The 144,179-nt window shown below is 44.7% G+C and overlaps 5 protein-coding genes and 1 long non-coding RNA gene across 11 annotated transcripts; 3 read left to right on the top strand and 3 right to left on the bottom strand.

The window, feature by feature from the left end:
• The first annotated feature begins 12,575 nt into the window (after positions 1–12,575).
• Positions 12,576–57,506, top strand: LOC106563383 (uncharacterized). 4 transcript variants are annotated; one of them, XM_082958207.1, is made up of 20 exons: positions 12,576–12,733; positions 16,954–17,109; positions 39,732–39,855; positions 39,941–39,994; positions 40,092–40,314; positions 44,943–45,209; positions 47,128–47,283; positions 47,369–50,529; positions 52,265–52,391; positions 52,660–52,765; positions 52,874–53,079; positions 53,217–53,386; positions 53,503–53,571; positions 53,664–53,812; positions 53,903–54,017; positions 54,172–54,359; positions 54,529–54,670; positions 54,862–54,988; positions 55,523–55,699; positions 55,795–57,506. In XM_082958207.1, the coding sequence occupies exons 3-20, from the start codon at positions 39,737–39,739 to the stop codon at positions 55,816–55,818; spliced, it is 5,580 nt and encodes a 1,859-aa protein (XP_082814333.1). In that variant the 5' UTR covers positions 12,576–12,733; positions 16,954–17,109; positions 39,732–39,736; the 3' UTR covers positions 55,819–57,506. The 4 variants fall into 4 exon arrangements, with proteins under 4 accessions (XP_082814333.1, XP_013984365.2, XP_082814334.1 ...); XM_082958208.1 differs by having other exon boundaries at positions 12,586–12,733; positions 16,951–17,109; XM_014128890.3 differs by lacking the exon at positions 16,954–17,109 and having other exon boundaries at positions 12,581–12,733.
• A 9,223-nt stretch (positions 57,507–66,729) lies between these two features.
• Positions 66,730–72,708, top strand: LOC106563386 (transmembrane protein 88). Its single transcript, XM_014128893.3, has 3 exons — positions 66,730–67,294; positions 71,336–71,721; positions 71,946–72,708. The coding sequence occupies exons 2-3, from the start codon at positions 71,347–71,349 to the stop codon at positions 72,222–72,224; spliced, it is 654 nt and encodes a 217-aa protein (XP_013984368.1). The 5' UTR covers positions 66,730–67,294; positions 71,336–71,346; the 3' UTR covers positions 72,225–72,708.
• Positions 72,709–74,209: 1,501 nt separating this feature from the next.
• Positions 74,210–81,718, top strand: LOC106563387 (uncharacterized). The gene is made up of 3 exons (XR_001319246.3): positions 74,210–74,481; positions 80,504–80,613; positions 80,861–81,718. It is a non-coding gene; the product is annotated as an uncharacterized LOC106563387 (long non-coding RNA).
• Positions 81,719–88,471: 6,753 nt separating this feature from the next.
• Positions 88,472–93,334, bottom strand: LOC106563388 (procollagen C-endopeptidase enhancer 2). The gene is made up of 9 exons (XM_014128895.3): positions 93,064–93,334; positions 91,615–91,723; positions 91,257–91,515; positions 90,981–91,105; positions 90,647–90,783; positions 89,803–90,188; positions 89,632–89,709; positions 89,088–89,258; positions 88,472–88,935 (listed from the first exon to the last, which is right to left on the bottom strand). The coding sequence occupies exons 1-9, from the start codon at positions 93,165–93,167 to the stop codon at positions 88,805–88,807; spliced, it is 1,500 nt and encodes a 499-aa protein (XP_013984370.3). The 5' UTR covers positions 93,168–93,334; the 3' UTR covers positions 88,472–88,804.
• A 13,282-nt stretch (positions 93,335–106,616) lies between these two features.
• On the bottom strand, positions 106,617–116,181 carry LOC106563389 (period circadian protein homolog 1). Of its 3 annotated transcripts, none has more exons than XM_014128897.3 (17): positions 116,001–116,181; positions 114,331–114,969; positions 113,960–114,198; positions 113,724–113,845; positions 113,399–113,600; positions 112,903–113,283; positions 112,625–112,778; positions 112,236–112,476; positions 111,952–112,066; positions 111,558–111,824; positions 111,311–111,469; positions 110,913–111,215; positions 109,682–110,799; positions 109,414–109,579; positions 108,530–108,707; positions 108,128–108,278; positions 106,617–107,965 (listed from the first exon to the last, which is right to left on the bottom strand). In XM_014128897.3, exons 2-17 carry the CDS (start codon positions 114,657–114,659, stop codon positions 107,648–107,650), a joined length of 4,443 nt encoding a protein of 1,480 aa, XP_013984372.1. In that variant the 5' UTR covers positions 114,660–114,969; positions 116,001–116,181; the 3' UTR covers positions 106,617–107,647. The 3 variants fall into 3 exon arrangements, 2 of the variants coding, with proteins under 2 accessions (XP_013984372.1, XP_013984371.1); XM_014128896.3 differs by having other exon boundaries at positions 113,960–114,213; XR_001319247.3 differs by lacking the exon at positions 106,617–107,965 and having other exon boundaries at positions 109,692–110,799; positions 113,960–114,213.
• A 7,740-nt stretch (positions 116,182–123,921) lies between these two features.
• On the bottom strand, positions 123,922–136,488 carry LOC106563390 (vesicle-associated membrane protein 1-like). Its single transcript, XM_014128898.3, has 5 exons — positions 136,172–136,488; positions 129,427–129,529; positions 129,025–129,183; positions 128,794–128,845; positions 123,922–128,629 (listed from the first exon to the last, which is right to left on the bottom strand). Coding segments are annotated over exons 1-5 (333 nt in total). The 5' UTR covers positions 136,174–136,488; the 3' UTR covers positions 123,922–128,612.
• Positions 136,489–144,179: the final 7,691 nt, after the last annotated feature.

Here is a 144,179-nt window from a genome sequence, read left to right on the forward strand (position 1 = left end):
TAATCAGGTGTCAATCTAGTACTTCTCTGTATGTTTGTCATATCAAATGGACTCCAGGGTGGCGATCAGTAGGGCTTGGAACAGACATGAGGCTTCTGCCATTGTGCCCTCCTGAACACGACCCATCTCTCTATGTGTTACTCTCTGATTAAATTAACAATGCAATGTTTGCTCTAGTGACCCAGGCCTGCCCAGTCCTGGTCCTGAGGGCAGAACACTTCTGTTTTTTGTTTCTACCTGGTAGTTAATTGCTGTCACTGCATGTCCCAGGTCTGAAATAGTCCCTGATTAGAAAGAGAGGATGAAAACCAGAAGTGTTTCGGGCACTCCAGGACCAGAATTGGGAAGCCCTGCTAGTCAATTGCATGCTATTCACACACGCTAATAGGTTTTTAATTTCTCTTGACAGTGGATGGCAGGTAATGAGAGGTGAAAAATGTCGAAGCTTTTGTATACACCCTATAAGACACCTACAATCGAGTAGCGCGTTCTGTTGGCCAATAGCAGAGAGCGATACATCCACACCTTGGACAGGGTGTGTCATAGGAGAAGAGGACAGAAGATGAAGTGTCAGCTGTAGCCAATGGAAGTCATGGTTTGATTGACTTGCAGAAGATGATTGTCCAACGAAGCCAATAGCCTTCAGGATGAGGTAGGTGTCCAAATCTGCTAAGCCAATGGGAAGGGATGTATTATCACAAGTTAAACTGATACTGCGAGATTTCGAGATTTAAGTCGTTTAAAAAATATATATATATTTTACCCAGAGTCAGATAAACTCATGGATACCATTTTTATGTCTCTGCGTGCAGTTTAGAGATGATTGAAGTTAGCATATCGTTAGTTTAGCGCAATTACTGGAAGTCTCCAAGCCAGCTCCTCTCAAAAGTAGTGAAATAGACCTTCTAACTACTTCAAAGTTTGGTGGTTAGTCATTTATAGTCTTACAAAGCTATACATAGTAATCAATATTTTATAAATTTGTTCATTTGACTGATAATCCTAAGAAATGAGATTCTATCCACTTCCTCATTCTTTCCCTGTTGTCACATAGATTTATAGAGATCACGTTATGGCGTCTGAGAGCGCATGGGCAGCGCTATTGAGACAGATGCAACGTTGCAATCTCTATCCCCAAAGACAAACCTAAAATGTCATCGCTCTAAAGAAAAGGGAACTAACAAAAGGGTCACTTCTACAAACAAACCAAAAAAGAAGGGGTTTTATAAGGGTTTCTGAGAAAAACTTAAAGTTGGCAAAACAACTAGCAAAGGCGTCCTAAAAGACACCCACCATGGGTGCCCACTAAATGTGCCTCAGAAAAGATAGTGGGAAAAAGGAAAAGCCCACTAAAACTTAGGATAGGGAGTAACAAAGAAGATGGACCAAACTAAACAGTGGAAAACACCAGACTCAGGCTTTGTTTCGCTACCTAAAGTGGAAAAGCTGTAAATCGTCTCCTCACCAACTGATGCGATAGGCCAGCAGGTCTTAAATACCAACTGGGCCTGACTAACGAGGTGACTCCAATCAGTGCGTGCCAACGTGCTTCATAGAATGGCACTGCAATGAATAGATGGTATTTTGTGGGGGTTTTTGCGCTGATCTTAACTTTTGTATATATTGTTTCTGGCATAATTTCCTATGACCGAAAATATCTTATGGACATCAGAACAGCAATCACTAACCTCGATTTGGATGAAGATTTCTACTTCAACAAGTCAGTGGCGAAGGACATACAAGCACATTAGTGAGATCGGGCACATTTGTTGGGCGATTAGGCCTGACTCGCAGTCAGTGTTCCATTTCCTCCCAAAGGTGTTCGATGGGGTTGAAGTCAGAGCTCTGTGCAGCCCAGTCAAGTTCTTCCACATCGATCTCAACAAACCATTTCTGTATGGACCTTGCTTTGTGCACGGGGGCATTGTCACGCTGAAACAATAAAGGGCCTTCCCCAAACTATTGCCACAAAGTTGAAAGCACAGAATCGTCTAGAATGTCATTGTATGCTGTAAGATTTGAAAAACCTTGAAAAACAGCCCCAGACTATTATTCCTCCTCCACCAAACGTTTACAGTTGGCACTATGCATTGGAGCAGGTAGCGTTCTCCTGGCATCCCCTAATCCCAGATTCGCCAGATGGTGAAGCGTGATTCATCACAACAGAGAAAATGTTTCCACTGCTCCAGAGTCCAATGGCGGCGAGCTTTACACCACTCCAGCCAACGCTTGGCGTTGCGCATGGTGTCTTAGGCTTGTGTGCAGCTGCTCGGCCATGGATACCAATTTCATGATGCTCCTGACGAACAGTTTTTGTGCTGACGTTGCTTCCAGTGGCAGTTTGGAACTTGGTAGTGAGTGTTGCAACCGAGGACAGACTATTTTTACGGACTGCAGCACTCGGCAGTCCCGTTCTGTGAGCTTCTGTGGCCTACCACTTTGCGGCTGAGCCATTCTTGATCCTAGACGTTTCCACTTCACAATAACAGCACTTACAGCTGACCGGGGCAGCTCTAGCAGGGCAGAAATTTGACGAACTGACTTGCTGGAAAGGTGGCATCCTATGACGGTGCCATGTTGAAAGTCACTGAGCTCTTCTGCCAATTCGCTATGGAGATTGTATGGCTGTGTGCTCAATTTTATACACCTGTCAGCAATGAGTGTGGTTGAAATAGCCGAATCCACCAATTTGAAGGGGTGTCCACAGACTTTTGTATATATAGTGTATCTTGATTAGATATGTATTCAACTCCCTGAGTCAATACATGTTAGTCACCTTTGGCACCGATTAAAGCTGTGAGTCTTTCTGTGTAAGTCTCTAAGCTTTGCACACCTGGATTGTACAATATTTCCCCATTATTCTTAAAATACATCTTTAAACTCTGTCAAGTTGATTGTTGGTTGACATCCGTCTTCAAGTCTTTCCATAGATTTTAATGCCGATTTAAGTCAAAACTGTAACTAGACACTGAATATTCCTGAGTGGACGTCTTTGTAAGCCACTCCAGTGTATATTTGGCCTTGGTGTTTTCGGTAATTGCCCTGCTGAAAGATGAATTTGTCTCCCAGTGTCTGTTGGAAAGCAGATTGAACCAAGTTTTCCTCTATAATTGTGCCTGTGCTTAGCTCTATTCTGTTTCTTTTTATCCTAAAAAAAAACTCCCTAGTCCTTACTGATGACAAGCATACCCATAACATGATGCAGACAGCACCATGCTTGAAAATAGGAAGAGTGGAACTCAGGGATGTCTTGTGTTGGATTTGCCCCAAACATAACGCTTTGTATTCAGGACAAAACGTTAATTTCTTAGCCAAATGTTTTGCAAAATTACTTTAGTGCCTTATTGCAAACAGGATGCATGTTTTGGAATATTTTTATTCTGTACAGGCTTCCTTTTTTTCACTCTGTCATTAATGTTAGTATTGTGGAGTAACTACAATGCTGTTCATCCGTCCTCAGTTATCTTCTATTTTTATTTTTACATTTATTTATTTCACCTTTTATTTAACCAGGTAGGCCAGTTGAGAACAAGTTCTCATTTACAACTGTGACCTGGCCAAGATAAAGCAAAGCAGTGCGACAAAAACAACAACACAGATTTACACATGGGATAACAAACGTACAGTCAATAACACAATAGAAACATCTATATACAGTGTGTGCAAAATGTAGTAAGATTAGGGAGGTAAGGCAATAAATAGGCCATAGTGGCAAAATAATTACAATTTAGCATTAACACTGGAGTGATAGATGTGCAGATGATGATGTGCAAGTAGAGATGCTGGGGTGAAAAAGAGCAAAAATAAATAACAATATGGGGATGAGGTAGTTGGGTGGGCTATTTACAGATGGGCTATCAAAACCATTAAACTTTGTTTTAAAATCACCATTAGTCTCATGGTGAAATCCCTAAGCGGTTTCCTTCCTAATAACCATGTGCAAACAAATGGATATTCAATGTATGCTTTTTTTTACCCATCTACTAGTTGGTTTCCTCCATTTGGAAAACCTCCCTTGTCTTTGTGTCTTGAAATTCACTGTCTCGACTGAGGAACCTTACAGATAATTGTGTGTGAGGTACAGAGATGGGGTACTCATTGAAAAATCATGTTAAACACCATTATTGCACACATAGTGAATCCATGCAACTTATGTGACTTGTTAAGCACATTACTCATTTATTTATTTAGGCTTGCCATAAAAAAAGAGTTGAAGACTTTTTGACTCAAGACATTTCTGCTTTTACTCTTTTATTAATTTGTAAACATTTCCAAAAACATAATTCCACTTTGACATTATGGGGTATTGTGTGTAGATCAGTGACACAAAATCTTAATTTAATCAATTTTAATTTCAGGCTGTAACACAACAAAATGTGGAAAAGTCTGAATAATGAATAATGTAATGTATTCAAATAACTTTTTTTTTTTTAAGTAAAGCTCAGAAGATTTGAAACAGAGGGAACATTTCACTTTTTATACAGTGCCTTCGGAAAGTATTCAGACCCCTTGATTTTTTTCACATTTGTTGTGTTCAGCCTGAAATTAAAATTATTCAAATTAATATTTTGTGTCACTGATCTATTTTATTCTAAAATTGATGAAATCATTTTTTGCCCCTCATCAATCTACACACAGTATCCCATAATGACAAAGCAAAAGCAGGTTTGGAAATGTTTTGCTAATTTATTCAAATTAAAAACTGATGGAGGACACTTGTTCTTGGGGACCTTCAATGCTGCAGAAAGGTTTTGGTACCCTTCCCCAGATCTGTGCCTCAACACAATCCTGTCTCGGAGCTCTACAGATAATTCCTTCGACCTCGTGGCTTGGTTTTTGCTCTGACATGCACTGTCAACTGTGGGACCTTATATAGACTGGCATGTGCCTTTCAGGTGGACTCCAATCATGTAGAAACATATCAAGGATGATCAATGGAAACAGGATGCACCTGAGCTCAATTTCAAGTCTCATAGCAAAGGGTCATTTTAATAAATTTGTAAACATTTCAAAAAAAAAAAATGTTTTTGATTTATCATAATGGGGTATTGTGTGTGGATTGCTGAGTTTATCCATTTTGGAAAAGGCTGTAACATAACAAAATGTGGAAAAAGTCAAGGGGTCTGAGTACTTTCCAATGGCACTGTATTTTCCTATTATACTTATTCCCTCGAGACGAGTTCAAACAAACCTTACATATCCGATATGGCAACACATGCAGCCAAACAAATTCTTGCCAGGTCTACTCACTGGCTAAACACAGAATATAATTTGTCTACCCACCCTCGATAAACAGTCAGCCACCAAGTTCTTTACCACGGACATGACAGATTAAGAGGAAACTCCTTCAATATCAGACCCCAGCTAAGGAGTCAGCAATTTGTGGAACTAGTCTTTTACAGGAATACGAGAGGATTATGATTGGTATAGACCACTAGAGGGATAGAGACCTTGCCTGACGACTCAAACGGATTTCTTCCGCTTCTATATCGTTCGCTACATACTTCAGTCAGAGACTTCCATCATTGAAGTAGTTTATGGTGATGTGTCAAAATGAGTTTTTTTTTAACTAATCAGTATCAAAGCCAATGACAATTTTTAAAAATGCCCCTTTACCCACCTGTGTTCTGGCCCAACCCAACAGTTTCTGGGACCAATCAGACGCTCTAAATGTTATGGGGAGTGGAACCCAAGAGCAGACTCAGACGAGAAAACTGAGATTAAGTAACCAAAGGTATTTATTGACACACAGGGGGAGATGGAGTGCAGGTCAGGGGAAGCGGATTGCTGGAAACTAGGTGCGGAGGCTGAGGCTGGAGCAAGAGGGGTTGAGACAGGGTGAGCCGGTCCAGAAGGGAATCGAAGGGAGTAGTAGATTGGGGAGTAGTAGAAGGGTGTACTAGAGTAGAGTGGTAGAGTAGTAGAGTGGGGAATCCAGGATATAGGAGCAGGATGACGAGACATGGGACTGGAGACAGGGACCAGAGTCAGAGCGGGCAGAACTGTAGCAGAGAGGAAAACAGGATCACCCACAGAGAGAGGGAGAGGGTACTGGGGGAGTGGCGACAGGTCAAGGAGACACAGGATGAGCAGTAGAGGGCGTTGCAGGAGCAGATGTGACAGTACCCCCCTCTACGGGCACCTGACTAGGCTTATCTGAGTGTATAGAAATCCCGTAAGAGCGAGGGGTCCTGAATGTGATGGCGGGGAACCCAGCAGCACTCCGCAGGCCCATATCCCTCCCAGTCCACCAGGTACTGCCAGCCACGACCCTGACGGAGCACGTCCAGAAGCCACCGGATGGTATAGGCAAGATGGTCATCGATAAGCCGAAGGGGTGGAGGAGCTGCTGCAGGAGGAGACGGGACTGGAGCAAACAGGTTTAATCAGGGATACATGGAAGGTAGGATGGATCCTGAGAGAGGCTGGGAGTTCAGGCGCACCGCAGAGGGGTTAATGACAGTCAATTTCAAAGGGACCAATGAATCGGGTGGGAAAGTTTCTTTGATGTCACCTTCAATGGCAGGTCCTTCAATGAGAGCATACATTTTGACCCGGGGTGTAGACTGGAGCTGAGGCCCGGTGATGGTTGGCTTGGGACTGGGTCCTGTCAGAGGCACGAAGGGCAGCCCAGGCCTTCCTCCAGGTACGGTGACAACGGCGCAGATGGTCCTGGACAGAGGGAACCACAACCTCTTGGGCGGGGAACGGGGGGGTGGTTGGTAACCCAGAGCACATTCAAAGGGTGACATACCTGATGAGGCGTTGGTGAGGGTGTTGTGGGCATATTCAACCTAGGGTAGCGGAGCACTCCAGGAGGAAGGGTTAGCAGGAGTCACGCAGTGTAGGGCAGTCTCCATCTCTTGGTTGGCCCGTTCGGTCTGGCTGTTGGTCTGGGGATGATATCCAGAAGAAAGACTGACATTGATACCAAGAGCTGAACAGAAGGATCTCCATATCTGGGAGGTAAACTGGGGTCCTCTGTTGGAAACGATGTCTGTGGGGATGCCATGCAGACGAAACAAATGGGATACTAACAGGTCCGCATTCTCCCTGGAGGACGTGAGCTTGGAGAGGGAAATGAATTAAGCCATTTAGGATAACCTGTCAATAATGGTGAGGATGACAGAGTTACCCGTAGATAGGGGAAAGCCAGTGACTAAGTCCAGAGCTATGTGTGACCAGGGGCGACTGGGTATGGGAAGAGGGCGGAGCAGACCAGAAGTGGGTTTAGTGGAGGTATTTTTTCCAGGCACAAACCAAACAGGCTGAGACAAACTCCCAGATATCTCTCCATGGTGGGCCACCAAAAGCGCTGACGCAGGAAGACGAGGGTCCTGTTCATTCCAGGGTGGCAGGTGAGGTGGTCCCACTGAAGAACATCAGGGCGAACACAATCTGGAACAAACAGAGCATTACTAGGACCGTTACCCGGGTCAGGCTGGTTCTGCTGAACCTGGCGGATACGGGACTCGATCTCCCAGGTGACGGCGGCAACGATGCAGGTGGATGGCAAAATGGCTTCTGGCTCGGTACCCGTGTTGTCGGTCGTGAACTGGCGAGAGAAAGCATCAGGTTTGGTATTCTTCAAACCAGGGCGATGAGTGAGTGTGAAATTGAATCTACCGAAGAACAAGGCCCACCTGGCTTGCCGGGAGTTCAGACGTTTGGCAGTCTGGATGTAGGACAGGTTTTTATGGTCACTCCACACGATGAAGGGGGTTACAGAGCCCTCCAGCCAGTGACGCCATTCTTCCAGAGCCAGCTTAACTGCCAGGAGTTCCCGGTTTCCAATGTCAAAATTCCTCTACAGGTGAGAGCTTACGGGAAAGAATGCACATGGGTGGACCTCCTGATCAGAGGCGGAACCTTGAGACAGAACCTACCTCGGTGTCAGAGGCGTCCACCTCCACGATGAACTGGAGTTCTGGGTCGGGCTAAGCAAGGACTAGAGCAGAGGTGAAGCGACGCTCGAGTTACAGGAATGCTGCCTCAAGAGTCCAGTGGAATGGAGTGGAGGTGGAGGTGAGAGTGGTGAGAGGTGCAGCCAGACGGCTGTAGTTGCGGATGAAACGCCTGTAATAAATTTGCCAACCCCAGGAAATGCTGAAGCTGCTTCAGGTTGGAGGGCGTAGGCCACTCTGTGACTGCCATGACCTTGGCGGGGTCCATACGTAACTGTCTCGGTGCAATAATATAACCCAGGAAAGACACTGTGGCAACATGGAACTCTCATTTTTCAGCTTTAACAAAAAGCTTATTCTCCAACAGCCGTTTAAGAACTTGGCGAATGTATTGCTGGTGAGCCTCAGGGTCCTTGGGGGGGGGAAAAAATCAGGATGTCATCTAAATAGATAAAAACGGAGCGTCCAATCACATCCCTCAGCAAGTCATTGACTAGGTTCAGGAAAACAGCAGGGTTGTTAGTAAGACCAAAAGGCATGACCAAATACTCAGTGACCAAGTGGTGTGTTGAATGCAGTCTTCCACTCTGGACAAGCATGTGGATGAGATGCAGAAGGACAAAGGCACTGAAGAAGATTTCACATTTACATTTTTAGTAATTTAACAGACGCTCTTATCCAGAGCGACTTACAGTAGTGAATGCATACATTTTATGCATATTTTTTTTTTGTACTGGCCCCCCGTGGGAATCGAACCCACAACCCTGGCATTGCACACACCATGCTGGCATTGCAAACACCATGCTTTACCAACTGAGCCACAGGGAAGACTGTTAAGGAACATGCAACCCTACCTACCCTCTCCCTCTGACGCTCACTGAGACGGTTGTCGATGCAGATAGCAAGAGAGATGAGTTCATCAAATCCATCAGGCTCATCCCTGGACACCAACTCATCCTTGAAGGTCTCAGTGAGCGCGTTCCGGAATGCTCCCTGAAGGGCCTCCTCATTCCAGCCACCTCCATCAGCAAGGGTGCGAAACTCACATGCCATCTCAGCAACACTATGGGGGCCTTGGCGGAGAGACAGGAGTCGTTTAGCGGCAGCCTTACCACAGACCGGGTGGTCGAAGACTTTCTTCCATGAATCTGGAGTAGGAGAAGCAGATGGGGGACTGTCTCTCCCACACCGCCGTGACCCAGGAAAGCACTGCTCCAGGGAGGAAGCCAATCAAAAAGGAAATCTTGGCCCGTTTGCTAGCATAAGAGTAGGGCTTTTGCTCAAATACTAGTGAACATTGTACCAAAAAGGCTCTGCAAGCTCCGAGGTTGCCATCGTAACGCACAGAAGTCGGAACAAATGGTTCCCGGAGCGGAGGAGAATGACTTGGAACTGGTTGAGAGCTCTGGGCGAAGGGTCGGCCCTGTAGGTCAGACAGGCTCTGTGAAAACTCCTTGATGTGCTCCAGAAGGGTCTTCAGGGCTTGGTCATGTTGCTCGAGCAGGGCGCCTTGGCTGACGAGGGTTTGGTGGAGAGTAGCAGAGTCTGCTGGGTTTATCGTGTCGGCCAGATCATACTGTAATGCGGAGTGGAACAGGGGAATCCAAGAGCAGACTCAGATGAGGAGACTAGGATGAAGTAACCAAGGTATTTATTGACACACAGGGGGGAGATGGCGTGCAGGTCAGGGGAAGCTCAGGCGGGTTGCTGGAAACCAGGTGCGGAGGCTGAGGCTGGAGCGAGAGGGGTTGAGACAGGGTGAGCAGGTCCGGAGGGGAATCCAAGGGAGTAGTAGAGTGGGGAATCCAGGACAGAGTAGCAGGATGACGAGACGTGGGACTGGAGACAGGGACCAGGGTCAGAGCAGGCATAACTGTAGCAGAGAGGAATACAGTGTCAGGCAAGGAGAACAGGCACAACAGGATCTGACTAGTAACAAACGGCTAGAAACGTAGATTGACTCAGCAGAGTTTACAATCTGGCAGCATGGAAGTTGCAGGGCTGAGTATTTGTAGAGGTCTTGATTATGGAACAGGTTGCAGCTGGTGGGGATCTGCTCTGACTCCAGCACACCTGTCACCGCCCACACAATCACACACACACACACAGAGAGAGCGGGAGAGGGAGAGAGTACTGGGTGAGTGGCGGCAGATCAAGGAGACACAGGATGAGCAGTAGAGGGCGTTGCAGGAGCAGATGGGACACTAAAATGGATTTTTATTCCAGAAATCGTCAGATGTAGTCAGATCCAGACTTATTGCAGAGAAGAAACTAACATCCATAGGCGTGATGTAGCGTTTGGCCAGAGCAAGGAGTTTGGGAAGCCAGGCAAGTAGAGACCGACACATAAACCACAAAGTGATGAAGAGCCAGGATTAAACATTAACAAATTAATAAAATATTGATTACTGTGTATAGCTTTGTCAGACGATAAATGACCAACCACACAGCTTTGGAGTAGTTTGAATGTATATTTCTCTGCTTTTGAGAGGAGCTGGCTACTGTACCGGTAGACTTCCAGCTATTGCGCTAAACTAACGACATCCTAACTTCAATAATCTCCAAACTGCTCGCAGAGACATAAAAATGGTATCCATGAGTTCTTCTGACTCTGGGTAAGTAGAAAACTACCTACATCTTGAAATCTCGCAGTATCCCTTTAAAGAGATAGCTCAACCAAATGATGAATATTACTCAAATAGTCTATGATTGTGTGATCCACATTCCTGTGTACACAAACAGACACTATTTGCTTCCTTTAGCATTGATGTCCAAAATAAACAAATCCATGATAGTAAATTAAGCAAGCTCTCATTTGCATTCACAAATCATCTCTTGCTACAAGTATCTATTCTTCAATTTCTACAATATATTCACCTCCACAGATTCATAATACTGTGTCTGAATGCACAGCATTTCACCATCCACATTATGCAGCCACAGCACAGCAGCCACTATGCTATATGCAGTATGAATAGTGTATACAAATAAGTAGCCACTTGATTTGCTTTTCAAGATGGCCAAGTGGTCGAAAGGGACACATAACATTCAAGCTGTGTGTATGTGTGAGTGCCAGGGAGAGGTTCCATGTTACACGACTCACACATGGAGAGTGTAATGTTCAGTTTCCATGGTGAAAATGGAATCCAGCTCTGCGGCAAGGCCTGCTGATTGGCTGATATGCCCACTTGGGGTTGTGCTGTGAGAAGATGGCTGGCCAATAGGGTAGAGACAGCATTGGGGCTGTTGCTAAGGGGAGTCAGCTGGACTCATTGGAATCTACTCTCTCTCTCTCTCTCTCGCTCTCTCTCTCGCTCGCTCTCTCTCTCTCCTTCTGTATTTTTCACTGACTCTCCCTCTCTCTCTCTGTCCTTCAGACGGTATGTGTCTATCTACTGCTCTTACTCTCTCTGTGTCTCTGGTGTATTGGTTGATTATGGGTGAGGTGAGGAGAAGGGGCCAGTGAGAGGCAGCTCTAGAGGGTATGGGCTATGAGTCATGTAACCAAGACCCTCCCTACATATACCCAGTGCCCCCCGCCCCGCCTCCCCCGGACCATGTAGCAGTCACCTGACATCCTGTGGGTCCAGTGCTGCTGGCCTGGTCAGCCGTCCTCTACGACTTATTGGTTATCCCTCATTCCAATGTCTCTGCCAGAGCCCTGCACATAATCACCTCTCTCCGGATTAATCACACAGACATACATTTTTACACAGCCATCAGAGGACAGTCTGTGCAGCCTCCTACTTTGCCAGTATGACTCTATATTCCTCCAATATATTGTCTGCAAATGATTTATCGTGACACATGTAATGTCTTACCCTCTGACATAATTGAAGTCCCAGTCATTAGCTTCCCATGGCACTTTATTGCTCTCTTGTGGCGCTTTTACACTGAAGGTTTTGTGAGCTCACGCAGTATTCGAGACAAGATTCAGGGCATGTAAATCTTATGTTTGGGAAAAAAAAGGGGTCCTTTGTGGCTCAGTTGGTAGAGCATGGTTCTTGCAACAACAGGGTTGTGGGTTCAATGCCAATGGGGGACCAGTATGAGAAAGTATTAAAATCTATGGCCTCTGATTTAATAGTGTCTGCTAAATGACTAAAATGTAAAGTGTTTGTCTCATACAGTATGGAAGGAGAGAGTTAGTCCCTCTGATTGGAGCACAATACAACTGATTCCAACACTTGAAAACAGTAAGGGGACAGTAGGAGCATTGCTTAGAGGGCAAGTTCTTTAAATAAATGTATTGATGGAAAGCTTTACAGTTGTCCTTACTGAGTATGGATGATGCTGTATGATTTGGGAAATATCTGCCAGAGAGAAAATGGAGTCTTTGCTACCTCATTGTGGTGGTTTAAAAATAGCTTCTAGTTCTGTTGGCTTTATTCCAAATACACACACACACACCCTCTATCTTTCATTGGTGAAGTTTGTTTTGCATGTCCTGGTGCCCCGGGTGGGAGGAGATTTCAGTTAAGGACCAATGGAATCGTCTAAAATGAACAAACTTCTCCCATCCGGGGCACCGGGCAATGCAAAACGAACTTGCCCACTCTGTCTTTGTCCCCTCCTCCTTTTAATGTTGGATGATTGACAGGAGACCCTCCTTCCTCATTGGCTGGTGTGAATTAAATGGCGGTGTGTGGCCCCGCCCCTCCGGTCTCTGCACGTGGATCAGTCTGGTGTTAGAGCCTGAGCATCAGAGAGGAGAGGAAACCAGGAGAAGAGGAGAGGGACGAGAGAAAGAGGAGAGGATTGGGGGAGACGAGGAGGAGGACAGAGGAAAAGGGAGAGGAGCCAAGGGGTGAAAACAAAGGAAATAACAGGTAAAACAAGAAATGTGTGTATGTGTGTGTGTACAGTAGGTGTGCAATTGTGTATGCCTTTTTGCAAATATTGTTATAGTACATCTATTGGTGTTTGTGTGTTGGGACATGTCTGTAAGTCTGTGTTCATATCTGACTACAGCACAATGCACAAACTGTAGCTTAATGTGTACATACTGTATTCTGTCTATGTCTGCAGATTGTGCAGCACAGTTAACCATGCACACCCACACACATGCATATGCACACAGACCCACACACACACTGTTCATAAACACAGTCAGCTGATTTGTCTCTAAGCCTCTGTTTAGACTCAGGCATCGACTTGTACTTTATAACAATAGTGTTTTTGGTCTGTGTTGATGAGTGTGTTTGGTTGCTGTGACACGGTAGTAAAACAGAGATGGTAACCTTATATTCCAGTGCTGGAGGTGAAGAACATAGTGTCAATAGAAAGCTTTCCCATAGGGAATGCTGCTTGCCAGTTTATTCCTAAAAGATGTTATGGGGTTAAAATGAATTGGATATACCCAGTGTATTGTTCAGAAGTTTAATGACAATGCAGGCCTTTTAGATTCAAGTTTGCCAGAGGTTTTCCTAGTGTGCAGAGCCCAAACAGGGAGCCTGATAGTGGGCTAAAGGCGATGGTGTCTTCCTTGTGCTAAAAATGGTTGGGCATTGTTGACCCACATTTAGTGCAGTATTTATACAGTACAGTGACTCACTCTCCTCTGGTGGCTGAAAATAGAATGAGTAAAGAATAGCCATCTTTCCCCTCGTTAAATCACAACAACTCACCCACGTGGATACTAACACCCTAACACACACTCTGGGCATCAGGATGCGTTTCTTCTGTGGTCCACCACTGGTCACCAACCAGTACACCCAACCACTTGACCATGCTGATTCTATTATGAGGTTAATGTTCAGCACACACACCAGCTGTCTGTTTTAATTTCCTCCCAAATAGGTTCCAGGTGGTCAGATTTGTGTGGGTGTTTGTGTTTCATTGCAGGAATTTAGTGGTAAATGTTTGTATTTGTTATTAGAGGCTGGGGTTAGAGGTCAGTAGGCTGGGGTTAGAGGTCAGGGGTGAGGGGTCAGTGTGATGGCTGTCTGAGGACACAGCCCCTCCACCACCCTGCAGTGTCACAGATAATACAGTGCCTGCCATGCCAATGCATGTTCCTAGTGATTATCACCATGACAACCAGCCCTTTGGATGTACTCGCCCAGACACACTTTCTCTGACACACGTTAACACACACACACACAGACACGTTCCCTAACACACAACCACACACACACTGCTTCACTGTTGTCGTCTTTGAAATGCCACCTGGTCTGTTGGTGTTGTTGCCACCTGGTCTGTTGGTAAGAAAAAGACACTCACCTCCGTCCCCCCTGTTCCAAGCCTGCAGTGGTACATTCCAGTACCCCTCTGAGGTCTGTGCTTTCTGGAGCATACAGAGGAAGAAGCCTCCATTTTGGAGAGAAGGAGAAGGTAGATGTGGGAAAGAAGGGGACGGAGAGCAGAGCTGTAGAAAGTTCTTTTTAGAAAAACTATTTATATTCATCTCATGCTTTCTGCTTTGTGTCAACTCAGGTCAGCATCAGCCTTTACATTGTCTTACAAACATGGATTACCTACAGTAGGCTACATACACATCAGTGTTTGTGGTGTTGAGGGTGTATGTGTCAGTTTGTCTGTTTGCTACCATGTCTGTCTGTATTTCAGGCTGATTTCTGTAGTTATGTATTATAGGTCTGACTGAGAAGTAGGGGAACAAAATGTCAGTACATTTTCCAAAATTCCCAGGTTTTTCAGAAATCCCAGTTGGAAGATTCCCGATCAGCAGGAAATCCTACAACCAGGATTTCTGGAAAACCTGGGCAATTTGAGAACGTTACCAGAATGTTGCAACCCTAAGTACTGAGAAGTGAAAGCCCTCACTTTCCCAGCTCTCTCTCTTTCAGTTTGTTCTATTAGGTGTGATCAGAGCCAGGTGTGGTGTGGTGCTGCAGCTCATCCCCCCATATAAGATAGTATCATTGTGATTCCTGCACTGACTGTAGAGGCTCCGCCATGTTCACCCACACAGAGGGAAACACATCTGCATTGGGTTGCTATGCCACCAGCAGGCTGATACAAACACATTGTTCAGTGTGTCTGTGTAGTGTAACAGGGTGAGGATTATTGCTGTATTGGAATCAGTTGTCTCTGCCTCTTTGGTTGAGGCACACTACTGTTCTTGAGTCATTTTCAGAAAAGTTCAAAGCCAGGGTTTGACAGTGCAAAGACATTTTGCTTTAACCTCAATATTTTTGCAAACTTTGAGACTATTGTCTATTGAGGCAACTAAAATAGGAGAATTGTAAGCATATGACTTCCATTGGCAGATGTCTATTGTGCTCAGTGTTAATCTGCACCATGGCTGGTTGGTCACTGAGGCCAACATGTCTTCTAGTATAAACTCATTCTGAAGGAGTGGGAGGGACAGTCTCACCCCTGGAGCTGGCACCTGACTTGAGAGAGGAGATAGGAAGAGAGGGAAAGGGAAGGGATGGAGGAGAGGGAAAATATAGATAGTGGATGAGGAGGAGTTGACTAAGAACAAGGTTATTCAGGAAAGGAATGTAACTGGTTTAGTATTGTGATGGAATAGTAAGTTAGTGGAGCAGGGCTTCTTGCAGCAGCGGGGGATCTTCAGTTCTTTATGAACATCTAAAGGCCCACATCACAGTTTAGAGGCGACTTATCCTCTTAGATGTTTTTCTTTCCAAAGCAGATGTTAAAAAGAGATGCAATTAATAACAGATTTTAGACAGTTTTCCCTTTTCATCACCCACATAACACAACCCACATAACACAACCCACATAACAACATCTGGACTAATGAATGGGTAATAATAATGGGAATGTCATAATAACATTGACACTTGTATATCTCAAGGGCCATTTACACACACACACACACACACACACACACACACACACACACACACACACACACACACACACACACACACACACACACACACACACACACACACACACACACACACACACACACACACACACACACACACACACACACACACACACACAGAGAGAGAGTCAGAGAGAGTGTCAGAGAGATGCACAATCACACTCCCTCTGCACTCAAATCCACACGCTAATTGAAAAACAAGTCAGTCGCCAGAGCATACAAACCTTCCTTATGCTTTCATTTCCCTAGAAACTGGTGTATGCATGCACAAACACACAGACATACACAAATGTACACACACACACACACACAAATAGCAGGGGGATGCAGACAGTCAGGTGCAGCCCTCACACACACACACACAAGCACACAGTGAAGGAAAGGTGTCTCTGTAAGGCAGAGTCTTGATCTTGACTCTGGGGTAAATTATATCATTTGTTGCCAAGGATACAGTATGAGAGAGAGAGAGAGTGAGAGAGGCAGACATGTGGAGAGAGAGTGAGAGAGAGGCAGACATGTAGAGAGAGAGAAAGTGAGAGACAGACATGTGGAGAGAGAGTGAGAGAGAGGCAGACATGTAGAGAGAGAGAAAGTGAGAGACAGACATGTGGAGAGAGAGTGAGAGAGAGGCAGACATGTAGAGAGAGAGAAAGTGAGAGACAGATGTGGAGAGAGAGAGAGAGAGAGAGAGAGAGAGAGAGAGAGAGAGAGAGAGTGAGAGACAGACATGTGGAGAGAGAGAGAGTGAGAGACAGACATGTGGAGAGAGAGAGAAGGAGTGAGGTAGACTGGAATCAGTCTTGTTGAATGGGGCTGGAATAGGAGAGGTGACAAGGCGTTATGGGAGGGGCCAGAGAGAGGAAGGCAAAAATAAATGAAATCCGACTGGTTGGTCAAAGGGGGCAGGGCCATCCTCACTCTCGCTTCTCTCTCTCTTCCTCTCTGCCTTCTCTACTGAGCCATTCCTTCCCTTTCTTTGTCTGTCTACTGAGGGGAGAAACGCCAGAGAAAACAGTGTTTGTGACAGAGAGGGAGCGAGAGAGAAAGAGGGAAAGAGAGAGAGGGGGGAGAGGGGAGGACAAGAGAGGAATGACAAGATGGAAGAATGGAATGGCAATACATACCTTCTTTTCAGACAATAACCCCTTTCATGTCCTCACATCTGTGTCCTACCTGACAGTGGTTTCTCCTCCCTCTCTCCTGTGCGTGTATGTGTGTGCCGGCTAGCAGAGGTAGTGGATGCCCGTTCTGTTTAACGGGACGTCAGGCTGAAGCTGAAGTGGGCTGCTGTCTCGCTCTCCCTGAGTGAGTGGCATCTTCACACAGCTGGGACCAGAGAGACTGTCTCCCCCTCTCTCTCTCTCTCTCACAGCACTCAGCAGCAAGGTAAGACTAGAATGCTCCTTCTCCTCTCTCACACACACTGGCAGGGGGTCACAGTAAGAGACCGAGGTTGCCCCGGAGAGGGATATGCATTTCTCTGGTGACAGAGACACCAGTTACCGTGGAGATATAGTAAGGTTTGAGGACAGTGATTTCTCTGGTGACAGAGTGTCATGGATGGAGACACCGGTCTTCTTGGTGACAGAGACAGATGGAGGGCTGCAGAATGAAGCGACTGACTGACTGTCCCTCTCTTTGTGCTGCTGGAGATACTAAAGATGAAATGTGGAGCCACCACCTTCCTCCACCCTCCGCTCACTCATCTATACAGTACACTTCTTCATTTGTCTTATGAAATGCCCATTCTCTCTCTCGCTGTCTCTCTCTCTCTGACTCTCCTTCTACTCCCTCTCTGTGCATTGGAAACAGAATCCCTCCATGTGTGTGTTAGAGGTCATGTGTGAGACACAGCTTGGGGTAGAATAGTAGTGGTGGGGGGGGGGGTGTTACAGATAGAGGCTTTTGTGGAGGAAATGGAATCATTATTGATTGCTATGGTGATCTCAGGCACCAGGCACTAGCGACACGCTGACTATTGCAACTCTGTATACTGTATTGTGTGTGTGATGTGGACTAGACAGAGATGAGATACACTACATTACCAAAAGTATGTGGACACCTGCTTGTCGAACATCTCATTCCAAAATCATGGGCATTAATATGGAGTTGGTCCCCTACTGTGCTGCTATAACAGCCTCCACTCTTCTTGGAAGGCTTTCCACAAGATGTTGGAAAATTGCTGCGGGGACTTGCTTCCATTCAGCCACAAGAGCATTAGTGAGGTCGCGCACTGATGTTGGGCAATTAGGCCTGGCTTGCAGTCGGTGTTCCAATTCAGCCCAAAGGTGTTCAATTGGGTTGAGGTCAGGGCTCTGTGCTGGCCAGTCAAGTTCTTCCACACCAATCTCGACAAACCATTTATGCATGGACCTCGCTTTGTGCACAGGGGCATTATCATACTGAAACAGGAAAGGGCCTTCCCCAAACTGTTGCCACAAAGTTGGAAGCACGGAATCATCTAGAATGTCATTGTATGCTGTAGCGTGAAGATTTCCCTTCACTGGAACTAAGGGGCCTAGCCCGAACCATGAATAACAGCCGCAGACCATTATTTCTCCTCCACCATACTTTACAGTTGGCGCTATGCATTGGGGCAGGTAGTGCTCTCATGGCATCCGCCAAACCCAGATTTGTCCATCGGACTGCCAGATGGTGAAGCGTGATTCATCACTCGAGAGAACATGTTTCCACTGCTCCAGAGTCCAATGGCGGTGAGCTTTACACCACTCCAGCCGACACTTGGTATTGCACATGGTGTTTTTGGTCTTGTGTGAGGCTGCTCGGCCATGGAAACCCGTTTGTGACCAACCGCCTTGATTTGGTCTTATGTAGCAAAATTTGAAATTGTGTTTTTTTTACATTGGATAAAAGCAGAGACACAGAGCTATAAAATGGTATATCATACACTATATTTGAGGAACAATGGGAAAGTAATTCTGCTTCGAAAGTTGATAAACTTGTAACCTCACTTTTGAGAAAAGGGCCTTTGAATATTTTGGTACGTACTGGAGAGCTCTTCTTTGTTTACAAACATTCAGCATCGTTTAGACCCTCTTAAGCTTTAGCCCCACCCATCTCTTCAAGGGTTGATCTGAGCATTCTGTCCTAACAACAACAGTCTAACAACAAAGCTAACTGGCTAACATTGGCTAGCTTGCTAGCTACTTCCAGATACAAATGAGAGAACAGCTAACTGACCATTTTACTCGCCCTTGCAGAGCTGGTTAGGCTGTTTTTATGTTATCCAGAGCGTTGGTGCCTGCAACTGTGCTGCTGGCAGCAATTTACGCTTTTTTGCCAACGTTTACTGACACCAGCCATATTCAACAGGTGTTGAGCAATCGTAAATTCGTCAGTTATTCTGCGCTCTGGCACACTCAGATGAGAGTGCTCTGAAATCGGAGTAGATAGCCAGAGCGAATTTACCAGCTACGTCGATCAACAGTTGTCGCAGTGACAGTCTATTGAAATGGTTACTTGCATAGTGGAGTCTTTTGTTAAGACATGTAGCTAGCTTGCTAAATCAACAATGAACCATAATCCCAACTCATGATGTTACTACCCTACATTAATCTGCAGGTAGCTAACCAACCAGGTTCAATGTTAGCTAGCTAACATTAGGCTATAACTAGCAAAGCAAATGGCTCTGAGATACAAATAATAAGATCATACATGTAATGTTAGCTTGCGAGCCAGCCAGCTAACGTTAGCTAGCTAACTAACAGTACACTAACTTTTTAAATGAAAACGACTTTCTGTCAAAATTAGAAATGTCTAATATCTGAAAATGTAGCTAGCTAGACTATCTTACCCTTATACATCATGGATGGACGCCTCTCCCTGTCACAAATGCCATGGCTGCCCTTAGTTTGAAGATGTAATCCAGAGACAAGTGTTTTATCCATCTCCTTAGCTATCATACTCTAATTCCACTGATTTCAAAACTTGGTCCTCCAGAAAGTGGAGAGCAACACTTATGCAGTTCTACTATGCAATACTTTTTTTTTTTAAAGCCGCGTTAGACAGGATTACCTACACATACTGACCAGCTCAAATAGACAGAAGTGTGTTATATGGCAGACCAATCTGAACTCATCTCTCGGCATGTCCAGCCCATTCATTATCTCAGCCAATCATGGCTAGCGGGAAGATTGCTGTCTTTTTCTGTGGCTAAACCAACTAGGCTCGTAATTTAACAATTGTATTTGTATTTACAGATGGCATACAAGTCTGTTATTAAGGCACATGAAAGTTCACATGTTCCAGAAGGCATTTCTGCCAAAAAACACATTTTGGTTAAAAAGAAAGTGAAGTAGTGACCCGCGACATACGCCTAGTTTCCTGAAACTAGTCACATTTCATGACGCTCCGGACGAACAGTTATTGTGCTGACGCTGTACTCCGTAGTGAGTGTTGCAACCGAGGACAGACAATTTTACACGCTACGCACTTTAGCACTGGGCGGTCCCATTCTGTGAGCTTGTGTGGCCTACCATTTTGCGGCTGAGCCGTTGTTGCTTCTAGACGTTTCCACTTCAGAATAACAGCACTTACAGTTGACAGGGGTAGCTTTAGCAGGGCAGACATTTGACGGACTGACTTGTTGGAAAGGTGGCATCCTACGACAGTGCCATGTTGAAAGTCACTGAGCTCTTTTGTAAGGCCATTCTACTGCCAATGTTTGTCTATGGAGATTGCATGGCTGTGTGCTCGATTTTATTCACTTGTTAGCAACAGGTGTGGCTGAAATTGTCGAATCCACTCATTTGAATGGGTGTCCACATACTTTTGTATATACAGTGTATGAGCGGTCTATCTATCATGTATTTTGTATGAACAATACATTCTTTATTATTCTAAGTGTGTGTGTGTGTGTGCATTTGTTTGTGTGCATAATGGTTCTGTGAGAGACAATGCACAGTGCTGCATACTGGTATCTGTGTGAGAGAGGGTTAGTGTATGTGTGTATACAGTGTTTGCTGTATATTGACAGCTACAGTAGATTAGTAAGCAAAAGTCTATTCTCTGCCCGTGGACACAAGGAGGATGTAAAAATAGCTATTTTTCCCCTACACCCTCTCACCCCCTGAGTTAGAGAGATTTCCTGTGTGCTGACATACTATAATCCGTCTGCGGTCACACACACACACACACACACACACACACACACACACACACACACACACACACACACACACACACACACACACACACACACACACACACACACACACACACCACACACACACACACACACACACACACACACACACACACACACACACACACACACACACACACACACACACACACACACTCCATAGACAAACATTGGGGCAGCAGGTAGCCTTGTGGTTAGAGTGTTGGGCCAGTAATCAAAAGGTTGCTGGATCGAATCCCCGAGCTGACAAGGTAAAAATCTGTTGTTCTGTCCCTGAACAAGGCAGTTAACCCACTGTTCCCCGGGAGGCCGTCATTGTAAATGAGAATTTGTTCTTAACTGACTTGCCTAGTTAAATGATATCATGTTGCCCCTCTCACCTGTCCTCCTTTGTTGTCCTAATTCATTAATGGCACAAGCCTGGAGGTAGACATGTACCTATAGACTCACTAGATCTGACATACATTATGGTGGAGCATGCATCCATGGAGCATAGATCTCTACAAGTGCTAGATTATTGGATATGTAACTTGGAAGAACACTATAGAATCAAGATATTATAATGCATAGTTGCAGCCCTCACAAACATCTCTGACAATATATTTGGTGACTTTGTCTCATAAAATGTTCTGAATTCTTGTTCTACCTAAAGTCTATATCGCTTTGGGAAATTCGACGGTAACGGAATTACACTTTGACTCAGATCTTTCATTTAAAATGTATGTCAAACAAAAACCATTGATTTCAGAGTTTAACAAACCATACAACTCTATGCACAAGGACTACTTTGAGCAGTCCCCCACCCCCCTTCCCCCTGTCCCCGTCCATCCATAACCCCTGTTTGAAAGAGCGATTGTCCATTCATCAGAATGAAGTGCACAGAGGATGGGGGAGTGGTGTGGCTGATTGAGTGGCCAGACAAGTGAAGGAGCAGTGGGGAAGGAAGGAAGGAAGGAAGGAAGGAAGGAAGGAAGGAAGGAAGGAAGGAAGGAAGGAAGGAAGGAAGGAAGGAAGGAAGGAAGGAAGGAAGGAAGGAAGGAAGGAAGGAAGGAAAGAAGGAAGGAAGGAAGGAATTAGTGTTTCTGGCTGCTCTACACAATGAGTACAATGTGTGTTTACTCTGATTCACTGGGTCACAGGCCTGTCCCCTGAGTCGGAATATTAGGGTTTTGCTGAAAATAAGGCGGCATGTTTACCTCAATTTGACTTGATTCCAAACACACATTCGCAAACACACACACGCATGCAAGCATACACACACACATGCACACACAATTGTATTAATTGAGCAGATCCTATGGATGGGCCGCGCTTGAAGTTATTTATTCAGTGTATAAGAAAAGTAGTGAAACCATAACAGGCGAAACTGGCGTTTCAGTTTAGCATCATAGTATCTAGGGATAAGAGATAGGGATGAGGATTAAGAGAGAGAAAGGAGAGACTCATTCAAAGGTAGGTCAGACATGGGCATGGCCACACACAGCTGGCTGGCCATGTTTTCCCTTGTCACTGCAACTACTGTACCAAACAGCTGAATTGAATGGAGCTGGTTTGCAAACCACAATTTATTACAGAGAGATAATTTAGGGCATGTAATAACTTGCAATGTACAGCTATGGAACATTGTGACGTAGAAGTCCGTCACTGGCCGCGGGCAGCATTTGGTACTTTAACGCACGCACACATTCATCACTCCTCCCTGCTCCGTTATCAGATAAGTTAACAATGTGGGTCGACACACAAGTTAACGTCTCTATCTTAGTACATACATTTCACACTTACTTCAGTAACCAGTTAGGGTATAAAGAAATAAAGACAGGTGTTCATATTTAATATAAGCAATATTTAGTATACTTATCGATGTTATGGATGAGCGCGGTTGTTTGTTCTGTTCCTCTCTCTCTCCATCTCTGTAGCTTCCAGGTATGCTGGATAAGGACCCGAGCTAAGGGAATTGGGCTTACTTTGTAGTGCCCGTCCGGAATGGCTCATTAATGTAAACGGGCATATTGGAAGACACTGTCAGTAGTGATGTAATTTTGTAAATGTTATATTGTGATGTTGTTTCATAAACGTGTTGCAATGTATATATTTTGGTATGTTTAGATAAATGGAAACTGTATGTTGAATAGGTAATTGTTAATTAATTAGTGTTAATTGTTCTGAGGGGAGGGGCTACCCCTACAAAAGGAGCCTCTCTTTCAGTTCATGGAGGGGCATTTTGGATTGAGCTGTGGGTGGGGCAGCTTTGTTTTTAAGCTGTCCCATAAGGTATACGTTTGATGGCAGTACTGTTGTTTTGTTCCGGAATCACTATGTAAATAAACACCGTTGCACAGAAGAACTTTTGCGGCTCCGCCATCTTTTTATTTTTTATAGAGGTTAGGTTTTCCAGTTTAGCCTTCTGGCCTACTCTACGTGACATATGGTGGCAGCAGTGGGATGGCGCACCGCAAATCAGTGAATTCCAACAAGAGAGGTAAAGGAATGCGTACAGGATTGCGTTCTCAGCAGCAGCATCAACTGTCATAAAAGGTAATTGAAGTTGAAACTGGGTGGAATACCATGGAATCTTCTGGTGAAGAGGTTAATTATGAGAAACTAGGAGCCCGACCAAGGGGCCAAACACAACCAGAACTGTTTGAACTACCGGTTGAACCAGCAGATACAGCAATAAGAGACCAGCTAACTGAAGGAGCAGTTGGGGGACCAGAACCACACCCAACCATGGTAGCCCTTTTCCAGCAACTTTTCACCTGCCTTGAGAAGAGGGACGAAGACCTCAAGCAGGAGTTTCGGGGCCTACGCCAATCTATCCTCACAGCTCCTCACCAAGTGGAACTCGTCAGTGAGAGCCCAAGATTGGGTCTGCCAACACCAGGACGACAAAGGCTCGACGCAGCAGGAACTTCAACTCCACAGCAGGATCCCCAAGCAGTAATGAGGCCAGCCCCAGCACCAGGAGACCAGTCCAGCAGTGTTAACGTTCATCTTCCAGCATTCCTGAGGAAGGAGCCAAAGATGCCCTCATACCAGCAGGGGGAGGACATTGAAAACTACTTGCTGAGGTTTGAGCGAATGGCCAAGACGTGGCAGTGGCCGGAAGTAGAGTGGGCCTGCAGGCTTGTCCCATTGCTCACGGGCAAGGCCTTAGAGGCTTACACAGCAATGGATGAGGGGCTGTCCAACGTCTACAAGGGCTTGAAGGAAGCGCTGCTGATGAAGTTCGACATCTCCTCGGAGACCTACCGTCAACGCTTTAGAGTTGCATCGACGCCATCGGGTGAGTCACCGACAGAGACGTACCACCGCCTCAAGGGTCTCTACCGACGATGGGTTCAACCAGAGGAGAAGACACAGGACGAGATCGGTGAGGTCATCATCCTCGAGCAACTTCTACAAGTTCTACCACACGACATTCGAACCTGGGTTCGAGAGCATGAGCCCAAGGACGGGCTTATGGCGGCCAAGCTTGCGCTGCAGTACCATAATGCACGTAAAGGGGGCCCACCACGACCTGCAGCACCCGCTCCAAGGAGTCTCCGAGACACAAGGGACATCAGAGATACCCGAGATGGTGGAGGTAACTCTGGGGGTTATGTGTCTGGGAGGAGGGAGGTAAGGGATTATGCAGTTCGCTCTGATGGGAGGGGTCTGACCTGTTTTTACTGCCGACAGCAGGGGCACAAGGCTTCAATGTGTCCGCTACGTAAATCCAAGCTCTCAGGTTACTGTTATGTGCCCAGAGAGGGGGATGGTGTTCAGAATAGACAGACTGGGGAAGGGTCAGTCTTGGTACCTGTAAAAGTGAATGGTAAAAGTCTTACTGCAATGATTGACACCGGCAGTTCCCTGTCGTTGATCAGAAAATGTAATGTACCTGTTAATGACATTGATTACGGTCACCAGACACTGATCCAATGTGTCCATGGTGACCAGTCACAGCAGCCCACAGCTGAACTCACAGTGGAGATTCAGGGTCAGAAATACCTCCTCAAAGTTGGGGTAATGGAGAAGCTACCTTTTGAGATGATTTTGGGGAGGGATGTGCCTGTACTCTCTGATCTGTTGGGAAGTGTGGGGGGTCAGCTATATGAGCAGTCAGTTTGCCAGTCTGATGTTCAGGTGTCATGTTCAGTTGTCACTCGTGCACAGGCCAAAGCTGGTTTACAACCTCTGCCTGACTTGTGTGATAGTCTGTGTGAGGGGGGAACCAAAGGGCCCAGAAAGTCACGCCGCCAGCGGCGTCTTGAGAAGTATGTGGGAACCCCTGTACCTGTTGCTGATGTGTCTGGGTTAGAAGTGCAATGGGAAGTTCCACAAAATTTTGCTACACTGCAGAAGTCTGACGCAACCTTGAAAGGTTTATTTGATAAGGCCTTAGCTGGGGACAGCCAATCTTCATGTGGGGGAATATACACAGTAGACAACCACATACTCTACCTTGGGTCAGAAGCAGATAGCAGGAAGTTAGTGGTGCCATCTACATGTAGACCACTTGTTCTCAACCTTGCACATACAGTTCCATGGGCAGGCCATCTAGGGCAACATAAGACCTATCTTAGGCTAGGCTCCCGTTTCTTTTGGCCCTCCATGTATACTGATGTACAAACATACTGCAAAACATGCCCCACGTGCCAGAAAACCAGTGCTGTCCGTAGGTCTGACCGGGCTCCTCTATGTTCACTGCCAGTTATCTCTACCCCATTCAAGAGAATTGCAATGGACATTGTTGGACCCTTGGAGAAGAGTAGTGCAGGTTACCAGTATATATTGGTGATCTGTGACTATGCCACCCGGTTCCCAGAAGCCTTCCCACTCCGTTCCATAACCACTCCAAAAATAATCAGTGCTCTTGTTCAGCTCTTTTCTCGTGTAGGAATCCCAGATGAAATCCTGACGGACCAAGGCACAAACTTCACTTCACGACTGATGGTTCAACTCCACCGACAGCTGGGCATTAAAGGCTTGAGGACCACTCCCTACCATCCCCAAACGGATGGGCTTGTAGAGAGATTCAATCAAACGCTCAAGAATATGCTGAGGAAGTTTGTGGCTGACACTGGTAAAGACTGGGATAAGTGGTTACCCTTTCTGCTTTTTGCTTACAGGGAGGTGCCTCAGGCATCGACAGGTTTCTCACCATTCGAACTCCTCTATGGATGGCCAGTGCAGGGACCACTGGACCTGCTGAAGAAGTGCTGGGAAGGTTCCCCAGTAGCTACCTCAGGACAGGGGATTGTCCAGTACGTTCTCCAGATGCGAGACAGGCTGGAGCGGTACCGAGAGGAGGCTAGGGCAAATCTTCAGCAAGCCCAGAAGGCCCAGAAGCGAGGGTATGACCAGCACGCTCGCCACAGAGCGTTTGAGCCAGGACAGAAAGTCCTGCTCCTCCTTCCCTCGTCTACCAGCAAGCTCCTTGCGCAGTGGCAAGGGCCGTACCTAATCGGGAGGAAGATGGGCCCAGTGACCTACGAGGTGCTGCACCCGGACAAGGGTAAGGAGAAGCAAACCTACCATGTGAACCTCCTCAAGGCCTGGGAGGAGAAAGGGGAACTCTCCAAGGTAAAGTCCTTTCTGGTCCGCAGAGTAGAAGAAGAGGACGAGTCAGATGGGGTCACAGAGGCATGGAAAGGACGAGCAGAGGTCATACTGGCTCACCTAGAAGAAGACAAGCAAGATGAGCTGAAGCAGCTGTTTGACAAGTATCCGGCCCTCTTCAGTCAGAGGCCAGGAAGAACCAAAGTCCTGGAACACGTCATTCGTTTGAAGCCTGGCCAGAACCCTGTCCGCCAGCATCCTTACCGTGTGCCTGAGAGGCTGGTGGTAGCCCTCAAAAAAGAGGTCCACACCATGATAGAGATGGATGTTGTCGAGCCATCATCAAGTGAATGGAGCAGCCCTATTGTCATTGTCCCAAAGAAGGATGGCTCTTTGCGTGTCTGCATGGACTTCCGTAAGGTGAATGCCATCTCCCAGTTTGATGCCTACCCCATGCCCCGCATTGACGACTTACTGGAGAGAATCGGTAGAGCTCATTACATCACCACATTGGATCTCTGCAAAGGGTACTGGCAGGTGCCCCTGGACGAACAATCCAAGGCCTACACTGCCTTCCGGACACCGATGGGCCTGTTCCAGTTTAAGGTCATGCCGTTTGGCCTTCATGGGGCCCCTGCAACTTTCCAGAGGCTTATGGACAAGGTCCTCCAGGACTGTGACGATTACTGTGCTGCTTACTTGGATGACGTGGTGATCTACAGCCACTCCTGGGAGGAGCACATACAGCATCTTAGCAGAGTCCTGGGGAAGATCCATGATGCAGGCCTCACGCTTAACCTCCTGAAGTGTGAGTGGGCAAAACAGGAGACTAAGTATCTGGGTTACCAGCTGGGTAAGGGTGAAGTTCGACCTCAGGTGGACAAAGTGGAGTCCATCAGGAACAGCCCTCAACCCAGAACCAAGACACAGGTGAAGTCCTTCCTAGGTCTGGCAGGATGGTACCGGAGATTCATTCCGCAGTTTTCGACCATCGCTGTCCCTCTAACCAACCTCACTTCAAAGGTGGCCAGCAACCCTGTGAAGTGGACTGAGGAGTGTGAGGAAGCCTTCAGGATACTGAAAAAACGACTGTGCTCATTCCCTGTTCTCCAGACCCCTGATTTTCAGAAGAGGTTTCTCGTGCAGGTGGACGCTTCGGCTGTGGGAATTGGAGCTGTACTGGCCCAAGGGGAGCCAGGAGAAGAGCTTCCTGTACTGTACCTGAGTCGGAAGCTGTTGCCGAGGGAAACCAGGTATTCGACAATCGAGACGGAGTGCCTGGCTATAAAGTGGGCCCTAGATAGCCTCCGTTACTACCTTCTTGGGAGGGAATTTGACCTGCACACAGACCACAGAGCACTGACCTGGATCCAGACCATGAAGGACCGGAATTCTCGTGTGACCAGGTGGTATCTGGAGCTCCAGCCTTTCAGGTTCTGTGTCCGTCATAAGGCAGGAAAAGAAAATGTCACGGCAGACTACCTATCCAGACTCCCGAACCTGGTCGCTTCAGGAGAGGAGGAAGGTAATGTGACGTAGAAGTCCGTCACTGGCCGCGGGCAGCATTTGGTACTTTAACGCACGCACACATTCATCACTCCTCCCTGCTCCGTTATCAGATAAGTTAACAATGTGGGTCGACACACAAGTTAACGTCTCTATCTTAGTACATACATTTCACACTTACTTCAGTAACCAGTTAGGGTATAAAGAAATAAAGACAGGTGTTCATATTTAATATAAGCAATATTTAGTATACTTATCGATGTTATGGATGAGCACGGTTGTTTGTTCTGTTCCTCTCTCTCTCCATCTCTGTAGCTTCCAGGTATGCTGGATAAGGACCCGAGCTAAGGGAATTGGGCTTACTTTGTAGTGCCTGTCCGGAATGGCTCATTAATGTAAACGGGCATATTGGAAGACACTGTCAGTAGTGATGTAATTTTGTAAATGTTATATTGTGATGTTTCATAAACGTGTTGCAATGTATATATTTTGGTATGTTTAGATAAATGGAAACTGTATGTTGAATAGGTAATTGCTTAATTAATTAGTGTTAATTGTTCTGAGGGGAGGGGCTACCCCTACAAAAGGAGCCTCTCTTTCAGTTCATGGAGGGGCATTTTGGATTGAGCTGTGGGTGGGGCAGCTTTGTTTTTAAGCTGTCCCATAAGGTATACGTTTGATGGCAGTACTGTTTTGTTCCGGAATCACTATGTAAATAAACACCGTTGCACAGAAGAACTTTTGCGGCTCCGCCATCTTTTTATTTTTTATAGAGGTTAGGTTTTCCAGTTTAGCCTTCTGGCCTACTCTACGTGACAAACATATAAGAGACACATTCCTTATGTGCATGTGTTTGCATTGTGCTTTAGTACAGAGTAGTATTATCATTATTATAAACATCATAACATCATAGCGCTTTAATGCCATACAACACTCCTTCCGTGGCCTCCAACTGCTCTTAAATGCAAATAAAATTAAGTGCATGCTCTTCAACCGATCGCCGCCCGCCCGTCTAGCATCACTACTCTGCACGGTTCTGACTTAGAATGTGGACAACCTCAAATACCTAGGTGTCTGGTTAGACTGTAAACTCTCCTTCCAGACTCACATTAAGCATCTCCAATCCAAAATGAAATCTAGAATCGGCTTCCTATTTCGCAACAAAGCATCCTTCACTCATGCTGCCAAACATACCCTTGTAAAACTGACTATCCTACTGATCCTTGACATCGGCGATGTCATTTACAAAATAGCCTCCAACACTCTACTCAGCAAATTGGATGTAGTCTATCACAGTGCCATCCGTTTTGTCACCAAAGCCCCATATACTACCCAACACTGCGACCTGTATGTTCTCGCTGGCTGGCCCTTGCTTCATATTCATCGCTAAAACACACTGGCTCCAGGTCATCTATAAGTCTTTGCTAGGTAAAGCCCCACCTTATCTCAGCTCACTGGTCACCATAGCAGCAACCACCCGTAGCACGCACTCCAGCAGGTATATTTCACTGGTCACCCCCAAAGCCAACTTCTCCTTTGGTCGCATTTCCTTCCAGTTCTCTGCTGCCAATGACTGGAACGAATTGCAAAAATCACTGAAGCTGAAGACTTATATCTCCCTCACTAACTTTAAGCATCAGCTGTCAGAGCAGCTTACCGATCATTGCGCCTGTACATAGCCCATCTGTAAATAGCCCACCCAAATACCTTATCCCCATGTTATTTATTTATTTTGCTCCTTTGCACCCCAGTATCTCTACTTGCACATTCATTAATCTTCTGCACATCTATCACTCCAGTGTTTAATTGCTAAATTGTAATTATTTCACTACTATGGCCTATTTATTGCCTTACCTCCATAATCTTACTACATTTGCACACACTGTATATAGACTTTTCTATTGTGTTATTGACTGTACATTTGTTTATCCCATGTGTAACTCTGTGTTTGTGTCACACTGCTTTGCTCTATCTTGGCCAGGTCGCAGTTGTAAATGAGAACTTGTTCTCAACTGGCCTACCTGGTTAAATAAAGGTGAAATAAAAATAATATTTAAAAAATGGGAAAGTCCTTTTTCACTGTCAGATAAAGTACATTCATACACACACATTCTCCATTTCTGTTGCGGTCTCACACATGCATATTCCATCTATAAATTGTAAATCAGCTCTGCCCCCTTTTCTCTCTCCCTCCCTGCTATCTCTGTGGCCCTCTTTATGCCCAGACTAGAATGGTTGGAGACAAGAGCGGTTGCTATGATCCGTCCTCTTCAGAGAACCAGGCAGGCAGGCCTTTATCAGTGGCTGGCCACGGGCTGCAGTTGATGCTGGGAGCTGGTGATCAGAGAGGGTCTGGATGCAGGGTGCAGGTCTGGTTGACTGGTGATAAACTGCCTGCCTGCTCACCCCAAACAAACTACTGTTCCAGCAGATTAGGAGGCAGACACGGGGAGTTAGAGAAAGTGAAACAGAAAAGGAGAGAGGAGAGGATAGTGTTGTGTGTGTGTAGCTGCAATGCATTTCTTTGTTGTTATTAAAGTAAAGCTGATCTTGGACTAGTGCCTAAAGGTAAGTAGGCGTGTGGGCGATAGCAGTTATAATGTGTACCATTGTAGGGAGTTGTAGTGCAGTGTTGGAGGTGCATTAACATGTACAGTGGTGTAAAGTACTTAAGTAAAATTACTTTTACTTAAGTATATTTTGGGGTATCTGTACTTTACATTATGTAAGCGGACCAAGTACCTTGAGGTTGCTCTAAAGCGGAAAGGTGGAATAAACGAGCCAGGAACAGGTTTTCTTAATCGAAAAAAGTTCTCTATTGAGGTATTTCTTTCTTCTTAAACACTCCAACACAATCAAGGATTATCTCCCAAGGAAAACACAAATCTTCTTTACAAGAACAAGGAACACAAATCATGGGTGTGTCACCGCCTTAATGATCCGTCCGTGGAGAGTTCCCTTCGGGTGGTGGTCCGGATCCGTGGTGACCATTCCCAAGAGGTAGTTTGTCCCCTTCGTCTCCCTTCCGAAAGGTACGTCCTATCCCTTGGAGAAGCAAACACTTTTCTTTCTCCCCCCTCTGCCGGTTCCCTCCTCTCTCTTGTATGGGAAAGAGAATAGCTCATTAGTACCGTCTGCTGTGCTTAATTGCCTCTGATCACCTTGACTCACATGCCGGGCTGGGCTACTGTCCGTAGGAGCAGCCTGCCCTCTGGTGGTCCTTCCACATACCTCCCCCCTCAGGACCGGACCAGAGGGCCGGGCGCCAGATGCACTGTCTTGGTCACATTGGGCCAGCGCGTCCTCATTACCGTTCCTCAATCCAGCCCTGTGGAAGACATGGAAAGCGAACAGTTGTAAAGCAAGAAACCGTCTGGCTATTCTGTTGTTATTGTTTCTATTACCGGCCATCCAAGTGAGGGAAGCATGGTCAGTAACGAGGGCAAACCTACGCCCGAGTAGGTTGTACCGGAGATAATCGATGGCCCACTTAATGGCTAGGGCCTCTTTCTCTACGGTAGCATATCTCTGTTCCTGATCACTGAGCTTCCTACTTATAAAGAGAATAGGCCTCTGCTTTGCCTTCACCCTGAGCTAAGACGGCTCCGAGCCCCGTATCTGAGGCGTCTACCTGCACAATGAACTCTTGGGAGAAGTCAGGAGCCTGCGAGACGGGATCAGAGCACAGGCTATCTTTTAGCAACTGAAAGACGTCGTCCGTCTCAACCTTTCACACTAATCGGTTTGGCAGGATTTTCTTGATGAGGTTTGTGAGGGGGTTGGCAATGGTTGCATATCCAGGGATGAAACGGCGATAATATCCCGTTATCCCCAAGAAGGCCCAGATGTCCCGCTTCGTCTGGGGCCGAGGCCAGTCCCGAATGGCCCTGGTCTTTTCTGCCTGTGGGCGTATTTTTCCGTTCCCCACGGTGTATCCCAGGTATTCCGCTTCGGACAGACCCAGGCAGCGTTTTTTGGGATTGGCAGTCAGCCCTGTACCCTCCAGGCTCACGAGCACCGCCCGTAGTTGCAGGAGGTGGCTATCCCAGTCCTCGCTGTGGATGACCACATCGTCTATATACGCCGCCGCGTACTATTGATGGGGTTGTAGAATGGCAACCATGAGGTGTTGGAAAGTTGCTGCAGCCCCATGCAGTCCGAAGGGCATCCTCACATACTGAAAAAGCCCCTCCGGTGTGGCAAAGGCAGTCTTTGGGCTGTCCTCGGGAGCCACCGGCACTTGCCAATATCCCTTCGTCAAATCTAGGATGGTGATGAACTTTGCTTTCCTCAGCGCTTGAGGAGTTCATCCACATGGGGCATGGGATATGTGTCGAACGTAGAGATGGTGTTTACACCACTAAAGTCGTTGCAGAGCCTCATACTACCGTCGGGTGTGGGGACCAGAACTATGGGACTGGACCATTCACTCGTAGATGGCTGGATCACCCTCATCCTCAGCATCTCCCATATCTCATTCTTTACGATGACTCGGCGGTCCTCAGGAATCCTGTAAAGCCGGATATGCACCTTCTTGCCGGGTTCAGTGTGGATATGATGAAACAGGACATCTGTTTGTCCTGGAAAGGGTGAGAATACCCTGCCGAATTGCATAATCAGCTTGTCTAGTTGTCTCGACTGCTCCGGCAGGAGAGTTCGGCCACGGCGCACCTGTAGCAGGGCCTCCTCTTTTTCCTTGTCCTCCACGGCCATCAAAGCCACACCGTCCTCTCTCCCATGGTACTTCTTCAGCAGGTTTATATGATAGAGTTGGACCTTCTTCCTCCTGTCCGGTTGCTTGATGAGGTAATTTACCGGTGAGACCCTTTCCGTTACCTCATAGGGCCCCCTCCATTGCTCCAGCAAGTGGTGTTCGGCTGTGGGCACGAGTACCATCACTTTCTCTCCCACGGTGAACACCCTGGGTGTCGCTTGACTTATCGTAGACCCGGCCTTGAGTCCGTTGCACCTTCTCCATATGCTCCTTTACTATGGGCCAGACTGCTGACATGTAACATGTTCTATTATCAACCGGAACAGGCATGGTTGGGCCTCCCAGGTCTCCTTGGCTAAGTCAAGGATCCCTCGACATGGCCTGCCATAGAGCAATTCGAATGGGGAGAACTCAGTGGATGCCTGGGGTACTTCTCGCAGGGTAAACATTAAGTAGGGCTGAAGCATGTCCCAGTTTTTCTCATCTCTGGACACCATTCTTCACAACATGCTTTTATTTTGTTCAGGCGTTCGCACACACCGTCTGTCTGCGGGTGGAATATGCTTGTGTGTATCTGTTGAATCTGGTATAACCGACACAAGTCCTTCAACAACCGGGACATGAACGGGGTTCCCTGGCCGGTTAGGATTGTCTTGGGAAGGCCCACCCGGGAGAACAGCATAAACAATTACTTGGCGATTCCCTTTGACGACATGTTGCGAAGGAGTATGGCCTCTGGGAACTTGGTAGCGTAATCTACGACCACCGGGATGTACTCATGTCCTCTGGTGGATTTTCGGAGGGCTCCCACGAGGTCCATAGCAATGCATTCGAAGGGAGTCTCTATAATGGGGAGAGGAATCAAAGGATTACGCAGGTGTGGCCGCGGGGCCGTACGCTGACATTGATCACACGTCCTACAATACCTGGCCACATCTCGGGTGACACGGGGCCAATAGAACCTCTGCATGATTCTGTTGATCGTTTTTTCCCATGCCAGGTGTCCTCCTAGGTCTAGGCACCATTAGTAATTTTTCCCCCCTTTGTTGCACGACCCAATACAAGAGGCCCCACCTGATTGCATAGTAGGGAAGAGAGGGCTCACCTGATCCGTCGACATTCCTCCCGTCGATCACCTTCACCTTCCTCATGGCATCCCGTAGGTCTGGGTCTCTATGCTGAGAGGTACCAAACTGTCCCTTTAATTCTTGGGGCAGGTCGACCTTGGTAGAGGGGTATGGAGGTTGTTCCCCATCCCCGTCGGGGGTGCCTGAGGAGAATCATTTCTATGTTCCCTCCTCTGATGGAGCTTCAAATATAGCCCTTAGCCTCTGGTGGCTCCTTCCTTCGTTGTGTATAACCCTTCGCAGGTGTCTTCAATGGAGGTTTCCTGGAAAAGTTGTCGGAGGCGTTGTGTCTGTATTTCTTCCTCTACTCCAAAGGACAAGGCCGAGGCTAGGTTTCCTTGTAGGACTACCACCTCAGGCTTGGACTGGGTTTTGTTCTTTCACTGCATTCCTGCCCCCCTGCGGTAGCCCGGCTCTTGGAGTGTGATAGGGAGACCTGATCCCCTTTGTCCGGTGCGTAACATCACCTGCCAAAGCTCCTTATATAGGGGACAGTCTCTCCCGATCAATAATGGAACCTTCAGCTGGGGTACTTTCCCCGCCCTGACTGTACACCTTCCTTTCTGGGTGAGAATGGACAGACTCACGGTGGGGTAATAGTGGATGTCTCCATGGATACACGACACGCCTACTTTGTCTGGTAGCAGTGTTGCTATGGTCACTTGCTCCTCCACTAACGTAACCATACTTCCCGAGTCGAGAATGGCTACCACGTCTCGTCGTTCTATTCGAACCGGAATCTCTGTGGCTGGGGCAATTTCTGTTAACTTCTATGGGCTACGTGGGACGCTAGCGTCCCACCTGCGGGACACAGCCAGTGAAATATCAGGGCGGCAAATTCAAAAACAACAAAATGTCATAATTCAACTTTCTCAAACATACAACTATTTTACACCATTTTAAAGATACACTTCTCCTTGATGTAACCACATTGTCCAATTTCAAAAAGGCTTTACAGCGAAAGCAAAACATTAGAGTATGTTAGGAGAGTACATAGACAAAAATAATCACACAGCCATTTTCCAAGCAAGGACATGTGTCAATAAAACCCAAAACACAGCTAAATGAAGCACTAACCTTTGACGATCTTCATCAGATGACACTCCTAGGACATTATGTTACACAATACATGTATGTTTTGTTCGATAAAGTTCATATTCATATCCAAAAACAGCATTTTACATTGGCGCGTGATGTTCAGAAAATGTATTCCCACCAAAACGTCCGGTGAATGTGCACATCAATTTACAAAAATACTCATCATAAATGTTGACAACATATATAACAATTATTTAAAGAATTATAGATAGACTACTCCTGGATGCAACCGCTGTGTCAGATTTTTAAATAGCTTTACGGAGAAAGCAAATTTTTCAATATTCTGAGTACATAGCTCAGCCATCACGGCGAGCAATACAGACACCCGCCAAGTTCGAGCAACCTAAACTCAGAATTAGTATTAGAAATATTCTCTTACCTTTGCTGATCTTCATCAGAATGCACTCCCAGGACTGCTACTTCCACAAGAAATGTTGTTTTTGTTCGAAATAATCCATATTTATGTACAAATACCTCCGTTTTGTTCGTGCGTACAGATCACTTATCCAAAGGCATAACGCGCGAGCGCGGAACCAGAGACGAAAAGTCAAAATGTTCCATTACCGTACTTAGAAGCATGTCAAACGCTGTTTAAAATCAATCTTTATGGTATTTTTAACATACAATTGCGATAATATTCCAACCGGACAATAGCATATTCATTCAAGAAGAAGAAGGAATGGCGTGCTCGCGTGAAAGCGCATATCCAATCCCTTTGTTGCCAGGCAGTCCACTCAGAAACTGAGCTCCTATTATCTGCCCAGTGACAGGAGAATGCTCAAACCACTTTCTGAAGGCTGTTGACAGCCAATGGAAGCCTTAGGAAGTGCAACGTCACCCCACAAACACTGTAGTTTTGATAGAGAATCAAAAGAAGAACTACAATTCTCAGACTTTCCACTTCCTGCTTGGATTTTTCTCAGGTTTTTGCCTGTCATATGAGTTCTGTTATACTCACAGACACCATTCAAACAGTTTTAGAAACTTCAGAGTGTTTTCTATCCAAATCTAATAATAATATGCATATTCTAGTTTCTGGGCCAGAGTAGTAACCTGTTTAAATTGGGTACGTTTTTCATCCGGCCATGAAAATACTGCCCCCTAGCCCAGACAGGTAAGCCAACAGGGGTATTCCTGCCCTCTCAGACCGGGATGCGCGGGGACGGCCAGCGCTGACTCGGTGGCCATGGACTCGTCCTTTCTGGGACATTGTGGGGCATAATGGTCCGGAGACTGGCATTTATAGTACCGACCCTGTTGTGCGACTTCTCCCTCTCCCGGAGTGGGTTCGGTCGTTTTGGTGGCGGACGTGAGGGGTTAGTCAGGGAACGGGCTTGGCAGAGTCCTTCCGGTCCTCCTCGTCCCCTTTTAACAACTCCCATGTAGATTGGTACGTTTCCACAGCCTGGGCTATGTCGTCGGCTGACAACGGGTTAGCTTGGTCCTTCCATAATTACTATTGTCACGTCCTGACCAGCAGAGGGAGTAATTGTATTATTTTTGGTCAGGACGTGGCAGAGGGGTATTTGTTTTATGTGGTTCGGGGTGGTGGTTTGTTTAGTAGGGTATTTGATTTATGTATTCTGGGTGTTTTTGGGCACTGTTCTATGTTAGTGTATTTCTATGTTCTGTCTAGTCTTTTGTATTTCTATGTTTTGTTAATTGGGGTTGGACTCTCAATTGGAGGCAGGTGTTTTTTAGTTGTCTCTGATTGAGAGTCCTATATATAGGTATGTGTTTTGTTTTGTAGTTTGTGGGAGATTGTTCTGTGTATAGCTTTGTGCCTTACCAGCCTGTATATAGTCGTTGTGTTATTCTTTGTGTACGTGTTTATTTTTTGGTTCTCCTTCTTAACCAAATAAAAGAAGATGAGTGCACATATTCCTGCTGCGTTTTGGTCCACTTTATCCGACGACAACCGTTACAACTACACTGCTCAAAAAAATAAAGGGAACACTTAAACAACACATCCGAGATCTGAATGAAAGAAATAATCTTATTAAATACTTTTTTCTTTACATAGTTGAATGTGCTGACAACAAAATCACAGAAAAATAATAAATGGAAATCCAATTTATCAACCCATGGAGGTCTGGATTTGGAGTCACACTCAAAATTAAAGTGGAAAACCACACTACAGACTGATCCAACTTTGATGTAATGTCCTTAAAACAACTCAAAATGAGGCTCAGTAGTGTGTGTGGCCTCCACATGCCTGTATGACCTCCCTACAACGCCTGGGCATGCTCCTGATGAGGTGGCGGATGGTCTCCTGAGGGATCTCCTCCCAGACCTGGACTAAAGCATCCGCCAACTCCTGGACAGTCTGTGGTGCAACGTGGCGTTGGTGGATGGAGCGAGACATGATGTCCCAGATGTGCTCAATTGGATTCAGGTCTGGGGAACGGGCGGGCCAGTCCATAGCATCAATGCCTTCCTCTTGCAGGGCTGCTGACACACTCCAGCCACATGAGGTCTAGCATTGTCTTGCATTAGGAGGAACCCAGGGCCAACCGCACCAGCATATGGTCTCACAAGGGGTCTGAGGATCTCATCTCGGTACCTAATGGCAGTCAGGCTACCTCTGGCGAGCACATGGAGGGCTGTGCAGCCCCCCAAAGAAATGCCACCCCACACCATGACTGACCCACCACCAAACCGGTCATGCTGGAGGATGTTGCAGGCAGCAGAACGTTCTCCACGGCGTCTCCAGACTCTGTCACGTCTGTCACATGTGCTCAGTGTGAACCTGCTTTCATCTGTGAAGAGCACAGGGCGCCAGTGGCGAATTTGCCAATCTTGGTGTTCTCTGGCAAATGCCAAACGTCCTGCACGGTGTTGGGCTGTAAGCACAACCCCCACCTGTGGACGTCAGGCCCTCATACCACCCTCATGGAGTCTGTTTCTGACCGTTTGAGCAGACACATGCACATTTGTGGCCTGCTGGAGGTCATTTTGCAGGGCTCTGGCAATGCTCCTCCTGCTCCTCCTTGCACAAAGGCGGAGGTAGCGGTCCTGCTGCTGGGTTGTTGCCCTCCTACGGCCTCCTCCACGTATCCTGATGTACTGGCCTGTCTCCTGGTAGCACCTCCATGCTCTGGACACTACGCTGACAGACACAGCAAACCTTCTTGCCACAGCTCGCATTGATGTGCCATCCTGGATGAGCTGCACTACCTGAGCCACTTGTGTGGGTTGTAGACTCCGTCTCATGCTACCACTAGAGTGAAAGCACCGCCAGCATTCAAAAGTGACCAAAACATCAGCCAGGAAGCATAGGAACTGAGAAGTGGTCTGTGGTCACCACCTGCTGAACCACTCCTTTATTGGGGGTGTCTTGCTTATTGCCTATAATTTTCACCCGTTGTCTATTCCATTTGCACAACAGCATGTGAAATTTATTGTCAATCAGTGTTGCTTCCTAAGTGGACAGTTTGATTTCACAGAAGTGTGATTGACTTGGAGTTACATTGTGTTGTTTAAGTGTTCCCTTTATTTTTTTGAGCAGTATATTTATATTTTCGACTACTTTTACTTTTACTTCACTACATTCCAAAAGAAAATTATGTACTTTTTACTCCATACATTTTCCCTGACACGCAAAAGTACTCGTTACATTTTGAATGCTCGTTACATTTTTAATGCTTTTCACGCACTTATCAAGACAACACCCCTGGTCATTCCTACTGCCTCTGATCTGGCGGACTCAATAAACACAAATTATTTGTTTGTAAATTATGCGTATTGGAGTTTGCCGCTGGCTATCCGTAAATTAAAAAAACAAGAAAATCGTACCGTCTGGTTTGCTTAATAAGGAATGTAAAATTATATATACTTTTACTTTTGATAGTTAAGTATATTTAAAACCAAATACTTTTAGACTTTTACTCAATTAGTATTTTATAGGGTTGCTTTCACTTTTTCTATTATGGTATCTTTACTTTTACTCAAGTATGACAATTGGGTGCTTTTCCCACCACTGACAGTGTAGAGCCCTCAAACTCACCTATGGACCTCGAAGCCAGTTCCACTGCATTTTTCCGTTGTTCCCCTCTAATCAGGGACTGCTTTAGACCTGGGACACCAGGTGTATGCAATTAAATATTAGGTAGAACAGAAAACCAGCAGGCTCCGGACCTTGTAGGGTAAGAGTTGAGTACCCCTGGTGTAGAGACTCTGTACAGAGACTGTGAATGTCAAGCATGATGTGGCTAGTGGTTGATTTCTACATGTTGTTTTTGTGGTTTAGAAACTGAACATTATTTTGTAGTTTAGCAACTGAACACTGAACAGTCTCTCACCCTTTTTCTCTCTCTCTCTAGGTTGTGAATTACAGTTAGTAAAAGAAAGACAGACAGGTTGTGTAACCCTCAGTTTTATAGTGGAGGGCTTTACAGACACAGACCAAGTGTGGGGAGTATTTCTACCTCTGTGTACAATACATTTTATTCATTTAGCAGACACTCTTATCCAGAGTGACTTACAGTTAGTATATTCATCTTAAGATAGCTAGGTGAGACAACCACATATCACAGCTTGTAAGTACATTTTTTCTCAATAAAGTCAGTGCTAGTAGGAAAAAACAAGTGTAAGTTTTTGTTTATTTTACAGTTGTTTTTTTACTGTTTGTGTCCATGGCAGCCATTCGTCTTGCTTGTATACTAAAGTGTGTGTTCATGTATGTTTGCTCATGTTCTATCTTAACCCATTATAATGTAGATTCATTACTGTGTTTATAGATACAGTATTTCCAATTATTAACTTCTGAAAATCTGTTTCCTGAAGTTCCTAAAGCAGTTGTGTGAGTGTATATTATGTATGCATGGTGTGTGTTAAGTGTGTGCTTGTCCTTTCCCAGGCTGGATGTATCACCCAGCAGAGCAGTATTCTGGCCGCAACACCAGGGACTCCTACCCTGCTGGAGGACCTTCCAGAGGAACATGGGCCCTCGTCAACAGTCGCCCCTGGGGCCCTCCAAACCGGTGAGCTCTCTTCTTACACCACTGCCTACTGACCCATTCTGTAGTCTGTGCTGAGCCAATTGTAACCCTCCTTTCTCTACTGTAGGTTCAATGGAGGAATCAACCAATCCCACCACCTAAACAAGATTTATTCAGAAAGGTGAGTGAAACATCTCAATCGTTCAGATCTTACATTGTGTGTAGAAAGTCCACAGTCACCTTAATGTAGTGATTCCTTCTTTCTCTCTGGAACATAGGGGGGGCAGGCCACCCTTCCATGCCCAGGGAAGGGGCCCTCAGCAGGACCAGAGATTAGCACCACGACCCTGGGACCAGAAGGACCAGGCTTATGAGACCCATGGCTGGCACCAGGACTCCCCACGGTCATTTCACAACCATGGTCGCAACCAAGGGGGATACCAAGCAGGACCTGGGGAACCCTTCACCAGCTGGGACTCCTACAAAAACCAGCCTACCAGGGTGAGATGGGAAGAGGGCAGCGCTCTATAAATACTGTACATAACTCTTTTTATAAACTGGGCGATTCGAGCCCTGAATGCTGATTGGCTGACAGCTGTTGTATATCAGACCATATACCACCGGTATGACAAAACATGTATTTTTACTGCTCTAATTAGACTACCGTTGAAAAGTTTGGGGTCACTTCAAAATGTCCTTGTTTTCTATGAAAACATACATGAAATGAGTTGCAAAATGAATAGGAAATATAGTCAAGACGTTGACAAGGTTATAAATAATGATTTTTAATTGAAATAATAATTGTGTCCTTCAAACTTTGCTTTCGTCAAAGAATCCTCAATTTGCAGCAATTACAGCCTTGCAGACCTTCAGCAGTCTATTTGTCAATTTGTTGAGGTAATCTGAAGAGATTTCACCCCATGCTTCCTGAAGCACCTCCCACAAGTTGGATTGGCTTGATGGGCACTTCTTACGTACCATACGGTCAAGCTGCTCCCACAACAACTCAATAGGGTTGAGATCCGGTGACTGTGCTGGCCACTCCAATATAGACAGAATACCAGCTGACTGCTTCTTCCTTAAATAGTTATTGCATAGTTTGGAGCTGTGCTTTGGGTCATTGTCCTGTTGTAGTAGGAAATTGGCTCCAACTAAGCGCTGGCCACACGGTATGGCATGGCGTTACAAAATGGAGTGATAGCCTTCTTTCTTTAAGATCCCTTTTACCCTGTACAAATCTCCCACTTTACCACCACCAAAGCACCCCCAGACGATCACATTGCCTCCACCATGCTTGACAGATGGCGTCAAGCACTCTTCCAGCATCTTTTCATTTTTTCTGCGTCTCACGAATGTTCTTCTTTGTGATCCGAACACCTCAAACATAGATTAGTCTGTCCATAACACTTTTTTCCAGTCTTCCTCTGTCCAGTGTCTGTGTTCTTTTGCCCATCTTAATCTTTTATTTTTATTGGCCAATCTGAGATATGGCTTTTTCTTTGCAATTCTGCCTAGAAGGCCAGCATCCCGGAGTCGCCTCTTCACTGTTGACGTTGAGACTGGTGTTTTGCGGGTACTATTTAATGAAGCTGCCAGTTGAGGACTTGTGAGGCGTCTGTTTCTCAAACTAGACACTCTAATGTACTTGTCCTCTTGCTCAGTTGTGCACCGGGGCCTCCCAATCCTCTTTCTATTCTGGTTAGAGCCAGTTTGAGCTGTTCTGTGAAGGGAGTAGTACACATTGTTGTACGAGATCTTCAGTTTCTTGGCAATTTCTCACATGGAATAGCCTTCATTTCTCAGAACAAGAATAGACTGACGAGTTTCAGAAGAAAGTTATTTGTGTGAATACTCATCTTTAATTAAAATAAAGGAGTAGAGCATCCACTTAACAATACAAACAATATATACGACAGGAACAGTTTTGCAGGCACACAACACGCAGTGCAAAAACAACTACCCACAAAACCAAGTGACAAACATACTCCTACATATATGACTCCCAATCAGGAACAACGATCCCCAGCTGTTCCTGATCAGGAGTCACAAGACCAACACAGAACAATCACACACACAAGACTGCCACGTCCTGACCCCAAAACTACAACAACAGCTCCATCTGCTGGTCAGGACGTGACAGTACCCCCCCCTCAAGGTGCAGACCCCGGAATGCACCTAACAACGAAAAAACACCAACAAACAAAATCCCCAACAAAACCCATAAACAATAACCCCTAAACAATAAGGGAGGGAAGGGAGGGTGGCTGCCGTCAACGACGGCACTGTGCTACACCCTCCCTCCCCAACCCACCTATCCTGGAGGTGGCTCCGGTGCAGGACGTGGACCCTGCTCCACCCTCGGCGTCGCCCACTTCGGTGGAGCCGATAGCTGCGCCAGGCAGACGGACCCCTCGAGCCGGGCCGGAGGACAGGAGGGCCCCTCGGGCTGGGCCGGGGAGCAGGAGGGCCCCTCGGGCTGGGCCGGAGAGCAGGAGGGCCACTCGGGCTGGGCCGGAAGGCATGCGGGCCACTCGGGCTGGGCCGGAAGGCATGCGGGCCACTCGGGCTGGGCCGGAAGGCATGCGGGCCACTCGGGCTGGGCCGGAAGGCATGCGGGCCACTCGGGCTGGGCCGGAAGGCATGCGGGCCACTCGGGCTGGGCCGGAAGGCATGCGGGCCACTCGGGCTGGGCCGGAAGGCATGCGGGCCACTCGGGCTGGACCGGAGGGCAGGAGGACCACTCGGGCTGGACCGGAGGGCAGGAGGACCACTCGGGCTGATCCTGACAGGCCGGGCACCCTGGCAGATCAGGGCAGGCGGGCACCTCTGGCAGAACCGGGCAGTCCGGCCACTCTGGCAGAACAGGGCAGTCCGGCCACTCTGGCAGAACAGGGCAGTCCGGCCACTCTGGCAGAACAGGGCAGTCCGGCCACTCTGGCAGAACAGGGCAGTCCGGCCACTCTGGCAGAACAGGGCAGTCCGGCCACTCTGGCAGAACAGGGCAGTCCGGCCACTCTGGCAGAACAGGGCAGTCCGGCCACTCTGGCAGAACAGGGCAGTCCGGCCACTCTGGCAGTACAGGGCAGTCCGGCCACTCCGGCAGTTCAGGGCAGTCCGGCCACTCCGGCAGTTCAGGGCAGTCCGGCCACTCCGGCAGTTCAGGGCAGTCCGGCCACTCCGGCAGTTCAGCGCAGTCCGGCCACTCCGGCAGTTCAGCGCAGTCCGGCCACTCCGGCAGTTCAGCGCAGTCCGGCCACTCCGGCAGTTCAGCGCAGTCCGGCCACTCCGGCAGTTCAGCGCAGTCCGACCACTCCGGCAGTTCAGCGCAGTCTGACCACTCCGGCAGTTCAGCGCAGTCTGACCTCTCTGGCGACTGTTGACTGGCGGGCAGCTCTGACGACTGTTGACTGGCGGGCAGCTCTGACGATGACTGTTGACTGGCGGGCAGCTCTGACGATGACTGTTGACTGGCGGGCAGCTCTGACGATGACTGTTGACTGGCGAGCAGCTCTGACGATGACTGTTGACTGGCGGGCAGCTCTGACGATGACTGTTGACTGGCGGGCAGCTCTGACGATGACTGTTGACTGGCGGGCAGCTCTGACGATGACTGTTGACTGGCGGGCAGCTCTGACGATGACTGTTGACTGGCGGGCAGCTCTGACGATGACTGTTGACTGGCGAGCAGCTCTGACGATGACTGTTGACTGGCGGGCAGCTCTGACGATGACTGTTGACTGGCGGGCAGATCTGATGATGACTGTTGACTGGCGGGCAGCTCTGATGATGACTGTTGACTGGCGGGCAGCTCTGATGAAGACTGTTGACTGGCGAGCAGCTCTGGTGATGGTTGACTGGCGAGGCTGGGTTGACACACTAGACTCCTGATGCGCGGGGCCGGCTCGATGCTTACTTCGCCCTGGCACATGCGGGGCGCTGGTACTTTGCCTACCGGCCTGAAAATCCCAGGCCTCACCACAGCCCCAACCCCAAAGCACGGGACCTGTCCAGTCTGCCCTACAAGGGTACGGGGAGCTGGCCTGGGGCTGTAATCTCGCCTCGCCAAATAGCCCTTGTGCCCCCCCCTAAAAAATTCTTGGGGCTGCCTCCAACATTCCTCCCTCACTTGCCTCTGTCCTCTTCTCCGCTGCTTGGTCCTTTGGTGGTGGGTAGTTCTGTAACGGCTGTCTTCTGTAGAAATGGACCAAGGCGCAGCAGGTATGTGAATACTCATCTTTAATTAAAATAAAGGAGTAGAGCATCCACTTAACAATACAAACAATATATACGACAGGAACAGTTTTGCAGGCACACAACACGCAGTGCAAAAACAACTACCCACAAAACCAAGTGACAAACATACTCCTACATATATGACTCCCAATCAGGAACAACGATCCCCAGCTGTTCCTGATCAGGAGTCACAAGACCAACACAGAACAATCACACACACAAGACTGCCACGTCCTGACCCCAAAACTACAACAACAGCTCCATCTGCTGGTCAGGACGTGACAATTTGTTGCTGGCCATTTTGAGCATGTAATCGAACCCACAAATTCTAATGCTCCAGATACTCAACTAGTCTAAAGAAGGCCAGTTTTATTGCTTCTTTAATCAGCACACAATTTTCAGCTGTCCTAACATAATTGCAAAAGGGTTTTCTAATGATCAATTAGCCATTTAAAATGATAAGTTTGGATTAGCAAACACAACGTGCCATTGGAACACAGGAGTTATGGTTGCTGATAATGGGCCTCTGTACACCTATGTAGATCTTCCATTAAAAAATCTGCCGTTTCCAGCTACAATAGTAATTTACAACATTAACAATGTCTACACTGTATTTCTGATAATTTTGATGTTATTTTAAGTGACCCCAAACTTTTGAACGGTAGTGTACGTTGGTAACCAGTTTATAATAGCAATAAGACACCTCAGGGGTTTGTGGTATATGCCACGGCTAAGGGCTGTATCCAGGCACTCCGCGTTGCGTCGTGCATAAGAACAGCCCTTATCTGTGGTACAATGGCCATATACCACACCCCCACGTGCCTTATTGCTTAAATATATTACATCGTTTTTATGATTGATTGCATGACTTTAATAATGATAATTGTCTCTCCCAGTTTGGGGGTCCCCACCAGCACCATCTGCCCAGAGACCCCCCAAGAGACCTGGGCTCCCCAGCAGAGAGGTGGGCACCTTCAGATCGCTCCAGGGCCTTCCCAGGCAGGATGATGGACCAGGGACTAGGACCATGGAAGCGCCCGGCCTCCCACCATCACAACCACCACCGTGACCAACTTCCACACCGCTCCCCACCCTCACAGCATCCCCCCCCTCACAGGGAAGACTGCCCTGCCAAAAGGAGCAGGAGTTCTGGTCCTGAGCAGGTCAGTCAACACCTATTCTCTGTTAACCCAGAAGTAGAATCTTCCGTAATATGTTAATTTGGTCAGCTATGTGATTAACTTCTTGGTCTATACGTATTAGAAATCAAGATTTCTGGGCCTCCCGAGTAGCGCAGCGGTCTAAGGCCGAACCCGGGCCTTATCACAACCGTCCGTAATCGGGAGTTCCATAGGGCGGCGCACAATTGGCCCAGAGTCATCCGGGTTAGGGGGAGGGTTTGGCAGGGGGGCTTTATTTGGCTCATCACGCTCTAGCGACTCCTTGTGGCGGGCTGGGCACATGCAGGCTGAACTCGGTCGTCAGTTGAACGGTGTTTCCTCCGACACATTGGTGCGGCTGGCTTCCGGGTTAAGCGGGCGGGTGTTAAGAAGCGCGGTTTGGCAGGTCATGTTTCCAGGACGCATGACTCGACTTTCGCCTCCCGAGCCCGATGAGACAAGATCGACATTGGGGAGGAAAAGGGGGTAGAATACAAAAATAAACAAAATCGAAGTCTCCACCCTCGCAAAAGGATCCATGTGGGTACTCGCGCAAAGCACTCGAAGCGAACCAGTCTAATAAGCACTGCCTTGGCCCAACCTGATACGTCCATATAACCAGTAGCAAAAACCCAAAGACCGAAATTACTGCAGCTCGTTATCTCACGCATCCCATTGAGTCTCGGCAGATTCTTCAGTCTACACACAGAATCTGCCCAGGGGAGATTAGTCGCCACCTGAGTAAGTGATCGTGACATTACACCTCTTCCTTGGCCATTCTCCCTGTGTCTGTGTTTTCCAGGAGTGGAAGGTCCCCCACCACAGCTAGTTCTGCTATTAGTGCTTGAGAAATATGTTTTCTCTAACCTGATCTAGGATCAGATGTCTCTACTGCTAACCTTAACCATTAGGGTATTATCTATCCAGTGGCAATTTTAGCATGGAAATCTCTTTCTTTTCAGCTCCATGGAGTGAATCCTTACCACCTGGCTATCAGCGGAGCCTTGTCTGGCACCGAAACAGTTAATTCAGCCTTGTTTACTGCCTTTTTATAAAAACATAGCTGAAATGGCTGACCATATCTCCCTGGCATATTACATAATTTATGCAGCAGAATATGAGACATTTTTGGACTGTTGTGCGTGGCAGTACTTCGTTGGCGAATTTTGTCAGAGAAAGATTTACAATTCCAAGTTGGATGATCATTCAAAATGTATTTTTCCAGTCTGACTTCCCAGTTGCAATGCTTGCAGTTAGCCACTGTCACCGATTCCTTCCAAACAACTCATTGTTGAATTTACGATTTCCAACTTGTGTAATGTTTATAGCTGATGAGCACCGATACGTTTTATCTTAATTATTTCTCTTCACAAGGATTTAAAAGGATTTAGTAGATTGTCTACTTGATTTATGATGATGACTGCTAGCTAAGATTTTGAAAGTAAGATGTTGACATCAGTCCAATCAAAGCTACTGTAGATATAATGTGATTTGATGTCATTTTATCTGTGACCTTCAGCCTTCTTGGAAGGGGACTTCTAATCTAAGTCTATGGCAGGACCCAAAGGGCTCACATTCTCGATGTCTACCCTTTCTAAAGGCTGGTGACGTAGTGTCCCCATGAGTGACAGAACACTGAGCCAATCACAGTGCAATTCCGGTGAAATGCTCCTATTTTCTGCTGGCCTGCCCCACCACCACAGAAAGCACTGAGCTAGGCTGAAACACCTGCATTTTGGAGTAAAAAGCTGCCATTCTTGCCCTGAATGATGTGTCGCCACTGTATCTATCTGATCCTGGAACAGTGGTTTGAAGCAACTCTGAGTGTAGCTGTGATATTTATACAATAGCACCACCTTCTGGCAGGGATCAAATATACATCACCAGGATACCGACTTTTATTACTGTTCTCTCTCACCAGCCCTCTCACCGTGGATCAATGCATCTATCCGGCCCAGACCAGCACCAATCACCACCCCACTACCCCCCTTCCAAACAAGGCTTCTGGAAACAATCATATGGCAGACCTGGTCCTCGCACCCATGCTGACAGGAGAAGCTTGTCTGTAGAGTTACAAGTAAGTCAGTTAATAGCTAATGAACTTCAAGAAAGCAATGCTTTATTAAAGACTTTAAACCATCCTCTCTCTCTCGTTATTTCAGGAATCCACCAAGTCAGGATTATGGAGTCTCAAATACAGAACGCATCATTCTACCCATTCTCCAGTTTCCCAGGCCCTCTTCAATGATCAAGACCCCCCTCCTTCCTCCTATCCCCGCCACCCTTCTCCAGCCCAGCCCAGTGGCAACAGAAGACCCCCTCACCATGGATCCAGAGTGGAGGTGGATGGCCAGTCCCAGCACCCCTCCTCACCAGCAGACCGCACCGGCGTGCCTTACAGCCAGCACCTCCACCACCAGCATCCCACATCACCCCCCTCAGTACCTCAGCACAGCCCCCCAGCTCCACGCTCCCACAGACTGCAAAGGGATCAGACCCCCTCCCAGCCCTCTGCTACAGAGCCTCTCCACCGCAACAGCAACCACAGAGATGGATGCTGCACCACCCTGAGCTCCTCCAGCCCCTCTGGCCTCTCCAGCTCCACCACTCCTAGTAAGGCCAGTGGGAAGAAAGATCCTCCTCCCAATCAGAGGAGCCCTGACATTGGCACTGACACACCCCACAAACGGGGACCAAGGACACCCTCGCCCAGTCCCACACCTCCCCCTCTCTCTGCCTCCCCCACATGGCTAGGCTCAGGCGCTCAGAGGTCAGAGATGAAGCCTAGCAGGGCCTCAGAGCCTCAGACCCCACCCAGCTCTCCTACTGTCAACAACAACAGACCTACTGGCAACAGGCCAGAGCTACAGCCTCACAGACACAAACAGACAGAGAGGAAACATAAGGAAAGGAGAGCAGAAAGAGGTGAGGAGGGAAAGAGGGAACAGAAGAGGAAGATGGAGAGGAAGATGGAGGAGCGGACAAGGAGAAAGGAAAAAGAAGAGAAAAGTGGGGATGGGGTGAAGAATAAAACACATAAAGGAGAAGAGGGGAGGGACAAAGTGGAAAGGAAAAAGAAAGAGGAAGAGAGGAAGACAGAGAAAAGCGAGAAGAGTCTTAGGGATAAAAAGATGGAAAAAGTAGAGAGGGGATCCTCAAAGTCCCTACGTAAATCATCCCTCCCTCCGTCAGTATGGCCTTCCTCCCCTAAGTCTGGATCTAAGGTTCCAGGGAAGCCAGGGAAGCCAGGCCAACCCTCCCAGACACATGGCAAACACATACACAGGGAGAAAGCCCAAGAAAGAGGTGGAAAGTCCCATGAGCACAGCTCTCCAAATAGCTCAGAGACAATCCCACTTGTTGGCCCGCCTGCAGCCCGTCCCAGCCAACCCACACCCTCCCCACATCCATCCAAACACAAAAAGTCAGAGAGGGGAGGGACCCTGAACAAGTCAAACCCAACTCAACCCAAATTCCCAGTCAAGGACTCACCACTGCCAGCCTGTCCTCCACTCACCACCACTCACACTACCACCACCAACAACAACATCAGCACCAACACGACCAATAAGACCCGTAATAACAGTCCTCAGCCCACCAGCCCTCCAACATATTCTAAATGCAGCCCAGGGAGGAAGGCTGATTTGACCCCCTCCACACTCTCATCCAAAACCCCAGCAGCTCCCCCTATGGCTGGGTCAGGGGGATCCATCCAGAGCCAGACAGAGACATGGGGTGTTAGTCCAGAAGGCGGGGTCCTGCGGGCCCCAGATCTCCAACCTGCGGCAGGGGTGGGCAGTGTGGAGGAGATGGGAGACAACCCCCCTGCCAGCCCCCCTGTTCTCAGCTGGCAAGGCTCCCCAGCATCAGCCCTGAGTGAGGAAGAGGAAGAGGAGGGAGGAGTGATGAGGAGACCTGTCCTGCAGCCCAGCCCAACCCATGGCCCGCCCCTCTCACCCCCCCATGGGAACTCAGAGGGGCTCAATGAGAAGGCCGAGGGTGTCGGTGAGGGGAGGGGTGCTGATGACCTTCGCCATAGTGACCTGGCCAAGCTCTATGGCTTGCCTGATACTCCCAATGGAGTGGAGGAAGAGGAGGAGGAGGAGGAAGAGGAGGACAGTGGTGGGGACACCTCATCCAGCTCTCTGCCTCCCCGTCGGCCACACCTTCACCAGACAGGAGTGGCTGATGTCTTCAAGTCTTTGGCCTCGTTCCTGGGGGGCCAGAGGTACACATATCGCGGCGGTCCGTTTGGGCGTCCTCCCCCTAGCTCCATGGGAGGAGTGAAGTACTCTTCATCCCTCGCCATGGATCCGGAAACCAATTGTCAGGACCAGCAGAACCCCTCCCCCACATCCAACTTCACCACGCCCCCAAGACTCACTAGCCAATCACCCACTCACACTACCTCAGATCCGCCTTCCAAACCCCGCCCTCTTATAAACCTTGACCAACCACAGCTCTCCGTGGGGGAGCGCACAAAACAGAAGCACGCGAGATTGGAGGAGATTCTGAATGAGAGAAAGAAGGAGAAGACTAAGGGTGTAGACAGTGGGGAGACGGCCGGGTCTCTGAGCGCTGAGTTTAGACTAACCACCACACACCGGCTGCCTGCCACCACCAAGGAGGAGCGGGGACAGAGGGAGGCACGCAGGCAGACAGACAGAAAGAGGGAGCCAAGCGGTGCGGATGGAAACGGAGATGGGGAAGGGAAGAGGAAGAGAAGAAAACAAGATAACAGCATCAGCAGTCATCAGAGGAGTGGAGGAAATGAAAAGAAGAACGTGGAAGAAAAGTGTGACAGAAAATCAGCCTCTATAACGCTGTCCTCATCTACACCTTACCCCAGTCGCCCAGCCAAGCAACACAAAGACACTAAGAAGAGCCGTCCCATTCAGGGGAACCTTGGCCTCCAGAGCAAAGACAAGACGCACACAGGAAACACTGAGCAGGGGGCACAATCAACAGAGATGAAGGATGAGAGGCGCAGTGAGCCTCAAACCAAGACGTCCACACCAGGCAGCAACCCAGACACATTGGCAACAGCATCCACTACCAGCTTCATCAACACCTCCTCCCCTTCCCCCACCCTGGCCCCTCCTGCTGCCCCAGTGAGGAGGACCCCCTGTCCCCTGGCTGCTGCTGATTTCCTCAAGCTGAAGGCTCTGTCCATGGGCTCTCCAAAGGAACTGAAGATCCGTCTGATCAAGGTGGAGAGTGGAAACCAAGAGACGTTCATCGCCTCCGAGGTCGAGGAGCACAGGATCCCACTAGGAGAGGTCAGCATCAGACACACAGCCAGCGAGGTCGTCAGGTCCTGCAAGTGAGTACACTGTACATGTGATGTGATGTACAGTACCAGTCAAATGTTTGGACACACCTACTCATTCAAGGGTTTCTTTACTTTTTACTATTTTCTACATTGTAGAATCATAGTGAAGACATCAAAAATATGAAATAACACATATGGAATCGTAGTAACCAAAAAAGTGTTAAAAAAATCAAAATATATGTTACATTTTAGATTCTTCAAAGTAGCCACCTTTTGCCTTGATGACAGCTTTGCACACTCTTGGCATTCTCCCAACGAGCTTCACGAGGAATGATTTTCCAACAGTCTTGAAGGAGTTCCCACAGATGCTAAGCACTTGTTGGCTGCTTTTCCTTCACTCTTCCGTCCAACTCATCCCAAACCATCTCAATAGGGTTGAGGCCGGGTGATTGTGGAGACCAGGTCATCTGATGCAGCACCATCACTCTCCTTCTTGGTCAAATAGCCCTTACACAGCCTGGAGGTGTGTTTTGGGTTATTGTCCTGCTGAAAAACAAATGATAGTCCCACTAAGTGCAAACCAGACGGGATGGCGTATCGCTGCAGAATGCTGTGGTAGCCATGCTGGTGAAGTACGCCTTGAATTCTAAATAAATCACTGACAGTGTCACCAGCAAAGCACCATCACACCACCACCTCCATGCCTCACGGTGGGAACCACACATGCGGAGATCATCCATTCACCTACTCTGCGTCTCACAAAACCCGGAGGTTGGAACCAAAAATCTCTAATTTGACTCATCAGACCAAAGGACACATTTCCACCGGTCTAATGTTTATTGTTAGTGTTGCTTGGGCCAGGCAAGTCTCTTCTTATTATTGGTGTCCTTTAGTAGTGGTTTCTTTGCAGCAATTCGACCATGAAGGTCTGATTCACGCAGTCTCCTCTGAATAGTTGATGTTGCGATGTGTCTGTTACTTGAACTCTGTGAATCATTTATTTGGGCTGCAATCTGAGGTGCAGTTAACTGTAATGAACTTATCCTCTGCAGCAGAGGTAACTCTGGGTCTTCCTTTCCTGCTGCAGTCCTCATGAGAGCCAGTTTCATCATAGCGCTTGATGGTTTTTGCGACTGCACTTGAAGAAACTTCCAAAGCTCTTGAAATGTTCTGTATTGACTGACCTTCATGTCTTAAAGTAATGATGGACTGTCATTTCTCTTTGCTTATTTGAGCTGTCCTTGCCATAATAGGACTTGGTCTTTTACCAAGTAGGGCTGTCTTCTGAATACTAACCCTACCTTGTCACAACGCAACAGATTGGCTCAAATGCATTAAGAAGGAAAGAAATTCCGCAAATTAACTTTTAACAAGGCACACCTGTTAATTGACATGCATTCCAGGTGACTACCTCATGAAGCTTGTTGAGAGAATGCCAACAGTGTGCAAAGTTGTCATCAAGGCAAAGGGTGGCTACTTTGAAGAATCTAAAATCTAAAATATATTTTTATTTGTTTAACACTTTTTTGGTTACTACATGATTCCATATTTGTTATTTCATAGTTTTGATGTCTTCAGTATTATTCTAAAATGTAGAAAATAGTAAAAAGTAAAGAAAAACCCTTGAATGATTAGGTGTGTCCAAACTTTTGACTGGTACTGTATATTTACTACCAAGACATTTCATTGGAGGAAGAGAGGTTGTGGCACAAAACAATGAAAAGTGTATTAAATTAAATCTTATTGAATTCTCCCACTTCATCTGTCTCTTTCTCTGTCTGTTTAGGGGGGCGAAGGTGAACGGGAAGTTTCGTGAGTCCTATCTGCTCCCTGCTTTCTCTGTCAAGCCTGTTCTTAGCACCAACACACCCATCCCAAGAGAGAAGCTCAACCCCCCCACACCAAGCATCTATGTGAGTCCACACTCTAGGGGCGCTGCACTGCGGCTGACCCTATGCACCAACCTGTCTGTGTGGGTGTCTTGTGGGGGGGGGGGGGGGGGTAAAGCAAAAAAAACATGCAGCTCTGTGTCTTATGACAATACACCATAAAGTAATCTTCTTCTTCTTTTTCCCCCCTCTTTTCTTCTTCATTCTCATATCCATTACTCATGTATCAGTTCTGTATTTGTGCAATGCCTAGTTGATGTTTTCCTGTGTTGTCCTGTGTGTCTGTGTCCAGTTGGAGAGTAAGAGAGATGCCTTCTCCCCAGTCCTCCTCCAATTCTGTACCGACCCCAAGAACCCTGTCACTGTCATCAGAGGCCTGGCTGGATCACTACGACTCAGTGAGTTTGCACATTTCAATTTTTCTCAGGGCTAAAAGTTAAAACGGCAACATAATGTATAATCTACTCACTATACCTTTGTCTCTCTTTCCTCTCCCTCTCTGTCAGACCTGGGTCTGTTCTCCACTAAGTCTCTGGTGGAGGCCAATGCAGAGCATGCTGTGGAGGTGAGGACCCAGGTACAGCAGCCTGCTGATGAGAACTGGGACGCCACTGGTTCAGCTCAGACCTGGCCCTGCGAGAGCAGCCGCTCACACACCACCATCGCCAAGTACGCCGCGTACCAGGCCTCCAGCTTCCAGGAGAGCCTCCAGGTTGTTGATGAACACACACACACACACACAAATATCACACACAGAAACACATAATGCTTACATACACCCCCCCCCCCCCCCCGCCCCCACTTCCTTTCTTTGCCAAGCTAAGTTCATGTGCCTAAATGTATCTACAGGAAGAGAAGGACAGTGAGGATGAGGATGAGGAAGAACAAGAAGAGAAGAAGACGTCTTCTGAGCCATCAACCAACCCTGCATCTGGCACCAGCAAAGCCAGCCCTACTGTGGTTACTAGCAAAGCAACTCCTACCAAAGTTGGCCCTACCCCTATTGCTAACACACTCAGGTCACCTCATAGTATCCACAGCATACTGTGCAGTCAACTCCTTATGAAATCAAATACAATACTTTTAATCAAAACAATGTTCTGCCGTTATTAAAGACACTTCCTCTTTCCTATAGGCCGGAGGCGAAATCAACTGGGAAGATTATCAAATTCGGCACCAACATCGACATCTCTGATCCTAAGAGGTGAGATTAGCTTTACATGTGGTTGATTGTTTTAGACAGGGCTAAGGACACCCTTAGAGAGGAAGTAGAGTGTGTTTGACATGTGTTACCAGGTGGAAGCCCCAGCTGCAGGAGCTGCTGAAGCTACCAGCCTTCATGCGTGTGGAGTACAATGGAAACATGCTGAGCCACGTGGGACACACCATCCTGGGCATGAACACCGTCCAGCTCTACATGAAGGTCCCCGGCAGCCGTACACCTGGTCAGTGTCTTAGTTCTATTGGTGTGTGTTTATATGCATATTACATGCCTCTGTCCATTGGCTTAAATATCTCTGTATGTCTGTTTTCAGGTCACCAGGAGAATAATAACTTCTGCTCTGTGAACATTAACATTGGGCCGGGAGATTGTGAGTGGTTTGCAGTCCATGAACACTACTGGGAGCACATCAACAATTTCTGTGAGAAGTGAGTCATGGTTCTGTTTTTGTGTGAGGGTCTGTCTTCAAATTAGTTAAGCATTTTGAGCTGTTCTGCTCATTGAAAGGCATAACAACAGTGACTCAAAGGGGATTTGAACCAGAAACCACCACTTTGTTACCATCTCTCCTCCCTCCTTCAGGTATGGAGTAGACTACCTGACTGGGTCTTGGTGGCCTGTTCTGGAGGACCTGTACCGCTCCAACATCCCAGTGTACCGCTTCATCCAGAGACCAGGGGACCTGGTGTGGATCAACGCAGGGTCCGTCCACTGGGTCCAGGCTGTGGGCTGGTGCAACAACATCGCCTGGAACGTGGGACCTCTCAACTGTGAGTTACTAGCAGTGTCCAGCAGGACATAGATAGGAAATGGGAGCTGGGTCATACACAGTGCAGCTACTGTATCTACACTATCCTTTACCTCAGTCAAATTCATATCAAAATCCTTTTGTGTGCTTTTCTACTGTACAGTATGTGTGTGTCGTCTTTGCCCTTGCAGCATACCAGTATCAACTGGCTCTGGAGCGCTTTGAGTGGAATGAGGTCAAGAAGGTCAAGTCCATCGTTCCGATGATCCATGTCACCTGGAATGTAGCCCGCACTATCAAGATCACCGACCAAGAAACCTACAAGATGGTCAAGTGTGTGTGTGTGTGTGTGTGTGTGTGTGTGTGTGTGTGTGTGTGTGTGTGTGTGTGTGTGTGTGTGTGTAAGTGTCCCTCGTCATCTATCTAGTATGAATGTTTGTTTCTTGCTACACCTTATCTCTCTCTCTCTCTCTCTCTCTCTCTCTCTCTCTCTCTCTCTCTCTCTCTCTCTCTCTTTCTCTCAGACATTGTCTCCTACAGTCCATTAAGCACATTCAGATTCTGAGAGACCAGCTGGTTGCTGCAGGGAAGAAGATCTCTTATCAGAGCCGTGTGAAGGACGAACCAGCCTACTACTGCAATGAGTGTGACGTAAGTCCCTCCCAACAACCTGTGGATGTATGCCTGTAGCAGACCTGCTATGAACTACCATGACCCAAGCATCTTACCAACAGAGTGTGGATGTATGCTTGTATCAGACCTGCTATGAACTACCATGACCCGAGCATCTTACCAACAGAGTGTGGATGTATGCTTGTATCAGACCTGCTATGAACTACCATGACCCGAGCATCTTACCAACAGAGTGTGGATATATGCTTGTATCAGACCTGCTATGAACTACCATGACCCGAGCATCTTACCAACAGAGTGTGGATGTATGCTTGTATCAGACCTGCTATGAACTACCATGACCCGAGAATCTTACCAACAGAGTGTGGATGTATGCTTGTTTCAGACCTGCTATGAACTACCATGACCCGAGCATCTTACCAACAGAGTGTGGATGTATGCTTGTATCAGACCTGCTATGAACTACCATGACCCGAGCATCTTACCAACAGAGTGTGGATGTATGCCTTTGGTTATTTCTGCAGTGAGTGATTGTGTTGTGTCTGTGTGCAGGTGGAGGTGTTTGACCTGCTGTTTGTAACTAGTGAGTCTGGCAGCAGGAAGACCTACATGGTGCACTGTGAGGACTGTGCCCGGACTGTGTCCAAGAGCCCCTCGCTGGCAGGAGTAGTGGTGCTGGAGCAGTACTGCATGGAGGAGCTGATGAGAACCTATGACAGCATCTGTGTGGTGAGACATACACACACACACAATTGCTGTGAAGTTATGTCCATCATATTTATCCCCCTTTCTGTCTGTCTTTTTCTTCCTCTTTCTCTCTCCAGACTCCATCACCCTGCTCCAAGTGAGGCATCCTTCCTGTTGTCTGGCAGCCATAACCAAAGCTCCTACTTAGTGGCAGCACAGACGTTGTCTTCAAGGAATACTACTACTGCTAACACTTGGTGAACAGCCAACCATGTTTACTCAGTATTGTTTACATCACAATAAGATATCGGCCATCAGCCATCAGCCAATTGAATTCCAGCTCACTGTTGTCTTCCCCTCCTACCAGCTGCTGATTGGACTTGAGTCTTGAGATAGAATGACTAGACTGGTACTACTAATTGTTAAAACATGTCAGACAACTACAGAAAATGTGAACATTGTTAGCACTGGAAATCAGGTCTTATTTAAAACGGACACTGCTGTGATTCAAAAGCGTCAAGTAGCCGGTATATGGTGCATTAATTCAGGTACTTTTATGCAAATCCAATGGAACTTTTTTACACCAATCTAGTTATTCTATGTCCATGAATTTACCGTGTTGCTATGGTAACAGCAGGGGAATTGCTTCACAAGCAAAGTAGCTGATAGTCTCATTGAAATCCCATTGTTTTGGTTTGGTTTTCTATTCAGGTGAACTCTGACATTTGTCATTCCTGTCTGTATACTCTTTGGGGTGCTATTTCCATTGTATTTATTTTGACCTAGATATTTCAAAAGTTTTACCAGCCTAAAAGTACACCACATTGGCCTTGTGAACTGTATTTAGATTAAAGGAAATTAGAAAATCAAACATGCAGGCACAACTTTCTAAAGCATTAGGAATATTCATTTAAGAAATTGTAAAAATTTCTCTGAAATACGGGTTAACTAAAACTAGAGGACTAATCTGGTTTCACTCTTTGTTGGAAATCTGGTGTGTTTTAATGTGATTTTAGTTTTTGCATAATAATCCTAAATAACGTTTGGTAGAGAGAGATGTGATTGCTACAATTCGCCCTAAAGAAGATCCCCTTCTTTTACCGTTTTCTTTTTCTAATGGGATCATTCTCCCGGTTTTATACCTCTTTTTTGGTTGCTATCTCCTTTTCTGGATTACAGAGAAAACGAAGAATTGTAAATTGTGACTTTATTTATACTTGTATATGTTTGTTTTCTTAAATGTATTTATTGCATATTGATGGTGCTTCTCTGGGGACACCAGATATTTTTAAGGTTTCCTATTGTGGGTGGACGGGGAAGAGCAAACAGGGGGAGGTTGGATTTTCATGGTGCTCAACCCCCTCTTGCCTCGTCACCTCCTCATTAACTGTGTATAAATGATCTATGAATATAAGTCAATGAATATAACTTCAACCGACAGGTTGGTGCTTAGAACCGCGTCATTACAATTACCAGTAAACGAATAGAATGATGTCTTTGTACTGTATCTAACTGATAAACACAATACCTTTTTCAACTTTTTTGCATTGTACGAAATTCATAAAATTGTGAAGCATTTGTGATTGGCAGTAGTTGTAGTTTTAGTCCCATTTAAAAGAGACTGATGTGTTGTGAGGTTTGGGTTCCTTCAGTGTTCTGTCCTCATGAGTATAATTTCAAGGTTGTAATCTTGCTCCTCATCCACTGACTTTATTTTAAGCTGTGCTGTTTTAAAACAAAAGAAAAATATCTTACATAGACCAGACCTGTCTTAAACACTCTGTGATTTTTCTGTGACATTATTGTGAGTATTATTGATACAATAAAATAAAATGTTTTGAGAAATGTTTATTGTCATTGAATTTGTGTCGCGGTCTTGATGAGAGGCCTGGATAGTTTTTGAGTATTGTGTCTGAGCTGATTATAACTTATCTTAGAGAAACATTTCAATAGAGGGAGATTTATTTAATCCCTAGAATCTACCCACTCTTCATTCCCTGCTGATGTTAATGCCTAGCCACCCATCATTTCTTCTGTCATATCATTCTTCTCTTCCTGCACTTTGCCTGCTTTAATACAGTACATCAACCAGAATGTCCTTCATTACACACAGAATGTTAGTGTTTGGATTACTGGTGACTTTAGAGTAACCTGAAAGGGTTTACTCCCAGTTACTAAGGAAGAGAATGTTACTAACATACTGGTAATGATTTATCTCTCCCCCTCTAATCCTGCTGTGTTTTGCCAAATGTCCATTTTTTTCTTTGTTGAGGGCATGGGAATAAAACACCTCTAGTTTAAAGAGGATGCAGGGACACCTCATCCTAGACAAACGGATAGAGCAGTGAATATCCTGCTTCCAAGGATAGGAAGACTGGCCTTCCTCCTCTAACAACCCTCTAAACCACAGGTGTCAAACTCATTCCACGGAGGGCCGGGTGTCTGCAGGTTTTCATTCCTCTGTTGCACTTGACTGATGAATTAAGGTCACAACTCCCCACACCTGGTCGTCTTAATTGAAAGGAAAAGCCAAAAACCTGCAGACACTAGGCCCATCATGGAATGAGTTTGACACCCCTGCTCTAGTTCCTCGTACACATACAGTGGGAGAAAAAAGAATTTGATCCCCTGCTGATTTTGTACGTTTGCCCACTGACAAAGAAATGATCAGTCTATCATTTTAATAGTAGGTTTATTTGAACAGTGAGAGAGAATAACAACAAAAAAATCCAGAAAAACACGTCAAAAATGTTATAAATTGATTTGCATTTTAATGAGGGAAATAAGTATTTGACCCCCTCTCAATCAGAAAGATTTCTGGCTCCCAGGTGTCTTTTATACAGGTAACGAGCTGAGATTAGGAGCACACTCTTAAAGGGAGTGCTCCTAACCGCAGCTTGTTACCTGTATAAAAGACACCTGTTGTCACGTCCTGACCCTTGTAAGAGGTCATTTGCCATAGTAGAGTGGTCAGAGCGTGACAGGTGGGTTGTTTTGGGTTTTCTGTTTATATGTGGGGTTTCTCTAGATTTCTATTTCTATGTTTTGTTTTTTATGTTTTGGCCAGGTATGGTTTCCAATCAGAGGGAGGTGTCTTTCGTTGTCTCTGATTGGAAGCCATACTTAGGCAGCCTGTTTTTCCTTTGGGTTTTGTGGGTAGTTGTTTTCTGTTTTGTTCCTTGTAACCTGACGGAACTGTTGACGGTCATTTTTGTTGTTTTGATTTAGTGTTTCATTAAAGTAAAATATGAGCACTTGACACGCCGCGCCTTGGTCCCCTTTGTACGACCCTCGTTACACCTGTCCACAAAAACAATCGATCAATCAGATTCCAAACTCTCCACCATGGCCAAGATCAAAGAGCTCTCCAAGGATGTCAGGGACAAGATTGTAGACCTACACAAGGCTGGAATGGGTTGCAAAACCATTGCCAAGCAGCTTGGTGAGAAGGTGACAACAGTTGGTGCGATTATTCGCAAATGGAAGAAACACAAAGAACTGTCAATCTCCCTCGGCCTGGGGCTCCATGCAAGATCTCACCTAGTGGAGTTGCAATGATCATGAGAACGGTGAGGAATCAGCTCAGAACTACACGGGAGGATCTTGTCAATGATCTCAAGGCAGCTGGGACCATAGTCACCAAGAAAACAATTGGTAACACACTACGCCGTGAAGGACTGAAATCCTGCAGCGCCCGCAAGGTCCCCCTGCTCAAGAAAGCACATATACATGCCCGTCTGAAGTTTGCCAATGAACATCTGAATGATTCAGAGGACAACTGGGTGAAAGTGTTGTGGTCAGATGAGACCAAAATGGAGCTCTTTGGCATCAACTCAACTCGCCGTGTTTGGAGGAGGAGGAATGCTGCCTATGACCCCAAGAGCACCATCCCCACCGTCAAACATGGAGGTGGAAACATTATGCTTTGGGGGTGTTTTTCTGCTAAGGGGACAGGACAACTTCACCGCATCAAAGGGACGATGGACGGGGCCATGTACCATCAAATCTTGGGTGAGAACCTCCTTCCCTCAGCCAGGGCATTGAAAATGGGTCGTGGATGGGTATTCCAGCATGACAATGACCCAAAACACACGGCCAAGGCAACAAAGGAGTGGCTCAAGAAGAAGCACATTAAGATCCTGGAGTGGCCTAGCCAGTCTCCAGACCTTAATTCCATAGAAAATCTGTGGAGAGAGCTGAAGGTTCGAGTTGCCAAAAGTCAGCCTCGAAACCTTAATGACTTGGAGAAGATCTGCAAAGAGGAGTGGGACAAAATCCCTCCTGAGATGTGTGCAAACCTGGTGGCCAACTAAAAGAAACGTCTGACCTCTGTGATTGCCAACAAGGGTTTTGCCACCAAGAACTAAGTCATGTTTTGCAGAGGGGTCAAATACTTATTTCCCTCAATAAAATGCAAATAATTTTCTAACATTTTTGACATGCGTTTTTCTGGATTTTTTGTTGTTGTTATTCTGTCTCTCACTGTTCAAATAAACCTACCATTAAAATGATAGACTGATCATTTTTTTGTCAGTGGGCAAACGTACAAAATCAGCAGGGGATCAAATACTTTTTTCCCTCACTGTACAGTAGGGTCCAAAATTATTAACTCCCTTGATAAAGATGAGCAGAAATGACAGTGTAAAATAAATAACTTAAATACTAAGCTATATTGTATGCTCACAAATATTTGGATATGTGATTATTTTATACTCAAGTCAACCAAGTCAACAAACAGATTACCGAACATTTCGAATCCCACCGCACCTTCTCCGCTATGCAATCTGGTTTCAGAGCTGGTCATGGGTGCACCTCAGCCATGTTCAAGGTCCTAAACGATATCGTAATCGCCATCAATAAGAAACAATACTGTGCTGCCGTATTCATTGACCTGGCCAAGGCTTTCAACTCTGTCAATCACCACATCCTCATCGACAGACTCAATAGCCTTGGTTTCTCAAATAATTGCCTTGCCTGTTTCACCAACTACTTCTCTGATAGAGTTCAATGTGTCAAATCGGATGGCCTGTTGTCCGGGCCTCTGGTAGTCTCTATGGGGGTGCCACAGGGTTCAATTCTTGGGCCAACTCTTTTCTCTGTATACATCAATGATGTCGCTCTTGCTGCTGGTGAGTCTCTGATCCACCTCTACGCAGACGACACCATTCTGTATACTTCTTGCCCTTCTTTGGACACTGTGTTAACAACCCTCCAGACGAGCTTCAATGCCATACAACTCTCCTTCCGTGGCCTCCAACTGCTCTTAAATACAAGTAAAAATAAATGCATGCTCTTCAACCGATCGCTGCCCGCACCTGCCCGCACGTCCAGCATCACTACTCTGGACGGTTCTGACTTAGAATATGTGGACAACTACAAATACCTAGGTGTCTGGTTAGACTGTAAGCTCTCCTTCCAGACTCACATCAAACATCTCTCCAATCCAAAGTTAAATCTAGATTTGGCTTCCTATTTCGCAAAACAAAGCATCCTTCACTCATGCTGCCAAACATACCCTCGTAAAACTGACCATCTTACCGATCCTCGACTTCGGCGATGTCATTTACAAAATTACAAAAGTCTAACACTCATTTTTATATTACATAGAATATGAATTTCCTATGATAAACTCCTGTGAGATCAATATTGTACAAAATGTTCAATCAAACTGAAATGAGCTTGTTTATCTATAATGGCAGGATTAAATTGGAGTTGATGCTTTAAGTCAATGTTTTCTACTGGTTTTGCTCTTTTCAGTGTACCGACACATGTACGTATTTTTTTACAATCAAAGAGCTATTATCTCAGCTAAAATCAGACACATTTACACACATTGGCTTAAACAGTAAAATCATAGATTCGATTCTGGGGTATAATGGGGTATAAACAGTGCCATCCGTTTTGTCACCAAAGCCCCATATACTACCCACCACTGCGACCTGTACGCTCTCATTGGCTGGCCCTCGCTTCATACTCGTCGCCAAACCCACTGGCCCCAGGTCATCTACAAGACCCTGCTAGGTAAAGTCCCCCCTTATCTCAGCTCACTGCTCACCATAGCAGCACCCACCTGTAGCACGTGCTCCAGCAGGTATATCTCTCTGGTCACACCCAAAGCCAATTCCTCCTTTGGCCGTCTCTCCTTCCTGTTCTCTGCTGCCAATGACTGGAACGAACTACAAAAATCTCTGAAACTGGAAACACTTATCTCCCTCACTAGCTTTAAGCACCAGCTGTCAGAGCAGCTAACAGATCACTGCACCTGTACATTGCCCATCTATAATTTAACCCAAACAACTACCCCTTCCCCTACTGTATTTATTTATTTATTTATTTTGCTCCTTTGCACCCCATTATTTATATTTCTACTTTGCACTTTCTTCCACTACAAATCTACCATTCCAGTTTTTTACTTGCTATATTGTGTTTACTTTGCCACCATGGCCTTTTTTGCCTTTACCTCCCTTATCTCACCTCATTTGCTGACATTGTATATAGACTTATTTTTCTACTGTATTATTGACTGTATGTTTGTTTTACTCCATGTGTAACTCTGTGTTGTTGTATGTGTCGAACTGCTTTGCTTTATCTTGGCCAGGTCGCAATTGTAAATGAGAACTTGTTCTCAACTTACCTACCTGGTTAAATAAAGGTGAAATAAATAAAATAAAATAAATAAATACTCAGAGAAAGAGATTTTGTTTAAGAAGTAATCCAATTTTTTTCGAAATAATATTGGGGTAAAAATGATTGACACCACTGTTTTCAATACCTTTCAATACCTCACCTTGCGTGGATAACAGTACTGAGCCTTTTGGAGAACACATTGGGATGGATCTTAGACCATTCCTCCATACAGAGTCTTTCCAGGTCCTTGATATCCTTTGTCTGTGCTTATGGACCATCCTCTTAAAATCAAACCACGTGTTTTTAATGGGTTTCAAGTCCAGAGACTGAGATTCCCATTGTAACATTTAGATTTTGTGACCATTTAAACATTTCTTTGTGGATTTTCATGTGTGCATTGTGGTTATTGTCTTGCTGGAAGATCCACTTCAGGCCAAATTTCAGCGTCCTGTGAGAAGCTTGGTAGAGTTCATGATGCCGTTGACCTTAACAAGAACCCCAGGATGAGAGGAACCAGAATCTCCCATAACATTAAAGATCCATCACCACTTACAGTAGTTGGGTTCTTCTCTGTTTATGCATTCTCATTTCAATGCCAAACCCACCACTGGTGTGAGCTGTATTTTCACGTCATCTGACCAACACACCGTTTCAAATCTAAGTGCCATTGCATTTTAGCAAACTCCAGGCACTTAGATTTGTTGGATGACATGAAAATGATGCTCTTTGGCCACGAAATCAGAATAAAGGAGCAGACAATAACCACAGATCTACTGTAAAATATGGTGGTGGATCTTTGATGTTATGGGGCTATTTGCTTTCACTGGTCCTGGGGCCCGTGTCTGTTATTTCTTATAGCATACAATATAGCTCAGTATTTAAATTATTTATGTTATAAAGTAATTTCATCCCACTGTTTGTCTCTCTCTCTCTCTCTCTGACACACACACACACACACACACACACACACACACACACACACACACACACACACACACACACACACACACACACACACACACACACACACACACACACACACACACAGACACACACACACACACACGGACACACAAGGACACACACTGACACACACACACTCCTCAAGGAGGGCTGCAGCACTGCGGTAATAGCAGCTGCACATCGAACAGAGGGAAAACATATATCTCCATTATTCTCTGAATCCTCTCAGGATTTCCCCCTACATTCCTGGTCTGGCTGGTCTTCCACACTCCTAAAGGCTTTTTTAATCACCCCTCTTTCTACTTCTTCTCAAGTCCCTCCTTCATCCAATCACTCCCTCTATCTCCAGAGAGAACGTCCTATCTGCCCTCTGAAGAAATAAGTAAATAAACACACTTGCCCTGACTGCGATAAAAAAAACAAGAGGAAAACACCAAAGAAAATACACATTTTCCCCCTTTGAACTAAACCCCCACTGGTCTCTTATCAGTCTGGCGATCCTCTCCTTCTCCCACAACATCACTTTGTTCCTCCCCATCCACATTTCCATTTTGTTTTCTAACCCTGGTGTTCTGTTTTTCATCAAGAGGGCCAGTCCCCTTTCCTTCTTGACCTTTAAAACAACCATGTCTTATATGACCCAGCCAATGCCCCTACTTTCTACACAGCTCTCTGTTAATTTGTTCAGTTCTGTTGTGTCTTGGGGTCTGTATGCTGTAGCACTATGGGAATGTGTGTGTCTTATCTTTGTGCAGTCAGTGTGTTCACTCCCCATCATCTAGATCTCACACATTATCAGATATGAATGTACAGATCTATCTTATGTAAGAAGCTAGCCCAGAAAAAATGTATGCATGTTCTGAACATGTACAGCAAGTATAAAATACACGTTCTGTATCGGTTTATCTTGCAATGGAGGGACAGTACAAAACCATTTGACAGTTTATTAGACATGGATGTCCATAATGGCAGCCCCCCGCACCACTCTGATTCAGAGGGGTTGGGTTAAATGCGGAATACATATTTCAGTTGAATGCATTCAGTTGTACAACTGACTAGGTATCCCCTTTTCTCTTTCCATCTTATTACCATCTCACTATATTACAAATACATTCTTTGAAATGCTTACATTAGTAGTAGCTAGTGGTTGTAGTAACTGCAGCAGAAGGTTGTGGTTAGTGGTTGTAGTAACTGCAGCAGGAGGTAGTGGTTGTAGTAACTGCAGCAGAAGGTAGTAGCTAGTGGTTGTAGTAACTGCAGCAGAAGGTAGTAGCTAGTGGTTGTAGTAACTGCTGCAGAAGGTAGTAGCTAGTGGTTGTAGTAACTGCAGCAGGAGGTAGTGGTTGTAGTGACTGCAGCAGAAGGTAGTGGTTAGTGGTTGTAATGACTGCAGCAGAAGGTTGTGGTTAGCGGTTGTAGTAACTGCAGCAGAAGGTAGTGGCTAGTGGTTGTAGTGACTACAGCAGGAGGTAGTGGTTGTAGTAACTGCAGCAGAAGGTAGTGGTTAGTGGTTGTAGTGACTGCGGCAGAATGTAGTGGTTAGCGGTTGCAGTAACTGCAGCAGAAGGTAGTGGTGAGTGGTTGTAGTGACTACAGCAGAAGGTAGTGGTTGTAGTGACTACAGCAGAAGGTTGTGGTTATTGGTTGTAGTGACTACAACAAAGGGTAGTGGTTAGTGGTTGTAGTGACTGCAGCAGAAGGTAGTGGTGAGTGGTTGTAGTGACTACAGCAGAAGGTAGTGGTGAGTGGTTGTAGTGACTGCAGCAGAAGGTAGTGGTTAGTGGTTGTAGTAACTGCAGCAGAAGGTATTGGTTAGTGGTTGTAGTAACTGCAGCAGGAGGTAGTGGTTGTAGTGACTGCAGCAGAAGGTATTGGTTAGTGGTTGTAGTAACTGCAGCAGAAGGTAGTGGTGAGTGGTTGTAGTAACTGTAACAGGAGGTAGTGGTTGTAGTAACTGCAGCAGAAGGTAGTGGTTAGTGGTTGTAGTGACTGCAGCAGAAGGTATTGGTTAGTGGTTGTAGTGACTGCAGCAGAAGGTGTTGGTTAGTGGTTGTAGTGACTGCAGCAGAAGGTAGTGGTGAGTGGTTGTAGTGACTGCAGCAGAAGGTAGTGGTTGTAGTGACTGCAGCAGAAGGTAGTAGCTAGTGGTTGTAGTGACTGCAGCAGAAGGTAGTGGTTGTAGTAACTGCAGCAGAAGGTAGTGGTTGTAGTGACTGCAGCAGAAGGTAGTGGTTAGTGGTTGTAGTAATTGCAGCAGAAGGTAGTGGTTGTAGTGACTGCAGCAGAAGGTAGTGGTTAGTGGTTGTAGTAATTGCAGCAGGAGGTAGTAGTTGTAGTAACTGCAGCAGGAGGTAGTGGTTATAGTAACTGCAGCAGGAGGTAGTGGTTGTAGTAACTGCAGCAGAAGGTATTGGTTAGTGGTTGTAGTAACTGCAGCAGAAGGTATTGGTTAGTGGTTGTAGTAACTGCAGCAGAAGGTTGTGGTTATTGGTTGTAGTAACTGCAGCAGGAGGTAGTGGTTGTAGTAACTGCAGCAGAAGGTAGTGGTTAGTGGTTGTAGTAACTGCAGCAGGAGGTAGTGGTTGTAGTAACTGCAGCAGAAGGTAGTGGTTGTAGTAACTGCAGCAGAAGGTAGTGGTTAGTGGTTGTAGTAACTGCAGCAGGAGGTAGTGGTTGTAGTGACTGCAGCAGATGGTAGTTGCTAGTGGTTGTAGTGACTGCAGCAGAAGGTATTAGTTAGTGGTTGTAGTAACTGCAGCAGGAGGTAGTGGTTGTAGTAACTGCAGCAGAAGGTATTGGTTAGTGGTTGTAGTGACTGCAGCAGAAGGTATTGGTTAGTGGTTGTAGTGACTGCAGCAGAAGGTAGTGGTTAGTGGTTGTAGTAACTGCAGCAGAAGGTAGTGGTTGTAGTAACTGCAGCAGAAGGTAGTAGTTAGTAGTTCTAGTGACTGCAGCAGAAGGTTGTGGTTAGCGGTTGTAGTAACTGCAGCAGGAGGTTGTGGTTAGTGGTTGTAGTAACTGCAGCAGAAGGTAGTGGTTGTAGTAACTGCAGCAGAAGGTAGTAGTTAGTAGTTGTAGTGACTGCAGCAGAAGGTTGTGGTTGTAGTAACTGCAGCAGAAGGTAGTAGTTAGTAGTTGTAGTGACTGCAGCAGAAGGTTGTGGTTAGCGGTTGTAGTAACTGCAGCAGGAGGTTGTGGTTGTAATAACTGCAGCAGGAGGTAGTGGTTGTAGTAACTGCAGCAGAAGGTAGTGGTTAGTGGTTGTAGTGACTGCAAGAGTTTTGGCAACTCTCACCCATCTCCTTATCTATTCAGATAAACACTTTCTCCCCCTCTCTCCTCCCTTCCCTTTCTTCTCCTCCCTACCCCCTCGCTCCCCCCTTCCCTCCCCTCCCTACCCCCTCGCTCCCCACTGGGTCCAAGGGTTATCAGTGCAATCCCTCCTGTGCCTCCGCCCTTTCCAAATGCCATCACCAACGTCTAACACTCCCCAGCTGCCTATCTGTACCCACCAGCACCACAGCAGCCCACAGACACGTAACCAGCAGAGAGGAGACAGACAGGAGACAGACAGGAGACAGAGGGGAGACTCAGTGACTAACCAAACTGGAATGAAAGTGAGGAAACAGCACAGCAGGAAAGGAAGAGCCAGAGCCAAGCAGAAAAGCAATATTTGCCTTAACTGTGCAGAGCGTAGAATTTAACACAAAGCAAAGGGGCAAGAGAGTGACACCGATTGAGACCTTTGCAGACACAAAGCATCTGCTGAATACCTGGAGTTTCAGAAACACCAAGATATATCAGAGAATGACAAAGGTCTAAACTCTCATCATCGGGGTATAAACCTCCACCTGGTCAATGTCATCAGTCTGACCTCAGGATCTGGGTGTTCATGTAGTGGAGACCTACCTCTTCTTCTCTCAACGCGCATTCTCAGAGAAGGAAGACAGGTTAAAGAATAGAGTGTATTCACATCTTCTCTTACTGCTACTGTGAGAGGCGAGAGACAGAGAGACAAATCCTCAGAACTGCTCCACCAATCACACAGTGAGTAAACACATCTCATTGTAATCGTTATGGCTGTCCAGGGATGGAGGGACATGGAAACTCAAACTAAACATCCTAACAAAGATCATAGTCAACTTTTTTCCAGCTCATAGGGTTTATGCTTCTAGAGCATGTTCAATTGAAGTTTGAGTGTGATGAGAAATTTTGCATTTTGTATTGTATTACCAAGATTGTTTAATAATCTTTTGGGCTCCTGAGTGGCGCAGCAGTCTAAGGCACTGCACCTCAGTGCTAGAGGCGTCACTATAGACCCCGGTTCAATTCCAGGCTGTATCACAACCGGTTGTGATTGGGAGTCCCATAGGGCGGCGCACAATTGGCCCAGTGTTGTCTGAGTTAGGGTTTGGCCGGGGTAGGCCATCATTCTTAATAAGAATTTGTTGTTAACTGCTTGCCTAGTTAAATAAAAAAAATTAAAAGTCCTTTATTGGAAGGTTTTTAATCCACCCGCATCTTTGCTTGGTTCATATGAAGACTGAATGGAAAAGTAACTATTTCAACCCATGAACCCTTTTTCCCATGATGTTCTATGAGAGGTTATACCTGCACATGCTACCTTCCTCTTAATACCAACAGTTATAGTATCAGATGTCATCTGAGGACATGTGACCATGACACATTGTGCCTGAGGTCCCACCCCACTGCTAAAGTCAACTGAACATTGATGAAAGTTTGGTGAAATAAATGAAATAACCCATTACAATGATCAGTTTTCAGTTAAAATCCAATCAACAAAAGGTTGTTGACGTTTAAAATTAGTGGAAGAAGGTTTCTTAGAAGAAGGTTTTGAAGAGGGTGGGGTGGGGTGGGGGGGCCTCATTGTTCTGGGTCTGTAGTCATCCAGGAGACGGGGTGGGGCCAAGGGAAGTCCATTTCCTCCCGCCCAGAGTTGTGTAGTTATCTGTGTTTACTTTCTGCACCTCTCACCACTGTACTTTAGGAAACTTAGCTACCCTCACTTTAATGCAATGACATCCCGAGGCTTTTTTTCAATCTATTATTGAAATAGGGGCATGCCAAACAGATTCCTGTGTGCAAAGGGGATCCATTATCAGGCTCCCCATCTATCTACAGTCGTGGCCAAAGGTTTTGACAATGACACAAATATTAATTTTCACAAAGTTTGCTGCATCAGTGTCTTTAGATATTTTTGTCAGATGTTACTATGGAATACTGAAGTATAATTACAAGAATTTCATAAGTGTCAAAGGCTTTTACTAACAATTACATGAAGTTGATGCAAAGAGTCAATATTTGCAGTGTGGACCCTTCTTTTTCAAGACCTTTGCAATCCTCCCTGGCATGCTGTCAATTAACTTCTGGGCCACATCCTGACTGATAGCAGTCCATTCTTGCATAATCAATGCTTGGAGTTTGTCAGAATTTGTGGGTTTTTGTTTGTCCACCCGCCTCTTGAGGATTGACCACAAGTTCTCAATGGGATTAAGGTCTGGGGAGTTTCCTGGCCATGAACCCAAAATATCAATGTTTTGTTCCCCGAGCCACTTAGTTGTCAAGGTGCTCCATCATTCTGGAAAGGCATTGTTCGTCACCAAACTGTTCCTGGATGGTTGGGAGAAGTTGCTCTCGAAGGATGTGTTGGTACCATTCTTTATTCATGGCTGTGTTCTTAGGCAAAATTGTGAGTGAGCCCACTCCCTTGGCTGAGAAGCAACCCCACACATGAATGGTCTCAGGATGCTTTACTGTTGGCATGACACAGGACTGATGGTAGAGCTCACCTTGTCTTCTCCGGACAAGCTTTTTTCCGGATGCCCTAAACAATCGCAAAGGGGATTCATCAGAGAAAATGACTTTACCCCAGTCCTCAGCAGTCCAATCCCTGTACCTTTTGCAGAATATCAGTCTGTCCCTGATGTTTTTCCTGGAGAGAAGTTTCTTCTTTGCTGCCCTTCTTGACATCAGGCCATCCTCCAAAAGTCTTCGCCTCACTGTGCGTGCAGGAATGCTGCCATTCCTGAGCAAGCTCTGTACTGGGGGTGCCCCGATCCCGCAGCTGAATCAACTTTAGGAGACGGTCCTGGCGCTTGCTGGACTTTCTTGGGCACCCTGAAGCCTTCTTCACAACAATTGAACCACTCTCCTTGAAGTTCTTGATGATCTGATAAATGGTAGATTTAGGTGCAATCTTACTGGCAGCAATATCCTTGCCTGTGAAGCCCTTTTTGTGCAAAGCAATGATGACGGCACGTGTTTCCTTGCAGGTAACCATGATTGACAGAGGAAGAACAATGATTCCAAGCACCACCCTCCTTTTGAAGCTTCCAGTCTGTTATTCGAACTCAATCAGCGTGATCTCCAGCCTTGTCCTCGTCAACACTCACACCTGTGTTAACGAGAGAATCACTGACATGATGTCTGCTGGTCCTTATGTGGCAGGGCTGAAACGCAGTGGAAATGTTTTTTGGGGGATTCAGTTCATTTGCATGGCAAAGAGGGACTTTGCAATTAATTGCAATTCATCTGATCACTCTTCATAACATTCTGGAGTATATGCAAATTTTCATCATACAAACTGAGGCAGCAGCCTTTGTGAAAATTTATATTTGTGTCATTCTCAAAAATGTTGCCACGACTGTACAGTGCCTTCAGAAATTATTCATACCCTTTGACTTTTTCCACATTTTGTTGTGTTACAGCCTGAATTTAAAATGGATTAAATTGAGATGTTGTGTCGCTGGCCTACACACAATACCCCATAATGTCAAAGTGGAATTGTGTTTTTAAACATTTTTACAAATTAATTAAAAATGTAAAGCTGAAATGTCTTGAGTCAATAAGTATTCATCCCCTTTGTTATGGCAAGCCTAACTAAGTTCAGGAGTAAAAATGTGCTTAACAAGTCATATACAAAGTTGCATGGACTCACTCTGTGTGCAATAATAGTGTTTAACCTGATTTTTGAATGTACATCTCTGTACCCCACACATATAATAATCTGTAAGGTCCCTCAGTTGAACAGTGAATTTCAAACACAGATTCAACCACAAAGACCAGGGAGGTTTTCCAATGCCTCACAAAGAAGGGCACCTATTGGTAGATGGGTTAAAAAAAGCAGACATTGAATATCCGTTTGAGCATGATGAAGTTATTAATTAAACTTTGGATGGTGTATCAATACACCCAGTCACTACAAAGATACAGGTGGCCTTCCTAACTCAGTTGCTGGAGAGGATGGAAACCTCTCAAGGATTTCACCATGACGTCAATGTTGACTTTAAAACAGTTGCAGAGTTTAATGGCTGTGATAGGAAAAAATTGAGGATGGATCAACAACATTGTAGTTACTCCACAATACTAACCTAATTGACAGAGTGAAAAGAAGGAAGCCTGTACAGAATAAAACATGCATCCTGTTTGCAATAAGGCACTAAAGTAAAACTGCAAAAAAATGTGGCAAAGAAAATAACTTTATGCCCTGAATGCAAAGCGTTGTGTTGGATTTGACCTAAACATTACACATCACTGAGTACCACTTTTCACATTTTCAAACATGGTGGTGGCTGCATCATGTTATAGGTATGCTTAAATTGTTTTAATAATGTGCAAATACTGTACAATACAGGTGTACAAAGCTCTTAGAGACTTACCCAGAAAGACTCACAGCTGTAATCGCTGCCAAAGGTGATTCTAACATGTATTGACTCAGGGGGTTGAATACTTATCTAATCAAGACATATTAATGTTTTATTTTCATATATTTTTTTATACAAATGTTAAAAATGTTTTCCACTGACATTAGAGTATTTTCTGTAGATCATTGACAAAAGATGACAATTAAATCTATTTGAATCCCACTTCGTAAAACAACAAAATGTGGAAAAAGTCAAGGGGTGTGAGTACTTTCTGAAGGCACTGTAACTGCAAGCACTATAAGGCTCCCTAGCAGAAGAGCAGCCCATAATTAACTGCACTACCACTAGTAATGATGATTATGAAATTGTATAACAGACACATAAATTACTGAATTAATAACACTAATCATTTTGTTTCCCGAAGGCCTAGGGAGGATGAGTCTGCCGAGGAACCGGACCCTGGAGAATGGCATCACCCAGCTGCATCACATTAACAATGGGGAACCTCTGTCTTCACTGCAATTCCACCTCCAGCACACAGGCTCTGTGACCTCTGTGCCAGGGTCGCCCACAGGGGGGTCAGGGGTGGTGGTGCCACCCCCGTACTCAGTAGCGGCCAGCGTGGCGGGGGCTACGGACGCCCCTCTGGAGCTGAGAGGCTCTCTGGACTGCTGGGCGTGCTCAATACTGGTGACAGCTCAGAACCTGATCATCGCGCTGGTCAACAGTACGCTGGTCAGTATTGTGTTCGGCACCATCATGACCCCAGCGCTGGTCATGGTCGTGTTTGGCTTCCTATGTCACTCTACGGTAAGACTGCCATCCAGGAAGAAAGTCTGTGTGTGTCAGAAAGAGATAGAGAAAGAGAGGGGAGAGTCAGAGACATACAGGGAGAGAGAGCATGAGTCCTGACCTGAGCATTGCTGTGTGACACATGATGAGTAGTTTTAATATGTATGTGTGTGTGTGTGTGTGTTTGTGATGGTTTCACACCATTAACCATTTCTCCTCCCTCTCCTCCCTGTCGTCCCCAGGTACAACCCAATGGCACGTCCCTGTACTGTTCAGACCTGCTGGATGACGGTGGCTGTGTGGCCCTGCTGGTGGTGGGCTTCATCCTGGTCACCCCCCTCCTGGTCCTGGCTCTGGCTGCCTACTGCCGCCTGGCCCACCACCTCCAACTGGGCATCTGTTTCATCCCCTACAGCAGGGCCGTCTACAAGAACCTGCCTGCCTCGCGCCAACGTGGAGGAGGCTGCTGTGGCCAGCAGGGGGGCTCAGAGGGGGAGGGCAAAGGCAGTGTGTGGGTGTGAGGGGAGGGATATGTTGACCCTAACCTTGACCCTAACCACTGATGCAGGGTCAGATAATATTTTCTTCCCTCTTAAGGTTAAGGTTAGGATTGGGGGTCAAGTAATCTGATCCTAGATCTGTAGATAGAGGCAACTTCTACCTTGAGCAGGGAGGGAAGGAATGTGAAGGAAGGGAGAAAACAGGGCATGAGGGTAGTAGGGAAAGTTGAAGTGTGGATTTGTGGAGATGATGTTTATGGACACAGTTATAATATGCCTATGAGTCTTGGGGTGGGGGTGGTGTGGAGGTGGATCTTCCAATACACTGGTTTGTAGATTGCAGAGAGCAAAGTTGAAGCTGTAAAAACATAAGTATGCTACATGAAGTACTATCAAATACCACTGTAACTACACTGCAATTATTTGTTATTATGTTTGTTTCTTATGTTGAATTATCCTGTACTATTATTAAATTATGTTTGTTTAGAATAAAATATTTCCATTATATCAGAAAAGGTGTTTTTCTTATAGAAATAACTACAAGTGAATCAGTTTCTGTCTGGCATGAAATGACAACATCTCCCTCTAGTGGAGCACGAGATTCCAACTACCATTACATCACCTCACAAACCTGTGGGTTACCATGGCTACTATCTCTCTGATGCCATATGGCAGCTGTCAAATGTTGACTCTTTAATCAAAGTTTTAATGACATATTAATTCCAAGTAAGTACATCATAGAAATATGTTACACAGAATCAAAACGCTTTTATAGCATAACTTCCCTCAGTAACTGGAAGGGTTTGCTTGTATTCACTTGTCTGGCTTGAATAGAATGATGACATTCGTAGAAAACTGTTGACAACCTATAATTCTATTTTGTGGATAACAAAAACAGTTGTCATAAAGTAATAAATACATGAGTAACTTGCTAATTAAAACATTTAAAGTAGGGTAAAACAATCTACTTCTGTCATGTTTATAGTCATGACCTGTGAATAAGCAGGTGTTGTAATGTAATTGTGAATACTTTGAATATATTCCAGGCATCCTAACTGCCCATTATAGCAATAGAATAGTATTGAATGGAAAATAAAAAAAATATATATATTTTTTTTAATTAAAAGCAATGTCAGTTTCATATAAACTACAAAACAACTTACTTTCTCCCTGCCCGCTGTTGTGCTCTAAGTCAGCTGTTTGAAAATCAAAACAAATATTTACGCTACTGAAAGGTCACTGCTCAAGGTCACCAAAAATCAGTGTTCTGCCCATCAGTCAAATTAGGTTGGACTGGGTGTCAGATTAGGTAAGGCCATGTTTCAATCATGATCAACTATGGTTGGCTATTGCGTTGGTTACCTCTAATGTCCCCTTGTGTTGATGGTTGACAGGATAATAATAGCATACACAACCTTTAATAAAAGCAATTCATGTAATATTTTACCATGTGGAGGTACAAGATGCATAATAAAATGTTTTACATAGTGTGGGTAAACACATAATCTTGACTGACTAACATTGCCTCCCTTACCAATTGGATCACCATGTCCTTGTTTAACAGTTAATAAGGGAACAGTGTTGGGGAGTAGTGAAATACATGTATTTACATTTTTAACTACATTTTGCAGTAGCTTGTTGTTGGTAGTAGAACTAAACTAAAATCTTGGTAGTGTTTTCAGTAGTGAATTACATGTTTGCCATGTAGTGGTGTAGCTAACTAGGACTACTGGAACTACACACTACTTTTTTGCTCAAATAAAATAAAATAAAATATGGGTAAAGTATCAACACTTCAAATTATTGATATAAAAAATGCAAGTATTGGTATAAAACTTTTTTTTATTGATATCAAATATTCAATGAATATATGTTAAAACGGCTTTCCATACCCCAACACTGTAAGGGAACATAGCAACAATTCACTGGAAATCTATTAACTTCCATGCCAAGTTGCCAACACACGCATACAGTAAATGCAGGGGCGGGGTCAGAGGGCAAGGGAGGCATGTTTTGTGTTGTAGCCACACACTGAAGGATTAGCTATTTAAAGACGCGGAGTCGGCAGTGGAAAATTTCCATGCTCTTGTTGTATCAAAGGGAGAGTGACAGACGCGCTACAAGGCAGGTTGCATATACACCATCATTTGTCAGGGGAATGAGCTCTGACTGCCTCGAGACATCAAACCGGAAGCAAATTATACAATTTCTAGGAGAATTCCAAGGAAACAAACTCACTACAATATAAATTCATGCCGTTTTGATCTTGGATTTCCAGGTGAGTTAAAAGCACTTTTACTATTCAATAGCACCAAGACGTCCATGGCGTTTTCAATATTTAGTTTTCACATTTAGTATTTTGTTGTTATAACCTTTTGTATTGATTGGCCTATGTGAAGTCGTTGATATGGAACCCACTTTGTAGCCTCATTAGGCCAAAAGTGTGTCAGAATTGAGGGCACAAGCTGAAATGGATGTAGGAAAACACACACGCTGTAAAAACTATTGGTCGCTAAATCCGGAGAAATTAAGGACCATGTAAAACCCTGTTGGTCACTAAATCCGGCTAAAAGGACCACGTAAAAACTGTTGGCTCGTTTGCCCTCACCCGTCTGAACTGTTGGCTGTGAATGCCCTCACCCGCTATATACTTACAGTGCCTTGCAAAAGTATTCATCTCCCTTGGCGTTTTTCCTATTTTGTTGCTTTTCAACCTGCAATTTGAATGGATTTTTGGGGGATTTCATGTAATTCATGTAATAAGATCTGATGCAACCAATTACCTTCATAAGTTACATAATTAGTTAAATAAAGTCCACTTATGTGCAATCTAAGTGTCATATGATCTGTCACATGATCTCAGTTATATATATATATATCTGTTCTGAAAGGCCCCAGAGTCTGCAACACTACTAAGCAACGGGCACCACCAAGCAAGCAGCACCATGAAGACCAAGGAGCTCTCCAAACAGGTCAGGGACAAAGTTGTGGAGAAGTACAGATCAGGGTTGGGTTATAAAAAAATATCAGAAACTTTGAACATCCCACGGAGCACCATTAAATCCATTATTAAAAAAATTTAACGAATATGGCACCACAGCAGACCTGCCAAGTGAGGGCTGCCCACAAAAACTCACAGACCAGGCAAGGAGGGCATTAACCAGAGAGGCAACAAAGAGACCAAAGATAACCCTGAAGGAGCTGCAAAGCTCCACAGTGGAGATTGGAGTATCTGTCCATAGGACCACTTTAAGCCATACACTCCACAGAGCTGAGCTTTACGGAAGAGTGTCCAGAAAAAAGCCATTGCTTAAAGAAACAAATAATCAAACATGTATGTTGTTCTCCAAAAGGCATGTGGGAGACTCCCCAAACATATGGAAGAAGGTACTTTGGTCAGATGAGACTAAAATTGAGCTTTTTTGCCATCAAGGAAAACGCTATGTCTGGCATAAACCCAACACCTCTCATCACCCACGGAACACCACCATCCCCACTGTCAAGCATGGTGGTGGCAGCATCATGCTGTGGGGATGTTTTTCATTGGCAGGGACTGGGAAACTGGTCAGAATTGAAGGAATGATGAATGGCGCTAAATACAGGGACATTTTTGAGGGAAACCTGTTTCAATCTTCCAGAGATTTGAGACTGGGATGGAGGTTCAACTTCCAGCAGGACAATGATCATAAGCATACTGCTAAAGCATCACTCGAGTGGTTTAAGGGGAAACATTTAAATGTCTTGGAATGGCCTAGTCAAAGCCCAGACTTCAATCCAATTGAGAATCTGTGGGATGACTTAAAGATTGCTGTACACCAGTGGAACCCATCCAACTTGAATGAGCTGGAGCAGTTTTGCCTTGAAGAATGGGAAAAATCCCAGTGGCTAGATGTGCCAAGCTTATAGAGACATACCCCAAGAGACTTGCAGCTGTAGTTGCTGCAAAAGGTGGCTCAACAACGTATTGACTTTGTGGGGATGAATAGTTATGCACGCTCAAGTTCTGTTTTTTTGTCTTATTTCTTGCTTGTTTCACAATAAAAAGTATTTTGCATCTTCAAAGTGGTAGGCATGTTGTGTAAATCAAATGATACAAACCCCCCCAAAAATCTATTTTAATTCCAGGTTGTAAGGCAACAAAATAGGAAAAATGCCAAGGGGGTGAATACTTTTGGAAGCCACTGTATAACTGATTGGTTTGGTTCTGTCCTCTATAGTGCTGTCCAGTTAGAACATGATGTTGAGGCCCATCACTGTACTCTTGATAGTCACCACCACTCACAGACACAGCAGTTTCCTTTGAAGTTCTTTATATGATTCTGGTAATGTGAATTACTTGGAATCTTGTTGTTGTGGTTCTATAAGACAAAGATATGCACACATGTAAACAGTATTATTTAAGGGTTATAACTATGCAATACGCATATTAGTGCCTTCGGAAAGTATTCCGACCCCTTGACTTTTTCCACATTTTGTTACCTTATAGCCTTATTCTAAAATGGATTACATTTTTTTTTAATCCTCAGCAATCAACACACAATATCCTGTAATGACAAAGCGAAAACAGGTTTTTAGACATTTTTGCAAATTGATTAAAAAAAAAAAAAAAATGAAATACCTTACTTACATATGTATTCAGACTCTTTGCTATGAGACTCGAAATTGAGCTCCGGTGCATCCTGTTTCCATTGATCATCCTTGAGATGTTTCCACGACTTGATTGGACTCCACCTGTGGTAAATTCAATTGATTGGACATGATTTGGAAAGGCACACAAATGTCTGTAGAGCTCCCCAGATTGGTGCCTTGACACAATCCTGTTTCGGAAGGGTACAAAAAAATGTCTGCAGCATTGAAGGTCCCCAAGAACAAGTAGCCTCCATCATTCTTAAATGGAAAAAGTTTGGAGCCACCGAGACTCTTCCTAGATCTGGCCGCCCGGCCAAACTGAGCAATCAGGGGAGAAGGGCTTTGGTCAGGGAGGTGACCAAGAACCCGATGGTCACTCTGACAGAGCTCTAGAGTTCCTCTGTGGAGATAGGATAACATTCCAGAAAGACAACCATCTCTGCAGCACTCTGCCAATCAGGCCTTTATGGTAGAGTGGCCAGACGGAAGCCACTCCTCTGTAAAAGACACATGACACTTGGAGTTTGCCAAAAGGCACCTAAAGACTCTCAGACCGTGAGAAACAAGATTCTCTGCTCTGATGAAACCAAGATTGAACTCTTTGGCCTGAATGCCAAGCGTCACGTCTGGAGGAAACCTGGCACCATCCCTACAGTGAAGCATGGTGGTGGCAGCATCATGCTGTGGGGATGTTTTTCAGCGGCAGGGACTGGGAGACTAGTCAGGATTGACGCAAAGATGAACAGAGCAAAGTACAGAGAGATCCTTGATGAAAACCTGCTCCATAGCGCTCAGGACCTCAGACTGGTGACGAAAGTTCACCTTCCAACAGGACAACGACCCTAAGCACACAACCTAGACAATGCAGGAGTGGCTTCGGGACAAATCTCTGAATATCCTTGAGTGGCCCAGCCAGAGCCCGGACGTTCTAACATCTCTGGAGAGACCTGAAAATAGCAACGTTCCCCATCTAACCTGACAGAGCTTGAGAGGATCTGCAGAGAAGAATGGGAGAAACTCCCCAAATACAGGTGTGCCAAGCTTGTAGCGTCATACCCAAGACGACTCGAGGCTGTAATCGCTGCCAAAGGTGCTTCAACAAAGTACTGAGTAAAGGGTCTCAATACTTATGTAAATGTGATATTTCATTTTTTTAATTATTATTATAGATTAGCAGGAATTTCAAAAAAAATGTGTTTGCTTTGCCATTATGGGGTATTGTGTGTAGATTTATGAGGGAAAAAACTATTTAATCCATTTTAGAATAAGGCTGTAACAACAAAATGTGGAAAAAGTCAAGGGGTCTGAATACTTTCTGAAGGCACTGTATGTACATGAATAAATGGCAAATGGGATTATACTTATAACATGTCTATAAAGGGCCATAAACACAGCATCAATATAAGCATAAACTTAAACAGTCCTCTCTTGGAGAGAGCGAAACCAATTATTTGGATTGACAAAGGGTCAAAATTTATGGCACTCTCTCTCTCCAGCCTTGTGTTCGAATCTGCAACCTTATCAGGTCTGCCCTGGTGCCACAGGGTCCTAAATGATTCTGCGCATGAGCGAGCTCCAAGAACTGTCTAAGAGGACTCTAGAAGCTCACCCATGGCAACGCAATAAAACACCTTAATAAAGGCCACTATGGAAAACGTGGTTGCGTGTGCATGCAAAAGACTGTTTACCAATACAACAATTAAACCACTTCTGCAAAAATACTTGTGCAACCAATGCAATAGCACTAATAGTACGGAATAATACTACATACGATAAACAATAGGCAAAGTAGTATTGGCAACTCTGACATTAAAGAATAGTAACAGCCATACTGTAGAACATATGTCTAAAAGCTATCAAAGTAACAGTAAGTAATTAGTGGTAATTACCTACTATTACACAGCATGTAAAACCCCCAATAACTCCCTGCAACTTACATTTCGATGCACGCACAACATTCAGACATTTGTCTTACTGTGAACAACAAAAAGTCCTCAGAAACATGGGTCTTCTCCCTTCTGATGACAACAACACTGAGTGGGCGGGTGCGGAGTCCAGATGCGCATTTCCAAGCACTCTGATTGGTTGGGAATTGCAGGCCTATGATGGGCAAGTGATATCTTAGGTAGACTGAGCAGCCAAACTAACGGGACTTAAGGGAAACTGAAGGGACTGTGAGGGGAAGTTAGGTAGCGAGGAGAGGAGCAGGACAGCCTTTTTTACACACGCAATAACAGCTTAGTTGGGCATGTATGGGTCACCATGACTGGGGTTACCATGTATGGGTCACCATGACTGGGGTTACCATGTATGGGTCACCATGTCTGGGGTTACCATGTATGGGTCACCATGTCTGGGCTTAACATGACTGGGGTTACCATGACTGGGGTTACCATGTATGGGTCACCATGACTGGGGTTACCATGTATGGGTCACCATGTCTGGGGTTACCATGTACTGGGGTTACCATGACTGGGGTTACCATGTATGGGTCACCATGACTGGGGTTACCATGTATGGGTCACCATGACTGGGCTCACCATGACTGGGGTCACCATGTCTGGGCTCACCATGACTGGGGTTACCATGACTGGGGTTACCATGACTGGGGTTACCATGTATGGGTCACCATGACTGGGCTTACCATGACTGGGGTTACCATGACTGGGGTTACCATGTATGGGTTACCATGACTGGGGTTACCATGACTGGGGTCACCATGACTGGGCTCACCATGTCTGGGCTCACCATGTCTGGGCTCACCATGTCTGGGCTTACCATGACTGGGCTTACCATGTCTGGGGTTCCCTTTTACCTAGCAGGTGACATAGAAGTCCTATACTGTAAAGGAGACAGATCTATGATTAGATCAGCTTGTTGGTTTGTTCTCACAATTCCCTAGAGTCATGTTAAGCGTCCTGGCATTTTGCTGTTCCCCATAACCAGAAACACTGACCTAAGCAGACCTGAAGCTTAGGATACAAACTAACTTTACTATTGCAAATCAACTTTCATAAGAAGATGCGTAGACTCGATATTTGCACTGTGACATTGACTTCTTGCTGTCACAACATAGTTGCATAATGTAAACAGAAAAGTAGAATGAGACTGTATAAGTAGGCACTGGATAGATTATGTCTGTTAGATGGGCCTGTCTCTCCAGCACAAACCCAGACAGAGATTTGGGTCACTGATTGTGAATATGTAACTTACATAATTTAAAAGCACCCTTTGATGAAGTGCCTGTTTTTATCATGCATCTATTTGATAATCTGTCATAGCTGGAGGTAATAATCTAAATGGTTCACTGCCTCCAGGGTCCCCAAACATTAAGGACAAGGAAGAAAATACCCTTTAGCTACTGTCTCTCTCTCTCTCTCTCTCAAACAGAAAAATGATAGTCCTACACCCAAACCACAATTACACATTTAGGGCAAGTTTGGAGTGTGTCAGTTTTAGAAATGGATAATAACTCAATTTTGCTGGTGCAATTCAGAAGAGGGATGAGTAGCTCTTACATTCCCTGAACAAGGCACGTCATTTATTTTGTGAGAAACAGAGCACATAATGCAATATGATTGTTCAAGTTCTTGTTCAAATCCTGCTGAGTTATGGAGTACCTAGTGTTAATGCTCCTTTTAAATAACATAATCCTTGTTCTCTCTTTTCAGACTGGCTCCTCTATCTGCTGCACCAATGGGTGTGAAGGTTCTCCAGTGTTTTCCCTGGTACAAGAGGTGTAAAGACAAGGGCAAGGGCAGAGACTGCCTCCCTAAAGAGGGTAGGAACACCAGCTACAGTTTTTTCTGGAGTGGGATGCTTGTTTGTTTAGATTTTTTCAGAGGCACTATTTTCAAAAAGCGGAACACTATGTTACTTGGAATGTAATATTGGACTGAAAACCCTTTGACAGTTCATCAACATCCGTAGTAGTACAATATGGGAATGTGACTTACCGAGATAGATTAATGTCAGTGTTAATGTAAAGTTAATGGGTTTTTAATGATGTCCTCTCTCCTCCCTTCCAGTTCCATCCATTGAGGCAGAGCCCCAGTTTGTCCCGTCAACCTATGCCAGTGATGGTGCTGGAGGAGGAGTTGTCTACTTTTCCCACAAGGCAAGAGTGGCCTACAGACATCGGATGGAGGGCAACGTTATAGACACCACCTACTGAGCCCCCAACCTCCAGCCCCTGCTGCAAAAACACCCCTCAAAGACTGTCTGCTCAGAAGCATCTTTGTCTTACAACAGACAGTATCCCAGTTCTTCAATGATTGTGTCTGGACAGAAGAATACTAAAATGATGGTCAAAAATAAAATGGTCAGAAAACTGTTCTTGTTTGTATTTGAGGAGCTTAGTTCAGCTGAAGGTTTAAGATAGGTGCTTGACTAAAGATGGAGGCTGAGAAGCACTACTGAGAACTGTCTGATAGCCATTAGAACATCTTTGACAGATGGGAGAAAACACTTTTAGATAGGGGTTGAGAAACTTTGTTTACGCTATTACCTTGAAGTGCATTCTTCTTGTTTTCCTGTCGTTTTATCATTTGTCACTTTATTTATTGTTCTAGGGTCAAAGTTGTGTACGTGTGTCTGCTATACACCTAATGGTTTTGCATATTTTTTGGGGTATGTTTTGTAATGGTCCATTTTCTGTAAAATCCCATCTAGAAACTGGTGTTGTAGACTGGCCATAACTAATACACAGCTATACGATGAATGTAGTAATAACTGTCATTGATTACTGACACTTTATATTCTATTTGTATTGTTGCTATGAAATAATCAACAAAAGACTAATGCTACATAACTAGTAATGTGACCAGTCACTTTTTAAATAGTTTTGGATAGCTGCAAATAAATGTTTTTGCCGTTTGATTATGGAACCCTTTCTAATGTGTCTTTCTAGTTCAGCCCATGATCTTTGTTATCCTATCACATCCTTTCAAAAGTTTTCAGAGTAAGACTGTATTTTAGTAACACTGGGGATGTACTTAACAAACAGGCCTTTATGGCAGACCGACTGTGAACACTGGTTAAAGATTAACACTTTAACCAGTGACTTGGCACCAAGACACGTGTTTTACATACGAGATGGCAAAGGGTTATGTAATGCATATCAGATATAACGGTAAGAAGAAAGAGAGGAGATCTTGGTTACTTCCCTGGAGAAATACTACTGTAAAACAAACTACAGTAAAACAAAAACAACAGGTACACACTATAGGCAATGGTAATTGGCACACACGTAACATGGTATGTATCACACCTTTTCAGATAAGCATCAATTCAGTATATTTGGTAACACTATAATCATAACTAACATGAAGCAGGTGTCTCAGAGCCTAAGGTAGCCTGGTTGTCTCTGGTACCCAGACTAGCTGTGAGGTGTCCTAATGCCTACAGATCTTAATAAACATGGAAATCCAGGAGTAGCGTCTGAACAGGCAGTAATCTCCATCCTCGACAAGGAGATGGTGGGATATGGCGTTGTAGCCATGGGAGGCCATGAATGACTTTGTGTACGGGTGCCTCGATGAGGAGGAAGGGAAGGCTTTCTTGGTGCAGGGGTCCCATGGTGATAGTGAGTGGTGCTGTGATGTGTGTGATTGTCCCAGATCCCAGTGGTCGATTATCCAGCGCTTGAAACGGAAAAGAGAGCGGGTAAGAGGTTATGTTCTGGGAGAAGGCAAGGGCCTGGTCAATGAAATTTTTCACGGCACTGGAGTCCACGAGAGCTGTAGAAACAACACACGAGGAACAGCCAGCTAGTGAAATCGGTACTAAAAAGGGTTTGGCGGAAAGTGATGATGATGGAATACTCACGCCTACCCCAGGAGATGGATAATCACGAGGCCGTCCCTCTGCTCTAGTGGATCCCGGGTTGGGATGTAGTGGACACCGTTGAAGCTGGTACCCCTCCTGACCACAATATGGACAGAGCCCCAGCTGTCTCCGACGGCTTCGCTCAGCGGCGGAGAGGCGTGTGGCCCCTACCTCCATGGGTTCAGGCTCTGAATCAGAACGTTCAACGAAGGAGGGAGAGAGGCGATGGGGGTACCGACGCTCCCAAAGAAGGCTATCCAGGCAGATGGTCATCGCGATGAGTGCGACCAAAGAGAGGGTGTTGTCTCAGCATTCCAACGTCGGGACCTCTTTACGCAATCCTCTACTGAATAAGATGCGGAGCACCGGCTCATTCCATCTGCTGGATGCTGCCACTGTATGAAAGATGAGGGCATACTCCGCAGCAGTCTGGCCATCCTGCCGCAGTTGGAGTAGGCACTCACCCCCCTCTCTGCCCTCCAGTGGATGATCGAAGACTCCTCTGAACAGAGCCATGAACCACTCATGGGAACCCAGCTCCTCCTCTCCTCTCTTCCAGACGGCCGTAGCCGACTACAACGCCCACCCGGTCAGCAGGGAAATAACCGTGGCAACCTTGGACCTCTCGGTAGTGGGGGCTCCCATCTGTTGAATGAAATAGAGGTACCACTGGAGGAGGAAGACACAGAATTTGGATGGAATCCCGTCATATTTGTCCGGGAGGAACAAACGGGCATCGCTGACCTGGGCGGACTGCTGAAAGAGCTGAGGTACTGGCTCTCTGGGTCGACTCATGGTAAAGGATCCTCCCCGGGGGACGGCCCTTGAGGAAGATCTAGACGTTGAAGAACACTGAGGACCTCATCCATCGCCGTGCCACCTGTTCATAGTGTTGGCGAAGTAGGTCTCCCTGTTCGTCGACCATCCTGGAGATGTCTCGGTTGGCTGCTGCTTCCATTTTGTGAGACAATATTCTGTAACAAAAACACAGGGAGTCAGGAAGCAGGTGTAGTCGGCAAGTTTAATCTTGACGAGCATAGAGTGAATACAAAAACAGGAGTAGTGTCTGAACAAGAACACAGAAATACTGCCTGATGGGTAATACAACGGAGTGCTAGATAAAGGGGAAGTAATCAGGGTAGTGACAAAGTCCAGGTGTGCCTAACGATGGGGCGTAGGTGTGCGTAATGATGGTTACCAAGTGTGCATAATGATGGGTTGCCAGGGCCGGTGGTTAGTAGACCAGCGATGTCGAGCACTGGAGCGGGGGAGCGGGATTAGACGTGACAAAAGCAACCAGTGGTTACAATAAACGGTCAACCCAAATGTAAATGTGAACTGTCTCAAATGTGTTTATAACAGTTATGATGTGTGCAATGTCATTACGCAGACATTATGTTAACACACATTATCATAGCATTATGTTGACAGTATACTGTAACTGCAGCCATGGATAATATGACTGGTCTCCTTGGTTTTTAATCCTTAAAATGTTCCGAACCAAAATCGCCCAACCAAGGATAATTTAGCTATTTGATTTGGGATTTTAGGATGCTTTAGGTACACATTTTTTGTAGATGAAACATTGAATATGCCTTACTGGTATAAGTCCATAGAAACACAGTTTCATACATGGATAAACAGAGAGTCAAAAAATAATTCAAAAGGAAGTTTGTTTTAAAGGGTAGGTCCTATATCTGAGATATTTTTTACCCATATTTAACCCATTTTTGGTACCGGGATACCTTCAGACTAGTCTTGTGAGGCTTGAAGGTGTCCTAGAGCACAACCTGGTCTCATAGACCTAACATATTCGTGACACTCAAATTAGTATGATATGTTATGTTTGGTATGGTTACATAAGACAAAAGGTTACTTAAGGCAAAAATTAAATGAGAGTGGTTGGTCATATAACGTGAATGTCTAGCAACCCAAAGGTTGTGTGTTTGAATCTCATCACGGACAATTTTAGCTATTTAGCAACTTTTCAACTACTTACTACTTTTTAGCTACTACGCAGCTATTTAGCATGTTAGCTAACCCTTCCCCTAACACTAACCTTAACCTTAACCATTTAACTTAACTCCTAACCTTAACCCTAACCCTTAACCCTAACCCCCTAGCCTAGGTAACATTAGCCACCTAGCTAATGTTAGCATTAGCCACTTAGCTAACGTTAGCAACATCAAATTCGTAATTCGTAACATAATATGTTTAGCAAATTCTGAACATATTGTATGAAATGGATGATGGACATCCACAAATTAATACATACCATATGAAACGTAACATACAGTATCATACTAAATGGAGTGTCTCGGCTTTACGTACAGAATAATACAAAATGCTCTGAGACCAGGTTACAGCCCAGAGCAAAACAACCATGTTCGTAAGAGTCTCACTTTTCCATAGAGAAAGAGTGTGCAAAGCTGTCATCAAGGCAAAGAGTGGCTACTTTGAAGAATCTCAAATATAAAATATAGTTTCATTTGTTTAACGATTAATTTTTTAGTTACTACATGATTCCATATGTTTTATTTCATAGTTTTGATGTCTTCACTATTATTCTACAATGTAGAAAATAGTAAAAAATAAAGAAAAACCCTGGAATGAGTAGGTGTGAACAAATTTCTGTCTGGTACTGTACGTGTAGGTAGAGGTAAACTACACATAGATAACTATGCATAGATAATAAACAGAGAGTCGCAGCAGAGTAAAATGGGGGGGTAGCAATTTGCAAATAGTCTGGGTAGCATTTTGGTTAGCTGTTCAGGAGTCTTATGGCTTGGGTGTAGAAGCTGTTAAGAAGCCTTTCGTACCTAGACTTGGTGCTCTGGTACCGCCTGCCGTGTGGTAGCAGAGAGCTATGACTAGGGTCTATGACTAGGGTAACTCGAGTCTTTGGCAATTTCTAGGGCCTTCCTCTGACACCGCCTGGTATAGAGGTCCTGAATGGCAGGAAGTTTGGCCCCAGTGATGTACTGGGCCATATGCACTACCCTCTGTAGTGCCTTGCGGTCGGAGGCCGAGCAGTTGCCATACCAGTCAGGATGCTCTCGATGGTGCAGCTAAAGAACTTGTTGAGGATCTGAGGACCAATGCCAAATATTTTAATTCTCCTGAGGCATTGTCGTGCCCTCTTCACGACTGTCTGGTACTACACTGCCAGGTCTCTGGCCTCCTTCCTAGAGACTGTCTCATCGTTGTTGGTGATCAGGCCTACCACTGTTGTGTCGTCTGCAAACTTAATGATGGTTTTGGAGTCGTGCTTGGCCATGCAGTTATGGGTGACCAGGGAGTACAGGAGGGGACTGAGTACGCACCCCTGAGGGGCCCCCGTGTTGAGGATCAGCGTGCCAGATGTGTTGTTACCTACTCTGACCACCTGGGGGCAGCCCATCAGAAAGTCCAGGATCCAGTTGCAGAGGGGGGTGTTTAGTCCCAGGGTCCTTCGCTTAGTGATGAGCTTTGAGGGCACTATGGTGTTGAATGCTGAGCTGCAGTCAATGAATAGCATTGTCACGTAGGTGTTCCTTTTGTCTAGGTGGGAAAGGGCAGTGTGGATTGCCATACAGATTGCATCATCTGTGGTTCTGTTGGTGCGGTTTGCAAATTGGAGTGGGTCTAGGGTTTCTGGGATAATGGTGTTGATGTGAGCCTTAAAGCACTTTATGACTACAGATGTGAGTGCTACGGGTCGGTAGTCATTTAGGCAGGTTACCTTGGTGTTCTTGGGCACAGGGACTATGGTGGTCTGCTTGAAACATGTTGGTATTACAGACTCGGGTCAGGGAGAGGTTGAAAATATCAGTGAAGACACTTGCCAGTTGGTCAGCGCAGACACTTGCCAGTTGGTCAATCTTAGTCCTGTATTGACACTTTGCTTATTTGATGGTTCGTCAGAGGGCATAGCAGGATTTCTTATAAGCGTCCGGGTTAGAGTCCCGCTCCTTGTAAGCGGCAGCTCTACCCTTTATTTCGGATGTAGCCTGTAATCCATGGCTTCTGGTTGGGGTATGTACGTACAGTCACTATGGGGATGACATCATCGATGCACTTATTGATGAAGCCAGTGACTGATGTGGTGTACTCCTCAAAGTCATCAGAAGAATCCCGGAACATATTACATTCACGTCATTTAGCAGACGCTTTTATCCAGAGCGACTTACAGTAGTGAATGCATACATTTCATTAAAAGAAATTCTCCGTACTGGTCCCCCGTGGGAATCGAACCCACAACCCTGGCGTTGCAAACACCATACTCTACCAACTGAGCCAGTCTGTGCTAACAAAACAGTCCTGTAGCTTAGTATCTGCGTCATCTGACCATTTCCGTATTGAGCAAGTCACTGGTACTTCCTGCTTTAGTTTTTGCTTGTAAGCATGAATGAGGAGGATAGCGTTATGGTCAGATTTGCCAAATGAAGGGCGAGGGAGAGCTTTGTACGCATCTCTGTGTGTGGAGTAAAGGTGGTCTAGAGTTTTTTTTCCTCTGGCTGCACATTTAACATGCTAGTAGAAATTAGGTGAAACGGATTTAAGTTTCTCTGCATTAAAGTCCCCGGACACAGAGCGCCGCCTCTGTATGAGCATTTTCTTGTTTGCTTATGACCTTATACAGCTCGTTGAGTGCGGTCTTAGCGCCAGCATCGGTTTGTGGTGGTAAATAGACAGCTACAAAAAATATAGATGAAAACTCTCTTGGTAAATAGTGTGGTCTACAGCTTATCATGAGATACTCTACCTCAGGCGAGCAAACCTCGAGACTTCCTTAATATTAGATTTTGTGCACCAGCTGTTATTTATAAATAGACACAGACCGCCACCCTTGTCTTACCGGAGGCAACTGTTCTATCTTTTGCCGATGCACAGATCGGAGCTCATCCAGTTTATTATGCAATGATTACATGTTGGCTAATAGGACTGATGGTAGAGGCGGGTTACCCCACTCGCCGTCGGATTCTTATAAGGCACCCCGACCTACGACCCCTATATCTTCGTCTCTTCTTCATGTGAATGACAGGGATTTGGGCCTTGTCTGGTGTCTGAAGTAAATCCTTTGCGTCCGACTCGCTAAAGAAAAAATCTTCGTCAAGTACGAGGTGAGTAATCACTGTCCTGATATCCAGAAGCTCTTTTCGGTCATAAAAGACGGTGGCAGAAACATTATGTACAAAATAAGTTACAAATAACGTGAAAAAACACACACAATTGGTTAGGAGCCCGTAAAACGGCAGCCATCTCCTCCGGCGCCATTATACATTATTACATTATCTGCTCACCGATTTGAAGGCTCCAATGCAGTTCCACCTAAAACACAGCCAAAATATCCATTATAGATGCGGTAAAGAGGTCTTGGAACTCGACCAAAACAATGGAATTGTCATGGAAACGCGTTCGGGGAAAGATCCCGAATCTCCTTATTACCCCCCAGCAAAATTAGCCTAGATTAGACTATTGTTTATAAGTGTATTTCAATCTATACGAATATCCACTTTGTTTGATCAGATCTGTTTAATGTGTGCCAATTCGAGGTCCTTCTTCTATCCCCTACGGTCTGCGTTCCATTGACCTCTTTACCGCATCTTTGCAGGTGTCTATTGTCAGTTAACGCTTGATCTGATTGAATCTAGTCCTAAATTACTGAATTGTAGCAAGCAACTGTGTATACTAATTCTTTGAGAGGGTGGTGGCACCTGTTTTGTCATTGGAAGGTCTACGCTATTGTAAATCTGACCACTAGGTGGCATACCATCATTGTGTTGCTGTAAATAATATAAAGTCAATGTAATAAATATTTACAACCAACACCATGTGTTATAAATCCTTTATTTAGAAACATAAATTACACATTTAAGGCCTGACATTTGCATGTGTATAAAACTACAAAAATAATACCATATATAGCCCTATTATGAGGTGGGTAAAACTGTTGCTGTGTGATGCTTGTCATTTAATCTGAAGCAGTGAGAAACCCATGAAAGGAGTTTTCAGAAATTAAGTTAGTGTCATCAAACATTAAGTGAAAAAACAAGACCATTCCGTTTCGGTAAGGATAATTTTTTGGCACCATAACCTTGGTTGTCAAGGTATCCATGCATGAGACTGAATTTCCTGGCCCCTGATTGGTGGACTGTGGTGTGAGGTTAGCATGGTTGGTTGTTGATATTGGTCAGCAGTTTGTGATATGGGGCCTTGTATAGGGCAGTGAAAGCCCCAGGAGCCATTGTGCCACGCCCATCCTCATCCACATGGCCCATCAAGATGTAGGGCATTCCTGAGAAATAGATTAAAAATAAATGTACTAGGCAATCCGACAATACTGTCTATGATGACACAACAGAATTGAAAGTCAGCAGTATGTATGCATTTGTGCGTGCAAAATATTGTACATGCCAGTCAGATTGACTGGGAAGAAAAATAGGGTACCTCTGCGGATGACAGGACACTTCTTGCAGGCTGACACCAGTTTGACAGACATGTTCTCTCCAGCCTGGGTGATGGTCAGCCGGCCAGCCTTGTAGGCCTTGATGAGAGACACACCGATATAGACACTGCCCTGAGGACCAGGGGTCAGCGCTGTCACCTTACCCGTGATCACTGAAAGAGAGAGATAGATAGATTAGATGTGCACTGGTGTAGCTGTGTTTATGTACTGTTTATGGTGTGACTGCTGTGTTTAATTGCCTAAGAAATGCAATGAACTTGCTGTGAACTCAGAATTGCTGTGTAATGATGGTACAAATTGTTAAACTTGATTAATTTGGCTATCCAGCAGTCTGGAGTGGTCTAGTGGTCTAAGCTACTCCTGCTGGAGCACATGTTCCATGTACTGCTGCCAGCATGGGTTCAAATCTGACCCACTGCCCTGTCAGCATTCTCTCTCTCTTCTACCTTTCACCTCTCTCTATCCAATAATCATACAAAATATATTTTTTATTTCGCAATGATGCTGCTGTCTAGTGGAACTCACCAAATTCGCTGGCACAGAAACTGCTCTTGATGTTTCCATCCCTCTTACATTCCTTTGCACACAGTGGGTTCAGGGGAACTAGAAAATATAAACATTGTTAACACACATAGTCTATAACTTATGTCTATATAAACTCAGCTCTTGCTAAACCAGTGCTTCAGCTTCTCTTACCTGGTCTCTTTCCGTCTGGTCTAGTCACTCTGGTCCTGTCTGAGCCTGGCTTATTGGGTGGGCGGGTCCTGACTGGTTTGACTGGTTTGGGTTTGACAGTGTGCTCCTTGGGCTGTGGGGTTGAGGGGGCCTGGTATCTTTCTGTAGTGGGTGGCTTGGTGGTGGTGGTGGTGGTGGTTGTGATAACTGTTCTCTCAGGTAGGATGGGTTTGACTGCAGGCCTCCTGGGGACTGACTCTATACGAGGTCCTGATCCTGTGTTGTCTACTGTGGGGGTTCTGGATCCACGGGGGACGCTGGTGTAACTGGCCATGAAGCCATCGGATGTCACGCTGAGGTCAGACACAAACTGCACAAGGAGCACGTTCCCATTGGTCACAATGGTTCTGTGGGCGGAGAGTGATACAGGGGGAGGATTGGATCAGAGTGGAGTACAGTGAGATGTATGCTCGCAGCTAAAGGAAATGCCAAAAACAAACAGACATTCTGGTGTAGGATCTTAATTTTAGCCAGTTTCTACTGCAGGAAAATAATCCTGCAATAACAGGAAAGGTGAAATTTTATGTGGATTAAAACTAATAAACATTTTTTGTAGGGGTTGATACATTTTTATTAATTAAGTTAAAATTAAGTCTGAAATTTCAAAGGGTAAATTATAAACTTCAGAAGCCTTTTTAAACCTCAAATTCACTGCATTGAAGGAAAGTTCTCCTGCAACAGGGTGATCAAATTAAGATCCAACATCTGTTTATCATCATAGACTAAGACCACAGATAAATAATATAAGCGCAAACACATGAAGTCAGACAAACACACAAACAGAGTACATTCTTGTACCACTCACTGGGGGCTGACATCTCCACAGTACTTTCCAATGCGTCGAGAGTCATCTTTCTCTCCACCGTTGAAGAAGGCCACATAGTCAAAGCGGCAGTAACTGTCTGACTCCAAATCAAACTTATCAAACTTTACCTCAATCACCTAACCCACAGACAGAAATAAGCAGAATGACAAATACAACGTTACTCATTATGAATGTTGCTTGAATCTCCAATATATTTATGCATTTAGGTGCACATTCAGTTCTGTGGTTTGTGCAACACAATGACAGCATAATTTGCAGAAGTCCATGCAGAATAAGGAGCATGAAAATCTGAGCATCATGGGTAAGGAATGACCTGGTCAGGCTCTACTGTGACGAGCCAGGAGCAGCTGATGCCTGCTGGGTAATTCTTCTCAGGCCAGTTGGGTGTTTTTACTTCACCCTGGGCTTTTGTCATCTTGCCTCCACAGAATTGGTGATCTGAAATGATTCATAACCAGATCAATAAATAATCAAGTGAATACAGGATTTGACATTGGTATTAGCCTTTGTTACAGTGAGCTAATGGACATGGGAAATTAGAAAGGTGTTGTTCCTTAGAAAAGAGCCCAAGTTATACTGTAAAGCTCACCATCCACATGTGGTTTTCCTCCATTGAAGTAAGCAAGGAAGCCCCTCCCTCCAGTCTCAGAGTCAGACACCATCTCCAGCATCATGGTGTTGGTGGTGGAGATGAGAGCACCCGGCCTGAACGTTCCACAGAACCTCCCCAGTTTCTGCACCATGTTGGAGTGGCCATTGTACACATCCAGGTAGTCATAGCGACACATGGCGTCGGCCTCCATGTCGAAGATGCGGAAGGAGAGCATAACCACATTGCCTTCTGGGACCTGGAGTTCAGAGAGAGGGCAGAAAAGGCTTTAAGTCAGTCTGTAGGCAACATTCAGAGTAATGGAGGAGTGATATGTAGTGCAGGGCTAGTGACTCACTGTAATACGCCAGGTACATTTGCTGTTGGGTTTGTAGTAGCTTGGAAATCCTTCACTGCCCACAAAGCCTGAGTCTGCAGCCATTTCTCCTCCACAGTGAAACACAGGCCTGAGAGAGAGCAGGGTGGGAACCCAGTGTTGTGGTAAGCATTAGCCAGCGTTTATCATATGCTGTATATAATACATTAACCTTGAGTTTGTGACTCTCGTGCATGTGCACACACACATGCACACACATGCGCACGCACACACACACACAAACACACACACAGACAGGCAATCATACACACACACACACATCCTGACGTACAAGTATTGTGACTCACTTCCTCAACAGAAAATCTCTAAATCCCTGAGGCACCCCAATGATAATGCTTCCCCTTGGCACACTGGTTTCATGAGAATTGGTGTGGGGGGGGTATAGACAGGATGGGGACTGGACAAAGATAGTGGGGGTTATGGTGTCCTTGACTGGGGGGGTGGGGGTTGACAGGATGGGGACTAAGTTGGTGGGGGTTATGGTGTCCTTGACTGGAGCTTCCTCAAGGAGACCTCCCCTTAAATGTGTGTTTTAATTTCTCCCTTCTGCTTGTCCCAGTTTCTAACCCTGGCATGTCCAAGTCTGCTCCAAAATGTAATCCAAACTCCTTTTTCAAAATAACACAAAGCTTGCTTTATACAACGGAAAAATCCCAAAACTAGCCTATTGCCAGAATACTTTCATGGATAAATATATTATTTTATGCCAGAGGCTTCACAGAAAGTCATGGGGACAGACACATTGGAGACTGTCTGTACAGGAGACAGAGCTGCTGGGTGCACTTCTAACAGCTGGGTCTTATCAACTGGGCTGAAGCAAAATAAGTCATTCCTTTTATGGACTGTCAAAAAAGCTAAATAAAGACATTCTCAACAAGAAACTAAACAAACGTTGTTCTCATTGGCCACTTGTTTAGAAAACCAGTCAATTACCATTATTCCAATCTGAGGACCAAATAACTTTTCCAGAGCTCAGACATGCAGAACCCCAGCAGAGAGAGCGGCCAGCTGATGAGAGCCTAGATGTCCAGTCAGAGCAGTCCTGATCCAACCCCACACAGGCACATACAGACAGACCCCAAAGCATTAACATCTGGGGGACCTCAACCACATCAACATCATGGACCAGTCAGTCACAACCACAACAACACTGCCATACCCCCAAGCAAATATACACATGCAGGAAGCTCAGATAGGGAGTTCCGAGCACACTGCGTGAAATCTAAACATGGCACACTAACAAAAGTGCTCTGTGCACTCTCTAGAAACGGCTATGGTATATTGTGAACCATATATATAATGTAAAGTGCATCCCTTGTGGATATTGCCCAAATGGAGCCATCACTGTAAAGCCTCTTGCAAACAGACATTACACACACACCAACAACCTAACACACCCATATTCCCTACCTGGTGTAGTTAGTCCCTGGTTGGCTCTGGCTCTGGCCTTGTGCCCATCCTAAACAGAGAGCCAGGAGAACAGAAAGACCCCAGATACAATCCTCACACTTCATGATGCCGAAAGCAGACACAGTAAGAGGGCAAACCAGAAGAAAGAGACGGGAGCAAAGAGTGGGGAGACATGGAGGGCGTGGGGAGGGAGCCACAGGAAGAGAGAGAGAGAGAGAGAGAAATAGAGAGAAATAGAGAGATGCTAAGAGGGTAGAAGGAACTAGAAGGAGTCATGACGGGGAGACAACGCAAGGGGGAGGGGGGTGTTTAATTAGAACCAGATGCTGTCTCAATGTTAACATTTGCCTCAATGTAACAGGGGGGGGGGGGGGGGGCTCAAAGGAAAGAGAGAACTAAAAGAGAGCAACAGAGACTAACTTCCCACAATGGCTGGACAAATGTTTGTGCAATGGATTTATTCAAAGGCATAAAGAACTGCACCTTTACAACCAAGGTCACTTCTCTTTACATTCCAGTACGGCCATCTGACCAGTGACCACTACACTCTTAGAAAAAATGGTTCCAAAAGGGTTCTTCCACTGTCCCCATAGGAGAACCCTTTCGGTTACAGTTAGAACCCTTTTTGGTTCCAGGTAGAACCATTTTGGATTCCATGTAGAACCATCTGTGGAAAAGATTCTACCTGGAACCAAAATGGTTCTATCTGGAACCAAAAAGGGTTCATCAAAGGGTTCTCCTATGGGGACAGCCAAATAACCCTTTTAGGTTCTAGATAGCACTTTTTCTTCTAAGAATGTACCTTGACTGATGTAATTAGATCAATGGTTCTTTTTCAAATTCATGACATTTTTGATATTCATGAATATCATTGACCATTAGAACAGCTTTATCTAAGCAACATTCCAAAGTCGGAAGAATGTAAAGCTACACCCAGTATCTGCAGCCCCCTAGAGCTCCACATACAGACAGACTCCCAGTTAGAGGGGCTTTATCTGCCCCCACAATGCAACGAGATAGGGCACAACACTCCAGAGAGGGCTGGGGGAGTGTTTTCCATGATGGCCCTTGAACCCACATCGCTCGGCTGGGGCCTGTAGAGGGAATGCAGTTTCATACAGATGATAAAAACAGCCTCATTCAGGGGGACAGAGCAGTATAACCATGATCAAAGCCCAGGGGAGCCCAGAGGGGCATTGACATATGTCTATACATTCACATCCCCTAGTCATAGACAGATGGTCTCTCATTTTAACATGGATTCATGACTTACTGATGGATTTATATAAGCTAGCTAGAGCCAGGGGTCTGCTTGAAATGTTATGGTTCTGTAATTATGTTATGATGTGCCCTCTTATCAACAATGCTATGGAACGGCGGCTCATTAGCTTGCCTTGGACTCCCAAGTCAGTGTCTGCTGAATTTTGTGCAGATGTAGGAGCTTAATTTGACACCTCTTTTGTTGCTGAGAATTTTCCTACACTACAGGAAATGCTCATTTGTAGCGTATTAAAGGTTTAAAAAGGCTTTTAAAGTTTAATTTCCACTTTAAAATGTCAGACTTGATTTGCCCAAATGAAAAATGTATCAACCCCTACAAAAAAAAAGTCAGTTAATTGTAATTCACAAAAATTCAAATTTCCTGTTGCCGCAGGATTATTTTCCTGCTGATGCAAACTGGCTCAAATTAAGATACTACATCTGCATGTGAGGCAGCAGTGGAGGCAAGTGGGAGGAGCTCATTGTAATGGCTGGAATGGAATAAATGGAAGAGTCTCAAACACAAACATATGGAAACCACATGTTGGACACCATTCCATTTATTCCATTCAAGCCATTATAATGAGCCCGTCCTCCTATAGTTCCTCCCACCAGCCTCCTCTGAGAGTCAGAGAGCGCAGGAATGTGGTGACTTGCAGAGTGAGTCCGCTTGGGGGGCGGATGGTGTCTGTGTTTAAGGGCTGCTGGACTGTAGGAGTATGAGTAACCCTAACACCTGGCTGGAGTCCATGGGTGTAGACCTCTGTCTCTGCCAGGATTCCAGAACAGTCCATCATGATAGACACACATCCCTGCAATGGGGCATTATCGGTCTGTGGTGGGAGAGCGAGGGCTGGATGGAAAGAAAGGTTCTTGGAGCAGAGAACAAGACATGAACTGAGGCGATGGAACGAAGAGGGTGGGAGAATGAGATGGTTGTAGTGGCACTTAAAACCAAGGGATACTCAACAGTGCCAAGTATTTATGATGTAGATTGAGTCATGTTTATTTCAATCCTCCCTGCACACTCAAAAATCTCTGGAACTAATTGGGGGGAAAAAAGTATATTCAATAAGAGATGCGTCAAGGAACGATAGAGAGAGATGCATGAAATGGAGTGACAACAGCCTTCCATGAAGAATGAGTGAGGAGGGTGACAAACTGCAACTGCTGTTCCCAGAAGAATCATAAATCAAATCAAAGTTTACTGGTCGTGTACACATATTTGCAGATGTTATCGCAGGTGCATGTCACGGTTGTCGAAAGGAGAAGCGGACCAAAGTGCAGCGTGTGTGTCGTTCCACATTTTATTTACACTGAAACTATGCAATACATAAATAAACTGAATGACAAAAACAACAAACCGTGACGCAGAGGTGAAACATACACTGACTCAAAGATAATCTCCCACAAACCCAGGTGGAAAAAAAACCTACTTAAGTATGATCTCCAATTAGAGACAAGGACCAGCTGCCTCTAATTGGAGATCATCCAAAACAAAACCCCAACATAGAAATACAAAACTAGAACCTGAACATAGAAATAGAAAACATAGGGGGAAAAAACCCTGTCACACCCTGACCTACTCTACCATAGAAAATAACATCTTTCTATGGCCAGGACGTGACAGTACCCCCCCAAAGGGGCGGACTCCGACCGCACCTAAAAAAAATAAAATAAAAAAAAAAGAGATAAAAAAGGGAGGGCAGGGTGGGTAACTACTGTCTATGGCGGCTCTGGTGCAGTACACATAACCTTCTCATCCCGCGGATCCTCCCACAGAGGTTACGCTCCGGGGCGTAACCCCCGCTCCGCCCGCTGATCCCTCTGCTTCTGTGCCACCGGACCGTGGATCGTCGTCGGAGGAACCGGACTGCGGGCCGTCTCAGGAGGGTCCGGACTGGGGGCCGTCTCAGGAGGGTCCGGACTGGGAACTGTCGCCGGAAGCTCCAGACTGGGAATACGCACTGGAGGCCTGATGCGTGGGGCTGGCACAGGTGGCGCCAGACTAGTAACATGCACCTCAGGGCGAGTAGGAACAGGACACCCTGGACTGGGCAGGCGCACTGGAAGCCTGATGCATGGGGCTGGCACAGGTGGCGCCAGACTAGTAACACGCACCTCAGGGCGTACCAGGCTGAATAGACTCACTGAAGGCCGGGTACGTGGGGCAGGCACAGGATATACTGGGCCGTGGAGGTGCACCGGAGGTCTCGAGCGTAGAGCTGGCACAACCCGTTCTGGCTGGATGCTCAACCTAGCTCGACAAATGCGGAGCACAGGCACAGATCGCACAGGCCTGTGAATGCACACTGGCGACACAGTGCGCGTCACCGCATAACATGGTGCTTGCTTCGTCACTCACTCCCCACGGTAAGCACGGGGAGTTGGCTCAGGTCTCCACCCTGACACTGCCAATCTCCCCGTGTGCCCCCCCCCCCCCATTTTTTTTGGGGGGGGTGCCTCTCGTGCTTCCGTCATTTCCATGCTAGTTCCTCGTAACGTTGCCCTTCCTCCCTCGCTGTCTCCACCTGCTTCCACGGCAGGGTCTTGTCCCCTGCCATTTCCTCCTCCCAGGTTCAGGACGTCCTCCACTCTTTCCTCTCCCGGGCCCAGGATCCCTGCTCCTCCTGGGCTCCTCCTTTTGTGGTGGGAGATTCTGTCACGGTTGTCAAAAGGAGAAGCGGACCAAAGTGCAGCGTGTGTGTCGTTCCACATTTTATTTACACTGTGAAACTATGCAATACATAAATAAACTGAATGACAAAAACAACAAACCGTGACGCAGAGGTGAAACATACACTGACTCAAAGATAATCTCCCACAAACTGAGGTGGAAAAAACCTCTACTTAAGTATGATCTCCAATTAGAGATAACGAGGACCAGCTGCCTCTAATTGGAGATCATCCCAAACAAAACCCCGACATAGAAATACAAAACTAGAACCTGAACATAGAAATAGAAAACATAGAAGAAGAAAAACTGTCACGCCCTGACCTACTCTACCATAGAAAATAGCATATTTCTATGGTCAGGACGTGACAGTGCAGCGAAATACTTGTGTTTCTAGTTCTAACAGTGCAGTAATATCTAGCAATACGATAACAATACACATATAATCCCAAAAGTACAAAAAAAGCTAGAATTTAAGAAATCCGAATCTCTTCTCTCTCCTGGTGGTTTCACTCCAAAGCATTCACTCCTGCTTAAAAAAGATCAGTGTCCACTACATGCACACACACAGAAAGAATATAAAATCCCTCACAAATATTTACTCTTGCAATAAAGATGTAAAAATATCCAAAGCATACTGTGGTGGATGAATCAGAATTAGTTGGGTAACATAGATAATTAAGATGTCTTATCTGCATAATATGCTTATGTGATATACTTGTTATTAGAATGTATCCCTTTGGACTCTGGTGTTGGCAGTTGCACTTCTTCCCTCAGCTGGGGCTCAGTCACCTGGGGCCCAAAGAGGGGAGAGGTCAGGCTTGTCTTTCACATGTCCCTGGTGCTATGCAGAATATCAGAAAGGGAAGAGGACAGGAGGGAACATTGTCTTCATATGTGAATGTGTCTTTACCTATTCTTAAACCATGTGAAGGGATGGTGTGATTAATGGGGAACCAATTACTGGTTTCCACAATGTCTGTGCGCCAGTCACTCCCTCCTTTGGCCTTGGGGGATGTGTGTGGTAGTGTCTGGAGTTGACAATTGATTTATGCCGTTGGTCGAGTTGGTGTTTTTGTTCTATGAGTACCAGGAACGAGATCGGAACCTCTTTTATATATATATATATATATATATATATATATATATATATATATATATATATATATATATATATATATATACTGCTCAAAAAATTAAAGGGAACACTCAAACAACACAATGTAACTCCAAGTCAATCACACTTCTGTGAAATCAAAATGTCCACTTAGGAAGCAACACTGATTGACAATAAATTTCACATGCTGTTGTGCAAATGGAATAGACAACAGGTGGAAATTATAGGCAATTAGCAAGACACCCCCAATAAAGGAGTGGTTCTGCAGGTGGAGACCACAGACCACTTCTCAGTGCTTCCTGGCTGATGTTTTGGTCACTTTTGAATGCTGGCGGTGCTTTCACTCTAGTGGTAGCATGAGACGGAGTCTACAACCCACACAAGTGGCTCAGGTAGTGCAGCTCATCCAGGATGGCACATCAATGCGAGCTGTGGCAAGAAGGTTTGCTGTGTCTGTCAGCGTAGTGTCCAGAGCATGGAGGCGCTACCAGGAGACAGGCCAGTACATCAGGAGACGTGGAGGAGGCCGTAGGAGGGCAACAACCCAGCAGCAGGACCGCTACCTCTGCCTTTGTGCAAGGAGGAGCAGGAGGAGCACTGCCAAAGCCCTGCAAAATGACCTCCAGCAGGCCACAAATGTGCATGTGTCTGCTCAAACGGTCAGAAACAGACTCCATGAGGGTGGTATGAGGGCCCGACGTCCACAGGTGGAGGTTGTGCTTACAGCCCAACACCGTGCAGGACGTTTGGCATTTGCCAGAGAACACCAAGATTGGCAAATTCGCCACTGGCGCCCTGTGCTCTTCACAGATGAAAGCAGGTTCACACTGAGCACATGTGACAGACGTGACGGAGTCTGGAGACGCCGTGGAGAACGTTCTGCTGCCTGCAACATCCTCCAGCATGACCGGTTTGGCGGTGGGTCAGTCATGGTGTGGGGTGGCATTTCTTTGGGGGGCCGCACAGCCCTCCATGTGCTCGCCAGAGGTAGCCTGACTGCCATTAGGTACCGAGATGAGATCCTCAGACCCCTTGTGAGACCATATGCTGGTGCGGTTGGCCCTGGGTTCCTCCTAATGCAAGACAATGCTAGACCTCATGTGGCTGGAGTGTGTCAGCAGTTCCTGCAAGAGGAAGGCATTGATGCTATGGACTGGCCCGCCCGTTCCCCAGACCTGAATCCAATTGAGCACATCTGGGACATCATGTCTCGCTCCATCCACCAACGCCACGTTGCACCACAGACTGTCCAGGAGTTGGCGGATGCTTTAGTCCAGGTCTGGGAGGAGATCCCTCAGGAGACCATCCACCACCTCATCAGGAGCATGCCCAGGCATTGTAGGGAGGTCATACAGGCACGTGGAGGCCACACACACTACTGAGCCTCATTTTGACTTGTTTTAAGGACATTACATCAAAGTTGGATCAGCCTGTAGTGTGGTTTTCCACTTTAATTTTGAGTGTGACTCCAAATCCAGACCTCCATGGGTTGATAAATTGGATTTCCATTGATTATTTTTGTGTGATTATGTTGTCAGCACATTCAACTATGTAAAGAAAAAAGTATTTAATAAGATTATTTCTTTCATTCAGATCTAGGATGTGTTGTTTAAGTGTTCCCTTAATTTTTTTGAGCAGTGTATATATATATATATATATACACACATTTTGGGGTTTTTTTGCCCCTTTTTCTCCCCAATTTCGTGGTATCCAATTGTTAGTAGTTACAGTCTTGTCTCATCGCTACAACTCCCGCACGGACTCTGGAGAGGCGAAGGTCGAGAGCCATGCGTCCTCCGAAACACAACCCAACCAAGCCACACTGATTCTTAACACAGCGAGCATCCAACCCGGAAGCCAATGTGTCGGAGGAAACACCGTACATCTAGCGACCTGGTCAGCGTGCACTGCGCCCGGCCCACCACAGGAGTCGCTAGTGCGCGATGAGACAAGGATATCCCTGCCGGCCAAACCCACCCTAACCCGGATGATGCTAGGCCAATTGTGCGCCGCCCCATGGGCCTCCCGGTCACGGCCGGCTGCAACAGAGCCTGGGCTCGAACCCAGAGTCTCTGGTGGCACAGCTAGCACTGCGCCACCCGGGAGGCCTGGAACCTCATCTTAGGAACCAAACTGAATGATAATTTATAGCGAATGCTATCTGGTTACGGGATACTCCTTTCTCATTTAAAAAGTCTCACCTTGTGACCCATTCTATATATCTGTTGTTCGTCAAGTAGGTTGAAAGGGGTGTATCTTGGCTATAAAAGACCTTTGTACTTTTGTCTTGGGGCTTTTTCAAGGGATCATCAGCAACGGTGATTCGTCGAAATGCCATTGCTATTGCAAAGCTCTTATTATTAAAGATTTAGTATAACTCTGACTTGTGTGATAAGTTTCTCTCCTCATTTGATAGTAAAGAAATAAACTACCACAATACGGAGTAATGGGTGCGTCAGGTTATTCAGAGAAATGTCCAAGGCAAAGAGAAACAGTAAATGGACACTAAAGTAGACAGTGTGGTGTCCATAATTATGAGAAGGTGGGTGAACATTATGGATATAAACAGTAAATAGGCCAGGTCACCACACGTCTTCTGGGAAGTATTGTGTTTAGATTTGGATCATAGACACTGAGGGAGCAATGAACTTGAGACGCAGAATTTTTTATACAAAATGGTTAGATATTGACATTTTAGCAGACGCTCTTATCCAGAAGCAATTAGGGCTAAGTGCTTTGCTCAAGGGCACATTGACAGATTTCTCACCTAGTTGGCTCGGGGATTCGAACCAGCAACCATTCTGCCCAACATTCTTCACCAAATTCTTTTGTTTCCAGCCAACTCAGGTCTCATGGGGAAATCCATACTCTACTTCAGTGGTATTCAAAGTCGGGGTCACAAACCTCAAAATATATATATACAATTGAAGTCGGAAGTTTACATACACTTAGGTTGGAGTTATTAAAACTCGTTTTTCAACCACTCCACATCTTTCTTGTTAACAAACTATAGTTTTGTGCATAACACAAGTAATTTTTCCAACAATTGTTTACGGACAGATTATTTCACTTATAATTCACTGTATTACAATTCCAGTGGGTCAGAAGTTAACATACACTAAGTTGACTGTGCCTTTAAACAGTTTGGAAAATTCCAGAAAATGATGTCATGGCAATAGAAGTTTTTGATAGGCTCATTGACATCATTTGAGTCAATTGGAGGTGTACCTGTGGATGTATTTCAAGGCCTACCTTTAAACTCAGTGCCTCTTTGCTTGACATCATGGGATAATCAAAAGAAATCAGAAAGACCTCAGAAAAAAATAGTAGACCTCCACAAGTCTGGTTCATCCTTGAGAGCAATTTCTAAACGCCTGAATGTACCACGTTCACCTGTACAAACAATAGTACGCAAGTATAAACACCATGGGACCACGCAGCCGTCATACTGCTCAGGAAGGAGATGTATTCGGTCTCCTAGAGATGAAAGCACGGGAGTGGCAGCATCATGTTGTGGGGGTGCTTTGCTGAAGGAGGGACTGGTGCACTTCACAAAATAGATGGCATCATGAGGTAGGAAAATGATGTGGATATATTGAAGCAACATCTCAAGACATCAGTCAGGAAGTTAAAGCTTGGTCGCAAATGGGTCTTCCAAATGGACAATGACCCCAAGCATACTTTCAAAGTTGTGGCAAAATGGCTTAAGGACAACAAAGTCAAGCTATTGGAGTGGCCTTCACAAAGCCCTGACCTCAATCTTATAGAACATTTGTGGGCAGAACTGAAAAAGCATGTGCGAGCAAGGAGGCCTACTAACCTGACTCAGTTACACCAGCTCTGTCAGGAGGAATGGGCCAAAATTCCCCCAATTTATTGTGGGAAGCTTGTGGAAGGCTACCCGAAATGTTTGACCCAAGTTAAACAATTTAAAGGCAATACTACCAAATACTATTTGAGTGTATGTAAACTTCTGACCCACTAGGAATGTGATGAAATAAATAATTCTCTCTGCTATTATTCTGACATTTCACATTCTTAAAATAAAGTGGTGATCCTAACTGACCTAAGACAGGCAATTTTTACTAGGATTAAATGTCAGGAATTGTGAAAAACTGAATTTAAATGTATTTGGCTAAGGTGTATGTAAACTTCCGACTTCAACTGTATATATAAAGTGCATTCGGAAAGTATTCAGATCCCTTGACTTTTTCCACAATTTGTTACATTACAGCCTTATTCTAAAAGGTATTAAATTATTTTTCTCTCTCATCAATCTACCCCAACACAATACCCCAAAATGACAAAGCAAAAAATACTTTTTTTAAAAAGTTTGTAAATTTATGAAAAATGTATAACTGAAGTATCACATTTATGTTAGTATTCAGACCCTTTACTCAGTACTTTGTTGAAGCACCTTTGGCAGCAATTACAGCCTCGAGTCTACTTGGGTATGACACTACAAGCTTGGCACACCTGTACTTCTCTGCAGATCCTCTCAAGCTCTGTCAGGTTGTATGGGGAGCGTTGATGCACAGCTATTTTCAGGTTTCTCCAGAGATGTTCGATGGGGTTCAAGTCCGAGCTCTGGCTGGGACATTCAGAGACTTGTCCCGAAGCCACTCCTGCATTGTCTTGGCTGTGTGCTTAGGGTCGTTGTCCTGTTGGAAGGTGAACTTTCTCCCCAGTCTGAGGTCCTGAGCGCTCTAAAGGATCTTTCTGAACATTGCTAATTTCATCGTTCCCTCGATCTTGACTAGTCGCCCAGTCACTTTCCTCCAGACGTGACGCTTGGCATTCAGGCCAAAGAGTTCAATCTTTGTTTCCTCAGACCAGACAATCTTGTTTCTCATGGTCTGAGAGTCCTTTAGGTGCCTTTTGGCAGACTCCAAGCGGGCTGTCATGTCCCTTTTACTGAGGAGTGGCTTCCGTCTGGCTACTCTACAATAAAAGCCTGATTGGTGGAGTGCTGCAGAGATGTTGTTCTTCTGGAAGGTGCTCCTATCTCCACAGAGGAACTCTGGAGCGCTGTCACAGTGACCATCAGGTTCTTGGTCACCTCCCTGACCAAGGCCCTTCTCCACCAATTGCTCAGTTTGGCCGGGCGACCAGCTCTAGGAAGAGTCTCGGTGGTTCCAAACATCTTCCATTTAAGAATGATGAAGGCTACTGTATTCTTGTGGACCTTCAATGCTACAGACATTTTTTGGTACCCTTCCCCAGATCTGTGCCTCGACACATTCCTGCCTCGGATCTCTATGGACAATTCCTTTGACTTCATGGATTGGTTTTTGCTCTGACATTCACTGTCAACTGTGGGACCTTATTAAAGTGTCCAATTAATTGAATTTACCACAGTTGTAGAAACATCTCAAGGATGATCAATGGAAACAGGATGCACCTGAGCTTAATTTCAATTATCATAGCAAAGTGTCTGAATCATTATGTAAATAAGGTATTTCTGTTTTTTATGTTTAATACATTTGCAAAAATGTCTAAAAACCTGTTTTCGCTTTGTCATTATGGGGTATTCTGTGAAGATTGATGAAGAACATTTTTTATGTAATCAATTTTAGAATATCACATTTTGTTTTGTTACAGCCTGAAATTCAAATGGATTAAATGTATATTTTTTGTCACTGGCCACTGGTCTACAACATGGATCCTGTTGCAAAACAATTAACTTTTTGTCATAAACACATTGTTATTTTGGGGAAACATACAATACAACACATTACTGAGTACTACTCTCCATATTTTCAAGCAAAGTGGTGGCTGCATCATGTTATGGGTATGCTTGTAATTGTTAAGGACTGGGGAGTTTTTCCAGGATAAAAAAAAAAGAATGGAGCTAAGCACAGAGAAAAATCCTAGAGGAAAACCTGGTTCCGTCTACTTTCCACCAGACACTGGGAGATTAATTAACCTTTTAGCAGGACGATAACCTAAAACACAAGGCCAAATCTACACTGGAGTAGCATACCAAGAAGACAGTGAATGTTCACGAGTGGCCTATTTGAAAATCTATGGCGTGACCTGAAAATGGTTGTGTAGCAATGATCAATAACCAATTTGATAGAGCTTGAAGAATTTTGAAAATAATAAATGGGCAAACGTTGCACAACCCAGGTGTGGAAATCTCTTAGAGACTTACCCAGAAATACTCAGTGCTGCCAAAGGTTATTCTACAAAATATTGAATAGTGGTGTGAACACTTTTGTAAATGTGATATTTCCATATTTAATTTTCAATCAATTTGCAAAAGTTAAAAGAAAAATGTTTTGACTTTGACGTTATGGAGTATTGTGCGTAGATGGGTGAGAAAAAAGCTATTTAATCAATCTTGACTTCAGGCTATAACAAAATGTGTAATAATTCAAGTGGTATGAATCATTTCTGAAGGCACTGTACAACCGTTTTGAGAAAGACAATTTTATCAAATCAAATCAATCAAATCAAATTTATTTTTATATAGCCCTTCGTACATCAGCTGATATCTCAAAGTGCTGTACAGAAACCCAGCCTAAAACCCCAAACAGCAAGCAAAGCATGTGAAAGAAGCACGGTGGCTAGGAAAAACTCCCTAGAAAGGCCAAAAACCTAGGAAGAAACCTAGAGAGGAACCAGGCTATGAGGGGTGGCCAGTCCTCTTCTGGCTGTGCAGGGTGGATATTATAACAGAACATGGTCAAGATGTTAAAATGTTAAAATGTTCATAAATGACCAGCATGGTCAAATAATAATAATCATAGTAGTTGTCGAGGGTGCAACAAGCACGTCCGGTGAACAGGTCAGGGTTCCATAGCCGCAGGCAGAACAGTTGAAACTGGAGCAGCAGCACGGCCAGGTGGCCTGGGGACAGCAAGGAGTCATCATACCAGGTAGTCCTGAGGCATGGTCCTAGGGCTCAGGTCCTCCGAGAGAAAGACAGAAAGAGAGAATTAGAGAGCATATTTAAATTCACACAGGACACCGGATAAGACAAGAGAAATACTCCAGATGTAACAGACTGACCCTAGCCCCCCGACACATAAACTACTGCAACATAAATACTGGAGGCTGAGACAGGAGGGATCAGAAGACACTGTGGCCCCATCCGATGATACCCCCGGACAGGGCCAAACAGGATATAACCCCACCCACTTTGCCAAAGCACAGCCCCCACACCACTAGAGGGATGTCTCCAACCACCAACTTACCGTCCTAAGACAAGGCCGAGTATAGCCCACAGCGATCTCCGCCATGGCACAACCCAAGGGGGGGGCGCCAACCCAGACAGGAAGACCACGTCAGTGACTCAAACCACTCAAGTGACGCACGTATTTATTGGTTTCTTTTCATTTTGATAAGAGATATAAATGCAATGAATTGAAGGTTATTTGTTCACGTAAAAAATCTAAATTTACAGATTTTATAGTTGTGTCATTAGATTTGGGGTGGGATTGCAAGAAATTCTTGGGAAAAAATAAATAAATAATAATAATAAAATAAATAAATGGGGATTTGAAATTCTGGTGGGGAAAAATGGGCTCCCTTCTGAAAATGTTTGAATACCACATAACAGATAATAGCAAACCAAGCAAATATTAAAATAAAAGGCTTGATATTTATGGTTTTCAAGAGAGATTAACATGAGTGCATTCTAGCGTATAAGTAGTTTTTTTTAGAGGTCTCTACTGCTAGGCTAACAACGAAATAGACAATAATTTGAGTCCGTTCTTTAGCCCAATGGTGAACAGTCTGGCATCTGTTGGAAGTACAGTTGACTGGCACAATGCCCTAACCATTTGGCCATGAGTCCATCCGTGGGTGGAGGTGAGAGTGCCAATATAAGAAAAGTCCCTCTGCTTCCTCGCTCACTGGGCCAGTGTCCAGCAGTTCTTAGTCCCTTCCTGCACATGGAAAAGACAGTGTAATGTTCAGAAACACTTTGCACTTCGTTTTGCAATTCCAGAAAGAGAGAATACAGACGATTTGATTTAAGAGGCAAGGTCTTTTAGCTATTTGTTAGTCCTAGTGGAGCCCCTCACAGCCACCACACTGGGTTTATCTGACCTAAGACCCAAGCCCCTACTCTAAGTCCCACTTCCTGTTGGACCTGTGGATTTGGAGCGTAAAATTCCAGGAATTATTTTGACCCATGTCAATACTACTGAGGACTGGCACATTGGAGTGTGGCCTGCTGCGAGGGTCAGGGATACCCCCTCTAACAAGCTGTGGAGGACCTGGGAGGTGGACAATAAAACAGCATTCTTAGCAATAGGTATATATTGGTGGCATCTTTAAATTACTTCAATGTGTTCAAATACCAAGTTCAACCACCGTGGCCAACTTCAGAAATTCCATTTTTTTATCACCCATCAGGCTGCTGCCCTTGAAATGAGCCTAAAACAATCTGTCACAACACCCTCTAGCGGCAGAGTAGGCAGAACACATGACTAGATTTTCGCTACACTCACATCCTACACACCACAAGAGACAAAAAAAGAAACCAGAACCAAATTATATTTCATTTTTTTATATTACATAACAAAATCCTCCAAAGAGATGTAATAATAGTGACTATCAAATCATTTTATTTACACTAATGAAATGGAGAAAAAGTGAGGGAATAAGGGGCAGCAGACCATATTGGCATTCACCAACTCTGTATGATCAAGGCCTGCTCTTGTAAAGCTCAGTCAACCCTACTCCTTTCCTCCCCACATCACTGTATGGTCCAATCAACAAGACTGGCTCCATCGGGTCTGTTACCATGGGAACACCCATCTCTACGCCTGACAAATCAAAGATACCTTTTTGTACAGAAATACCCATAACGATACAAACAAATATGGTCTTTAGAAAATGTGTATTTCTCTGGAGGAGACAAAATAGTCAGGACGTTTGCCCAATAATGCTTTAAACGTTACATCTTGTTACAAGCATTGCAGTGTAAAATTATATTACAATAAAATGAACCATTCAGAACATTACAGCCCACAAAAAAAACTGTAGTATGCCTGCTCTTGGTTGGTATACTGTAATAAATACACTGTACAATAACTGAAATTACTTTGAAAATATTAAAAATAATTCTACCAAATATATTTTTCAACATGAATTTTGGATTTCATTTTTTACGACTGATTTGACATAATTTTCCAATATGGACATTGGACAATTAAATTATATTGCGCTGATACACGCAATAACTTGTAAACTACCAAATTGTCACTACAGCGGAGAAAAACTCCAAAGCAGTGAATTACAAATGGAACATGTCTTCAGTCCAGCGGACCAGGCACCAAACATGCCAATAAAATATTTACCAAGGGCTTCTCTTCCAGTTTACATTTGAAATACATCAAATATTTACACCTTCTTAGATGCAATATACATTGAGCTACATTCTCCATGTGTTTAGACAGGAACAGGTATTCTTTGACTTCTTATTTTCACTTCTTTGTTCAAACACAACACATTGACCGTGAGCTTAGCCCCCGATTGTCCCAATGCATTGTGGTTTAGAGTCATTGGTCATATAGAAGTCCTCAGTTGCCATTTACAGCTACAGAGTCCCCTTTCTCTGTTACGGATGATGAGGATGTTACCTCCAACTCCTTCACTCTGGTGTCCTTACTGTCTCCTTCCTGCTCCCCTTGCCTCTCAGCCTCACCCCCCTTAGTCTCTGTCTGGGGGGCTTGTGGTGGAGAGATGGAAGTGTCTGTTGCCATGGTAACATGTGTCTCTGTGCGTGCGGTAGCCTCTTTCTGTAGCTGGAGGACCCCAGTCAGATCCATGTCCTGCAGCTCCACATCAAAGGGCCGGGGGGCGGCGGTCGCTGGAGGAGAACCGCACCCGGTACAAGTCTAAACACAAGCAGAGGGACAAGAGATTAATAAACATCCTTTACAAGTACATTCTTTTTTGTATTACTCTCCACTGTCATCTATACTGTTCCTGTGAATCTTTGGGGTCAGAGAGGCAGGGTTTAGCTACTAGCTCCAGTATGTGTCTGTGTGCTGACTTACTGGGTTGTTGATGGCCTTTGGCAGGCGTCCGGTGCCCATCCAGGGGTGGACCTGGATCAGCTCTCTCTTCTGCTCCTCAGTGAAGTGCGGCTGCTGTTTCTGCACCGCCCTCAGTACCATACGATCTTGCCTCAGAACAGTCTCCCTGTCCCTGTAAAATCATACACATATCCATAGATAAGCCATAGTCTAAAAAGTTGTATTAGCAGCATAATGGTGTGTGGAGAGCTTCTATTTTTCATAGTCTGCATTAATAAATAATATACTACTTGCATTCCATACACATCAATCATAAATACAATTAAATAGCTGTAGCATTTATTACTAATCATGACTGGTTAAGGTAACTATGACTACAATTGCCGTGACTACAATTGTGCAGTGACTATGACGATTTCTTACCTGGTGGGCATTTGGTACGTCATCATAACCTTGTCATCTGTGTTGGCCATAAGGAGCCAGATAGGGTCCTGAAGGACATACTTCATGAGCTGGGCTTCTTCAACCCCGCCTGCTGCCTGCTTATGGTCGTTCTCTGATGAGTCAATGCTGCCAAAGTACTTGCTGGTGTTGCTGCTTCCTGTGGTTGAAAAAGAAACATGTTCAGATATATAATGACTGATAGTTTCAGAACATACAAATATCCTTGACCATCACAGTGCTAAGAAGAAAAAATCTGGCCGGTGTTAAAACTTTTCACCTAAAATGTCATACCCAAATCTAACTGCCTGTATCTCAGGCCCTGAAGCAAGGATATGCGTATTCTTGATACCATTTGAAAGGAAACACTTAAAAGTTTGTGGAAATGTTCAAATAATGTAGGAGAACATAACACATAAGATCTGGTAAAAATACAGAAATACATGTTTGAAATGCAAGAGAAAGGCCATAATGTATAATGCTAGCCCAGGCGCAATTTCGATTTTGGACACTAGATAGCAGTAGTGTATGTGCAAAGTGTTAGACTGATCCAATGAACCTTTGCATTTCTGTTAAAAATGTTGTATCCAGACTGCCCAAATGTGCCTAATTGGTATATAAATACATTTTCAAGTTCATAACTGTGCACTCTCCTCAAACAATAGCATAGTATTATTTCACAGTAATAGCTACTGTAAATTGGACAGTGCAGTTAACTTAAATTCTTGTTAATCTTTCTGACAATATCAGATGTCTATGTCCTGGGAAATTTTCTTGTTACTTACAACCTCATGCTAATCACATTAGCCTACGTTAGCTCAACCATCCCGCAGGGGACCGACCGATCCTGTAGAGGTTAAACTCACTTGTGCCACTCCCTGAGGTGCTGCATCCATTAGAGCCAGAGGACCCGGAGCCAGAGGACCCGGAGCCCGAGGCAGCCGAGCCGGTGCCTGAGCAGGCGTCCTCTTGCAGCAGCAGGTCCAGCAGGTCACTGGAGGTGGACATGGCATCCTGGTTATCAACATCAGCCTGGAGGAAGGGAACACAGGAGAGACAGCGGTTAATAACAAGAACTCACTAGACTCAAAACCTTTTCGGAATTACATTTTGTTTAAATAGTTTAAAACCCACATTATCGTACTCTTTGGCATCACCCTTCATGTTGCTGTTGCAGTTAACAGAGCCTTGACCTCCGACCTGAGAAGACGAGCCAGGCGGGGGTGGGGTCTGCTGCGCCCCTGTTGACATGCCCTCCTGCCTGTTGCCTGGCAACTCCTCCAGCTGCAGCAGGTTGAGGGGGGAGGAGCATCGTGACTGGAAGAGGGGCGAGTTGGTCCCCTCCAGGGGGGATTGGCATGTGGACTGAGGGGTGCTGGAGCGGGAGTTGCCACGTGGGACAAAAGTGGGATCAATCCTGGGTAAGGCAAAGCAAGGAAGCCCGGGCACCGGAATGGGATTTGGGAACGGTAATGTTGGGTTGGGATTGTGGAAATGTTGTGGGATCATCGACAAAGCAGGATTGACCTGTAATGCAGGATTTACCTGTGACGGGTTGTGTTGAGCTAGAGGCATTCCATTCATCTGCGTCACAGCAGGGTTGAATTGAGCCAAAACAGGATTGAGTTGTGGTAGTGGGATAGCCTGGTTGAACTGCGGTAGTGCCTGGTTAAGTTGTGCCATACCAGGGATACTGGGGTTAAGGTGAGGCATGGCTGTGTTATACTGAGGCATGGCTGTATTGAGCTGGTTGAGCTGTGGTACACCTCCATTGAGTTGAGGGAACATGTAGTTGGGCAGAACAACCAACATCGGGGGAGCCATTGACATGGGGATCTGATTGGCATGCAGGGGGTACTGGAAGCCTGACTGGGGGCTGGGGTAACCCATCTGCATGGCGTTGGGGTTCACCCCAGTGTGGGCCAGGAGTTGTTGTTGCACGTTGGGGTAGAGGGGGAAGAAGGGCAGGACTCCTGGAGGGTACTGGGACACGGCAGGAGGGAGGCTGGCCACAGAGGTGGGCCAGGAAGAAGACGAGGTCAGGGGTCCCTGCATCATTAGGGGTTGACCCATGGGGAACATGGGGCCTTGGTGCCCCTGCCCTTCCCTTCGGGAACTTCTGTTCATCCCCAAGCCTGTCTTGGGGCAGCCCCCGTGCTGGGAGCCCTCCTGCTGGTGCTTCAGCCTCTTGGCCCCCCGGCCCCTCCTCCGTCCGTTACCACCTGCTGGGTAGTCCTTCGAGGTGTGCACTCCTGACACACACACACACACAACGGGTGAGCTGCATGTAAAAACAATGGATTTTCATCCACATCATCTTTCACAGACATAGAAACTAAATCTCCACTTGAAGTGTCCATCTTACCTTTGGGTGTGGTGGTGTGTCCTCTCAGAGGAGGACCGGGGTCCAGCATGCGGAGCTGTCCCAGGTCCCTGAACCGGCTCAGGAACACCTGTTCCTCCTGCTGGGTGTGGGCAGACAGCACTTCCTTGGTCAGACCCAGGCTGCCTGAGCATCCGGCCGACCTGCGGCTATCCCTCTCAGGCTGTGCAGGGCTGGGTGTTGCTGGGCTGGGAAAGGTCGAGGGATGGGGGGTCACTGCCGTGGTGATGGCGTTGTTAATGGCTGGGGCGGTGGTGGGAGGCGTCTCCTCCATCATGATAATATCTGCAGGGAATAAGGTTGACAATATATTTGAGACGAGAGAAGAGACAGAGGGATGTAAAGAACAGCCAGTCAGATAACAGAGGGATGTGTCCTACCTGACTCTGGGGGCTTCTTGTCCCCTACATGGACGATGGTGCTGCTGAAGCTGCATTGGGACGTGAGAGAGACCACACTCTCAGCCTTGCAGTGCAGCGCCAGAGGGCTCATCTGTGGCCCCCCTTTAGACCCTTCCTTACCCTGTGACCCTTCGAGATCTGTAGGGAAACACAGACATTTGGTCCAAAATACCTGCAGACCTTAAAAGAGGCATTAAAAATACATAATAGGATCTGTATTGTATACCTTTAGCTGTTCCAGACAACTCCCTCTGCTTGTCATCGTCTGACGATGATGTGGTGCAGGAGGAGGAGCCACATTTCCTCTTCACTGTGTTGGGGACATTACAGCTCTCCAGGTAGCGTACGATGCTGTCCAGACAGTTGATCTGCTGGTAGGAGTAGTTGGCTGACGGATCTTTCCTTGACTGCACGGAGGCCAGGGTTTTAGTTGGCCCCAGAGTTCCAATAGGTCCCAAGTCTTTGTTTAAATTCTCTGGCGTCACCAGGTCTCCTGAGAAGAGGAAAAGTTAGAATACTGTTAGAATTTCATTTTCATCTCGACCCTTGTGGTTATACTTTTGTAATGAAAATGTTCCAGACATTTTACTACAAATATGACTACAAAGTCAAGTGTTTACCAGCGCTGGCGTGTTTGCGGAGCGGTGGGCGGTTGCGGGACTCGATGAAGACCTGCTGACCATTGGTCTTCACCATGTGGACATCCTTACACATCTGCTGGAATGTCATCTGCTGCTGTAGGCCAGATAAGAGAGGGTAAAGAGTTAGACAACGACACCTCAACTTTCTTCTGAGTCAATTCCACTAATTAAAATAATGTGGTTACAAAATAGTAACAAACTACAAGTTATAAAGTACCTTGTTAAAATCTGCGTAAAACATCTGTGACTGCATTAGTACTCACTGGTCTCTGGATGGTCATCTGGATGATCCCCTTGGTGGAGGGGCTGCTGCTGCCTGAGGAGCCCGGGCAGGGCCTGTGTGGCTGGGATCCGTGGGAGCTGCTGTAGTCCTGGGAGGCACCACTGTGGACAGGCTGCACCAGCACCCGGTGGATCTGCTCACTGAGCCTGGGGATCTCTGGAGACATGGCCCGCACCTCCACCTCCATACTAGGGGTGAACACATCTTCGTTCAAGGGACTCCTGCAGATGAGGCGAGAAGGACAAGGGAATGGGGTTTAGAACAACGCAATATGTACTGCTTGATAGCTACACAAATAGGTTACAGTTCAAGTGTGGCTATTGCAAGCTTGTGAAGGTCATTGACGTAGCAGAGAGGTTGACTACTCACGTTCTGACTTTGTGTCGACCCACGATGAAGGCCACTTTGCGGCTCCAGGGGTTGACGAAGGAGGACCAGCTGGTATCTATGGTGAGATACTCCCCGTTCCGGGCACACATACGCAGGGGCGAGTGTTCAAAGGGCTGCCCCGCTGACTGGAGAACTGAGGGGAGAACCAAAGATGTTAAAACTATGATAGAGTATAACTACATAACCATTCATCTATTTGCTGGTTTCTAAATCCTTACAGAATGTACAAGGCATGACTGTTGGACAGGAGTACTCACTCTTCTTGTGTATGGCCACCATGACAGGCCTGTCATCAGGGTGGAGGTACATGAGGACAGGAGTCCCAACCAGGTCCTGGGGCAGGTAGCCTAGCAACGGCACAGCTCTTTCATCCACTTCCTGAAAGAGACAGCCAGGGGTGTGGCTAGTGTTAAAAATCCTCTTGTCCGCTGGGATGCGGGGAGCTTCGTATCCTGAGTGCACCTTCTCAGCGATGAGCAGGCAGCAGGGCTGTGGCTGGGACATGTCGGAGTCCCGTAGGGTTAGCTGGTAGGGGGTCATACGGAAGGGGTAGTACCGCACTTCCCCCTCACTGTCCCTCCCACTACTGATACGGCAGAACATGGATTTCTCCTGGGTGCAGTCCACAGGGGAGGTCACTGAGCGAAATCGGGGGGGGGGGGTACATTAACATCACATACACATGCAAAAATGTGATCATCTATTTCCATTTGAATTCAGAGCTAAATTAAAGGACTTCTGTAGGAGACTTACTGGAGCCAGTACAGGAGGCCCAGGGTGGCAGGCGGCAGGGAGCAGTGCTGCTGTAGAAAGTGCTGACATCCTGGGGGGCCAACAGCTCAGAGAAGAGTGTCCCCTGGAGTCGATTAGGCTTAGTGCGCAGCATGGGAGAGGCCTGGGGGGAGATGTACACCAACTTCCCAGAGAGGAAGGACACTCCCACTGAGAACGTGTCCTGTACAGGAGAGAAGAAACAAGGGAGGTTAGAACGATGGTTTGTTGGGTTTAAAAGCTTTTTAGTCTGTTTGAGAGCTGTTGGTCTGGTTCTAGTAGCTGAAGACTGTGCTCTAGTTCCTACCGTGTTCTGGAGTGTGTATTCAGAGGTGATGTTGTCCAGTTCCTCTGTGGTGAAGGCAGAGAGGTCCAGACTGCAACCGTGGCTCTCTTCCACACTCCACTGGTGATAATACTCCTGATTCGCTAAACACACACACGTATAAATAGTATATAGATAGTAAGCTTGCTATTTCATGCTAAAGCCACACAGTATACAGTACATCTAGCAAAAGGCAGGCTCAAAAAGCAGCATCTTACCTCGGACTTGTTTGACACAGTTGAGTGCATACTGCAGGGAGGCCAGGGTGCTGGAGCGGCCTTTCGCCCGGTGGTCTGCAGGCATGCGGATCTTTAGCTCCTTCAGAGCCTTGAGCAGCTCTCTCTGGGTCTGCAGCCGGGCTGGCTGGTCACTGCTGCATCCGCTGGTGGACGGGTGGTCCTGCTCCGAGCTGCCACTCAGCAGGCTGTAGACGATAGAGCTGTTGGGAGGGGAAGGGCTGTGGGAGTTGGCGCTGACAGGGGCAAAATAACATGATGTTATTACCACTGCTGAGCAGACACTTTCATAGTATTATAAGCGGTGTCTACTGCCTACCATCTGAAAATGGTTGTGGTGTTAAATGTGTTACCTTTTGCTCTCTGTTGTCTCCATGGCAGAGTCCTTCCCATTATGGGAGCTGCTGCAGGTTGATGTCTCACGTCCCATGTGACCTTCCACCTCTCTCTCGGCTGAGTCGTTCTCACTCGAGTGGGCATCGGTGTCATCAGAGTTTGAGGACTTGGGGGAGGACTTGCCCCCAGACCGAGTTCTCTTTCCATTGGAGCTACCAGAGCTGCCAGTCTGACTCAGTCCAGACTCAGGGGACTGGCAGCCCGCCTTTAGTCCCACCATATTTTCTTCTACACCTATTCCACTAGTGTCATTTCCAGAAGTGGTGTATGCATTCTCATCACTCATAATAACCAGTATGAGTGATTTAATATTGCCGTTTGACAAAAATGATATGTCAAAACAAAGAACTGTGACAGTAATACTGCTACTAGGTGGGTCTACTAGACTAAGATAGAGTCATGGTTTGGTCAAGTAAAAATGAGCCAGAAGATAAACTACTGTGTCTCATTGATTTTGTGATTGTATTTATTTTGTATTTATTTTGTCAATTCTAAGCATATGAATCTGATAAGCCAATTGAAGAGAAGATGGGGGAAACCTTTATCAGTTTGCTCTTCCTGGCGTGCACAGTCACGAAATGGTTTTGACAGAATACCTGATGGAAGAAACAATTCCCAATTTATGAGTGGTGAGTAACATGACATCATGAGTCATACATCTGTGCAAAGACAGTGATACATCTCATCTGCAATTAAACATCAATAAAATTACACTGCTATAAAAGTTAGTGTTCACCCAAACTACAAATGTACATAACTAAATGGCTTGATTTTAAATCATCTAAGGTCATATGAGCATCCAAGTAAGGACTTTCAAGTAAGGATTTAACTAATTGCAAAAATAATAATGTTAGGCTCCAAATATACTCAAAACGTTGTACATAGCCTAATGTCAATCTATTAAGACATTAAAATAATATAGCTAGCTAGGGGAACTATCCTTTTTCCAACAACCTCGCATTCATTTTGGGGGGCTCAAAAAACTCCCCATATATTCCATTGACCATAATAAATCATTTCATCACTTTGAAGAACAGTTAACCGACGATATCAGGTGACATAGGGTAAATAAACTAACTTTACAGCCCATTTCACTATCTGGCATGTCTTGAGGGTTTACTGTAAGTAGCAGGAAGACACCGTTGGGGGATATTATTGTTGACGACAGAAGACAACGTGGGCAGGATGACCCCGGTGGGGGATGTTTGTGTTGACGACAGCGAAGGCAACGTGCCTCAACTAGACTGTCTACGGCACAACCCGCATGCGCACATGCATTTATTCTACCTGACACAAGTCTGGCAAAAGATGGGTCTCACTTGTAGGGAACACGAATTGACCAAAACAACATTAAATTGTACCTCGATATCTGACCGTATAATGAAATGTGTATTGATATACAGCATAATCCCTTTAACGTGTCAGTACCCTTGCCAGCATGCCACAACAATGCTAGCTACACTAGCCAATGTCAATGCTGTTGCAGATAGCTTGATCATAAAAAAATAGCTAGCTAAGTTAGCTATGAAGCAACTATTTATACTAATACTCTAGCTAGCAAAGTAGCGTTACTTTTACCAGTTAGCTAGCTAGGTAGCAAGGTTTTGATCAAAGTTGACATTCTCACCTTTTTCCATGAAGAAAAAGTACGCTCCGTGGTATTTTTTGTTTTAATGTCTTCAAGAATGTGTTCTGTAAAGTTATGCTTAAAATGATTGAAATAGCAGAAACCTAGAATGACATCTTTTGCGAAACAACTCAATGTGGATCGCCCTTAACTACACAGAGTGTGTAGAGAACAGCACATTCGCTTTATATGACTGGGAGGGAACACGGAAAATAACACGTGTTTGCTCCCATGTGTTGTAGTGATTGGTCCTCAACGAGCACTGACTCCGCCCTAGTGCAGTGTCCCAGGCCTGGCGAATGCATTCATTGGTTGAGTAGGGCGGTGTCCTGACTGCACGGGGCTCTGCTATGCTTTTCTATCACGTTGCCCCAGCGGTGCCCTGTCGGTTCCAAAAGCATGCTAGAACGTTTGTTGGCAACGTGCCTCCGTCAATACTCTGAATTGGCGACATTTCCTCACCCATCCTTTCCTTGTGTACTTGACTTAACCACAACACATGCATGTGAACCATTTTATGGGTTTCTTTATATCAAATTGTTTCCCCATACTAACCAGGTAATAATAAATGAAACAATGCATGGAAATTGGTAGGACACATTTGAACTCAATTCCAGAAATACGTACGTTATCCATAGGCCGACTAAATGAGCATACAAATTCTACTGCAGCAGTATGACAAGCCTTTGCACAGACATAAATAATTTCCTCACCAAAAGTCTACAAGACGAAGAACCCCCACCCCACTGATAACACTAGCCTGCTATTAAAGTCCTTAATTGAACCGTTTACACAGAGGTATTAAACCCTGCCTCTGTTTTGGTAAAAAGCTGAGGGATGGGGCTGGAGAAATATAACCCCTCTCAAATTCATAGACAGAGCTATGGAGGCAAGGACTGACCATCCATTAAATCCAAAAAATAGTTTTAACCATGTTTTGCGGTTTTACAGTGTTTGTTTACATGTACATTGTTTATAAACATTGGAGTAAAACAAGCTGGTATTTTTGGTTCTGATGGGGTATGACAGTTGAACTAAGCTCATGGCGCATTTATACGTTATATACTTCAAGAATCAATGGGTATCATTCATTTATAAGTCCAAAAATTGATGTAGCAACTACGGATTCTCGCTTTAAAAGCCATAATTCATTCAGTCCCATCCCCTTTAATTGTTTTCAGATTCTAATTGTTTCTAGATCCTTATGACATCTTAATTATTTATATTGTTTACATTTCCCTTTGGGCATTAAAATGAAATGTCATTTCATCTCAGGCAGTAACACCAACAACATGTGTCATGTGGTGCAGCTATGGGGGGTGACACATGGGTTGACATGCATTCACAATTCAATGAAGTAATTGTTATGGTAAACATCCACTGGGTGGTGCTACTGACTGTTTGGACCTGCCTACCTGGGGTGTATTCATTCAGCCAATTCTGTTGCAAAAAAAATCTTGAAGCCTCTATGTAACTTTTGCGGCAACCCTACCTGAGTTATAGATCTGTCATTCTCATTGAAACAAAGTCTAGGAAACAGTTGATCTGTTCTTTTAATTTTATACCTTCATTTAACTAGGCAAGTCAGTTACGAACAAATTCTTATTTACAATAACGGCCTACCCCAGCCAAATCCAGATGACGCTGGGCCAAATGTGTGCTGCCCTATGGGACTCCCTATCATGGCTTGATGTGATACAGCCTGGATTTGAACCAGTGACTGTAGTGATGCCTTTTAGCATTGAGATGCAGTGCCTTAGACCGCTGCACCACTTGTGAGCCCACTATGTTCTATGTGTGCTATTTCTATGCTTCCCATTCTCAAGTTTTGTTTTTGCATCTTTTCCTTTGGGTTTTGTACACCAGCTTCAAACAGCTGAATGCAATATTTATGGTTATTGAAAATATATTTCAAATCAAAACAAATCAAATTTTATTTGCCACTTACGCTGAATACGTTTAGACTTTACCGTGAAATGCTTACTTACAAGCCCTTAACTAACAGTGCAGTTCAAGAACACGAAAATATTTACCAAGTTGGCTCAAATAAAAAGTAACAATAAAAAGTAACACAATAAGAATAACAATAGCGAGGCTATATACGGGGGGCACCGGTACCGAGTCAGTGTGCAGGGGTACGGCTAGTTGAGGTAATCTGTACATGTAGGTTGGGGCGAAGTGACGATGACGAGGTAACAAACAAACAGCGAGTAGCAATAGTGTACGGTGGGGTCTAATGGCTTGGGGGTAGAAGCTGTTGAGGAGCCTTTTGGTCCTAGAATTGGCGCTCCGGTACCGCTTGCCGTGTGGTAGCAGGGAAAACAGTCTATGACACTTCCTCTGACACCGCCTATTATATATATCCTGGATGGCAGGAAGCTTGGCCCCAGTGATGTACTGGGCCATTCACACTACCCTCTGTGGCGCCTTACGGTCAGATGCCGAGTAGTTGCCATACCAGGCGGTGATGCAACCAGTCAGGATTCTCTCGATGGTGCAGCTGTACAACCTTTTGAGGATCTGGAGACCCATGCCAAATCCTTTCAGTCTCCTGAGGGGGAAAAGGTTTTGTTGTGCCCTCTTCACGACTGTCTTGGTATGTTTGGACCATGATAGTTCGTTGGTGATGTGGACACCAAGGAACTTGAAAAACTCTCAACCTGCTCCACTACTGTCACGGATGTCATATGAGAGAGACCAAGGCGCAGCGTGCGTATCGTTCCACATCTTTATTTCTATGTGAAACTATGCAAGACAGACAATAAACTATAAACAAAAACAAACCGTGACGAAGAGGTGCTACATGCATAAACTCAAAATAATCTCCGACAAACACTAGTGGGAAAAACAACAACTTAAATATGATATCCAATTAGAGACAACAATGACCAGTTGCCTCTAATTGGGAATCATACGAAAACCCCAACCTAGAAAAAAGAAACTAGAACCAGACATAGAAATAAATAAACTAGACAAAACCCCCCAGTCACGCCCTGACCTACTCTACCATAGAAAAATACGAGCTCTCCATGGTCAGGACAACTACAGTTAATGGGGGCCTGTTCGGCCCGCCTTTTCCTGTAGTCCACAAATTTTAGCAACCAGAAAATGGTGTACTGATTTCTGCATATTGCACCTTTAAACAGAAGCAAACGGAAATGAAACAGGGATAGATAAACCTACCTGAATTTGTCCAATAGTGTAACGGCTGTCGTAGGAGAGAGAGGACCAAGGCGCAGCGGGTTGTGTGCTCATCATTATATTTATTTTAAATAAAGACTGTGAACACGGAAAAACAAGAAACCAAGAAACGACGACAGGAAACAGTTTAGCAGGCTATACACATAACAGCAGTGCTAAAGACAACTATCCACAATTAACAAACAAAACACATCCCTATATATAGGACTCTCAATCAAAGGCAACAAACACCTTACTTCAATTGAGAGTCCAACACCCAATTGCCTAACATAGAAATTACTAAACTAGAAAGAACATAGAAATACAAAAACATAGAACATAACCCAAAACCCGGAAATAATAAATCAAACACCCTTCTAAACAAACCACCACCCCGAACCACGTAAAACAAATACCCTCTGCCACGTCCTGACCAAACTACAATCACAAATAACCCCTATACTGGTCAGGACGTGACAGTACCCCCCCTAAAGGTGCAGACCCCGGATGCACATCAAACCCCCCCCCCCCCCCCCAAAATAAACCCCTAACTAAAGGGAGGGAAGGGAGGGTGGCTGCCGTCAACGACGGCACCTGTGCTACACCCCTCCTCCCCAACCCACCTATACTGGAGGTGGCTCAGGTGTGGGACGTGGACCCCGCTCCACCCTTGGCTTAGCCCACTTAGGTGGCTCCCGACTGGCGGGCGGCTCTGGTGGCTCCGGACTGGCGGGCGGCTCTGGCGGCTCCGGACTGGTGGCATACTCACCCGGTTCCGGTTCGGTGACATACTCACCCGGTTCCGGTTCGCAGGCAGACTCACCCGGTTCCGGACAGTGGGCCGTCTCCCCTGGTTCCGGACACTCTGGACGAGGCACTGTTGCCGGACACTCTGGACGAGGCACTGTTGCCGGACACTCTGGACGAGGCACTGTTGCCGGACACTCTGGACGAGGCACTGTTGCCGGACACTCTGGACGAGGCACTGTTGCCGGACACTCTGGACGAGGCACTGTTGCCGGACACTCTGGACGAGGCACTGTTGCCGGACACTCTGGACGAGGCACTGTTGCCGGACACTCTGGACGAGGCACTGTTGCCGGAAACTCTGGACGAGGCACTGTTGCCGGAAACTCTGGACGAGGCACTGTTGCCGGAAACTCTGGACGAGGCACTGTTGCCGGAAACTCTTGCCAGATACTCTGGACGAGGCACTGGAAGCCTGATGCGTGGGGCTGGTAGTGGAGGTACCAGCCTGGGGACACGCACCTCAGGGCTAGTGCGAGGAGCGGGAACCGGCCAAGTTAGAGTGGGCTGACGCACTGGAAGCCTGATGCGTGGTGCTGGTACTGGACGTGCCAGCCTGGAGACACGCACCTCAGGGCTAATGCGGGGAGCAGGAACAGGTTGAGTTGGACTGGGCTGACTCACTGGAAGCTTGATGCGTGGTGCTGGTACTGGACGTGCCAGCCTGGAGACACGCACCTCAAGGCTAGTGCGTGTAGCGGGAAACACTGGACCGTAAAGGCGCACTGGCGGTCTCGAGCGCAGGACTGGCATCACCCCTACTGGCTGGATGCCCACTTTCCCCTGGCACATGCGGGGCGCTGGTACTGCACGTACCGGCCTGAAAATACCCGGCCTCGTCACAGCACCCATCACCCCAAAGCAGGGGACCTGTCCAGTCAATGGTCGTTTGGAAAAAAACATGGGGATTTGGCTTGGGACTTAATCCTCGCCCAGCCAAACTACCTGTGTGCCCCCCCAAAAATAATTATTGGGGCTGCCTCTTATGCTCTACCTGCCGCCCAGACAGGTTATCACAGTGGTCCAATAATTGTTCCCATGTCCAGTCAATTCTAGACTCCAATACCTCCAGCGACCAGGATGCCATCTCCTCCCGAGCGCGTTGCTTCCTCTACTCCAGGTGCTGCTCCCTTTAGTCCACCCGTAATTCCCTTTGCTCCTTTCTCCGCTGCTTGATCCATTTTTGGTGGGTAGTTCTGTAACGGCTGTCGTAGGAGAGAGAGGACCAAGGCGCAGCGGGTTGTGTGCTCATCATTATATTTATTTTAAATAAAGACTGTGAACACGGAAAAACAAGAAACCAAGACAGGAAACAGTTTAGCAGGCTATACACATAACAGCAGTGCTAAAGACAACTACCCACAATTAACAAACAAAACACATCCCTATATATAGGACTCTCAATCAAAGGCAACAAGAAACACCTGCCTTAAATTGAGAGTCCAACACCCAATTGCCTAACATAGAAATTACTAAACTAGAAAGAACATAGAAATACAAAAACATAGAACATAAAAATAAATCAAACACCCTTCTAAACAAACCACCACCCCGAACCACATAAAACAAATACCCTCTGCCACGTCCTGACCAAACTACAATCACAAATAACCCCTATACTGGTCAGGACGTGACAAATAGAAACTATTGTTTGCTCTGTTTGCTTCCATTTGGTTCTTGAACAGTAAACTGTTTCCGTAATGAATACACCCCTGCTGAGGCCTTCTTCTGACAAGACTGCATTTGCACTCTCTAGGCATTGTGAGGGGATATACCTATAAAAACTAATGTCAAACCAATGAAATGTTGACTCAAACCTATATTTCCTATGGCAAAAGTGTAGAAATCTGTGTTATAATAATTCTATGAATCTGCTGTGCCCATTTCAATTACAGTTGAAGTCTGAAGTTTACATACACTTAGGTTGGAGTCATTAAAACTTGTTTTTCAACCACTCCACAAATTTCTTGTTAACAAACTATAGTTTTGGCAAGTCAATTAGGACATCTACTTTGTGCATGACACGTAATTTTTCCAACAATTGTTTACAGACAGATTATTTCACTTATCACTGTATCACAATTCCAGTGGGTCAGAAGTTTACATACACTAAGTTGACTGTGCCTTTAAACAGCTTGGAAAATTCCAGAAAATGATGGCTTTAGAAGCTTCTGATAGGCTCATTGACATCATTTGAGTCAATTGGAGGTGTACCTGTGGATGTATTTCAAGGTCTACCTTCAAACTCAGTGCCTCTTTGCTTGACATCATGGGAAAATCAAAAGAAATCAGCCAAGACCTCAGAAAAAAATTGTAGACCTCCACAAGTCTGGTTCATCCTTGAGAGCAATTTCCAAACGCCTGAATGTACCACGTTCATCTGTACAAAGAATAGTACGCAAGTATAAACACCATGGGACCACACAGCCGTCATACCGCTCAGGAAGGAGACACGTTCTGTCTCCTAGAGATGAACGTACTTTCGGTGCAAAAAGTGCAAATCAATCCCAGAACAACAGCAAAGGACCTTGTGAAGATGCTGGAGGAAACAGGTACAAAAGTATCACAGTAAAATGAGTCATATATGGACATAACCTGAAAGGCCGCTCAGCAAGGAAGAAGCCACTGCTCCAAAACTGCCATAAAAAAAGCCAGACTACGGTTTGCAACTGCACATGGGGACAAAGATTGTACTTTTTGGAGAAATGTCCTCTGGTCTGATGAAACAAAAATATAACTCTTTGACCATAATGACCATCGTTATGTTTGGAGGAAAAAGGGGGAGGCTGGCAAGCCAAAGAATACCATCCCATCCATGAAGCACGGGGGTGGCAGCATCATGTTGTGTGGGTGCTTTGCTGCAGGAGGGACTAGTGCACTTCACAAAATAGATGGCATCATGAGGTAGGAAAATTATGTGGATATATTGAAGCAACATTTCAAGACATCAGTCAGGAAGTTAAAGCTTGGTCGCAAATGGGTCTTCCAAATGGACAATGACCCCAAGCATACTTCCAAAGTTGTGGCAAAATGGCTTAAGGACAACAAAGTCAAGGTATTGGAGTGGCTAGCACAAAGCCCTGACCTCAATCTTATAGAAGATTTGTGGGCAGAACTGAAAAAGCATGTGTGAGCAAGGAGGCCTACAAACCTGACTCAGTTACACCAGCTCTGTAAGGAGGAATGGGCCAAAATTCACCCAATTTATTGTGGGAAGCTTGTGGAAGGCTTCTTGAAATGTTTGACCCAAGCGAAACAATTTTAAGGCAATGCTACCAAATACTAATTGAGATGTGATGAAAGAAATAAAAGCTGAAATAAATCATTCTCTCCACTATTATTCTGACATTTCACATTCTTAAAATAAAGTGGTGATCCTAACTGATCTTAGACAGGGCATTTTTACTTGGATTAAATGTCAGGAATTGTGAAAAGCTGAGTTTAAATGTATTTGGCTAAGGTGTATGTAAACTTCCGACTTCAACTGTACATTCAACTTCATCTGAGTGTACAGTTCACTCACAGTGTTCTTCTGACTTGGCCTTTGGTTCCTGCTTTTTGGAGTGGATTCACAATGTTGGCGATCTGAACACTCAACAAATGTTGTCTTGACTAACATGGATGGACACTTTCCCATGGATGGACATTAGACTATATATAATTGTATAATCCACATCTTCTCTCAAGGATGATGACACCCTAAATAGGTGAGAGATTATGTGTGTGATTCATACATTCCATGAATGCTACGCGATGGCTGTCTGATAAAATATTTTGTGAAGACAATTTATAGTTAATTTAGGTTCATGTTTTTGGTGTGTGATTAATCTCTTTCTTGCTCAAATTCAAGTGAGATATGCCATCCTGTCTTGGTGACATATGACAAATATATCTGGTTTGCAACACAGTTGTACATAAATCAATTCTATTTGGACCCATTTTATCATAGATTTTATTTAATTTCATCATTAGTTTCAAACACACGCACACCCACGCTGGGAATTGCTAACTCGGAACAATAAACACAGGTCATCAGAATGATTGGTTTTCCAATATATATATATATTTCCATGATGTTTTCCATGATGTTGTTCATCAATATAATAAGAGATTGATAGATTTACACTACAATTGTTTTTTTTATGTACTTCTGGTTTTAAATTGGTTTCCTCTGGTACATTGTAATCCACTTTGTTGAATATCCAATCCCATTCAAAACAACACCACAATAAATCAAATAAAACAGACTGAACAGAACACATTACCCATGATCCCCCAGTCTATTCCCTCCTGAAAGGCAAGGCAAAAAGAGGCAATGTTGACTGTCACTTCCCCAACCACAGTCCTCAAAGAACAAAATAATATTCCCTCCCCAAAATGAACAGCTCAAACAAAAATAAACATATTAACAACAGAGGAATCTGTTTCGAATCGTGACACCATTCTATGAATTCTGGAAATTTGACTAGAGGGTAAAAATAAAATGTATTTTTCCAGTAACATCCCATTTTCTTGACTTGTCTGACATGATTAACATAGAGAACAAGCCTTTATTTAATCTTCCCCCCCTCTTCCAATGTACACACAACCCAAGCCAATGACATCATACCAAAGTTATTACTAACTTTATGCAAATTACAAAGAAAACATAGGGTCCGACATTTTATTTTATACATTTCATGTGTTTTAGTTAGAGCATTGTGATTTTATAGCCAACCTGTGAAGGTCCAGTGCCTCAAAAGGTTGCCTCCTATGTTGAATCCACTGAACACCTCTTAGGGTTGGCAATAACACAACATTCTCATCCACATCATAATCTAGCCCCACAAAATGCACCCAGAATACAACAGAAAAAAGTGCCTGGACATCAAAAGTTGTGCAGACCCATCCTCACAGAGAAAAAAAGCAACAGAAAATGAGCACTCACAGAACATAAAGTTGTCTATTTTTGTATCTAAATTTACTGAGCACTCTTAGGACAACCCTTGGATTTGTGAACAACACAGCAGTCCTACCCCGACCCGTAGTGTCATGTCACTCCTATCCACTGAGACAATAATAACTCGAAGGCAGCCCTCTATTTTTTGTCACCTTCAAAATTGTAATTATTTGCTATTCAAATGTTTATATAGCTTCATGTAGTTTTTTGTTTTCACATTGTAGATTTTGATGAACTGTTATAATCTCTGACCTGAGGAAATAGGAACCCCCTTCCCCCAAATATACCCCCACACTACAACACCAGACAATACAGAATTGTTTTTATACATGTTTTGTTTGTTTTGTTAAACAGCTATAGATAACGTTCATATTTTTTATCTTTAAATTGTTGTCAGCACGATAGAGACACACAAAAGATAAGTTGTGCTATTATTAGTTATAGGAGCATATGTCTAAAGACTTGGTACAGATTAAAGTAGTTGTATGGTGGGGGAGAGGGATGAAGCACATTTTACTTAGGTTTGGTTTCTCTTGCATATCTTCAAATAGCACATAATGTCACCATCTATTTGCCGGTATGACATATTGACTAAGATCTGAAAGGGTTAAAAGGTATTTTGGGTTAAGGGTATGCTTTCAAAAACAGGTACCAGTACTATTGCTGTTAAAGTGACTCGGGTAAAATATGTTGTGTTCCTCTACTTGTTTTTGATGGCAGTTGGCAGCATAAGCAAGAAAACCTGGTCTTTGGTCATTTTCCTCTGAATTAGTTTGCTCTACTTAAGTGGAATAAAGGGGGAGGGTGGGGGATATGCTTTACAGGGAGATAATGGATAAGGCCATTTCCGTTAACATGTGTGTGATAGAGAGAGAAAAAGAAAGAGAGAAAAAGAAAGGGAGAGAAAGAAAGAGAGTGAGGGGGGCGAGAGAAAGAGCAAGGGAATACCAGTGTCGTTTTTTTCGTAAAGTGATGGGTGGTTGGGGGGGGGGGGGCTCTGCCAGTGAATATTCCTTGTGCATACCTGTAAAAATGGCAAACCTGACCCGTCTGAACGAGTCAGTGGGCTAATCTGTTACCTCACCGCTCTGCTCATCGAATTCAGTTGTCATGGAAACAGCTTGCCCACATCGGTGAGGTCTAAGTGGCCTAATCTGACAAGATAAACTAAGGATATTCCCAGGGTGGCAGTGTTTCACCAACACACACTCACACACACATTCACAGTGTAGGATCCTAAATCAGTGACGGGGGAGCTGGGGACGGAGGTCAAACAGGAGGATGTAGGAAGTATGCAGATCCAGTGTAACAGAGGGGAAGAGGTCATGTTGAAGTAACACAACCTATGGGAACAACTATATATCCCACAGTTCCAGGGGTCCTTCTGTTACTACTCATAACGTAGACTAACATAGCTGGCAGATCGATGGCACTAGCAACATGTAGGCATTTACAGGGGCATGGGACAAGAGGTGACCATGCAAGAGCAATCCACTAAGACCATACCATTAAGGGCACCAATGAGAAAATAACAGAAAATAAAAGCCTCTCCCTAGTTTCTTGGCAGTGTTTATCTTACAGAGCTGAACCGCAAAAAGACACGTACACGCAAAAAGGTAGAGAGAAGCTCACTGCTCACAGCAGTTAGTGAAGCCCTGCTTGAGTTCAGTCTCCTCTTTACCTGTCTGCTTCACACAAACACAACAATATACTATAGAAAATATACTCTATTACTATGTTTAAAAAAGAAAAAGGCAGTAACTAGGGAGAAATGAAAGAGAGAGAACCACAGCACAAGCTAAACGCTCACTCTATCTTGTGTGCTGGAATGCTAAGACGTTTTTCATGACATTTCTAGGAATGTTCACTTAAGTTTTACAGCAACTCTGAATCTGTCGATGAAGCTGGTACCCATGACCCAAGTTAGTCCCTTTCTCTAGATCATCTTGTTCTACTACTGTTTGTCCATGCCAGTTGCTTCATCTATCTTAATACTTGTACCTTCACTTTCAAATAAGGCTGAGTTGTCTGTGTATGTGCTCATCAATAGGTGAGGTTTTGCTGCATGAGGTTCTCTCTCTGCCGGTCATTCTGTTGACCAATCAGACAGCGGTCATTCTGTTGACCAATCAGACAGCGGTCATTCTGTTGACCAGTCAGACAGCGGTCATTCTGTTGACCAGTCAGACAGCGGTCATTCTGTTGACCAGTCAGACAGCGGTCATTCTGTTGATCAGTCAGACAGCGGTCATTCTGTTGACCAATCAGACAGCGGTCATTCTGTTGACCAGTCAGACAGCGGTCATTCTGTTGACCAGTCAGACAGCGGTCATTCTGTTGACCAGTCAGACAGCGGTCATTCTGTTGACCAGTCATACAGCGCCATCAATATCAAAGTTCTTTGTGCATTTCACACCACCTAACCGTTTTCAGTCAGCCATTCCCCCTACACAAAATAAAGAGTGGATGGGAACATTTTGACCATTAAGGTGATACGTTTTGATCAGAGACTAAGGCTTTACTGTGTCATTGTGATTATTTAGTTAGTAATGACATCTCTGTAGGATTGGTGCTTTGTCACAGCAACTTTATGCAATTTTATGTTGCTGAAATGAACAAATGAATCAAGTTCAAATTATGATCCACCAAACAAAAACTAGTAAGCCCTCCTTTCTATCAATATTGTTATTTTCCCCACTCTGGCTTGTTATATTGATCTCTACGATAATATTTACGGTAACTTTATACAGGCTATCTATTTTCTGTTGTCAAAGATACTTACACATACATGTGCTACAGTGACAGTATTTGTACTAGACTGTCATGAAGGAATGTTCTCGAAATAAGACACTAAGTAAAATAAAAAACATCTACAGACATTGGTCCAATTCTAATGGCAGTTTATAAAGAGAAGGTATATGACTAGGAAAAGACAGACAGGGAAACAGAAACAAAGAGAAAGGGTGAAAGGATTCTGAAGAGACAGTATGGCTAAATGGTATAGGAGAGAGAAAGCGAGAGAGAAGCAAAAGATGGGAGAAGAGGATGGGAATATTGATGAAGTACCTCGGTTAAAGGAGACTATGTCACTGTGCAAAGATGCACCTATACTCTATGTGAGACAGAGCAAGAGAGAGAAATCCAGAGACAGGCAGAGACAGTGACAGAGAATGTGCAAGATATACACACTCTGATTAATAGGCAGTAGTTCAAATCTGAAGCATAAGTAAAATTAATACAAAAATTAAAAAATACAAAACGCACACCCACACACAACCTACAAAAACATTATATCAGAATAAAACTCTACAAAGAACTATATATGTTTCTGGTATATAACAATTATCACCAGGGTCATCATTTTCCTTTTCTGTTGTTGTCATCGGTAACAATCACAACAAGTACTGGGGTCTGAGTATGAACGACAGATTAGAAAAGCAGGAAGTATTTACAAAGGAGGCAGGTCCACAGATTTACAGGACAAAGATTGACAGGAGTCCAGAGGTGGGGCGGTGGAAGCAGGGGCTGAGGGGGTCAGGGGGTTCGGGGCAGGGTCATATTGAGACTATTTAGGAGCAATTTAATGAATTCAACGTTAGTGGATCATTTTCTCGTCAATTTAAAGGATTTTCTGTTGCAAGGAAGCGGGCAGTCTTGACTGCAGACTGGGGTAGGAGCCACTCATCTTAGGTGCTGAAGTAGACTGGAGAGAGATAATTAGAGAGAGAGCGAAAGAGAGAGAGAGCAAGAGAGAGAGAGAGAGAGACAGAGAGAGACAGAGAGAGAAAAAATATATATAATTTTGAAGCAGAGCGTATATCTTCATTCAAACTGCCATGGCAGGAAGAGTGTGGGTGTGAACCTTACCGATGAGGACGATGAGGACAATCGCACATATCAGCCCCAGGATGATCATCATCTACAGGAAGCAGAGTTGGACATGGAGAGGCAGTAAATCAGGGGGGATGGAACATGAGGTCAATCACAAGGTATACTTTTAATCCATTTAATTATGTTTTAACATGAGTCTTAAAAGCCTCAAAGGAAATTACTATTATCATGAATAAATCTACTATCTATCCCAGTCTATACCCTTACCTTGGCATTCTTCCACCAGTACTTGTTCTTGAGTTTTGCAGCGCTGGTCTCGAACTGTGAGGCTCCAGCCTGCAGGGCATCGGCCCGATCATCCAGCTCTGACAGCTTCTGATCACGCTCCAGAACCTTATCCACGTTTACACGCATGATATCCACCACCTGGGGAGGGCAGAAACATGGGCCGAAAACGGACAGGGTGAATCACTCAATCATCTCAGACTGAGTGGCTGTGTGTGTTCTCCAGTGTCACAGAGTAATGTATTGTTTACATTAGCGTGTTGGACACGCATTCATCCAGTCCATGTCAGCTTGTGACTATTCACAACATGTGAGCAACGAAAAGATATTTCTGTGGGTCAGTATGTACGTAATACAAGGTGAGTGTGTCTGCATGTTCCTCACCTCATCCACCTGAGCCTGTGTCTGTTGCAGGCGGCGGTTGCTGGTGAGGTTGGGAGGGGGCGCCGCTCCATCTGCGGGGGCGCCGGCAGCAGCTGGGGCAGACCTGTCAATCAAACACAACTCGTCAGTCAGTCTATTCACCTTCAATGATGTAAGAATGAACATGTAGTAATGCATGCATCTACTAAATAGGCAAACCAATCCCTTTGGTACATAGAAGTCAAATAAGTTACTATCAAATCATGGCTGCTTGGAATTATCCTTTTCCTTTTCAAGTGTTCTACTCCGCTAGCCAGCACCTCGCCTAAACAGGTGTGCGTTTCTTTCGCCTCCAGATTGCTTGGAATTATCCACCATCACAGTACTCACTGAGGCTGAATCTCAACCTTATAGGTTTGGATCAAGTCAACAGAGTAGGCAGAATATCTCTCTTTAATGAGCCTCAACAACAGGCTGAATGGTTTACAAATACTGAACAGTAACATCCAACACCAGGATCCAAGGGCCTAGATAAAAGGATCCACCAAGCATGAAATACAATGCTAAGAATCAGCTGTGCTTACGACCCTTTTCCACTGTATTCATAACACCCACTACTGAAGCACATTCAGTGAGGTTCTGAATGAATCCAAATCATCACATTCTCTGTCCTAAGAAGGCACCTACATCTGAAAGCTGAATAAAAAGCTGAATAAATTGATAAATGATGCTCTCTCTCTCTAATTACAGACAGGAATCAAATGTTTTTACAACCAAGATGATAGAAAAATGGAAAGAAAGCTAATCATAATGTCTGGCTGGCATACTATCTGTCCTAACAGAATCCTCATAAAGGAAACATGAAGATGACCCATACATTCTGCCTGTCATGTCTGGCAGACACATCCTGACCTACAACCCTTATCTAGGCATTTTTAGGGCTGTTCTAAGGGGAAACGAATGGACGACAATCATACATCCTGAAGCAATTACCACATGTCTGGTCCTATCAATGTATTTTGTCCATGTATTCTAACCATCTACAACTGGGTACAATAACTCATTACTTCTCACCAAACTACATGACTGTGGTGTCTTTGTTATCCTTATGAGCTCACTGCAGTTTTTTCAAAACCTTGACTATTTGACCATATAATTCAAAATAACACTGGCAAGACCCAAAACATAATGATGCAAGAAAGAATGCCAGGTAGTCCTTCCACTATGTGTTAGTAACACACTATGTGACCATGGAGCTGAGCTGTGTTAGTAACACACTATGTGACCATGGAGCTGAGCTGTGTTAGTAAGTCACTATGTGACCATGGAGCTGAGCTGTGTTAGTAACTCACTATGTGACCATGGAGCTGAGCTGTGTTAGTAACTCACTATGTGACCATGGAGCTGAGCTGTGTTAGTAACTCACTATGTGACCATGGAGCTGAGCTGTGTTAGTAACTCACTATGTGACCATGGAGCTGAGCTGTGTTAGTAACTCACTATGTGACCATTGAGCTGAGCTGTGTTAGTAACTCACTATGTGACCATGGAGCTGAGCTGTGTTAGTAACTCACGATGTGGACCATGGAGCTGAGTAATATAACATATCACAAAGGAGGTACAGTTGAAGTCGGAAGTTTACAGACACCTTGGCAAAATACATTTAAACTCAGTTTTTCACAATTCCTGACGTTTGATCCTAGTACAAATTCCCTGTCTTAGGTCAGTTAGGATCACCACTTTATTTTAAGAATGTGAAATGTCAGAATAATAGTAGAGAGAATGATCTATTTCAGCTTTTATTTCTTTCATCACATTCCCAGGGGGTCAGAAGTTTACATACTTTCAATTCGATTTGGTAGCATTGCCCTTTAAATTGCTTAACTTGGGTCAAACGTTTTGGGTAGCCTTCCACAAGCTTCCCACAATAAGTTGGGTGAATTCTGGCCCATTCCTCCTTACAGAGCTGGTGTAACTGAGTCAGGTTTGTAGGCCTCCTTGCTCGCACATGCTTTTTCTGTTCTGCCCACACATTTTCTATAGGATTGAGGTCAGGGCTTTGTGATGGCCACTTCAATACCTTGACTTTGTGACCAGGGCTTTGTGATGACCAAGCCATTTTGCCACAACTTTGGAAGTATACTTGGGGTCATTGCCCATTTGGAAGACCCATTTGCGACCAAGCTTTAACTTCCTGACTGATGTCTTGAGATGTTGCTTCAATATACCCACATCATTTTCCTTCCTCATGAAGCCATCTATTTTGTGAAGTGCACCAGTCCCTCCTGCAGCAAAGCACCCCCACAACATGATGCTGCCACCCCCTTGCTTCACGGTTGGGATGGTGTTCTTCGGCTTGCAAGCCTCCCCCTTTTTCCTCCAAACATAATGATGGTCATTATGGCCAAACAGTTATATTTTTGTTTCATCAGACCAGAGGACATTTCTCCAAAAAGGCTTTTTTATGGCGGTTTTGGAGCAGTGGCATCTTCCTTGCAGAGCGGACTTTCAGGTTATGTCGATATAGGACTCATTTTACTGTGGATATAGATACTTTTGTACCTGTTTCCTCCAGCATCTTCACAAGGTCCTTTGCTATTGTTCTGGGATTGATTTGCACTTTTCGCACCAAAGTACGTTCATCTCTAGGAGACAGAACACGTCTCCTTCCTGAGCGGTATGATGGCTGTGTGGTCCCATGGTGTTTATACTTGCATACTATTCTTTGTACAGATGAATGTGGTACCTTCAGGCGTTTGGAAATTGCACCCAAGGATGAACCAGACTTGTGGAGGTCTACAATTTTTTTCTGAGGTCTTGGCTGATTTATTTTGATTTTCCCATGATGTCAAGCAAAGAGGCACTGAGTTTGAAAGTAGGCCCTGAAATACATCCACAGCTCCACCTCCAATTGACTCAAATGATGTCAATTAGCCTATCAGAAGCTTCTAAAGCCATGACATTATTTTCTGGAATTTTCCAAGCTGTTTAAAGGCACAGTCAACTTAGTGTATGTAAACTTCTGACCCACTGGAATTGTGATACAGTGAATTATAAGTGAAATAATCTGTCTAAACAATTGTTGGAAAAATTACTTGTGTCATGCATGTCCTAATTGACTTGCCAAAACTATATTTTGTTAACAATAAATAAGTGGAGTGGTTGAAAAACGGGTTTTAATGACTCCAACCTAAGTGTATGTAAACTTCCAACTTCAACTGTATCTTTTTTTTGTTTCGGTGTGGTGATGGCGTGTATTGTGTCTCGCCAGTATTTCCAGCACCCACGTAGAGTAATAGTTGTGTAACTGTAACTGCACCCCCAAGCAGGGGTCATACACTGTACACTAAATGGCTTTAGAGAAGTAGTAATTTTCATTATAGCTCTAACTGTATGTGAGAGTGAGTATCAAACTCAAATGTTATTTAATTTGAAGTCTCTGTAGCCTTTTTATTATTGTATAATCATAGGGGTATCATAGGGATAAGTGGGACATAATTAATACACAGCATTGAGTCTGAACTGCTTTCAATCTTGTTTCTCAACTACATCTTGAGGCTGCCTCCTGCCTGTAGTGACCCACTTCCTCCAACAGAGTGAGACAAAACTCAGTATAAAGGTCACCTTTAAGTCCGTCACACACAGCTAATCTCCATGTGGCTACAAATCCTTCAGTACACTCCTGATGTTTTCGTTTGCCTGGCTTTATCAGTCCAAAGCAAGCCCTGTCTGGAAACACACATCTTCTGGCTTGTGTCATTTTGCCACATGAATCATTATGCTACCCAATTCTTATGTATTTTACTGGGAGCCTCCATTATGTTAGTGATGTCTAGGTTGGTCGTGTTCTTTCTCATCTTGTTTACAGGCCAAATCCTGCCCAGTCTCTTTCACCTTCACTGCAGAAGAGGCCATCGTCATTGCACCGCGAGGAAAAGCGAGATGAACGATGGAGGAGGACGGTTATTGGCAACTCACCCTATGTGTTTTGTAGATCATTCCCCACATTGCCTACAACAACCATTGTTTTCTCAGGGCCTCGAGATAAAAGCAGAGGGTGGATTGTGTGCACAGTGACGGGGAAAATATTCAAAGTGAACGACAAAATGGATTGTGTAAGCTAACCTCGGAAATAAGACTAATGGAGTGTCGACAGCAGCCTTGGGGGAAATCCAGGGCAAGACCACACTGTAAAGGGGTTACCATGAATTTGACAGTAGCTTGGTGGCAATTAAAATTCTGTATATCATAATAAAGTACACCTACTGTAATATAAATATGGTATAAAAGCAAGCACTGTGTAATGACACACAGTACAATACCGTACATTTTACTGTATTATACTGTAGAAAAGTAAATGCTACCGTGATTGGAATGAATGAATTGATTAATTCATTGAGGGGAGGGGTTTGTATTTCACAGTATTTTTCTGTTATTACAACGGATTGGTACAAGCAGGTTTACTGCTAAGTAAAGTGTTCCCACATTACATCATATTAATGAATATTTTGTGTTTTATATCACTTGCACTTCTAAAGGCCTTAACAAAGGCTTCTAAATTGGCAGCGACTACAGGGCAAAACAGACCAAAAGGACTTGTCAAAACGCTCAACCATTTAAGGTTTAAGACTTGCTGCCACTCCAATCTGTCCACTATTCCGTTTAAATTGATGGGGCTCTAAAACCAAATAGAGGTTAAATTGGTACAACATTCTCACTCGCAGGTGCAGCGAATATGCCTCAAAATATGTTAATGAGCCAGAAACAACAATACCATGCATCAAACTAGTGGTCAAAGGTTTTTGTCAGTCTAAAGATACAGTACGGTACTGTATTCTGTGGGATGGATTTACAGTAAGAATCGAAATAGAGCCATTTCCCCACAAGACACCAAAATTTACAATATGCTGCAGTAAAAGGTTTCAGAGTTGTTTTACTGATAATACCTAAAATTACTATATTAATTACAGTTTTATTTTACAGTACAGGCCTAACTCACATTGGCAAAGTCCTCAACCAATAGGATGAAAAAAAAACGTCCCTTGTCAAGCAAATCAGCCTATCAGCCAGTTAACAGTTCATATTCCCTTTGAAAAACAGCTGTCATGCTCTGCTTGATCATTCTACACACACACGACAATTAGCCTTTTGTTATTATTAATAGGCAACTACATTAACTAGTAGGCCTAACTACACGTCTTTCTTCACTGCTTAATGGGCTTTATATGACCGATTGGCATAAACATTGAAATGAAGCATTTACAATTAGTCTTTCATCCATTACGAGACAGCGCTCACACACACACCATAGTCACAAAGTGGACTAGCCTGTAAATCGGTTTCAGCACTGTGAGAAAACAACGAAAGGCAGCGCTGTCCAGTGTTGAAAAGTAGGATTGGCACGGGCGTTGCATGGTTCCCCAACATTTATCCCATTTCAGTTAGCATAAAGAGAGGGGGTTTCATGTTTGTTGAAAAGGTGAGGGTGGTCCTGAGTTTCGTCTGAAAGCAATGTCACCACCAATTTATCGGGGGCGTTACAGTGAGAAAATAGGATACATGCATAACCAATGGTATGGCTACATGTGTTTAACAACAGCATGTTGAAGATGTAACACTGACATTTGTTGCCTGGCCTCAACGAGATGTACCGGTAGTCTGTTTCAACACCTTGTTTGTATGCACGAATCAGCAGAGAAAAGACTAACACGGCCATCTTCCCTGGCAGTGAAACACCTGCGTCCTGTAACCTAGCAGTCGCAAAAAAATAGAGACGAGTGAACATAGTAGGGCTATAGCTTGTCAAGGAAAGGATCGGAAAACGGCACATCCCCAGTGTACCCTTGAACCCTCAAATAAAATACTTAAATCGCGCGACAATCGACAGATATGAGCGTCAGTTACCCCCACCCCCACCGTTGGTTAGCAATATCAAGTAGACTAAACCCATAAACTGCCTAATAATAGTCTACTCTACATCCATTACATCCAAGATAATATGGATGTGTTGCTTCTCTAATAAGATGTTCAACATGTTGAATTAAATAAAATATGTTATTAGGTCGAAGTTGCTCATAATAAGTGTCTTTTGAGCAGTATCCATGCATTTGTCTAGAAAGGAATAGCAGAAACCAATCCAAATAACCAAATTAGAAATGTATAGGTTATCTACTTTCAATTCCAATTTCATTTTACAAATGGATATTCAGATAGCCTACAGACGAATAAACGGACGTCAACCCATTCAAATCAAACCAGTTCAACCCGGAGAAAACGCGTGCATGTCCAATTCCAATTATAAGAAAATACATATTTAAATGTGAATAAATATACCTAATTATAAATTGCCAATGTGACTGAAATATGTTGTAAAGAAATATGGCTGACAACAGGGGCCAATGAGTAACCGTTATTCGACGCCTATGGAATAGCCTATAGGCTAATGTTGGATATATCCTATTTAACCTATGTGTGTTATAATGTGTTGTCGGTAAATGTTGATAAATAAACATCAAATAGTAAATATAGTAAATCAACACAATGATAATGCAATTATAGTGGTCTTTAACCCTGACGCACGATTCAAATGCCATATATGCCTATGAGACAATTGTTAATTTAATTGGCTTTCTAAAACCATTTCTGAACAACAAATAGGCTTGCACCCTGCTATCCACCGACCATGGAATGATACATTCACATTAGACAACAAGCAAACAGAGAAAATACATGTCACCAGTAGGTTAGGCAACAGGGTGATACTCACATTTCTTATGATGGTTTATTAATGTACGCAAATCCGACTGGAATGTAGGCTATTCGCCTAATAAGTGGCTATTGAGTGGGTTGCCTTCAGCGCTCTTTTTCCTCTCGCTCCCTCTCAATTGATTCCCTCTTCTGGCGTTTTATATAGAAGGGAGTGATAATGTTTACCACCAATATGTGTTTATTCCCCCTTGTAAATGTTCCCCTTTTCTCCGTTCGTGTGCTTCTTTTATGCCGCACCTCGCCAATATCGTTTTATTATTACTGAGCTACCACTAGACTCCTCTGTGTCAATACTGTAATGAGCATGTAATAAACTGACACATGGATTAGGGGAACGAAGATGGCTTGATGACGTCATTCGTCATCCAGGGAGCCGCAGGTTTAAAGGGGTGGTCAGCCAAAGGAATGGAAGATATATATGGCAGTGTGCCCATATACGGTCAAGGTTTACCAGGGGTTGATCAGTTTTAAAATCCATAAAAATCATAATGGTCAGGAAACTATGTCGTTGAAAACCATCATTTGTGAGTTGAAAAGGCAGAGTAGCCTATTGTCATTTTGAGGGTGGACCTCATTAAAGGTGGATGGAACGTCAACAAAATGGCGTTCCTTGTAAAGGGGTGGGGTGAAACCAGCCTCATTGAAACCAGCAGGTTAATCCCGAGATTTGAGATATAACTACCGTGGCGTCTAAAGGTTGGATATTTTTTTATTACATTTTTATTTAACCTTTTTTTTTAACTAGGTTTAACTACCGTGGCGTCTACAGGTTGGATATTTTTTTATAATTTTTTTATTTAACCTTTATTTAACTCGGCAAGTCAGATGTTAACATGATATTAATGCCTGGCAACACTTCCATAGCCTACAGTGGTGGAAAAAGTACCCAATTGTCATACTTGAGTAAAGATACCCTAATAGAGATTGACTCAAGTAAAAGTGAAAGTCTCCCAGTAAAATACTACTTGAGTAAAAGTCAAAAAGTACTTTGTTTTAAATATACTTAAGTATCAAAAGGACCGAAGACAGCCTTTTAACAAGTTACTTTTTAACATGTTTTTTATGTCTTAAAACGGTTTTACTTTTGTTAAATCATTTGTCCACATTTTAAAGGCTTTTACAGAATTGTATGTTTTTTACAAGAAAAAATACTTTTATTCATGGTTGTTTCTATTGTTTTTAACAACATGTACTTTAAAAAAAATGATGTAATACTCGAAGGCTGTTTTATGCTTTTATGATGTTTTTATGTGTATAAACGATGTAAACGAAAATGAGCTGTTTTTAAAGGAAATTGATAAATAAAGGTCAAAGTAAAATTATAAATCATTTCAAATTCCTTATATTAAGCAAACAGCACCATTTTTTTCTTTTTTTAACTTGCAGATAGCCAACACTCAGACATAATTTACAAACAAAGCAGTGTTGAGTGAGTCCACCAGATCAGATGCAGTAGGGATGACCAGGGATTTTGTCTTTAAATGCGTGAATTAGACCATTTTCCTGTCCTGCTAAGCATTCAAAATGTAACGAGTACTTTTGGGTGTCAGGGAAATTGTATGGAGTAGAAAGTACATTATTTAGGCATGTAGTGCAGTAAAAGTAAAAGTTGTCAAAAACATAAATAGTAAAGTAAAGTACAGAAACCCCAAAAAACGATTTAAGTACTACTTTCAAGTATTTTTACTTAAGTACTTTACACCACTGATAGCCTACCAACCCAACATGGTAACACTATTATTAGTCGTGCAAGAAAAAATCCTGATAAAGAAAAAGCATACGTGTAAAAAGTATACATCCAGACAAGTTAAACTGGTTTATTCTATTGCACAGTTTAAGAAAAAAAAATGACACCGGTGGATTTTGAACCCATGCCCCCAAAATGACTGGAGCCTTTATACATCACCTTAGACCGCTCAGCCACACTATCTGTTGAGCTCTCCAACCAATACCAGAATTTTTGTTTTTTTTAACGACAGCCGACTCCAGACTGTATATTATATTGCTGTTGGGGCTAGGGGGCAGTATTGAGAATTTTGAAAGAAATATGTGCCCATTTTTAACTGCCTCCTACACCAACTCAGAAGCTAGGATATGCATATTATGAACAGATTTGGATAGAAAACACTCTGAATTTTCTAAAACTGTTTGAATGGTGTCTGTAAGTATAACAAAACTCATATGGCAGGCAAAAACCTGAGAAAAATACAAGCAGGAAATGAACATTTTGTGGCTGTACTATTTTCGAGTCATTACTAATAGAACACACAGTGACAAAGGATTCATTTTGCACTTCCTACGGCTTCCACTAGATGTCAACGATCTTTATAAAGTTGTTTGAAGCGTCTATGATGAACAGAGACCGGATGACAAGGAAGGGAAGTTGACGTCCCTGGGATGTCGTCACTTCATTATTGTGCGCACATGCGCGTTCATGTGAGATGAGACTTTGTATTTCAAACGTTTATCAAGACACAGGAGAAATCAAAATATATTTTAGATTCTTCAAAGTAGCCACCCTTTGCCTTGATGACAGCTTTGCAAACTCTTGGCATTCTCTCAACCAGCTTCATGAGGAATGTTTTTCCAACAGTCTTGATGGAGTTCCCACAGTTGTAGAGCACTTGTTGGCTGCTTTTCCTTCACTCTGCGGTCCAACTCATCCTAAACCATCTCAATTGTGTTGAGGTCAGGTGATTGTGGAGGCCAGGTCATGTGATGCAGCACTCCATCCTCTCCATCACTCAGGCTGGAGGTGTGTTTTGGGTCATTTTCCTGTGGAAAAACAAATGATAATCCCACTAAGCGCAAACCAGATCGGATGGCGTATCACTGCAGAATGCTGGTGTAGCCATGCTGCTTAAGTGTGCCTTGAATTCTAAATAAATCACAGACAGAAAATCTCAAATTTGGACTCATCAGACAAAAGGATAGATTTCCACCGGTCTAATGTCCATTGCTCGTGTTTCAGGGCCCAAGCAAGTCTCTTCTTATTATTGGTGTCCTTTACTAGTGGTTTCCTTGCAGCAATTCGACCATGGCAGTCTCCTCTGAACAGTTGATGTTGAGATGTGTCTGTTACTTGAACTCTGTGAAGCATTTATTTGGGCTTCAGTCTGAGGTGCAGTTAACTCTAATGAACTTATTCTCTGCATCAGAGGTAACTCTGGGTCTTCCTTTCCTGTGGCGGTCCTCATGAGAGCCAGTTTCATCATAGCGCTTGATGGTTTTTGCGACTGCACTTGAAGAAACTTTCAAAGTTCTTGAAATTTTCCGTATTGACTGACCTTCACAAGATGCACCTGTTAATTGAAATGCATTCCAGGTGATTACCTCATGAAGCTGATTGAGAGAATGCCAAGAGTGTGCAAAGCTGTCATCAAGGCAAGGGGTGGCTACTTTGAAGAATCTAAAATCTAAAAATATATTTTGATATGTTTAACACTTTTTGGGTTACTACATGATTCCATATGTGTTATTTCATAGTTTTGATGTCTTCACTATTATTCTACAATTTAGAAAATAGCAAAAAATAAATAAAAACCCTGGAATGAGTTGGTGTGTCCAAACTTTTGACTGATACTGTATATTTAAGCAATAAAGCCCAAGCGGGTGGCAGGGAGCCTAGTGGTTAGTGTTGGGTCAGTAAATGAAAGATTGCTAGATCAAATCCCAGAGCTGACAAGGTAAAATACTGTCATTCTGCCCCTGAACAAGGCAGTTAACCCACTGTTCCTAGGCTGTCATTGTAAATAAGAATTAGTTCTTAACTGACTTGCCTAGTTAAATAAAAATATGGCCAGTATACCATGGCTAAGGGCTGTTCATAAGCACGATGCAACGCGGAGTACCACATACCCCCGGGGTGCCTTATTGCTATTATAAACTGGTTACCAATGTAATTAGAACAGTAAAATAACTGTTTTGTCATACCCGTGGTATACATTCTGATATACTACGGCTGTCAGCCAATCAGCATTCAGGGCTCGAAACACCCAGTTTATTAAAATAAATAAATACATTCCACTAGCTAGCTACATCCGTTATGTTACATTGTATTTAGTATCATTAGCCCATTTAACGTAATGTCATGCAACAAATATGTACTCTGGACAACAAGTGACATAAAAAAATGTGAAATAACATTTACTTTATACAGCTAACATTTTCCTCAATAATTCTAATTTTATAGATTAATATATAAGTTTATGATCATATCCTACCTTGGAAATGGTATACATAGAACATTATTTATATTGTCATGTTTATTTACCCATGGTTGTGACTGAAGAGTAGTTGTTGCCTGGACTGGTTGCCTTTGTAAGCATACAGGTATGGGCTACATAGATTCAACCCCAGTTCTGAGTTGGCTGTTGTTTGCGGATCGTTTCATGATGCTCTGAAGAAATTGCTGCTGTTCTATTTGTCAGATATTCACAATTTTATGTCAAGTATTTTATTTTTTCATCAAAGAAGCCAGGCTTCCAAATGTGAAAGGACATGCGCACCACTCTTTTTTTGTTGTTGTCGTAATTTTAGCAGACCAGAGTTGTAACGTCAGGGTTGTGGGTTCGATTCCCATGGGGGACAAGTATGAAAAATGCATGCACTCACTACTGTCCTCCTTATCCAGAGCCACACTTCCTTTGAGCACAAGGGTGCCCTTTTGACATTAACAATGCGCTTTTGACTCATTTTTAAAATGTACTTTATTACATTTAACTAAGCAAGTCAGTTAAGAACAAATACTTATTTTTCAATGACAGCCTACATACAGCCTTGATTTTAACCAGGGTGTCTGTAGTGACACCTCTAGCACTAAGATGCAGTGCCTTAGACCACTGTGCCACTCGGGAGCCCTGAAGTTAACAATAAATAAAAAATGTTGGGCCAAGTTAGCTAGCTGGAAAAAAGTATGGCCAGATCACACAAACATTTATTGTGAGATGCTAATACTAACTACATAGTAATATATTGGCAATACATTTGACATACACTGCTATATTGTGTTTGAGTGACGAATGAAGACTCCAGATTGAAGGACGCAGATGTGGATTGATCCAGGCAGATGAAACCTGCTGCTGACGGTCAAGAATTTTGACAGGTTACCAGTATGGAGCGAGATAGCTGCCAAAAGGTTGAACATATGTATCGTTAAGATCGTAAGAAAATCCATAAATAAATTGTTAAGATTGTAAGAAAAGCCATGCATAAACGTTAAATTAGATCTGTAAACGTACAAACCCTATGTTACAACTATGAATCAACATTTACACGTTCAATTCTTACTTTACGCCTCCCTTTACTTGGATACAGACCTTTTTTATACGCACAAACTTTTGTCAGTAATGTGGCATCTGCAAAGGACATGAAACAAATGTAGCTAGTCGAAGCTAGCTAGTCAATCAAGCAACTTCAGGCCAGAAGTTAGAGTTGTTTTGCAGCTTCCTGTTTCATTTCCAAAATGAAAGTCTAGAGCTTGTTTTAGAACTGCATTCAATAATGACGTTACACCAATAGATGGTGTAGTATAGGCTTGGGCCTTCAGCAAATTATTTGTGTGAGAATGATAAAGACACAGAAAATCCTTGTCTAGAATAACCGCCTGAGCTGCAAAATAGAGAGTAAATATGATTTAGGCTAGGTCCATTCCGCTATCAAAATATGGCATGCTGTTGTGTGTTATTTAATGGCCATATAATTGCATTATTTATTTTTATAGCTGTGTGGGGCTACTGTGGTGATCATTTAACCTAATGAATCACACTTTTCCCAGTATTTGGGAGCACGGACTGTAGGCCTTATATTAGGCATTTTGACTGTTGTATTTGTGAATTCCATTCTGTATGTAGGCTTGTTATAGCCATTTGTGTTGCACAACCCATCACGCAGAGGCTATATCCATATCAATAAATAAGACAAAACAAAATATTGATTAAGTCTTGTCTATAACCTGTCCTGAGCGAAATAGCCAAGATGTCCCAAATGGTCAAGACTATCTATAGCCTATTCTTATTGCCAGATCTGTTTTCCCTATCAGCCACTGCATGTGCTTCTTCAAATTTGTTGTTTATTAACATTTATTTAGAGGCTATATTTAGAGACCTGAGACCTAGGTTCTCTTTTTAATGGAGGATCCTAAAATAAAAACAGTTATAAAACACAAATAGAGTTCTAAAATTATTCCGCAAGACACCAGTACCCAAATGATAGTCTAAATTGCAATGCCTACAAGTTGAAGGCCTATTTTTTATTTGGATAGGATTTCAATAATCAAATGGAGAATACTGTTTTATTCTCTTTGATTTAGTTCCTATTGCAACTCAGACCATAGACAGAATGGATTACATACTTACTGACTGAACTGAAAGAAGGATAAATATGTTTAAATATGTTGGAATGACGAGTTGCACGCATCATGCATGATGTGCACTTTATTTGGCTAGTAGTGGTGCTGCATGGCGATCACAAGCTCTTCAACTGTGCAGCAGTGTCGCGATGGAGGGAATAGCCAATACGGAGACTACCTTAGACCACTGCAACAGAGTTTCTGTAAAGTGTGGGAATAAGCTTATGCCAGTCTTAGCCTACGTTTAACCTCTCCCTTGTTCATTTCAGTCCATATGTTCATGACCCGATTTATATAAATCATGTAAAATGATTTAAAATGCATATTAATCCCTCCTACAGCATATGCTTTGGCAAGATTTTGAGTGATTAAATAAATATCAAAATTTTTAATAAAAAAATATTTTGAGTGGTAAAGACTCCAGTGGTCATACATAATTAATAGATTCACCAAACATCTATTATTTTATGTTTCATTAATCCTGGTAGATATGACTGGTTATGATTGCTGACAAAGCCCAGATAATGAGATGGTGCAATATTGAATCTGTCATATTGGTGGATGCATGGGGATGTCCACGTCACCTAGAGATATGTTCATGCTGTAGAGATACACCTAGAGAACTGAAACTTTACTGTTGTAGGCATAGTAATAGTACAGCTAGTGGTATCTAGACTTGTGCTGGCAAACAAATCCATGACATTCGCTACCTAAATGTGAAGTAAACTCAACTGAGGAGTAATAGAGAATGGAGACTTTTAACTTGAAAACGTATGTTTTTTTTATACCCTTGTTATGTTTGTTCGCGTAGCACTCCTCACAGGCCGTTTGGTGTATGCTTATTTTGTTGATGAGATGAAACTGCCAAAACTCTGAAAGGTATTATTGTACGTCAGAATTGCTACACAAGATTGGTTCAAGCCTAAAATGTTAGCCCGTAATCGTAACATGGTGTTTGTTTGTTCACAGGTGAAATTTTCACGAATGGCTTTTCTTACGATCCTAACAATTTACGTATGGATTTTCTTACGATCCTAACAATTTACATATGGATTTTCTTACAATCCTAATGATACGTACGTTCGAACTTTAGGCAGCTATCTGGCTCCATATACCAGCCAGTGGCCTTTATAGCACCCTATCCTACATTACCATCCTACACAATATATAGAAAAGTATGTGGACACCCCTTCAAATTAGTGGATTCGACTATTTCAGCCATACCTGTTGCTGACAGGTGTATCAAATCGAGCAAACAGCCATGTAATCTCCATAGAAAAACAATGGCTGAAAATTGGCCTTACTGAACAGCTCAGTGACTTTCAATGTGGCACAGTCATAGGATGCCACCGTTCCAACAAGTCTGTTTGTCAAATTTCTGCCCTGCTGGAGCTGCCCCGTCAACTGTAAGTGCTGTTATTGTGAAGTGGAAATCTTTAGAAGCAACAACGGCTCAGCCGCGAGTGCTGAAGCACGTATCGCGTAAAAATCATCTGTCCTCGGTTGCAACACTCATTACCAAGTTCAAAACTGCCTCTGGAAGCAATGTCAGCACAAGCACTGTTTGTTGGAAGCTCCATTAAATGGGTTTCCATGGCCGAGCAGCCGCACACAAGCCTCACCATGCACAATGCCAAGTGTCGGCTGGCGTGGTGTA

The sequence above is a fragment of the Salmo salar genome, chromosome 11, assembly GCF_965601325.2.
Source record: "Salmo salar chromosome 11, fSalSal1, whole genome shotgun sequence".
NCBI lineage: Eukaryota > Metazoa > Chordata > Actinopteri > Salmoniformes > Salmonidae > Salmo > Salmo salar.

Bases quoted from the DNA above. Each gene is read 5' to 3' on its own strand.
- LOC106563383 (XM_082958207.1), top strand. From the start codon at position 39,737: ATGTATCACCCAGCAGAGCAGTATTCTGGCCGCAACACCAGGGACTCC. The intron at 53,080-53,216 runs GTTGTTGATGAA...ATGTATCTACAG, and splicing joins GCTTCCAGGAGAGCCTCCAG to GAAGAGAAGGACAGTGAGGA. The intron at 53,387-53,502 runs GTCACCTCATAG...TCTTTCCTATAG, and splicing joins CCTATTGCTAACACACTCAG to GCCGGAGGCGAAATCAACTG.
- LOC106563386 (XM_014128893.3), top strand. From the start codon at position 71,347: ATGAGTCTGCCGAGGAACCGGACCCTGGAGAATGGCATCACCCAGCTG. The intron at 71,722-71,945 runs GTAAGACTGCCA...TGTCGTCCCCAG, and splicing joins GCTTCCTATGTCACTCTACG to GTACAACCCAATGGCACGTC.
- LOC106563388 (XM_014128895.3), bottom strand. From the start codon at position 93,167: ATGAAGTGTGAGGATTGTATCTGGGGTCTTTCTGTTCTCCTGGCTCTC. The intron at 90,189-90,646 runs GTGAGTGGTACA...CTCCGCCCACAG, and splicing joins TGTGGAGATGTCAGCCCCCA to AACCATTGTGACCAATGGGA. The intron at 89,710-89,802 runs GTAAGAGAAGCT...TATATTTTCTAG, and splicing joins ACCAGACGGAAAGAGACCAG to TTCCCCTGAACCCACTGTGT.
- LOC106563389 (XM_014128896.3), bottom strand. From the start codon at position 114,659: ATGAGTGATGAGAATGCATACACCACTTCTGGAAATGACACTAGTGGA. The intron at 108,708-109,413 runs GTGAGTTTAACC...TTTCAACCACAG, and splicing joins CACCTCAGGGAGTGGCACAA to GAAGCAGCAACACCAGCAAG. The intron at 107,966-108,127 runs GTAAGTCAGCAC...GCTTGTGTTTAG, and splicing joins CAAAGGCCATCAACAACCCA to ACTTGTACCGGGTGCGGTTC.
- LOC106563390 (XM_014128898.3), bottom strand. The intron at 129,184-129,426 runs GTGAGGAACATG...TGCCCTCCCCAG, and splicing joins CACAGGCTCAGGTGGATGAG to GTGGTGGATATCATGCGTGT. The intron at 128,846-129,024 runs GTAAGGGTATAG...TGCTTCCTGTAG, and splicing joins ACTGGTGGAAGAATGCCAAG to ATGATGATCATCCTGGGGCT.